The following is a 131,456-nucleotide window of genomic DNA, read 5'->3' on the forward strand; positions in this document are numbered from 1 at the left end:
CCATCTACGAATTTAGCTCACTTCTTTTACTGTATTTGACTAATTCCCAGCTCTTACTTCGATAATATGCGACAACCTCAATACAGCATGTCAAGCGTAATTTTGCTCCATGTGGATGCTATGAGAGAAGAGCCATCCCCTGCTTGCTCCGTCGTCAAAGCTTTTCTGCTATCACTTGTGTGTGCAATGACACAGGCTTTAAGTGGGGAACAAAATAGACTGCTGACAAAGCCCCGTCACCTATTGTGATATCTACTGTAGCAATGCTGTGATCTAATTGATTGCAACATCCTTTTTAGCTTCAATGCTCTAGCATTTTTTTTGCTGTTTCCATGGCAACGGCCAAGGCAGAAGTGGATGCAGTGAAGTTTCAGTGTCAAGTTTGATGAGCCAAGTATCAAAACAGTTAGACCGTTAAATTTGTGTAACAGTTTGGTACGGCACTAAATATTGATATGTCTGGATTTGAACTTGAATGGGTGGCTAAATTTGTCTAGTAATTGAATCTAGTTCCTATAATGCACCGTCAGTGATCAAAGTCTGTATGACTAATATAAGGTTACATTGTAGCAGAAAATTGTCCCAAAAAAACTCTTCAGCTTAGCCGTAAAATGTGATCAGACAGGCTGTTTAGCACTTGATAATCTCTGCAAATTGAATCCATAACACTAGCTAATGTTTCATTAAAACCACCATAAACACTGCCAAGAGTTTCATGGGGTGAGAAGTAAGCTTTCCTACTGAAAGACCACAGGCAGATGATAATTTAAATTTGGAATGGAGTGATATTGTTTTTATGTCAAACTGTAACGCCCTAGTGGGTCTGATGATAAATCAATCATTATGGCAGTGTCTATCAGAATTTATCTTTCAAAGTCAAAATAATGATTAGTTCGTGAGACATCAAGCCATCAGTTCTGTCTGCTGCACAGAAGCTGTCCATTCTGATTTGTTTAAACCTCCGTGGCATGGAGGTTTCTCGCAAACTCTGTTGTCACTCAGACCTTGGATGATGAATAGTGTCAGAGTGGTGAGCTGTTATCAGACTCAATATGGGGAATGTTGGCTCACTTTTCTATCCATATTGCGTACTAATTGCAACAAATTTGGACACGTGCTGCAGTCAAGATTAATTCTTACGCCGGCCATTGCCAGACGTGGATTCACACTTTGAAATCGGCGCGTGGTTCGAGAACAGGGCATGCTCACTCAGAATGCTAGCAATGGTGTGCGTAGTATATCACTGTATCAGAGTCACTTTGCCATTAAAAGCATGTTATAACGGTGAATTATCGCAACCCTTTTGGCCCGGCCGTTTTTCGTATCAGAGTGGTATTCAGGTGAAAAGTGCTGATACACCGACACTATTGTCTGCTAAACTATTTAATGAAAAGCCAGAACCCTGATATGATCAGGGGTATTTCTTGACTTGAGTGGAAATGTCAGGTCTGAGAAACCACCTCACTTTACATCAATGTAGTGGCTTTACCACCCGCTCCCCTCACATTCAAAGTTTTTTGTTCCTACAACTCATGTAGCAATCATTGTTTTACTCCAGTTTTAATAGTAATTAACACATTGCCCAAATGCTCTAGTTATCACTACTTTAATTATGGTAATTGCAAGATTGCTAGTTTTTAATAATTTTGATCTTTACAATCTGGAATATTGAAGATTCAAAAAATATATTTTACAGTTCTATGATCAAAGATGCAACCCTTTTGCCAAACTTTAAACCCTTGTAATCTTGTTTTTTAGTTCAGAATCAAATTGAATTCAATCTTATACTTTTTTGTCTTGTGATTGTCAAAAGTGCATTTTTTTCTTTTCGACTTATTTTCAAAAGCAAGGATGAAACCGTGCCTTGATTTAACTATGATCAGAAATGCCACAAATAAAGCATTTTGTTTGAATAGAAATGCGTGCAAAAAATTTGAATTACCACTATTGTGTGTCGGCGTGCGGTAAAAGTTGGCCGGTGAATTAGGCTCTGAGTGTGAGCATCAAGAAAACATCTTTAAATTGATGATGTCAATGAAATTTGTGACAGCACGTCAGTTTAGGATTTTAATTACTCAGCCTGCGCTGCAATTTGACAACACGTCAGAAACCAGACTTTTATTTATTGGAAGTCGAACTCTTTGCATTGAATGCCAGATAGAAATACACATGCCTTGAAAGGAAATGAAAGAAAACAAAGAAATGTTTGGAAATTTTTTTGGGTAATGGTTCTCACTCAACCTTTGGTAAAAATCGGTCAGAAACCATAGAAACTGAATAAATGAAAGCATTGATATTATGCATTTCTTCAGGGGATTGTGGGCCACAGCGGCTTTGCCTGTATCTCCAAACAAAGGACAAACAATTAGGAAAGTGGCATAGCTGTGAGTAGAGACAGAAAATGATGACGGTAAAGGTGAAAAGATTAAAGATGTATTCTTTGTGAAGTCAGCCATGCATGCCGGCCTCTCTTTGACGCTGATTTCTTGGAAAAAAAAACTTTGCAAAAACTGATGCATGATTTTTCCTTTAGTGTAGAGTCACTTTAAGGAAAATGAAACAAAATAGAACTGCTTTGATGGTGAACCACTGTTTAAGAGATTATTGTCAATGAGTGTATTGCATTGAACTTGCAGAGCACAGGGTTCAAGTTCAGATCACTTGAGCATATTGATAACGGTGACTGATGCATTCATGCAGCAAAACCATGCTTCTATTATCAGGCAGGGTAACTTTAGAGTGCACAGGCCTGCCCATGGTGGAATGCAAAATCTGGACCAATCGAGTGTCCTCAGTGACATAAAAAACACCATCAGTCAGATAAATGTGTTGTTTTCAGTCTATTTTTATTTTTCAGTCTGTTTTCGCAGAAGATGTTAAAACTGGCAACAAAGTGATTGATGTGTGTCGTATGAGCTGACAAACGGCAAGAGAATGGTGATGCACACACAGAGTTGTATTAACCAGTGGTCAGTAGGACAGCGGCAACTTATCACAGACTGCAATCAATATAAAAAAAATTGCAATTTATCAAAAAGACAGCGGAGACATCAGTCCTTTGTCTGCCGTGAGCCAATCAAACAGCTCTGTGCAGCAATAATGTGAGATAAATAACCATATTTCCAGGCCGTGGTAATATTAACTCCACATAGGAAGTGATGCCGTTCAATGCACATCAAGATTTCTATCAATTTCTACTTTAGTGATCCATTGGGTCTTCTAACGTTTCCTCTGCTCGTGCCTGCCTCTCTGTTTTTACAGTCTGTGATTTACATAATTGATTGCATTTTTGATGGCAAATTTGGTGTTGTCAGATGAGACTGTCGGATCCTGTCAATGCTGCCTGAATAATTGAGTCAAACGCAATGGTTTTGCCGAGGGATACATTTCAAAAGTAGTAGAAATGCGGTATCAACTGTTTTTCACCGAAAATACAGCACTTACTGGTTTTATCAAATCTTCCTTGCACAAAACTTTCTAATGATAAATTATTTTACAAAAGTTGAATATCAGATTACTTTAGTCTCAATAATATTATGAGTTATATTTTTTCGTAAAAAATTTTCTGTATGTTTTACCAGTTTAAACAAATGTTGGGGCACTGAAAAGAAACAATTTTATGCAAATCTATTGAACAAGTAGCTCAACATGAATGTTAGCGAATCATGTGTCGATGACATTTTGGCATTGGAGCTTAGAACACTGTAATCTAGCTGAGATTAACATAGGTCGCAACACAATGCTACTAAAAGCACCACGGTAATCCACACAACCTCCCTTTTATCTCCAGTTTTACTAATCTGCCATGCGTTCCACCAATCAGACATACCACATCTCTCCTTTCAGTCTGATACATTCCCTCTTTCTGCCCACATTGTTTTCAAATCTGTATATTATCTAATAGTTTTCTGTAACTACTGCCAGGCAAATGAGGACATATGGTTAGCCCAACAGCAACAAGCAGTTTTCCGGCTCCAGTTCCAAAGAATTGTCACCTCCATATTTTCAGATTTTGGTATAGGGATAGACCCGAACCAGTTCAGGTGGAAATTACAGTCTGGACATAAAGCTGGGCAGATCCTTACTAATATAATTTAGGGGAATACTTCGGCTCTTCAGAAGATGCACTCAGAAATAACTACTGATTATATGTTTTTGAAATTATCGTCTGCAGGCGAGGTTTTGTAAAATTCAAACTTTTTTGATGAACATCTTTTGGTAATAAATGTCTTCAAGTAAAATCTATAGTCAGCCACGGAAAATTCAATCCAAGTAAATCCTTCGGTAAAAGATCATCAAATAATAAAACTTCTGTAAAATAAATTTAATACCTCTACAGACAGTGATCTCTAAATAAAGAACGCTGACATTTAACCAAAATGCAGACCAATGAGAAAACCCCACATAAAATCCTGGATAATAATATTTCTCATTTAATGTTACCGAAACAAAGAATGAAATTCACACCTTTTTTTCCAACTTTGTCAGTCAGAATCATCTGAAGACAAACACCAAGCAAGACTCATAACGTTTTGACAAAACCCATCCGATGAAAAAAACACCGAAAGTGAATCCCAGTAGAGAATATTTTCATCAGGTGAAGTGCTCTTTAAAGTAGCAAAATGAGGCCCTGATCATCTTCTCTGTCCGTAATCATTTTCAAAATGAACTGTTTTGGTAATAGCATGCATCGTTAGATAAACAACCCCTGCAAAAAGAATATCCTTAAATAAATCACCCCGTGAGTTGACTTTCTCAAGTAAACCCCAGAGGGAATCATCACCGTCCGATAACCTCCACAAGAAATTATTAGCTTCTAACAAACCCCCTGGAATAGAAAGGTGGCAGGGAAGAGAATATGGAAAATTCCCATGGGAATACATACACTATCATCTCACACATTTTGCTGTGAATGAACATCCCTTTGGAAATGTCCTGGCCGTATTTTATATACCATATATTCCTCTTCGTTTGATTTTCCAGAAAATTTATTGTATGAATGGCATACAATATTTAGGCTTGTTGCACTCTTTGTGTAGTCGCTGTTCAATACTGTCCAAGACGTGATTCATTTTCAGGAGAGGTACAAACTTAAAAAGATAGTGTGTGGTATGCGCTAGAGTATTTCAGTCATAAATTATATGCTGCTTTTATGTCAGTACAAGCTAGTGAAAAGTCATCGATCATATATGGTATTATTTCAAAAAATATATTTTGGTAATGTTTTAAAGTTGTAAAACTGAAAGTTTCCATGATGTGTGTACGATCTGCAGAGTTTAGTATAAATGCTAAATTTTCTCATCAGTTAATGGGGATATATCTTATGCTAATATAAAAAACAATGAGATTATAACTCTGGCTATTATGCAAGAAATGGCTATTTTTCACTCAAGCTAATGTGCAATAAAGGGGATTAGAATTGCAGGAATTATGAATGAATTGGTTCACAAGCTAAGCTGATGTTTAATAAAGCTAGTGTGCATTGAAATGGGTGATGATTTAGCTTTATGTGCAAGCAATGGGTTTATTGCCAAAGCTAATATGCAATTAGGAGGTTTATACTGAAGCTAATATGGCTTTGTAGCTAATGCTATTATGTTTTCTGTGCATTTCAATGAAACATTTCCACCCTGGGAATGAGTGTATTTGAAAAACAGACTTAATGTAGTGAAAATAAGTTTCAGAGTTATGTACAAAATGTAAGCCCTGGATACAGCTTCACAATTTTCGATGTATTTTTTCGAAGAAATTACGGTATGACAATCATGCTATGTGTATTTTTTAATCAACTATGGTAGATGAATGCTTGTCTACTCCATAGGAGGTCGTTACAGGTCCTTGGTTTTGTCGTAGTTTCAGTTTGACAGAAATATTCAAGCCGTACCATATACAGCATAGAATGTAAGAATTTCACCGGCATGTCACTACTGGACACTACTTTCAATATTTCTAGCTGTGCATAATTACTATGATAAACGCAATTGGAATTTTTAGATATTATTCAAATGTCCCATGATATTTTACATCTGTATATTCCAATTTGGAAAATGTCTATTTTTCGTCATGTATTCTGTACAGATTAATCTCGTGTGTTTCACAATTTTGTATTTAAATTCTGCTTGATATAAATTCTGTAGCCAAAGCTTGAGGCTCTGTTATATTTTTCAGAAAGTCAGTTAAAACTTCTCTGTATCTTCCATTTCAACTGGAAACTGGTTTATAATGATGTGAACTGACCAGGTCAATAGCTCTTTACAAATTTAATAGACCCATATAACTTTTCATAAAACTGAACCCTCTCAAGCAGAGAATCATTCTGAAGTAAACGTAGCGCAAAGTGCTGTGTGTTGTACAAGTATCTTTTTTGAAAGTGAGCATAGTGCAGACTGCAGCGTGTTGCACGAGTTATTGTGGTTGAATTGTCGTGATAATGCGACCCAGTTTGTGGTGCGGCCAATCCTAAAGACAGTCTGTGAGAATCTATAGCAGCAATGGACCCCTAGTGTGACAAGAGAACCTCAGAAACTCACCATAGTAACACTAACATAACAGTTATCTCAACACACGGCCATTAAAAATGGAAATTAGTTCTGCATTGTGTAACCACTGATCCCTCGCTAGCAGAACTGCGTATCAATACTGTCCCTCGTATGTGAATTGACAGTCACAACTTTGGAAGAACTCTGGAATTTAATCATGTTACCATTTTGCCGTGAAAGGAACTGCCTACAGATATTTGATGTTGAAATTGAATCGAAGTTTTTTTATTGGAAACTGTCTGCAAATGCCATCCTGAGTGATTTCTGAGGGAGAAAAATTGTGGTGTTGAGGAGTTGTGAATCGAAGAAGTGGAGTTGTGATCAGATACCAAATGAGAAAGGCATGGCATAATGTCTGAAAGAGAAATTGCCGAGTTGTAGATGAGAAAAGTAAATCTGTTTTGGTCTTTGAGTTCAATTCTCACTTTGATCAATCACTATATGCTTTTACACCTGCTTACTCACTTTAGAATTTTTTGGAGCTCGTTTTTACGATGAAAAAGTATGAAAAAATGGATAGTTTATTGTTCGTATTGATGGTTGCTCATCAGCCTGTAGGCAAGCCATCAAGACTTATAACACTGACACAAATAAATTACAATTTATTGAATCTGAAGACAATATCAGAGAAAGCCGGGGCTTTGAGTCCATCCCAGCATAGCTAATAAATCACTATAGATATTATATTAAATATTCATAAAATAGACATGATAATTTTATGGCATTTTTTGCCATTACTGAATGAAAGATTGAATATTAGTCTGTTTGCCGAGATAAAAACAAACATTTTGACACCTTGTTTCAAAAGTGAAGTTGAAAAAGTACTGTGATCATGAAAAATGATGAAATAGACATTTCAATGGCAGGACTTATATCTTGTTCTATTTGTTTCAGAGCAGGTGTTGGCAGATTCTAAGCTTTTCCTGAATTCACATTCATTTATTTTACTAAAACGTTTCCATTTCTCAACAAATCATTCAAAGTTGACATGGCTCCCACTCTCTTTTATGTCTGTTTTTTTGTTTGAAATGTAAAGTAATGTGTGCAGTGCAAAGTTATGTGAGTTTTTCTTTATAGCAAAACAAACGGCAAATATGTGCTCAGATTCATCTAAGCCATCAAGTCAGTGTTGCCCATCTTAAGCAAAGACATTACTGCTCAAATATTTGGATAAAATTTCAAAGTCCAAAGCAAATTTGCGGAGAATCTCCAGTGCGACGTAAGATGAAAGTCAAGTTGAGCTCATATTACAGTGTCATGCCAAATGAAATCATTGTGCATGGCAGCATAGGGCTTTTTGATTTGTAGAAAATCAGTTTAAATGGAAAAGCGTAATAACACATAATTGTTGAAAGTTCTACCGGCAACTCTGCACACAAAGAGGACAGAACCTGATCTGTCACTTAGGATGGTTCGCCTTTGTGATCAAATGTTTGAGTAATAAATTCATTCAGGAAAAGTTAGTCAGGAGATATTATGCGTGGAACACTTTACCGACTTGGTTGGCTGAATCAAAAAAAGCGCAGGAAATTCTGGGTAGAGTCGCCGTGTGAAAAGGAGACTGAATAATTCAACTTGAAGCAGTGTAACAAAGAAACGGCAAAAGACAATGAGAGTACAATTGGTGATGTCGTCCCTGAAGAATGGTGAAGTAGGGAGATAGTACGGAGAAATGGACGGGCTTACAGATGCAAATAGCAGATAAATGAAAATGCATTGTAGTGTCTAGACGCAGAGCGCTATGATTATTAATAGTAGTGAAAGGTAGAATCTGTGAGAGGAATAGTGAAGAGAGCCTCGGTGAGAGTAGGTGACTTAGTCACAGGATATGGCAAACAATACCTATTCTGTGTGGCAACTGATATGATGGAGGTTAATTACAAGACTTACCTTGGAAAGAGATATGAACTCTTTACTCATAAAACTCAGACATGCACAAAAATGTGTCGACTAAAGTAGTGTTAAGTGACAGTTTGCCTGCGAGGAAAGTAAGTCTAAATTTATTAAAAGTATTAATCAATAAAGAAGGTAGAGGCTGGTGTGAGAGTGTGTCTGTGTGTGTGTATGTGTGTGTGTGTATTATATATAGCCAGCAATTCATGCACAAAATGTACTGGTAGATGTATAGTGTCGACTTTAAACTGCAGATTGCCTCGTTCCTAGTTGGAGACTCACATGAGATGAAGATGTGACATATCACGAAACCAGGTAATTGTCCTCTGGCTATGAGAAGATGATAAACCCAGAGAACCGACTTGGCACACACACGCACACACACTCTCTCTCTTTCTCCATCTACCACGCAGATAAAAAATAGTCCCGAAAATGGAAGACAATAGCAAGTTTATGTGGAAATTTGAGTGATGGCTTAGCCACTGCTGGGAGGCAAATCTCGCCCATGATGAACAGCTCTTGTCTGCCTATATCTAATACCCCCTTAAAACATTCATAAAACAAATTGCATTTTTCCCATTTTGAAATTCAGCAAATGGATGAGGCTAGTCTTTATAACGCTAATTGTAAGAAACCTTATGTCCTACATGAATCATGGCAATGCTAAGTATCATGGAAAAAAAGGGCACATCTTACAAATTGCTACGTCGCAATGAAAGCCATCCTGAGCTTCCAATGGGTTAAATCATCTCTATGTGGTAGATGGGTAATGCGAAAACCTCGAGGATACACACTGAGTATCTGAATAAAAGAGAAAGGTTTGTGCCATACCGTGCACTAGGTATATACTTAACACCATGATATTAGGCTGCAGTCATGAAAGTCTGATTGTACGCATGCTTTTTCCTTTGGAAAAAATAAATTTGATGCTTCTGCTGTTTAGAATGGCATCTCTCGGTGTCATTAATTTTACTTTCTCTCTTTCTGAGTCACTCTGAAAGTTCGACGTTTGGAATTAATGGGTTTGTTTTCAGATAGTCATTGTTCCGTGCCACTGTCATTAAATGAAACGTGGAGCTGTTTGCCTAAATTGGAAATGACCAAATATTCATGGCAATGCTTTTATGCTTAAATGAATAATACAATGTATTCGGTTGACTTTCCTATCATGAAAATGCAGTTTCTAAAGTAACACATCACATGAGGCTCAGTCTCACGACCCTGCACTATACATGTATTTTGAAGTCAAAATACTCAAGTTTTTTTACAGTAAAATGGCCAAATTCATAACATGAAGGTGATGTACAAATTGTGTCATTTTATGTTTCCCCTGACGATAAAAAGGTTAATGAGAATTCATAAACAGTGGCAGATTCTCAGAAATTAGGATAATTAGCCTTTTTAACCCAAAGTCCAATTTTATTTCACCTTCGTTTCACCTTGTGTCTTAATTCAATTGAATTTTAATACTGTCTGGTTGTTGATTAGAATTTGCCTCTTCACAAGTAGAGATCTGGGGATTGAATGCAAAATCAGCCAGCCTAGGGAGCTGTGTGATTTTCCACAAGACTGCCAACTTAGGGAGTGCAGTGATTTTCCAGTAGACTGGTTGGTAGCATACAGCAGAGTTGTCTTTGTATCAATATGTGCATTCTCTTGTCAGTTTAGAATACATTATTTGTAATTTCACCGGGACAGCGTACCAACTAACACCAACTACAATTACCCCACAAGATAAAAGTCACGGGAAAAAAGGCTGTAGTTTACAAGAACAAGTTTGACAAAGGCTGATTGTTGAAGTTTGTAGACAAAGAAATTGGGATGTGTATCACTGGGCGAAAATGATCGGCAATTCATCTTGTCAAAAATCGTAGCTGAGATTGGTGTCTATTGTAGCATAACTTATATCTTTGACTTGGCTGTGAGCTTTCAGTGACAGTATCGATTTCGTCAACGCCAAGGAGGAAAAACAGTCGCATTTCACAAAAGTGAACAATTGCAAAGCAGCATACGGTGAAAGCTGAAAGTACCAATATTAATGTTGCGAAAAAATAAGAGGTAAAAAAATGTCAAAATGAGAGAAAAAGTTTAAGTATCATTATCAAGATATGGAAAAGTTGTATTTAATGGATTTTAGCACTGTGTACATTTATCAGACAAACAACAACCTTGAGTTCAGATTTGAAAGAATTCCAAATATTGAATACTGCGATTGTAGGATTATTCGGTGAAATCATTTCTGATACAGAGTAAATGTAAACTTTCTTATCTAGCTTCTCAATCTCACTCACTAATGTTACCTTTGGTAGCAGATATGGTGCACCGTGCAGAACAAACATTTTGCCAGTGATGTCTTCGATTTGTAAATAAATTGAGCCATCAATATCTTTGCTGCATAGCTAGATGTGACAAGCTCAGCCTCTCATATCTGATATGCACTGCAAACTATTCTGCTCGTGGCACAACTGAAAAAGTTCATGCAGAGAAGCTGTACACATGACCAAAATATTAGAAATTCATTTGGTAGCATCCTAAATTCCACATATCACTGGTATGTGGTTTATGAAAAATCTAAAACATAGTTTTTTTGAAAAATGATTTTCCTCTTATGTACCTTTCTCAAACTCACAGAACAGATATACAAGTACTACAGGTTATTGAAAACTTTGAGGCACATTTTTTGGAGGATGGCATCAGAAGAGATGCTACCTTATACACTTTTTACACACACATTTATACGAAAATTTTCAATTGTCAGATGGTATAAGCCATTTTGGTCAAAATGGTATTCTCAGCTTCTGCCGGCCAAATTAATAATTAGTATGTAAAAAAAAAACTTATGTAGAGTTGTTTAGACATAACTGTCTTTACCGCTTTCAGATTTTAAAAATTTTTTGTTGACAACTATTGTTGTGTTCATTTTTGTAAATTTTTAGGTAGATGCAGATATGTCAAGAGAAAAGTGTCTGTTCAGCTTGTATGTTTCTTTAAAGTGTTGCTATGGTTTTGTCTCAAAGATGCATCATTTTACAGCCATTATCAAATCAATTTTAGAAAGATTTCCATTCTGAAAAACTAGTGTTCTGAAAATTTTCAAAAATAAATTATGAGGAATAATATCATGGCGACAATAATAATCAACATCATTTGCTCTTTTGTACTTTTCAGGACACAAGAATAAAATCGAAGACAGTAGGATACACACAGCGACATCGGCAGATCATACTTTACAACTGTCGGAAAGATTGAATGAATTGGAACATTTGAGATGTGCCAGCCAGAGTATAGAAAGTTCCAGCTGTGGCAGGGCGTCCGATTCATCGCACAGCAGTTACCTATCTCATACAACATACTTGGCTGGTAAGTCACCCTTCTGTTTACAATTCAAATATCGTAAAGCCTCTGCGCTCAACTTTGGGATGGAAGGGTCTTCCTGTTTCCAAGGGAACTGGGTTTTGAAGTGTCATGGCAACATCCCATCCGTAAAATATTTTCTCTGATCACCCCATGAAATCAAACATTATTTTCTCAAATTGTCTAATAAACTGTTATCATACCAGTTTTAGAGCTTATTGGTCATATTTAGAGGTTATTGGCCATGCTATATGTTTTACTAATGTACAAATTCATATGTGCGTTATATACCGTATACCAGCATAGATAGATAGATATGTACATACACACATTGGGTATATACTTTGACAGACCCATAGGTATATACACCCACGCTGAAAATTGGTAATGTTAATTATCCTTCTGATGTAAATTATGGTTAAGATATGGAAAATTCCCCGCTGTGTGATTGGAATGAAATAAAAAAAATGTCTAGGTAGACCCAAAACAGCTTTTCTAGCTTACAGGCAAACTCTAAGACTCATGAAAAAATCATAGAATCATGTCATGTTACCGCGTATAAAGGAAATCGGCCACAATTTCAGTTTGTATGAAATCAGTGTACCAGCATCTATATATGCCGAGATTGTACATGGTCCACTACACTCTGCAATGAGAAAAAAGCAGTTTTACTCAGTATTTTGTGACAAGAACTCACTTGCGGAAGTTCATTTGATTGAAAACTGTGAAGAATTATCATCTCAAACAAGCAGAAATTAATTCAAATGCCATGAAATCTTCATTGCAGATGTTATTATCTATTTAATGAAATTATAAGCTGTCCATGACAGAAATTTCAAAAAGACTATAAATTTGCCAAAAGTAGCTCATGATTCCAACAGAATGTGCATTTACAGTGTAGCTGCATTCTGTCGGCATTTTTCACTACACTATTCTTTGTAGGCAGCTTGCATTTGGGATAATCACACAATCTTCCTCTGTAGACTATTTCACAGTGAATCTCATGAGATTTACATGTACCGGTAGTTCGACATACATTGAAGGGCAACTTTTGAACAGTTTTTGAGAACCTTCTTGAGTAAAAATATCTATCTATCACTTAGAAAGCGGTGCAATGAATAGAATTTAAATGAAAATACAGATAATTGTACATTTTTAGTCACTCAGTTCCTATTTTATTGAAGTTTATCTATATTTTTAGTCATTCAATCCTTTATAGTGTAAGCTACCATTGAAGTATGTCTACATTTTTAGTCGTTCAGTCTCTTTACACATGTGCTACCATTGAAGTTTTATCTCCATTTTTAGTCATTCAGTTCTTGATAGTATTAACTACTATACAGGCACATATGAACACTGTATAGAGTAGGCAAGGTGAAGTACGTCCCGTGGGTCGAAACTGACCAGTTTAAACATTGATGAACGCTGACAAGATATTTTACAAAGGTGATCTTTTACTGGTTGTGAAATGACAGTAATCAGTTTGAATAATCCAATAACAAGCTGCAAAATTTAATCTAGAAATGAACAATCTGAGAATACAAGTCATGTATCAGAGTGATAGTAGTCGCTTTTGATATGCTGGGAGTCGAAAGTTTCCAAATCTCAAAAAAAACTGCTCATGTGAGGTATTCATAGATACGAAAGACGCAACCTTTTGTTAGGTCCGTTTATTCTCCACACGTTGCTGCGTGTTAATGCAGAACTTTTAAGAAGATTTGGATCCAGGTCTCCAAGGTTTCAGCTTCAAATTAATCATATGAGTAAAAAATTTCCAGATTATTGGAACTTACAGCAATTATCGCGGTGGTTATAGCCGTTTAATATTCAGCTCATGTCTACACGCTGATATTGCCTTCTCTTGGAGTATTTTTAGCAGATTTGTGTTGTCTGATTGACTTTTTACAATGTGCATCCTCCATGCTGTTTGATCAGGGTATCACTTCAAACCAACTATTCCAGTTTTATAATTACTGGACAATAGCCATCCACAGGTAAAAAAGTTCTATTAAAGCTCCATTAGCAGAAGCGTTGATGTATTTCCAATAATTTTTTTTCTGTTTTGTGAAATGCAGTTTCTTGTTCTACCGCCGAAATCATGTCCACTGATCGGAGTTAACTTTTCAACACAGCACAGCCTGTATGTGTCCAGTGTCCAATGTTATCGATAGGAGTTGAGGTTTTAGTCCCGACTAGACTTCATTTGTCTACATTAAAATATTGCATTTTTTACACAATGTGTTATCATTCAGTAAGGCTGATATTTTACATTTCAGCCTGCTTAAGGGAGAAGAGCGAGAAAATATATTTCTCTGAGAATAAATTTATTGAGAATATTATCAAAAGTTAACACTATTATCCTTTTCAGATGTTCACATTTAAAGTTTTCAATTTCTGTTTTTTATTCTTTTATATCACTTTCAATACATCATTGCATATTTCAAACAATGCAAAGAACTTTGACCAGATTGCACACTTTGTTCCACATTTTTGGACATTTTGTCAGTTTTATTGTGCGATAACCAATGTTTCAAACAATTCCTTTGTTTTCTCTGGCTATTCTCTTAGGATTACGGAGTGACTCAAATCATAACTTTTGTTTGGAGAAAAGGCAACATACAGTTGCATCAGTTGTTTGTTGTAGTTTGAGTGTCTGTAACATCTGGTCAATTCACTGAATTGTTGCGATTTCCAACCCAGCGTGCGAGTCATTAGTTCCCCTTTGTTTTTGTCGCTAAGTTCTAAAATAGAGACTTTTTTATGGCAATATGGTAGAACTTCAAGATATGCACAAAAGTGATATAAAGTCGAATGTGAATATGATAAGTAAACCAGACTGAATCCAGCTTCTATTATTACCACACATCTTTTTCACTGGCCGCACTATTTTCCGAAGTGATCAGACTTTTAAAAACATCAAAGTTCCAGAAATAAAACAGTTGAGGAAAAAGCCTAAATATTCGTCAACAATAAAATTTCATTAGAATTGAAATTCAAACTAAAGGGAAACTTTCTGTTGGTCTCGTAAAGTTGAATTATAGCAGGTGTGAGTTATTTTTGTGTGAATCTAAGGGTAGACTGGAATATTGATTGTAAGTTATGATCAAAATATTATCAGTCATAAATGTAATGAAAAGATTCATGAAGTGGACATTCTTCCTGGCAGAGAATAGATCATTATTGTGGGAGTGATTCTGTTTGAATTTAAAGAAGTTGGAGTGTTGATTTGAACTTTGTTCTTTTGGCTTCATTCAAAGCAGTGCTTGATATTTTTTTTATAGTAAGATGAAAGTTATCACCAAAACGCACTTGATCATGCAGAGTAATTAAAATGCCATATTGTCTCTTTGCTCAACATTAAATTTGACATTTTGTCCTTAACCGTGGATGAGAATGTGTCCTTGATGTTTCAGAAGTCTTCACCCAGACCATCGTATGCATGGTACGTTTCATCCTCACCAACTTCACTTAAACAAAATCTGTCAGGATGTAACAGCACTGTATCACTAAATTTCGTTCAATAAAAGCATGAGGAGTGTATTTTGCAAGACTAATAATTCTAACGTTTTGTTCGGATGGACAGATTCTCAGCTATATAATAGAAATCAGTGTTCACATTACCATGATATTAGACCATACTGTACGCTCAACAGTGATCCTGTCAATCAAAACCTAACTACCTATTTTTAATGACATTGTTAGATTTGTCTAGAACTACTCTATTAGGTTTTGTAATATTTCCACCTCTCCTCGCTTGCTGGCGGTAACTTTTCTGTGTTCAAATGACAAGAGGTATTGTTCTCTGACACGTCTTGTCCACTGGTGTCAAGTTCTGTCGACTGCCATTTCATCCAACCGACCTCCATGCTTTTGCTTCCTTTTAAGTTATATCTCATTGTCATTAATTTGTCATTTTGTTGATGTGGGCTTTGTTTCTGCAGCCATGTGGTCTAACCATTTGCATTCATTGGCCAAATAACTCTGTGTGGTCGATTCCACATACTGTCACCTCGTCGCCTCTTTCTCAAACCAAATTATTTTTTTTGATGTGCTGTAGGTCTTTTCACTTCATGTTGTGCAGCCCCAACGTTTTCTTCATCCTTTGTTTCTAATAAAACAATTTATCAGCTCATGCAGATTTACGGTTGGCACGATGCCAAACATTTGTTAAGTTCATGTGTTTGTGTTATCTTTTCTCATGTGATTTCACCCTTAAGTAGCTTAAAGGATAATCGCAGTACCAGACAGTAATTTGCATATTTCACCTCAGAGCAAACTTTCTTTTTTTTCCCAAAAAAATCTCCTCTCACAGATGAACAGGCTGCCACATTTTCTGCATTGTTTATTGTTTTTGAGCGGTGTCACAGTGTTCTAAAGGTGGTAAAACCTGGCAGAACTTGACGTGCATACAAATTAAGTCGGTTGAAGCCCAATTACATTTCAGAATTTTAAAATTAGCTTCATTTTCTTGTTCATATGGTGCGCTCTTCATACCTGATCCAATTGTACGTTTCCTCTCTCACATCAGATCTCAACTTCATTTTTTTTTATCTCCTTCACTTGCCCGGCACGGGAAAAAATAATGAATTTCTTGCTCAGAGTGGAATTGTCATTAAAGATATATTGAAAATCATATATATTCCACTCTTGGTCGGTAATTGTCGACACCTGTCAGTGCCTGTTTGCAAGTAACAGTCGGTCGACACTAACTCTTCTGTCTTTGGAGGTCATCGTGCTTTTTTTACGTGTATTCAGTGCGTGATAATAAAACTGTAGCCATGATAAATCACAAGTTTTGTGATATCACGTAAATTAATAGTGTTAACAGATATTTTTTCATTGTGTACTAAGATGACCTCATCAGATATCTTTGGATTTAGTGTGAAAATTTTGATAGTGTTCTCTAGGTGTCGTGAAATTGGTAGAAAAGTCTTGTCCTGTGAAGTTTATGTGATAAAGTACTAATAGAGTATTCTTTGGGCTTTTTGGCAAAATTAATTGAACATTTTCCTGATGTAAAATGCCACATTTACTCATTTTAGATGATATAAAGATGTACGGCCTTAAAATAAATAAAAGTGAATATCAGAAAAAGGCCAGTAAGCTTCAAAAACAATTTGTTACTCTTGAAATACATTACAAAAAGATTTACTAAACAAATGTGAATACTTCCAGTTAGAATACTACAAGTCTTCATTAAAAGTCTTCCATGTTCAGCTTGAGAAGTAGTAATTTTCATAAATTTTTTGTTCTACAAGTTTTTACTTAGTGAGCCAGTGTACAGAAAACTACGTAGTGTCGTGTGGATGTCAAAAATGCTTTGACTGTGTTTTGATTTGATGAAAGGAAAAGTTGAGGTGGTTGCGTTGTATTGAATTCAGAGAATAGCAGATGTTAGGGGTACACTGTGCAACGGCTGATGTTGCAGTGCAGATCGTTTAAGTGTTATGGTTTCATCTCATAGCTCATAAAAATTGAGAATTACACAACCATGGTTGTTATATCATACATCTGCCGAGATTGAAAAACTAATAGCGAGGCAGTCTGGAATTGTTGTGGTCAAAACAGGCAGATTTACAGGTGTAAGTAGAAGTCCCTTGCACATTTTGGTGCAGTACCCGACACCAAAGGGATACTGGCGTACACATGCACTTTCCATCTCAACACAGAGAAAAGATTAAATCTGTCAGGCAGACAGATCAACTCATTCATCAATGATGAGGTTTCCATGGTAATGGTGGTTGCCATGGAAATTGCATCCCTTGTGGACGTGTGATGTGCATCATGAGATGGGAGTAAATTTGAGAGGAGACTTTGGAGTGCTTTTCGGGGATGAAGAACGGTTTTGTCGATGCGAATTTGCAAAATTCCCTGATCAAAGAGAGGGAAGACGGAGTACTTTAGATGGAAAACAGTGATTCAATGAAACTTGAGAAGAACAATATTAAAAGTTTGCTCAGAGTGTTTAACAGTGACCAACAAAGGCTATGTGAGGATGCATATTGAGCAGCTATGATCAAGGCAATAATAAATGCACATAAGTGTGTAGAATTTAGCCTGAATAATCTAGCAAACATATTAGACAGCAACCTGTACAAGTGTTAGACTAGCTGAAAGACAGTCGACAAAGGCATGGTTTGTGAACCTGTCCTAACGCAGTATTCATTGTACTCAAGCACTGCAGAATTTAGCGAACAGCCAAATCAAACATTGGCTACAACAATTTTTTTGTAAGAATTGTGTACAGGAACAAAAGTGACAGAAAATGTCATATTCTTTGATCTAAAACATTTACAAAAAAATTTTGAAAGAAGCCAATTTGTTTCCCAACACTCTGTCACCCATTGTCCTGACCATAATGATTTTTCTTGGTCGCCATAGAGATTTTTGTGTAACAGTGGGGTGAATAGCAAGAAGAAAGCCCAACACCTGTCTTACTCCACCTATTATGGAGATTTCTGACCGTCTTTAGAGTGGGAGTGTGGTCGCTCCCATCTGCACCAGATGCACTCTTCCAAACACAATAACCATTGTTATGCTAATCGATCTTGGCACGCTTTTCTAAGCTCGGCCTGGGGGCTTTTTCATAGAAACTAATTAGCTGGTGTTTATTAATAACCACTATTGCCACAGAACCGAGCCACAAGTTGACTTGTCAATGAGTGTGTTTAGACTGTGTGGGTTCCAAGCACCAAATATCAGGGTTAATATGTTAAATTTAGACCGCTGAGGATGATACTGGTGATGTTGAACGCCGGCCACAGATGTTTGGTCTGATTACCAAAAAAAACATTGATGAGGATTGGCCTATGCGTTGTTATCAGTGCCACTAGAAAGTGAAATGGAATACAAAAAAAAACTTTGGGAAAAAGGAACTAATGCAGGCAAAATACACTGTGATAAATAACTCAAAGCCGCTTTATTTTTTATAGTGTGGACACTGAGAATACCATTATTACGAGGAATCTTTTGTGTACAGTGCACAAAGCCGTGCCTTTGACCCGTGACTTATGCATACACCGCTTTAAAGTTTCCTTTCTTTTGTTCATGTACTGCATTAAAGTCTAGCAAATCAACTTTCACAGGCAAGATGAAATAGAAGATTTAAAGTCGAGTAATTTTACATACTGGCTGTTCAAGTTTTGGATGCTATTTTGCAAAATTTTGTCTGCAATGTATGTACCAATGCATTATGACAATGATATCACTCTGTATTCTGTTTGAATATACATCTGAACAGAGGAACAACTGTAGGTGATATTCACCTTTGTGTCTGTGTTCTTTTTAAGATGCCAGTACTGTCTTTACCACAAACTCATTCATCACAGAGAGCGTAGGAAATAAAGGAGAGAGCAATCTCTGATGTATTTTACAGCCCTTGGATAATTTATAACCTGCATTCCCGCTCACTCTCTCTCTCCGGATAGATGTCCCTATAATCTTCCTTTGTCTTTTTTTTTGTTGACAGAAGGACCAGCAGGAAGTAGGTCTCTATCAGGATGGCCGTATGAGTACCCACGATTCTTTGCTCCTGCAATGCAACACAGCGTACAGCAGCCCAGTACAGCGCCGCCGCCACCACCGCCTCCGCCACCACCACCGCCGCCACCACCGCCACCAGTACCAGTGCCAGCTCAGCCCAGTGTGACAGAAACAGTGGTGTCACTGTCAATGGACAGACCTGCCATGGTTGCACACACCCCAAGTAGCAATGAAGTCACCATGCTGACACCGTTGTATCCGAGATCGGATCCACGGTTTCCCGAACCGCATTTGACGCTTGACGCGAGGTTAACAAGTCCCCACTTATCAGACCCGCGAATCAGTGAAACTCGTTTTGTGTACCCACCAACTTCTCATCGGTTTTCGTTCCCCGCCACAGCCACTATACCTATCTTGTCACCTGGAGTTGATAGCAGTCGGTATATCCCGTTACCGTCTCCCCATGATGTGTACCCAACATCCCCTTCTACCCCGGTCACATTACCCACAACACCCTATATATCGGGCTCACCACCATATCAGTTATATGCGCACCTTTACAGTACTTCGACTACCCCATCTACACATCCACCATTCTACGAAGGCACGCCACATTTACCCATGTTGCCCTCGACTACCAGCAGCAGAGCTGCTCTAACTGCCTCTAGTACAATGGTCAGGTCGGCAAACGGCAGTAACAATAACCATAGAAACGGCAGTCATGGAACAGCAGATAGATCCAACGGGAGTCATGTGGCGGTGGCCAGACAAAACCCCGCTGCATTATATCATGGTGAAGATGACGAAAGAAAAGGTGATGTATGGAGGCCATATTGAAAGAAAAAAGAACAAAACTGCACAGATGTTCAGCGTTTACGCCTGCATGTATTGTCCAAAAATAACACAACTGCAGTGGATAAATTTGTCAGTATATGAAGTCAGTATAGCACTATGGTTACACCGTTTCAGCGTAAATGACAATTTGTAGACATAGTACACAATACACTCTCAGACAAAATATCAAAACAAGATTCATACCAACAGGAGTGTTCACAAATATTTATCTGGTCTGATTTTCATTCGTCAATGAAACTTTATCGAAAGTTTTTCCACCCAGAAGGAATTTTTAATATTTTCATCTTCAGAGGAATTTTTATGCTGTTTTTGAACGTATTCATTTTTGACTTAGTGCAATTATCAATATTTTATATATGGTGTTAAAATCAGTCTGAATAATTTAAGTATGAGTGTGATAGGGAAGCCAGTGTGTACACACAGACACACACACACATGCTCACATACATATACACGGACAATTATGTTGTGAAGAATTCTTTTTCCTCTGGAATATTTATCCAAATCAGGGTTTTCATAAAAAAGCAAATTTTTGAGAAAGCATTTTGTGAAAGCAGTCAATTAAATTGTAATGGAGTCACTAAATTGTGTTCATTTAAAAAAACCTCTGTTAGTTTGGAAGTTGAAAAGTTTAAGTGAACGTAACTGAAACAGGGGTCAGAGGTCAAGGCAAGATCATGTGATCAAGACAGAGTACTCATAATTAAAACTCACAGATTATTTTTTTACTGTTCAGCCACTCCATTGCATGAAGAATTTATGAACCTTGTACTAGCAAGCTAATGCTGCTTCGTCACATTCTGTGATAAGTACTTCAGTAGCTGTCTTGTTTTTGGGTGCATTATCCCATAGAAAAACTTTAGACGAAAGTTATAGTTCGTTAAAGTTTGATAATCAGCTTCATTTCAGCTATAGAAGCACCAAATATTTTTATATTCTTAGACAATAGTCTGTAAATTGTCATAGGAAGCTGAATATTATGTGATGTGTTGTTTGACTTTCTCCACAGTGAAATATGTTATGATAGTCCAGATTAAAATAGCTCACCAAAACGTTTGTCAGGATATTTTGCATATTTTGAAAAATGTTCTTTCACTGCACAGCTAGTGATGGCATTGTCATAAAGTCTTTAAAAAGATACCGTTTTTAATTTATGACTCACTGAACATCTGTTAATTTTCCTTCTCATTTTTGACATTCCACCACTTTGACTCTTTTAAGTGACATTTGTAGTGGTGATAAATTCGGAAGCCTTCAAATTTTCCAGTTTCTGTGATAACGACGTGTTTTTCATTCTGCTGTGAAACTTTGCTTCAAATAAGAGCTTCACAAACAGTAACAAGCCAATTTTAATCTATTTATAGTAAGAATCTGTGAAATGTTACTTTTGAAACACCTGGTGAACACGTTAATTTAAAAACTCGAATTCTTTCTTTTCATGGAAAGGTTCATAGACATTATCAGAGGTTCAACCTGTGACTTCATCTTAGGGACAATTTGAGTACTTATTCGAGCCATCCGTAAATTTTGACTTTTAAACATTTTCTGGTTTTCTTGTGAAGAGAGCTGAGATACACAGTGAAGAGTTTTTGCACACTTTGTTGTGTTGGAGTAGACTTATACAGCGAGTAATTAGAACACTGTCAAGTAGACGTCATGTAAACTTGTCTTATTGCCACAGTAATTGTAGTTGCCATGACAAAGTACTTAGTCGTCAAGTATTGCAAAATGTCATCACACTGTTTTTTCATCAACGAATTTCAATGTTAGTTGTATTTTTTTCAAAGCAGGGACAAATATTGTTCCAGCCTGGGTACTTGGCTTTGTAAATAAGGCGCCACACTTTCTTCCCCATCATCAAGTCAATTCTAAGAATGACGGTTTTTTTCCCCCCGATTTTCTTTCATATAAGTGTAGTTATAGAGTCTGTCTGTCTCCAAAAAATTTTAGCGAATGCTTATTAAACAGAGTACTGGATTTCTGAACTGATTTTCAAAGTGAGTGGCACATTTGATGTTATTGAAGTGAAACAAAGAAAGAATGTACGTAACGTTCATTTATTCATTCACTTGTTGGGACATCAAAATTTATAGTCTAGTGGCATTTGATCAACTGATGCCGAGCATTGTCCAAGTTTTATGATTAAAGTAGGGTGTAGACATTCTGACTGATGTCATTAGTTAAATAAATGAGATAAAACTACGGACAATTTTAAAACCAAACATCTGGGTCTAGATTGTGGGTCCTTTTTAAGCATGACAAATATATTCTTCAACAAAACTTTTGAAACCTGTGAACTTTATTTTTTTGCCAAAAGGACAGAAGTGTTGCCAAAAAAAACCAAAAAAAATATCTTTTGATAATCTGAAGACACAAAGCCATGGGATGTGTATTGTTGGATAGTTTGATACCTGATCGCTTCAGAACAAATGGCTATTTTCTCAACATATTTTTATAAGTTTGGTGAAACAATTGTGTAAGTGTGGTCATTTGGTGTTCCAGTGAGTGTGTTTATGTATTTATAAAGAAAACAGTGGAGTGACAATTTTTATCAGAAAAAAAAAGTACACCAGATATTAGAATGTTGCAAGCTGTGTGTTACTGGCTCAAAGCAATACAATGGATTGTGATCATTGTAGCATTGTTGTTGTCATGGTTACCTGTGCTTGAAAAGCACACATTTCTCGTTTTATTCAAGTAGACGTAGTCTTTGAAATCTTTTGACGGTTCAATTCGACGGACACTGTTTTTAGAAAAAAATTTCGATGGTTGTGCTATCAGTACAAAGCAAGTACTTACCCATCATGCATCTTTGTAGTCAACAATTTTATTTTCTGTAATTTTTTTCCTTCTTTCTCGCTATATTTTGACATTTCAGTATTTCCCAACTTTTTTTGAGGCAATATTTTTCCCAGCACGGACCAATGCAAGAGTTGGTAGAAGTAGCTATATCGTAATTTTTTTTAGCATTTTGATTCAGTTTTCTATTTATACTTTTATTGTTTTTAAGAAGTCAATTATACTACCCATTTCAACAAATGGCTAAAAAATCCACTTTTTATCCTCAAAGGTTGTAATATATATCATATACTGTGGGTAGTGTGATTTACTTGTTAAAAGAAAGTCCGTAATGATTTTCATCAGAGCTTTGTCAAGTCTTGTCTTTTTTGCAATAAAATATATTTGTAAATGTGACACCCTGTGTGTAGTGTCTGTATTTCGGATGGATTCGACGGTCAATTGTAAAATTGACAATGTCTGACATCAGGTTGTGTAAATTTCGACACTAGAGGGCGCTGTGAGATTTCTAGTCACCAAATCTGGCAAAGTAAAATTGATGCTGTGATTGATATCAATGAAGTCAGGAAAGGGAAAAGCTTTGAAGAAAGCGTTATTTTTTTTCCAGATGCAGCAAAGCATCTCTGTAAACTGTAAATCGATCTTGTAGAAATCATCTCGGCATGCAAACAAGGATGGCAGAACACCAAACGTGAGGAATCAATTCAGTTGAAGCTGGGAGGCACTTGTTGAGTTAATGATTTAATTGTGTTGCCAGATAATTTACATCTCTTAGAAGTTACAAACACCATAAATACACCAAAATGGTTTCAGAATACTAAAACAACGCAGATCTTGAAGTGTTTCCATGGCAATAAATCCACCAAAGTACGGTGACTTTTTTCCAGAGAATGTATGAAATGCATCAATAGTTTTGCATGGCCATACAAACTGAAACACATTCGTTAGCTTAGAACTTTTATCCTCCATGAGCACAGATATGGATGTTACAGTAAACTGATATACAGCAAGTGTACTCCCTGCAGCTTGTAAGTTACACTACCGATGATGAAGATCATACCAGCATTCTGAGTATTGCCAAAAAATTCAGTATGGCAAACCACATACTTTTGTCATGCAAACAGTACTAACATTATCAGAAATTTTCCAACAGACCAAGAGATCTCACGACATGCTAGAGTACTGGCAATCTCAATGTAGGAAAATTATCTTCTGATTTAACACTGTTTACAACATGCTAAGTTTGTTCGAGTCAGAACTTTGAATGTTAATGGTACTTGTTTCTCACCAAAACATGAAAACTTAGATGTTAGAGTGAGGATTGGATTAAGTTTTTTTCTTTGGTGATGGGCCACATGACACAGAAGTTGGTGACTTGTTTTCTGCTTGAACTATACAACAGAATATACACTCATTTCCAAATGATCTGAAACACCCACTTTAAGGTTGTCATGCCTCAAAATTCAAAGACTTAAACTTTTGCCAAACTTTTCCTCAAGGAAACTTAAATCATTCCCTTTTGAAATCAAAAATTGAAACCAGGGTTTACCATGCAAACTTGGGTACTATACAAACAAATTACCAAATATTTATCAACACTTGAAATTAGAAATGGCTACCATCCCGGTCTTTAACTCTCTAGTGAAAAATTAAATTTTCGATTTTCAAAAGCCGGTTAAAACTTTATTTACTCCTCAAGCTACAAAATGAGCCCCCACAAGAGATAGACCAAAACTGCATTGTGTAAGTTACAGAGTTTTAATATCTGTGCCCCAGGCGCAATCTATCTTAAACACAGTTGTTGATATTGCTTATATCATGGTACAACTCATTATGTCAGATGCAAAGTTCAATAAAATTAAGTCTAAACTTAGAAATTAGAAAGTAAAAAGACTTAACCGGAGATTTTCTGCAAGTGTACAAATCCAATCCTAAGCTCAAGCTAACGGCTCTCCATTTGACAATACATTGTACTTTGACTAGCATATTAAAATACATTTGCATCAAAACAGCAAAGAAAGGTACATCACATGACGTATAGATCGAACATTCATAGTCAAAAATATTACAACAAACAATATGAACTGCAGAATTGCCACAAATGTAACACAATGCCTCAGATTGCATAGACAAGGACAAAATATTTGATACTTGTTTTCCTTTTTGAAAAAGAAACAATTTTTATGTGAAGACGAATTTTTAATTTTCCATGAACTAATCACTGAAGTATACTACTTCATCACAGAATTCCCTCCGGTAGATATATGACCAATGCTTGTAGTACGATCCCAGGGGACAAAGCGCCCTCACAGTCTAGCCTTGGACAACTTTGTTGTCTAAGGTCCAGCATAGAGGCAGTAGTAGTATCACACAAACAGGAACAAAAGTGCTGCAAATGGTTGGCTACATAACACAACAGCGGTGAATTCATGTTTTAGAGAATGGATACAAATCAAACATGCATTTCAGTAATTATCATAGGTAACACAGGTACAACCCATCATCTTTGTCGAAAATATACAAGTACATGAAACGAAAATTTTACAGCAATAATTTGAAAGTTATTTAAAAATTTCACTGTATCACTACATCGTCTCACTTAACATCTACACATTGATATTTACTTAAACGTAAACTTCATATTTTCCTTTGCTCTTGTAATTATTGAAAAAATGTGTGAAAGATATAATACCAAAGGCAAATTAGAATTGCATTGATACTGTCCATGTTAACCTTCTGAACCCTGATCCTTGGTGACCCCAGATACCATGAAAATTACATTTGGACAGGGTGCAAAGTGGAGCCAGACCCAAACAGAAACATCTGGAAGTCCAAACTACCTGCTCTATGTAATGGAGGGAGTGTGGGCATTGCAAACAACCAGTTTTGAAGTAATTTTCACACAAATCAAATGGTTTGATGGCCTAGTCCTCTTGATTCCACAAAGTATGTGGGTTTGCGATAGTAGCTTCTTGATCCAGTGCCGGCAGTCCCTATGTGGTATTCCGTGGGGGACTGTGAGCAAGGCTTCACCAGCCACAAGCAACTCTTGCAGTAATGATCGCTACTAGTACCAATATTCTTAACTATGTGAAATATTTGAAAAGTACATACATTAAAAGAGACATCCATCCAATATCACCTGAAGGTATTCAGAGAAGAAACAAGACTTTACAATTCATGTTGCATCTCTATGTGTACATCTAGTCATGTGATCTAGTCATGTGATCTAGTCATGTGATCTTCTGTTAATGCCTCATTACATCATTGCTACTCTATTCACCGGATTGTTCGGTTTGCAAAGTTACCAGTCCCGACAAAAGAATTGGTGGTCAACTCCCGATTAATGGTCTCAATCAACATATTTAAAAAACTTACACAATCTGTATATGTTATGTTCAGAAATGATATGTATGAACAAACAGTACATAATATAGTGTTCCACACATAAAAAAACATTGTTACAAGGTTATGCCTTTAAGGTATCTTTTCGCTGATTCTAACATTGAAAAATGCTTGGTACAACTTGATTGAATGAATGAAAAATTTCTTTTTTCTGGAGGACTTTGTTCTGCCAGCAAGAAGACTACTTCTCAAGTTTGCACATCATCCTGAATATTTGTTCAGTTACCGTGTCTAGTCTGTTACAAATATCACTCCTATGGGTTCATGGCATGTAAAAAAGAACTACATGATAACAAAAGACTGTGGAACAACCTGGCTGGTTGATTTTGGTAGAATGCACCTCAGAGACGGAGATTTGGACTCTCGATTTTTTTTAATAATCTGTTGCTGTTCTGCAACTTGTGTTTACTCACAGTTTGAAGTTCACAGAAAAAATGAAAATTTCATCACCTTGTTTATGTGAATATTGAAAATTAGAATAGAATGGAATGAATACAGAACTTTGCCCTATAGAATTAACAGTGGCAATGTCACTTATTATTCTATTTTAAATATTTCTAAATTTTTCGGTAATTTGTTTCTATTCTTCCAAAATTTGCTAAGAGCCCTTTGATTTTTATCCTTAATAGTCTGGGCTCGAAATTAGCGGTAACCCCACATCCACTACCAACTTTTCTCTGGGGCTACCAAAGTCCATGAAATGGTAGCCCACATGGACTACCAAAGCCTGGGACATGAAATTCAGTCAGTACTTGGCGTGCCATGTCTGGTCTTTCACTTTTGGACGAGCTAAATGCAGTCAAACCCAGCTGGACACAGTAAGGCCAGACTATGACTTTGTTTTGCAAATTACAAAGACGACCTTGTGGTGGAACTTTGCAACAAAGTTTCAATATCTCAACTGATGTACTTGGATGACAGGCTCAGAAAATGATGGCCAATGAAAATGTATTCTCATTGGGATTTGATCAAAACGTATCAATCACAAACTCCTTCCTAATACAGAAAGCCCATGGTCTGTTTTTAGCCCTGCTGAGAAAATTGTGGTCATTGCCATGACGACTATCAAAATTGGAATGCAACTCTGAGAAAGAAACTGGTTGTCAATACAATGATAGGTCACCAAACTTTTTAGTGTCACTTTCGTCAATTTCGAGCCCTGATAGTTAAAGGGAATGGTTTAAATTTCCCAAATGTGAGTAAGTTGTCGTTCTGAGGTGCATACTCCCTTACGATTACAGTGCTGTAATTTATGCAGAAAAGTGCACTCCAAGAAACTCTTCAGTAAAATACTAGTGGAAGGATGAGTTTAAAATTCTGTACAGAAATATTTTACAGTCAATAAGACCTATGCTCTGTACAATAGTAAACTTCTTCCGCACTTCTTGCCGACAAACTGTGCGTATTCTTTCACTTCTTCTGTATCACTGCGGCTTTTTGACAACACCTTGTATATCATGTACGGCATAGCTTGGCGCTGATGTAACACCATGATTTCGTTGATGTCAAAAGGTTCATCCGCTGCGAAGGGGACAGAAGAACCATATTGAGACATTGCTGACATGCATACAATTTAACTAGGACCTGACCAGGACTGGCTTTTGGGAACACACTTGGTCCCTGTTCACACTCAATCATTTTAAGTCAGTGCTTCAACTGGCATGATTTGCATTGTGTGACAAAAGTGAGGATTCCTCCCAAAGTCAACTGTGAGGGCATCAACTCAGACCAAAGCAGGCACAAACATGTCTGCATACTGGATCCTCACTTGACAAAAATATGCTAGACATTTCCCCCTCCCCAAACCCCCTCCCCCACCCCTGTGCCCTGACTAAAGTTACTCAACTCTGGTCTGACACAGCAAGTCTGCATTGATTCTTTTGAGTCCTACAACTAACTCAAGCCCTACATTCAAACTGTTCGATGATCTGAACCACACAGTAGTCTTTGTCTGTCTTTGCTATATTCATCTTCAATAGGATTGTGTTCAATGATACACTGTGACAATCTATATCTTGCTACATTGTATCAACTTTTATTGTAAACTGTGATAACAGCAATGACAATTGTTTTCCTGCTACATTGTATCATTTTTTATTGTAAACTGCGATAACTCTATTTCTGGAATTATTGTGAAAGTGTCTGCTTTGGGAAGCTGTCACAATATTTGTCTTGGGGAAAATATGGCTGGTAGGTACATACAAGGTGAGATACCAGTAATTACAAACTGATGGTATTGGATATCTTCACAAGGGAAAGGTGATAATTTTGAGATTATAAAAGATACAGTCTGCACGACGACCGGGCTTTTCCGGTACCATTGCATGACGGGTAATATAGGCAAGAATGGCGTCTTTCAGTGGCGTCATTGAAAGTAAACAAAAGCCAGCAATATCGCCAAAATAAAGACGCGGTTTTCTCATAAACTAAGGTATATTTTCACTGTTTTTGAGATGGTAAGTGTCGGCTATAGGTCTGAAGAATATTGTCGACAAATTTTTGGCAATATACATATTTTAAAATATAATTTTATCAATTTTCAATTGGGTAGCTAAAATTACTTGATTTTGAACGAACTCAACTTTCAAAACTTGTAATTTTTGGTCTAAAGAGACAATCGCCAAACTATGCCGATTAAACGTACCCCATTGTCAATGTAAACGTAAAATAAAGTCATCTGGGTCACTAGACACGCGATCGTTGGCAGAAAGGGAGCGAATTCACGTGTGTGAATATAGGGCAAAATACGAAAATTTTGTCAATTTTGTGGCATAATCCTGCTGTTGAGCACGACGCTGCTTGAAAAAGGCTGCAAGTGTCACTTTTTGCATAGCTTCCTCAGTACGGTAAACGGGTGCTAAAGTCCCGCCCGCTCGGCTGGTGACCTCACTGCACGAAGAAAAGGAGGGTACATTTTCTATGGGGTTGACAGGACCTCTCTTTGAAACTTTGTAATTTTTGGTCTAAAAATCATGTAGACAATTTAGTATGAAAAATAAGGCGTTTAGGTATTACTAATTGTTTAAAAATGATTAATCGTTTCTCTGGTTCATTAAAATGTGTCCTCAGCACAGTTAACTTTTGAGCGAAACAATGAAAAACCCTAAAATTTTCAAGCCGATTATGTTCCACCTTAAGTACCGTCAGACTAATGCAAACCTCTCCAATCGGCAATGGTTTGCTCCTGGCAACATACAACTTCATGTTACTCATCGGGGCTTGCCCCTCGTCGGTAATTGCTCTGATTGACACGATTTCGAGGAACTTGCAGTGAAAACCATTGATTGACACATGTCAAATCCCAGTCGTAAGGGCGCGAAGCGCGGTACTAGCCAATCCCTTTCCACTTTCTTGAATGCAGCTTAGCTGATTATTATTGCCCTCAAAGTATGACTCATCAGCTATGCCTTAATAAGGTAAAATAGGCGTAGATAATCAAGAAAACACAGGCTAATGACGTGGCGGGAAAATCGCATATGTTGTAAACAAATGCTCATGAATAGTATCACATGACATCTCAAAGCTGCGCCTATTGGTTTAGAGGCTAGACATAATGAGGTCATGCATAATGAGCTGTCGTGTATTACTCACTCGTGCGTGCTCATTCATAGCTTCACCGGCGAGCCACTCGAAATGCACAAAACTTGCACAATACGGAATAACTCGTCGGCGTATGAGCACATTTTCTGTATTAATGTAATGTAATAGAGGTTGCTAATTACAACTGCATTCAGAGGTAAACTTGTGGTAGCCCGTATTTGTTGAAAAAATCCCAACAACTAAAATTTCTGTCGATCTCACAGCTGGTCTGCGATCGCAGGCAGTGTTGCAAGTGTACGTTCGATCAAAGGGTCATACTGCTGCCCGTCACTGCCCTACAGGCAATTTACCTTCCAATATCTGTAATCAGTCGATATCTCTGTACCTGTGCCCATTACACTCTGTAAAACCAAACAAAATAATAGTCCCAGCCGTCGTTTTTCCAGCGAGTGTCAACGATCATCTGTGGTATGTCCATGCAACGATGATCGTATCCGTATCCACACACTCAGTGACACTGCCCGTCAGGAAATTATATGGATGACAGTTTTGAGACAGGATTCAGTAATTGTGAGTAAAAACAGACGCATATTTTGTAGCTTTCTATAAATGTGGTAGTACTCTTTCGGGGCTGCTACACATCAGCAGGGGCTAAACAGCAGCTCTTTGGTGTTTTAAACATCGAATCTTGACAGTACGGCAGTCGACGGGTAGTTGGACCGGTCGGGATGTTCATGTGATCGCTACATTTAGACCTTTCAATGTAGGTTCGTTCAAACAAAGCCATTTTTGTACGGTTTGTACCTATCTTTATTTCTACTCTAGAAACATCATTAGCTTTAAATTTGATCAGTAACTTTAAGAACCATGTGAGTTTCTTGTTCTATTATATAAATGTTTTGATGTTGTAGCATCGACAGCGGTCAACTCTCGTCGAAGTGTCAACCATTTATGCGGAGGGTGGGAAATTTAACTGTCATAGAACTCGTGCATACTGAGGTTGTCAACGTCTTCAAATCATCAAGAAAATAATTATTTTAATTGAATAAATTACGAACAATATCAAATTATTGTAAAATATCTTCATATGATGAAAAAAATTAATTTTTATTTTTACCCTAGCGATTGAACCCACCCATTAAAGAAAATGGTTTCTAACATAATGTCACACATGCCAATCACCCTACAAACACCCAATCAAATCGCTGGTACCGGCCACACTTCAAAAGCCGGGTTATCGTGCAGACTGGTATCTCATCTACTCTTTACAGAATAAAGTCCATGATTTTGGTGTTTTTGCCTTGGAAGACCTTCTCAGGACTGAACAATGAACTTGAATAATAAGTGGGAATAAAATATTACTGTACTATACACTTATGTCTACTGTTTGTGAGAGCAAGCATTTGCTAATTCATACATATTTCTGACTGATGCCAAATATTGTGTCGCAACTTTTACCTGCTCTGTCTCTAAAGGGACAATGGACGCAATATTTCATAATATTTTCATTCAGTATATTAACAGAACCAAATTAAGGCAAAACGTGCCTCGGGAACAGATATTTAGACGGTCAAGTTCTATCAATTCTGTTCTGATTTACCACTTGTGGGGGCTTATTTTAAAGCCCTTGGTGTAAGGAAACTTTTCACTGTCTTAGTTTTTTGAAAACCGAAAATTTTATTTTTCACCATACAGTTCATTTTGAATTTCAAATATCAGGAAATCTTGGGTAATTTCTCGTAACAAATTTACACGGTGATCCCTGATTTTTATTTTTGATTTGGTAAGAGAATGGTTGAATGCTTCATTTAGGAAAGTTTGATCAAAAGTTTAAGCTTTTCACTTTCGAGGCGCATACTACCTTAATGTAATTATACATCACAAGTTCCAGCTAATGGAGTGTGCATGAGATTAAAGTTACCGCTAAATGATGTCTGCTTTCTTCAATTTTGACACTCCAGCACTACAGAATATTAAAATCGCTCTTTCTACAATGTGCACAAATTAAATTACTGTGTTTACCTTTGTCAGTCTCTTCAAGTCTTGCATAGTTGCTGGCATCAAGTTTTGGTCGACATTTGTCGATTGGTACCCAAGTGTAAGCCTCTGGACAGAGTAAATACGACGGATAGTAGTTACCCTGTAAAAGACAAACAAATTAATATTACAAAGTGGGGAAAAATTAGCTAAAAACACTGTATCTTTATTAATGTATAATCATGGCAACTGCAAAAGTTATATGTCGACAAAACTCATTAAAATCTCAATTTATCTTTGGAAACGGAGATTATTCTTTGAATAATGGTAGGATAAAAATGAACAGATCTTGTTCTGTTTTTTCACAGGCAAGAACAATGAGTTCCCATCAACAAGAACAGCAATACCAGCATTACTGAAAATGCTAAAGATGTCTGGAGGGAAACACGTCAATGATGGCAAACTATGTGCTTTGTAGGCTTGGTGTATGAGGAAAGTTGTGTTGTGTAACTCCCTGTGTTTGTGATAACTTCAGTATAGTGTGTGTAGGTAAAATAGATTGTTTCATGCCAGGCTAGCCACAAACATGTGACCTGCTTATCTGAGAATAGAATATGACCATGTTGTTTGGTCATGTGTGACTAGTTATTTGACTTGATATCTTGGTTGGTTGGCTTTATGGACTTGTGGTTCATTTGGTTATGGTTCCCTCTGTGATTGCCAATGTGCAGCATCTCGCAAGTTTGCAGCCAATTGGTTGACTAACACTCATTTTTTTCATTGAATAATTTTCAAACAGTCAATCAGCTGCTACACAAGTTTTCTAGTTTCAGACTCCTTAAGTTGTTGTAAATTGTAAGTAATTACCATCAACCAATCAGATCAGCAGTTTCAGGATAAAGAAGCTGTGCTAGGGGGAGTATGGATGATTGCAAGTAAACATGTATGAAGGACTTGTAACTTTGTTGGTATCAAAGTAAAATGGGAAGTCAAATATGAATAATATAAATGGTCGAATAGGGTGGCATGTAAATACACAGGTAATAGGTAGAAAGTAAGCGATTGCAAGGTAGGTATGTCAAATAAGGTGGTAGGTATCTGGCAAGTCTATAGGTTTGGTATTCAAATGGGCAGGAAAGTAAATTCAAAGTGTACAGAAATAGAAATACTGCTGTACTTCACTGACCTTGTACTTCATTTTAGGACAGCTGTGTATGTAGAAACCCATGTAGTAATATTGCAAAGCTGGTGCTGATTGGTGAAGTTCTCTTGTGAATCCAATCTCTCTGTAAGATTAAAGGTGGCTGGATGTTACATGACATCGTTGAGACTTAAAATATTACAGTTGATAATTTTGACAGTTACCATATCTTGTACATTCATCAGTGTGCCTTTCACAGTAGAATGATATTCTACTAATGTATGTGCTACTGCATTGACAGAAGCACAATTTTCACATAAAATGTGATACGATGAGGCACAAATCTAAAATTTCAAAATTTGGCATTTTCCTTCGACCCCTGAATGACCTTACATCCTGGTACTTATGGCGCTATGTCTGTAAACACTGTCAAGCCCAAGCATATTAACTGAATCCTGTACTTCTTGCTATGTCACTCACTGTAAATCAATAATTCAATATTAATCAATAATTGTGTTTTTTTCACTATATGTGTTGAATTTTAGGCACAGCATACCACCAAATCACCAAAATGATAGCAATATACGGGTCATGATAATTATCTAGTCATTTGAAAAGTTCTAAGATTTTGTGTGTCAGAGGGCAAACCTTTGGAATGTCATTCCCACATGGCAAATCTTTGTTTGGCTGAAAATTTGACAAATCTAAGCCAACACAATGACTACTTACTGCAAAGCAGAATATGTCCCTGGTGATAGAAAATTGTAATCTGGATCATAGAATAAGTACACTGATGACAGACAGTTGGGAAGGATGTCAACGACCCCTACAGCTATGAGTTTACCATCTAACCAGTACTGTTGGTGGAATGATCCGTATCCACAATCCGGGCCATCATCCGAATTTTCCTCTTCCAGGGGAGAATCCACCAAAAACCGTGTGTACTGAAAAAACATGTACACGATTACTATGTGCCATGATACATATAGGAGTCATTGAAATACAACAACAACTTCTAGGGAGATAGCAGTCCTCAACTTCCAAAGGCATAAACCCTGTATGGGTTGATCCTCAATTTGAATAGACACTGCCAAACAATAGGAAAGATCATGGTTCTGTCAAAGTAGCTGAATTAGAGATATTTTTCATACGGATTTTACATATGACTCTTTTACCATGAGCCAACTCAGCGTGGCTGTGCAGTTTGTTCTGTGATATCAACAACTTTGTGGACACTACGAGATATTTCAAAGGATATTTTATATATTTCTCTTGCTGTATGAAAAACTAACCTGATCTACTGTACATTCTTCTGGGGGATCCTTGTGAATTGCCATTTGATACTTGGCGAACAGTTTTGCCGACTCTTTAAAACTCTCTTTAAATTCTTGGCTTTTTGGAGTGGATCTTACTAGCTTTATCTTGAAAAGTTCACATATAAGGGGAAGAGAGAAAGAACAGAGATCATTATCATGCACACTGCAAACATTCAAGACACTGTGCAGTTACTGAGCAAAATATATGGCCATGCTTGCTTGCTTATGGATGAGTTTATGCAAATTAATAAAAATGCTAATTTTATGCAGATGAATGCATAATTTATGCAAATTATAAGCTGATATGATCTCTGTTGCTTTCTGTCTGCTCTGTCACAGCATTTTGATGATGTGATCTACCTGTTTTTGAGTACACTTTGTGGGTGGGTCTTTATGTATTGTTGTTTGGTATTTAGCATAGACTTCATAGGCTTGTTGAAATGTTCTTTGGAATTCTGCGCTTCGAGGAGAAGATCGTACAAGCTTAACCTAAGATGACACACAGAATCTTTTAAGTGTTTGTGAGAAAGCATTAAATCAGTAGTAACAGCATGATAAGTCAGTTCATTACTGTTGTATACATATGTCAGTAGGAATTGACCAAAAATATTTATTTTTTATCAAGTGTATATCAGTATGGCAAAGCATACCATTTGAAGGAAATGTTTTCGAGTCTGTAGGAGTTTAAGTCAATCACAGATGTGCAAATCCAGTACCAGTGGTCTGACTGCAGCACTAATTAGGTAACTAGACTGCAGGACTTGCACTCTAGACTGCAGGACAAGCAAACTAGACTGTAGGACAAGCAAACTAGACTGCAGGACAAGCAAACTAGACTGCAGGACAAGCAAACTAGACTGCAGGACAAGCAAACTAGACTGTAGGACAAGCAAACTAGACTGTAGGACAAGCAAACTAGACTGTAGGACAAGCAAACTAGACTGCAGGACACGCACCCTAGACTGCAGGACTTGCACTCTAGACTACAGGACAAGAAAACTAGACTGTAGGAGTAGCATTCTAGACTGTAGGACAAGCAAACTAGACTGCAGGACATGCACCCTAGACTGCATGACTTGCACTCTAGACTACAGGAAAAGCAAACTGGACTGCAGGACTTGCACTCTAGACTGCAGGACAAGCAAACTAGACTGTAGGACAAGCAAACTAGACTGCAGGACAAGCAAACTAGACTGTAGGACAAGCAAACTAGACTGTAGGACAAGCAAACTAGACTGCAGGACTTGCACTCTAGACTACAGGACTTGCACTCTAGACTGCAGGACAAGCAAACTGGACTGTAGGACAAGCAAACTAGACTGCAGGACATGCACCCTAGACTGCAGGACAAGCAAACTAGACTGTAGGACAAGCAAACTAGACTGCAGGACTTGCACTATAGACTACAGGACAAGCAAACTAGACTGTAGGAGTAGCATTCTAGACTGTAGGACAGGCAAACTAGACTGCAGGAGTAGCAAACTAGACTGCAGGACTTGCACTCTAGACTACAGGACAAGCAAACTAGACTGTGGGACAGGCAAACTAGACTGTAGGAGTAGCATTCTAGACTGTAGGACAGGCAAACTAGACTGTAGGAGTAGCATTCTAGACAGTAGGACAAGCAAACTAGACTGCAGGACATGCACCCTAGACTGCAGGACTTGCACTCTAGACTACAGGACAAGCAAACTAGACTGTAGGAGTAGCATTCTAGACTACAGGACAAGCAAACTAGACTGTAGGAGTAGCATTCTAGACTACAGGACAAGCAAACTAGACTGTGGAGTAGCATTCTAGACTACAGGACAAGCAAACTAGACTGTAGGAGTAGCATTCTAGACGACAGGACAAGCAAACTAGACTGTAGGAGTAGCATTCTAGACTGCAGGACAAGCAAATCAGACTTTAGAACCAGATAACTAGACTCAGGACTACCAGACTAAAATGCAGGACTGGCTAACTTGACTTCAGAACTAGCTAACTAGACTGCAGAACTCAGTACATGTAACTACACTGCAGGACTAGCATACTAGATTGCAAAACTTAAGTGATGAACAGGTTACATCCAATGATCTAACTACCTCTAAATTATGTACATGGTTGCTGCCAGGCTCAACATGTTGCAGTAGATCTTCAAGTGATTTTTCAGCATTCTGTTGTTTTGATTTGGAACCATCAACTGCTTGTGCCTCAGCCTGTGTTTCTAATTTTTTCATTTTCTTTTCCATTCTCACCAGCTTTGCTTTCTTACACTTGGGTTTGCTAGTATCAGCACCAGCTCCTGCAAAATAAATATAAAATCAAATGAAATGCGATAGAACCATACTTATTTCTCCGTTACAATTTCATTGCTTTAATCTGATTACATAACACTTGTGAGATACATACCATTTGTGAGATACACCCTTCACAATAACAGAATATAACTGTCTTGACCAGAAGAAATTCATTTTTTAAAAGATTCTTGTATTTGTGCATGCTATAAACATCAGATAAATGCATGCAAAGAGCCAAGTCAAAGAAAGTGCATTTACATGAGAGCTTTACTTTAAAGAGAAAGACGTCACTGTCTTTGGGACATTTTGTTTGGCTATATTCTAGTGATGGAATATATGATTGATTGTCAAACATTTCAATAATTACTAATCTGTTGGTGTAAACAAGAAAATAAAATGTATTTACGAATTTGTTGATATACACCAGAAATTAAAATGAATTTACAAATCTGTTGGTATACACCAGAAAATAAAATGAATTTAATAATCTATTGGTATACACCAGATATTAAAATGTATTTACAAATCTGTTGGTATACACCAGATATTAAAATGTATTTACAAATCTGTTGGTATACACCAGATATTAAAATGTATTTACAAATCTGTTGGTATACACCAGAAATTTTTCACTAAAATAATCATCATTACCATTTACCGTCATTACAATGTATACATGTCTGAAACTGACAAGTTGGTGATAACAAAGATGTAACAACTTATATGTATACGGTTCAGTCACCAGAATTACAAGTAATTGACTCAAACAGGAAACAGGAATATCAAAATGAAAGTCAAGCGATTGTAACTTTGTTCAGGAGGAACACTACTACTTCTTTAAACAATGTGACATTCAATTCTTGTAACCCTATGAGTTAAAGAAAGTGTTACCTGGAGTTGTTGTTTTTTCAGATGTTGCATTTTTTTCCTTCTTCTGTTTCTCACCCTCCTGTCTCCCGTGACTTGCTCCAGCTTCATCTCTTGCAGGGCGTGTGTGACCTTCGACCTCATCATCAGCCTGAGTTTTCTCAATTTCAGAGTCTTTAACTGTCAAGTACTTGGTGACCTTTTTAAGCAGTTTCTTCTGTGATTTGGAAAGCTTGAAGTTCAAAGCTTCACATTTTATTGTATACGATGGACAACACATTTTGTCCATTGTTGGTTTGTATACATACTTGCCACTTCTGTAAAAGAACGAATTCGTTTATACAGTATTTTAAAACTTTGCAGATAAATCTAGCCATCTGACGACAAAATTTTTAGAGTTCACCCAAAGAATTATTTTCATCCTATTACCAGTTGAGTAAAAGAGATAAACCAGTGAAAGACTTTGCTTCTCATGAGTATGAACGAACACTGAATTGTTACTGTCTGTTACTGGTACTAATTGATCTCTCTGGCTCAAGAACAATTTTATGTTGTTATTAGACTGAACCAAAGAATTTCCAAAAATTTCTCCAGTGTTTAGATATCTTGCAAGTTTAACAGCCTACTCAAGGAAAACAAAACAAAGTTATTTGGCAATCATTAACTGCCAGTAAAAGGCTAGTAGTTGTAATTTTTGATGATTTTTTTTCAGTATTTTTGTTTTTAATGTCACTGCAATTTCTTGTTCTAATCAAAGCATGTTGAGATACACAGTATTCAGCTTGTCAACTCAAACCTGTGCATTTTTTGGCTGCAGTTTTATTGCTGACGTGTGAATTCTGGCCTGGACTAGAATTCAATTGCAATAATAATGGTGCACTTTCATATACACAGTGCGATGGTTATTTAATAGTGGGTATTTCAACATGCTTTGAGAAATACAACTTTAGAAATTTTGTATTTTGCAATTTTCAAGCAACAGGATTCTCTCACTCAAGTGACTTTTTTCTGACTTTTTTCAAGAAAAAATGTTTTCAGTGAAATTTGCTGTTACAATCCTGTCTGAAAATATTTATCATCTAGGTATGTGGCAATATGAGGTACCCTATTTTGTAATGTCAGAAAGTCATGTTGCCATGGTTGAAATGACAGGACAATTGTACCTGCACCTTGCATAGGGTAAACATTAACACCGGCCAACAAACTCTATGCAAATACCTGTCAAATCAGCTGCTGAATGTCAAGTCCATTAAATCTGTTACAATTTCTCCATGCATTGTCAGCCCTAAGCTGTTTGAGCACTATTAAAAGTTTGGCAATGAATCTTTGAATGTTACACTACTTAGGAACTATTGAAATTTCAGCCAACATTTTAGATTATACAATATGATACACTGCAAGGATTAACTTTGTAATTTTGAATTACAACAAAACAATCTGAGTTTGTATTTGGTGGGCATTTTCATCGCTAAGCTTTTTAAGTCTTAATTTTTCTATCCGTGACTTCAATAAATGCTGACATTTTGTTTAAAAGTACCTCATGCACAGAAATTGAAAATGCTTTGCACCAGTAGATTTTTTCATTTTGTTAGAATATTATAACAAACTGAAAAAAACTATTATCCTTAAATATAATAATAATATGGTACCCTGAAAATAAACTTGTCAAAATAAATATGTGTATTTGAAGGGTAAATTTATCACAACTACTATTGATAGGTAATCAAGATAACATAAACTGGGTTACCTTCTCCAGCCTCTATCGATCAAATCTTGATAATCTTGACACGTCAGCTGATGGGCCCACATTCCTATACAAGGAAATCAGTAACAAAATTTTCAAAAAAGCCTTCCGTGACCAAAAACCTGTATCAACATAATGCGATAAAGTAAACAAGAATAAAATAAACATTCATGTAATATGAGATTTAATTGGCATTCAATTAATGCTGTTCAAAACAGCAATACTTCCTTGATATACTTCCTGATATTGCTTTCATTAGAATATCTCTTTGAATACATAACGATAGATGCATGAAACTCACTAAGTACCGTAACCTGCACCATGAAGTTAGCAAGATCTTTTGCTCCTTTACAGTTCTACCCAATACCTTGCATGCCTTTGCTGCGGTTCCGTAGCCCTGGCACTCCCTGGCCCAAACAAACAGCAAGGGAGTGGCAGGAGTACTGAACCGTAGCAAAGAATGCCTGTACTTACCTGCTAGAGCATTAGTGAATGTGTGCGAACTATGCAAACACTTATGAACATGCACTTATTTTAGTTTTGATCAAATTAAATTTATTTATTTTGAAGGGTAACATCTTAAAGCTGTACTGTACACACTCACCGTGGGAATAGTTTGAATCCTTGGAGCCACAATATCCACATCTGTAGCCTTCGTGTTCAGCAAAATACTCGACAACTGAGTACGACGACATTGCTGGAATCCCGGAAGAGTAGTCGGTACTTTAGCAACACAGCCGAATCGCGATCTGATTTTTCCGATGTAGATTCAAACACGCACTATTTTGGATTCCGCCCCTTGTCCATGGAAGGTGTTATTATACTGCTGCCAAATATGAATCTGAAACAAGTAGAAAGTGACAGGCCCCTGCTGGTGTTTTGATCGACTTGCTAGTGTACACACTTGCTGTGCGATTGGATTACAAGGTTGTTTGACAGTTGCCAACTTAAATTTTGTACTGATGCTTTTCTTGTGTACCAGAAACCTTAGTACACGTCCAAATACCGTATGTCACGGACGCGTTGCACTTCGTTTGCGTTCAACCTGGTACCTGCGCTGCGTTCACCATCACTCCAGTGACGTTCAATACGATTGGTGACCTTTGAACCAAGTATGGTATTCGTTCGATAGCGCTCTCTACAGTTTTACGAAGGCAAACGAATTCATCAATTCATCTCACCATATTTCTATTCTACCTTATCATTCCAGTGACATCCTAAGGAAACTACAAAAGATGGAACACTTTGTAAGTCTAGTTATTTTTCCAAACATTTAGTGAGACAGTTTGCCACCTGAATGCAACACACAGCATACCAGGTAAATCATCCCTACGTAACATCCGGTTTGGCTACATGGTGACATCAGAGGTGACATTACCTGTGTGCAATTTGAGTGTAACCAATAATAATTTCCCAGTCCACGTATGCAGTGTGGTTGTGCGACAGCTAATTGCTGCACGAGACTTCGACAGTATCTCCTCAACAGATATGATGTACAGGTGAAGAAGATATATTTTTAGGTGTAAAATATGGAAGATGTTTTCACCCAGCTGGCGAAGGACGCCACTGGCAGCCGATATAAAGCCCTGCGGGAAGCATGTACCAGAGGATGTGGTAAGCCGTAATATAATAGAATATATACCGGTACGGTAGTAGCGGTACACATTTTCTGTCGAACTAGCGAAATTGTATAACCAAGTCTGACTATGCATTTAATATTTGATGGGTTTCTGGAGAAGCGACGTCGTGTGATATTATTATCTGCAACATTCACGCATTCACAGGTATACTGGGTAGATTTACATACTGAAAATCTATTGTCTGCTGGAATAAGCCTATTGTGTTGATAATTACCGACGCCTCGGACATACATAGGTTATAAGTCTTTATTCTGGTCGACAAGTGAGATACCAATTCTGATCGAAGAGGTCCAACCAACATGAATTATGATAGCTTTTGTATGGAAAACTGATAGTGTAAGTTTCTTCAAATTTAACTCAGTCGTGCCATTTTATCAGCCAAGTGCTAAGAATTAGTAAGATATCTTATTGTAATTATAATACTTCAATTCTGTCTCATTTCAGTCTTGAACAGTATGCTAGTATTCATTTTAAAGTACTGTGGTAAGGGTTAGTCGCCTATGTAGAAGGAGAAACAAGAAAAATATTATTTGCCCCTTTGTGGTGCAATTAAGGGCTGCAAAAATAACTTTTATTCTGTGGCAATGTGAAGAACGATTATAAAGAATCTTACCTGCCCCACTGTGAGGTGGATATTGAAAAAGAAAATATCATTCAGTCGCAATATACATTTCTTCTGTCAGTACATGACAAAGTAATAGTTTGAGAACTGAGATCTGCTTTCTTGACAATGAATCAACAATAATGAAAATCAATGGAGACTGTGGGAACCCTAAGGGATGGTTTGAAAAGTATGTGGAATTAAAGCATGAGAATAGAAGAAAAAATCATTAGGCAAAAGAAACTCCTACAACCATCAGCATTTTAATTATTTGAATTCTCCACTGACTGTTCATTTGTTCATTATATTCCATCACCTTGGCACAAAAACTACCATTGATAATGCCTACACTTCACTATTTCCCAGCTTGAAGGGAAATTTTTCAAATCATTTTTGTAAATTTTGCATCCACACTGTAACTTAATAAGCCCCCAAGAAAACTTTCTGGATATTATGCTGCAACACTTTATTTAAAGCCCTGACATATTGATTGCTTGTAGGCTCTTTCCTAACATGTGCCAGCTTGGATTGATAGGGGTTTGGTTGATTAACAGAGTGACTTAATACCACAGTGGTAGGAATAGTCTCATCGTTGTGCTAGATTTTCCACATCCTTTCCGTGATAATTCTTTTAGAAAGAAAACCTCATTCAGAAAGTAGAAATGTTTCATTATGGTCAGGAATTCGTCCATTGAATGAACCAAATTTGCATCAGTAAATCCATGTACAGCATTATTAAAGACAAGATTTCCAATGATCAGCATCCAAATGGAATCAAACTGTAAGCCACTCAAAATTACATGTACATATGTAGCAGCAGGCTGATTAGCGAAATCTTGTGCCTATAGTATATATTGTCAGAGTACTTGGAAAACCTTTCTTTCAAAATTGATATAGTGGTCTGCCTGAGAAATGCAACTAGTAGCTGCAGTATATTAATATAACGTAAAATAATTTCAATAATTTTAAGCATTGACAATTTCTTTCAAAGGTTAAAGAGCAGTCGGAGAAAAAAATTGCAATCACTAGCTGCAGTTTACCCAACATCAATGCCATAAATTGCAGATTTGTTATAAAGTAGTAAAACATTGAGGTTCAAAGAAGAGATTTTTACATTATTTACGAAAACAGAAACTCAGATACCGTAATACAGTATCTATCACTACTGGAACATTTTCCAATGATTTTAAAGCATAAAGAATGTTTTCATGAATAGTATGTATATATATCATGTACTTCCAAGTGATAAGAATCAGTATATGACAGAGCAATAGATGTGTAAATGAGCAAATAAATGAATGAATGAATAATTAATCTAAACATTATTATGGTCATTATATCATCATTACATGTTTTATGAAGCAGATAACAATGTTGTCAACAATCCAAATAAATATGACAAGTCCAAATTATTTTTGTTGCTAGACATTTTCAAAACCAAATTAAAATGGCACTAATTATTTGTTCAGATTTCTAGCCATAGACACAATACTGGCATCAGAGAAGATTCATACAGAGGAACACACATACATACATACATTTAGACACACATCGACTGTATGAGAGAAAGTCTAACAAGCAACTCATGTTGAATAATAACTAGTGCAGGAGCAGTTATCAATTTTAATCAAACTTTCATCAAATAATTCCTCCAGAGAGTTTTTGAAATATACTGTCATTATCAGTCATCAGTATATGCTGTCATGGCGATAATGATAAATTTTCTTTCAAATGATTTAATCATCATAGAAGAGACACTGATTTGCATATTAAGATTGAGCCAAAGGATATTACATATTTTTTTTTTCAAAAATCCATAATGGCCAGTTCACAAGGATAAATTACAATGGAAACCAGACTTTTGATAATGTTCAGCAGCTGGGCCTTGAATGATCAACTGAAATTGTAGTGCTAACTGACCACCATGTTTCAAATTCCATAACAGACAGAAAGCTCAGCTGGTTTTCTCTCCAGAAACAAAAAAAAAACTGAAGACTTTTGTTCCAAATTTTTGGCAGAATAATACATAAATGTTTAAACCTTTCAATGCCCTATTTTACTTGTTTGGTTTGTAGGGAGAACAATTTGTGTACAAACAGCAAGCACTGACAAACTAGCACAGGATATTCTACCAGTACATTTTCTTAAGTCTATACAGATAGTATTCACCTGTATCAGGGTCTATCTTCAGTATTTTATCTTGTTACATTGTTCAACTTTAATTTAAGGACCCCCTCTCAAAATGGTTTTGAAGTTCTTTATTGAACAGAAGGATAATTTGGTTCAGGAATATTGAATGGTGTTATCATTGAATGACACCCAAAGATACTCAATTTTTTGAAAGGTTTCATTACACTTTTTGTGTTGAATTCAAAGATGTACTCACACCTACACCATAGAACACTTGATATAACAATGAGGTCACGCTATCATTCACCTCTTGCAGATCTCAATTCTACTTTTGAATCATGCAGTGGCCTTATGTATTGTGTTGACCTCTACCAGGCCTTTGTAATTCTTATAAATCAGTAATATGGAAACCTTTTATACCGGTAATGGCTTTCTCCTTTGCAGATAAATGTTCTGAGATTCCAATAATTAATTTGTTATTTTTATTCAAATAGTGATGACACTCATCTGATAAATTTGATCACTAATAGTTCAGTGAAAGCATTAAATGATCATAAATGGTTCTTCAGATCATTTCAATGCTAGTAGTGGCTTTTTACAGAATTATACATTACTGTGATATATCAAATAAATCCAAAAGCTCTTCCGTGATAATCAAAATTACCTAGTTAACTTCAGTCAGGGACATTCAATAACAATAACAGTTCCATCTGGTTAGACCATCTGTTGAGGCATAATATAGCAACTATTCAGAGATATATTGACAATAATGTGTGGAGTGATTTAATAAAGCCCACACTCAGACAATATGGATGTTCAGATCAAATTACCTCACAAACTAGATTAATAAAAAGATAAGAAAATATTATTAATTATTATTTTTTTATATCAATGATTAATGTAATTCCATGGGCCAAGATTATGTTTAAAACGAAGCGGGTAATTAATTGGTACATAGGTGGGTCTATTGGAAACCCTGCCCTATTACTAAACTTTGAAAATAATGTTCATTGCCTTGAAACAAGTGTGTTCATTACAGTTTCCGGTCGTAGCGTACTGTAATAAATCAATATTAAATCTCTGAATGAATGTGGAAAGTGGGCATGTCCTTGGAATTAAAAGAGTCAACACCTTTTGCCTTGTCAAAGTAACAGCAGCTGGGTGCAGGAAGTCATTAACACCTTCAGACCTACTTGGTGTGTGTACCCCACACAGTTTGCTCTGGGGAAGACAACACTGTGACGTTAATATGTGATGTGATGTCACACTAGGCAGACGTCACAGTAGACAGACGTCACTGGTGTTTACAAAGGTGACATGCAAATTTCATAGCTTGCTGTGCAATTGCCGAGCAACAAAATCCTGCTCAACCAGGCAGAACATGAAAATCACTATTTTTTGATGATTGAACATATTTCTGTATGCCAACACAAATACAAGCAGAAATATGATGCCCCTAGACTTTGACTAGTCTACTTATTCCAACCAGTATGTGTTTTAATGTATTCCAATAAAGATCAGGAACTGAATCAGTTGTACTACATGTTCAAACCTCTTGTGATCCACTTTACTTCGCAATGTAAGCTCTCAAGTTTATTTTATTCGGGTGAAACCAAAAGTTGATTGCTTGCCACAGTTGCAAGGTTGCAGGTTTTGTGATCACACCATTTTTACGCAATCACACCAACATCAACTTGACAAAGTTTTATTGAAGGTTGTTCCATTACTTTATTCAGTTAAGACAGTGATAAGCTAAAGACGCGGCGCTAGTCAATAATGTTCTGGGTTGTGGAAAGCATATCATACAGTACACTCTTAATAAGGGGTCAGGATCAATATAGATAGACATTACAATTCTACAGTAATGTCACACTTTGCTACAAGACTCTGTCAATTGCAAATATGATACACAATAGTATCAACTGAAAGAGCTAAGTGATATGAAAGAAAACATGAAGTAAACTTGCCAGACCAAGTGTAAATTCAGTGTTTCATAGGCTGTAAATAAGGCAATTTGTAAAAGACTAGAAAAAGAATTCACTAAACCCAACTGTTAAGATGTGCTCTTTTAACGATGCGACTCAGGTTCAAAGGTCAATTTTAGCAATTTTTTTTTTATTTCAAATTTCGAACCACTGACACGTGGTCTTTCTTTTGGGGAAAGGTGTTGGGTCACATCGTACCGGGAAATTCCTGAAATATTACTAAAATGGCAACTATCAGCTACACCGCGTGCCATTATTTCCCTTTTGCCTTAACGGTCGCGGATTACCGACCACGATATCTTTGATAAACACGCAGAGATTATGTATAGGCTTTGCGGTATAGTGCGCATGCGCTAGCTTCAACGTTAGGCTTAGTCTGGCAGAGACCCTGCGATTCGCGTTCTCAGTCTGTCTTCCCTGTTGGAACACGCGTGCGCCCTTCAGAGACGCGACGCGAATCCCAGGGTCTGGACGTTCTTGCAAGCGACCGGTCGGATTTCTGCCTGATCCGGGTACTTTACAGAACTCCACACATCCGTTAATCAAACAAAAAATGACAAGTACCATAGCCAAATAAAAATCAAAAATGAAAAATAATAAACATACCGTATATATAGGTCTACTAGCTAATAATTTAATATTCTTTCCGCCCAGTTAGATAGGTGTTTCTTTTGAGGTCACTACCCTTATGAATATTCATACCCTTGCAAAAACGGACAGTCGCTGTGTCTGGCAGCGCGTGCTCACAGCTGCACAGCGTAGCCTTCGAATGCAGGCCCATCGTGGGCGCGCATAAAACAAGGCACAGCGACTGTGGAGAGTCCACGTTAGGCTCAGCGTTTTGAACTCCGCATGTATCGGTACGGCAAACACGTCGAGCAGACCAAAGCCGGCGCTTGCGCTCCTTACCGTCGAAAAAGCAAGCGAGGTCCACAAAAGCGGACCTGAAAAAGACGGCAACGTGCGCAAAGGTCGATTTAAATGTAAGACAGTCCGACTTTGGCTCATACTCCCTGCAATAACGATCAAGAATGCAGTGAAGAGTCAGATTTGGCCGAGGACGCAGACGATAACGGAGACGTGCTCAGTTCAACAACTATGAAAGTATTTGACACGCTGCTTTTCGAACATATTAGGCCATGCTGATAACATACCCGAGTCCAAAATTTAGCCTGAGCGAGATGAAACTTCTGTTAGTTGCGATAATTTTATCACTCTTGCTGTACATGCTTGGTGTTAGTATCGTTTTCTTTTATATTTTTAAACTCTAGTTTTCTATCGTGCAGTCTTTTCGTGTCTGCTAAGAAACCTTGAACAACACCGTACCCGACATCACGCGACATTTATGTCAAGGAGTTTCCCAAGCCAGTACAGGAGTTCATACACTAATAATGTAGATTCACAAGAGCAAGTTCACCGATCTGCTAATTTTTCGAAACGAAATGCAAATATTTTTTTTATTTCATGCCTTTTCTTTCTTGAAATATAACCCAAAACTTAAATTACGTCAAACGTGAATTGCGAGGGTCTCAAATGATTCTTGTGTGCGTGTTGTCTAAACTTATCAATTACCCGCAGACTCCACAGCTGCTAGCTGGACCTCAACACTGAACGTAAAACAAACCCGGCTCAACTTCTAGAAGTGCTGAAACTAGCAATTTTTGCTATATGAGGTCAGTCATCGAAAGTTTGACTAAAAGTAAAAATCTCCGAAATAATTATGTGTGCGTGGTATTGCGCAAGTCGAGCGACTCCACTGTAGACTAGTCGATACTCTGTCTCTCGGAACACGCTGTCGATGACAGCCTGCACTGTTCTACGCTACGGCGTGATTATTATTAGTTTGATAAAATCGGTACAAGAACACATATAAAATAAAGTTTGAAAAAATAACACGAGTCAATCTCTCCCGTCGTACGAAGGGCGACAAGTTTGCAGTGCGGTGCAAAAGCTAAGAAAATACGACAGACATTTTATGTTGTCAAGAGTTACATGTGTTCGTCTCATCTTGAGGTAGGAAAACTAGCAAGTGACGTCCCGTTCGTACAGTGTCGGCGCTAACATGAATTTGACAATCACTTTTCACAAAGAACATGCATAAATTGCCGATCGCGAGACAGGAAGTAGACAACTTGAGTCAAGAACAAGTGAATGCCCGACGCGATCGCGCGACGACAGCACATAAGTCTCGATCGGATAGACTTTTTTACGCAAGTTTCGACGTCTTCGTCTTGACTGTGAACTCTGGTAACCAGATTGTAACCGTTGAGACAACAGTATACAGTTAATCTACTAGTTAAACGTTCCAAAAATGGATTAAATCGCTAAGTACCCCTCTGTGTTTGTTGTGTAAATACCACCCACTGCTGGCACTAAGCATTTGCCAGTTCAGTGTATAATTTCTCTCTATTTTCACACGATCTGCAATCCTAAACATATTCAAAATTCCCAAAACTGACTCTTAATATTTCAACTTAGTCCTGATGTAAGAAAATTCGCAGAAAATAGTGCGCGAGTTGGACTTCTTGGTCACAATGTGTGACGCATAGGTCGTTTACACAAATCGTCGATTTTCTCAGTTCCGTTTTTGGCAGTGCGTGCATTATTCAAATAAGTATAAGTCGGCGGCGCCTGGACAGACCAGCCTGATTTTTCACCTGTGGACAGTGAATGAATATATCTGAAAGACCGTGTCTCAGATTTCCGATAAAGGGCCTGGAAGTGAAGATATCCTGACAAACGTGAACAAAGGCCGATAATTTATGCAAAAAACGTCAAGTTGACACTTTGAAGGTGCATTGTGCGAAAACAAAAGCGAATTTCAAAAATCCGGGACACGGTTTTTTGCCCAGTATACCCAGCCGTCGATAGCCGTAAACAGATCACCAAGGCCGATTGGAGATTTGTACTTACACTTTTTTGAGTAAAAAAACTAAAAAACACGTGTTTTTGAGTAAAACAGCCGTATGCGCACTGTTTTTAAAAAACTAACAAATTTTCTGAACTCTTCGGTGACCGAGCAGATAAAAAAAGTACCACATGTCGGGTGTGTGACCACGTCTTCTTTGTGAAAATGAGGATTGAAAATAAGTGACAAGGAACCCGAGTCGCTACCTTAAAGGAAATGAATTTCAAAGGGAATTTGACATACTGCTGATTAAAAACTGGAAATGAGCTCAGTAGGAGGGCAGTTTGCATGCGCCTGGCAAGATATTTATAATCTGATAGTATTGAAACTATTTGTGACGCAAATGGCTGCCATTTTAGAGAATAATGCCATTTATTGGTCAAATATGTAAAAACTACCCTCGCAATTTGTGAGGGAAATTTGATTCAATAGCCAAAATGACTGACAGTATGCACTATGGCTGAGAAATACCGGTATCATTCAATATGCTCAAGTTTGAATTCATGTGGGCAACATCAGTACAATAGATAAGAAAGTAATTGAGAAAATGATTATACCTGGCATAAAGTGTTCAGTACATTGAAATGGTCAATGATATCTAAGGAACTAGATACAGAATAAAAAAGGAAAAATGTTAGATTTTCAAAATAAAGCTGAAAAGTTTGCTCACTATTGATAACAGAAAACTGATTCACAATGAATGGTTGTCGAGAGTAAAATTTAAAATACAGTTGTTGATGCGTTGAATGCTTCTCTACCAAGTAAAATTTTAGAGATACCGTAACCTCATTTGATCCCACAACTTTGAAAAATTATGATCAACCATCAAAGTTCAAAACAGTTGCAAATGACTTGAACAGATGATTTATCCAATTATATGGAACTCATGGAAGATAATTTGTTTTGCAAGTTCATGAAAATTTTGCCTAGCGTACATGCATAGTGACTTTATCCAATTTGTTAAGGTGGTATGCGCCTCAAAAGTAGAGGACTTAAAATTTTGCTCAAACTTTCATGAATGAAACTTTCAACCATACTCTTACCAAATCAAGAAAGAAAATCAGGGGTCATCATGAAGTTTGATGCTAGAGAAACAAAATTACTTGACATTTTATACTGATATATGAAAGTCAAAATGACTGCCATCCATATTATAGCTCTATGGGGAAAAACAAAATTTTCAGTTTTTGAAAAATTAAGGTGGTGATAATTTTTCTTTCCCCAAGAGCTTTCAAATGAGCTCCTACAAGTAGTTGATCAGAAAAGAATTGTAAAAATTTGAGAGTCTGAATATCTGTCCCCAAGGCACATTCTACCATTATATGTTCACTGTAATCCTGTGGGAAAATATTAACCCTTTGAATGCTGTAATTCTTCCCACCAAAATTATAGTGCAACATTTCAGCAAATTTTATGAATTTTTCTGTAATTCTTTTGATAATTTTGGATCAAAGGGACATCACATTTCATTGTCTACAGTTTGTAACCAAACTTTTGGCAAAACTCTGACAAAAATTGACAGGGGTATATTTTATAAAGGCAACAAAAATTGACTGTGGTGCTCAAAGGGTTAAAGACTCAAGAATATGCCACAATCTGCTGAATATTGCAAAGAAATTATTTCAAGCAGCAGATCAGCTATACTTGAAAGGGAACTATGTACTTTATTCTCATATTTTCATTGTTTTACTTCGCAGACATCCTTGATGCGCAGGGCCTTGCTAAGACGGCTCCAACATTTCAGTTGCGTGAGGTATGCCTGGAGCCTCTGAAACTTGCCTTGGAGTCAAAACACAACAAATTAGCAACTTTTGCCCTCGGTGGATTACAGGTATATTTCTCTTTATGGTTTTTCTGTAAAAGACGCACATCGTACCAGGCACTATGGTGATGAAATGATCCATAATTGAGGCTTTCAGATTATGTTTTATGATCAGCCACAATTTTCCATCTTTTCTTTTCCCTACAGTCATCCATCTCATCTGTTAAATGTGCCATCTAATAATTTCTCAGGCAGTTATTTGGAATTTGCAGTAATTATCTTCTCAACAGTACATGACAATGATTCCCCTTGGACCGTCATCTCTCGTAAACATATCAAATAACTTGATTTGATATCCACAGGCTTTAGCTACGAATGTTTTGTATACTCATGTGGCCTGATCCCAAATTCAAAATTTTGCATCTTTCATGAGTTTGAACTTCACGATGTTATTTTTTCTGGCTATAATTTCATGTCAATTATTAATTCTCAAGTTTAGATTGCTATGGTCACAAATGTGTGTACTGGAGCATCTCCCGTTTCTGTCTAATTTTTTTTTTTCTGTCTAATTTTACATATCTGGAATTAATTGCCATTGTGTCGCAATAGGTAAAATAAGTTGTTATTCATGAGATGTGTCTGCCTTGCAGAAACTGATTGTTGATGAGAGATTCAAATCCGATGCAAATGAGGAAAAAGAAGAGAACCAGATGCTGATGCAGATTTTGAAACTTCTGTCCATGACTCCAACATTACCTGATGAACAACAAGTAGAAATTATGAAGGTAATATTATTTGAAAAATTTGAAAATGAGAGTATTAGAGGGATTGATAAAGACAATTATCATGGAATGATGCTATCACCAGTAGGTCATATATATAGAACTATGTATATATATGTAAATGAATTGCCCAAATTCTACATATATATTATTTTACAATAAAAAATATCATATTGTGTCTTGTACAGGCATTCATAGAAAGTTAAATACAACCAATTAATTGTCTTGATATTAAAGTGCAAGTTTGATAAAATTTTTCAATGTACAAAGAAACTTTTGTTTACATAGAGAAAGACATCTAGCTTCAAGTGTGAAACGAGTTTGCAATAAAATTTTGCAATAAAATTTCCTTTTCTTTTTTCACTCTATTTGTTGTTTATATTTGGTTCAGAATGATTTTCAACAAATGATGAGAGAACAATACAAACACATATCTGTCCATTTTATAAGTAAATTCAATGGAATATGTCTGTTTGAAAGCAATGACTTCAGAATCCCAATCAGATTCCCCATGTGAACCAAGCCACTATCACCAGATATTGACAAAGTGATGACAGAACTCTGAATTTATTCCAAAAGGCATTTATAATCAGATGTCCTACCTAAATAAATTTTTACAAATGTTTTGCCTTTTTACTTATTGGTAAAATCATAGTCATATTTGTATTTTACATACAGGAGACCTCTCATATCTCCATTCCTTCATTTAATTAACAACATAAAGTGGAGTCTTTGATCATATTTGGTTTTGGTCAACTATAACTATTCTACAAACAGGTAGAAATGCCAATGTAACTAAGAATATCTGTGATCTGAGTATTTTTCGCTAATAGCAATTAGGAAACACAGAATATATACCACAAGTGTTTACATAGGATGTACAAGGACATATCTGTGTACATAAGTAATTACTGATGTAATTTTACTAGCATTTACAATGTCAGGCCAACCAACAGGGTATTATTTTCAAAAATATACATATTTATTCAGCTGTTACCAATACAATGCCTGACTAATTGCAAACTTTTGTTTGAAGAATTCTTTTTATTTCTGTCACAATCCAATATGATAGTTTGATAGTAATTTTTATGTCCATCATGTGGAAGGAAATCAGTTGTTACAATTAAAGCGTGATGATGATGATGATGCAACTGGTTCAAAATCATCCTCAAGGTTGTTCCACCAACAAAAGGATGTTTAATAGGCAATGTCACATCTTTTACAGAAATTCTGTGTTAAATGACATTTTTTTTTTCATTTTTCCCACCAGTTTTTACTGACCCTGACTTGTTCAGAAACATACATGGTCAATGCAAACGCTGTCCTCCGAGTTTCTGAGGTAAGATACACAAAAGAACAAACAGACACTGCAAATCGTATACAGTACATAAAAAAATTTTAATCATGAGGATTTTAATGTATTTTATTAAAAACTAACAATCGTGAAAAATGACTTGTAAGTGGAAATTATGAAGAAAAATGCGAACATACATGTGTTCAAAAATTAACGGTGATTTTAATACTTTCTCGTTGAGAAGTTTATTCCGCATTTAAACTCTCCAACTAATGATCAATTTATTTAGTGGCTTGAGATGAAGTCATCACATTTGTGTGTTGTTCACAAGGTCAAATGGACAACTTTGAAAGAAGTTATGTGTTATATGTATATGATGACAAGGAAATTATTTTAGCGTGCAGAATTCTAAAACTTTCAGATATTCGACAAACAAGATGTCATGTATTAAGTCATTTAAAGCTTTGTTTTGGTAAAGTTTACATGTTAGCTTTGTTAATTTTATTGATTGCAAAAATATCAAATGCAACTTTCATGGTGCAAATTGTGGACTTCTGTGTTGTGGTCAAGTTTGCAAGAGTCATTCAATTTATTGACGGCAAAAAAATCAAATGTAACTTTCATGATGCAATGTGTGGACTTCTGTGTTGCGTTCAAGTTTGCAAGAGTCGTTCAGTTTATTGACGGCAAAAATATCAAATGCAAGTTTCATGATGTGATTTGTGGACAAATTTAGGCAGAAAACTTAGAAATCATTCTCTACAATGAATGGTAAGTATCAGTTTTTATTCCAGATATTGTCAAAGGCATGACAATATTTTGGTGTAGGGGATACGTTCGTCATTCTTTTCTCAGGTGTAGACTTTTGAAGCTTAGAAACTTACCTGGTAATGATTATATAAATTCCACTGTTATCAGAAATGATTTTGTATATAATTATTTACAGTTTTGTGTGGATGTATTTAGCAACTGTAAGGTACATGTGAAGAATAAGGTCAAGACCACACTGATTGGAACACTTACAACATTCTGTAAAGCACATACCTCGGACCTAACTGAGCTCAATTCCCATCATGCCTCAGTTGAGTCCAGCAAGGTAATAGGGCTGCTGGGGAAGGGGTAACTGAACAGCCACTTTCCACATTCAAATTGGTTTAAGCCACTGTGAGAAAACTAAATTAGAACTAGCTAGAAAGGGAAATTTAATACAGAACAAGCCAGGATATGTACTTTTGTGGAGTTTTTTTAGGTTTGGCTTTGAAGATTTGAATGTGGAAATGGTGGTGTTATATATAATATAAATATGATAATAGCTCAGCAGTGTCAGTTATGAGAAGGAAAAATCATTTTGTAATATGGTACGATGGAGTCCCATCACAAAAGAAAAGATTTGTCAAATTTTCAACTCGGAGACATCCATCTTCTCCAATGTTGAGAGAATAATATGATAAAATGGTTTCTCCTGCTTGGTAGACTAGGTGCTGGGATGAGCATGTTATCTACTAATGCATGTACTTAGTTTCTGATATGCAAAGTTTAATTTCCACAGATCTGCATAAGTACATTCAAAGCCAGTCATCAAGTTAGCACACACACCGCCGTAAAAGCCACTCTAACTCAAATGCTGAGTTCCGTCAGTCTTCACCTTAGAGACAGACAAAAATACAGGGTAAGGTCATCAGATGATCATCATGTGGTGTCAAGTTGCAGTGTCATGTGGTTGTCATGTGATCAGTAGTGTCTAGTGGTGGTACAATGTGTTTAATGTTTGCCCCACAATGTCAGTTTGATCATAGCTATGGGATGCATGCCTTTTAGATGTTTTAATGTCTGCAAGTAGTGATATGCTAATTGTGAACTTACGTATGAAATATAATATTGTATCTTGTTGATTTAAATGACATGCCATGGACTGTTTTTAAGTTTGAAATGATGTCAGTTTCTTGACACAGTTACATTGATCCAGTTTGTCATCATAAAAACAAGTTTCACCCGTCCTATGTTTGCTAAGGTTTCAACGCATGTGTACATGATTCGGGAGCTGCAATGCCACTGACACTATTCTGTAGTAGAACTTTCTTGCTACATACATGTACCTCATGCCTCTTAGCGGCATTAGCTACTTGTGCTTCTGCTTGACTTTTTTGCTGAAGTCCGTAGAGCGAAATAAAGGTCTGACTCACAAAAATTGTATGCCAGTAATAATCTCTGTAATATGACACTGAAGAGCTTACTGCATAGACAAAGATGATATCTGTACTTTGTATCCATGTGGGACATATTTCCTGATGTGTGTAAGGTAATGGCATATTATGCCGTTCTGTTATTGAGCCAATGACACGAGACATTGCACCTTTAAAATGTTTCACAGCTGCTTTGTGTTGAAACTTGTGAAATCTGGATATAAATTACCATACCTGTACATGATGGCGTGACTGTGATTTAGTCATTTAGAAGCTAAATTATGTGGATGATAATTTGAGTTGTCCAGAAAATTCACTCAAAAGACAGATTCATTGAGTTGTGACGTGATATAGGTCATCTATTTGATATGCTTTTGGAGTTGTAACTGGTGTGTCATTCAAGCATAAATATTGAGATGTTCTTTATCAGCAATTATGGTATATTTACAATAAATTAAAATTTAAAAAGGCAACAGATGCATCCATTAGAGATATATGTAGAGTAAAGCTCAGGAATCAAAGTGGAGCATAGATTTGAAGACTCTCAAACTGCGTAAATGTGAACAGGAAAACAGTTCCAGATAAAAGGTGTACGCTATAGAAAAAAGGATCCAGCACTATTGATTTTCATACATAAGTCTCAAATTTTCAGCCAGATTGAAAAAAATGTATTGAGTGCAATATACTGCTCCAAATATATTGGTAGAACAGCTGTGTTATTATTTGTGAATAATAATTAGGATATCAAATTGAATTATGAAGACTAAACAGTGGATGGAATTAATTCAGGATTGGCTTGTACAGGTATACTGTGTTTGGTATTATGTTATCCTTGTTGATGTTTGTGACTACAATATTTGCATCACTCAACCTCTAAATGTTTGACTTTTCTTTCAATGTTTCCCAAAAGGTAATGCAGTATCATATCCATTTTATATTTCTACTTCCTACGTTTGTAATATATCAGGAGATTTTTACTCCTCTGCATTGTTCAAAGATTATGATTCCCAAAGGTTTTTTTGTGAAACCATCACAATTGTAGTGTTCACTACACTTTGTTCATATGGCCAGGTTTGAATTGTCTATTTTTGTCGTGTATTTATTCTGGTGACTGGCAAATATCACCAGATGGTACTTCAAACTGTAACTCTCGTCACATCATGAATATAAATACTGTTCACCATGCCATGCCTACAAATTGAAACTTATCACTCATAGCTGTGAATAAAAATATGTGTAAAATGAGAGAGAAATTTCTCTGAATTTTTTTATCAGAACAAAATTGACTCATTTTAATTTTATACTTGCGTGGATAAATTGTAGCTGTTCACTTGATTTGACAAAAGTGTTTTGGTTTTAATGACTATATTACTTGTTCAGTTTGCTTTTAATCTCTACACAAAATTACTCAACATGAAATAATTTTGAATAGGTGACAACAATTGTCATTGAATTTACAGAATGAAGCTGCTGATGATATGGTTGCCGAGTTCAGTACCAATGGTGAGCGGTTCTGATTATCTTAAATCACAGTCTATAACATATAGATACGGCAGTAATTATTAAAAATTCAGACTTTTCAACTTGTACATTGTTCTATGCTGTATTTTACACAAGTTTAAGACCAATCCTATTGAATTCTATACTCACAAGATTTTGGTGAATGTATGTACCGTAGAACAGTAATTATTGAAAATTCAGATTTTTAGAATGGTACATTGTCCTACAGTGCATTTTACACCAGTTTATGACCTTTTGAGTTTCTATGTTCTCATAACTTTGGTGAATGTAGCACTTTTTTATGTAGGAAAATTAATTCAATCACTGAATCGTAAAAGTAAAAGATTACAAAATTCATTAGCACTTGGCTCACTGAGAACAATGTTTAGAATCAACATTAACCTTGTAGGTACAGGTTCTTTATAAAGCTATCAAATGGCGCTTTAGAAACATGATGGTTTTCATCATGAAAATTTGACCCCAGTGTCTTTCAAGTGTGCCTTTGATTTTGCATTATATCAGTCACGCAACATTTTCACATGCATGTTTTCAGACACTTGTTTGGAGAGGCAATATCATAGTCATAAGAACCAACATTATTTATAAGGCTTGAAAATTTCGTCACTTTCTAGGACAAAGTTCAAGCCCCACTGACACACTCTGTGAAGATATGGTCAAAGTATTGGAATATTTCTGCAAGAAATTGGAAAACTCACACAGGTAATGTAGCCTTTTATCAACAACATTGTAATTATCATTTCATTTTGCTAATATGTATGCTATTATGTTAATTATCATATTTCACAGATGTTGTTGCATGTGAATGATAATGATTTTTACGCACCATTTATTCCGATAATTTGTTTCCACTGCATGCAACCTGTTAGTTTTTCATTCTTACTTTTACTGGTATGTAATTAATGAGACAAGTAAGTTTCAATGACACCCTAGGGAAAATCAAAGCAAAATTTGCAGTAAAGATATTCACAAAAAAATTTTCACCACATCTTGTGTGTGTGAATGTGATAGGGATACAAACTCTCAAACCCTGTGCAGTGAATCCAATATTTACTACCGTACTAATCTACTAAAGTGACACAATCGCCATATGTCATGATCGCTTACCATATGCCTTGTGATCTTTTAATAAGGTTTCTATCTTTCAAACATGATCAGAGAAATTTTTAAAATGTCAGAGCTTAGTATCAAACATACCACTACCATATTTCTGAGACAAAGCATATGTCTAACCATACCTATTTTATCCCTTCAATGCTAAATATGCCAGCATTTTATGAATACCTGTGATTGAAGGATTGAATCAGTTAATATTTTTGGCAATGTTTATTGTTAACCCTTCAACCAGCAATGGTTGCACCCAAACGTATTGTTTTCAATGGTGAGTGTGGATCTGTTTACTGGGAAAGGGGTGAACAGCTAAACTTAGGGAATTGCTAACTTAAAACACGGTCCTTGTGATAGACAGACCATGCTTAACATCTATGACAAGTGGATCATTTTGGAAAAAATCCTGAATTTGATTTAATATCTTCAAGTTAAATGTCAGCTTTACTGAGTAAAAATATCAATCATTCAATCATGTGTAAATATGAATAACAACATTATGTAAACACAACAAATTTATATTCTTTGGTGACTATTTTTATCGATACTGGATTTGCCATTTTTTCTTTGGGTATTTCTACTAACATATAATCTCTTCACATTTCTTTCAATTCATGTCTAACACTCACTAACTGATTCTCTCTATAGCAATCTATTCTGGTGCCATTGTTGGTTTGAAGTACAGCATGTTTGAGGTTGAACACCAAAATTTGATCTGAGATTGCATGCGGCAACATGTTCTGGTATAAATCACATGGTTTTGGAGTTAGTGTTTGACAACACCTATTCATAAACACATTGTTTTAAAATGATAGATTATGCATTTCAGAGAAAAATCCCAAAGTAACAGAAAAAATAACATTTTACTAGAAGATTTGTGACTTGACAAGATGTCCTCTTTGTACAAATGTTATTTCTGTTTCACAGTGACAATGACAAGTTAGAAGAGATATTCTGTCGGTTACCATCCGATTCTTTCATTAGAACTGTATCAGAAAGGTATCTATGCAGTTATCATCTAGTATGACATCATCATCACTATGGTGACGGCCATTCGACATTTCAGAATTCCAGAATAAGTTAATCTGGCACTTTTGCCTCGACTCTATGAATATTTTGAAAACTACAGTGAAATTTGACTTTATAAAGTGAAGTTCAGTCCATATGCATACATAAGTACAGTAGATCCTCCAACACTTTTTTTTGATAAAATGTTGAGTAAACGATATGTTTAAAATGAATTGAGACACGTTTGCTTCCAGTAATAAGCTGTACATTACTTTGCTACAGAATTATAAACATGTCATATCCTTGACAGCTCTTTTCTCTTCCTGAACCTGTCATTCCTCCTCAAATGCACAATCTCTTTTAAATAAATATTTCTCCCTCAATTAAAGGGAAACCTAAGTCCAGCGACATTGACCGTTAATCCCTTCCAAAATCACCCTTGAATAAAATGCAGCTCAAATTTGCAACATAATTGCACGCGCTGACGACTACGGCGCGACGAAAAGAGAAGTTGAAGTAGACGACATTTATGGAAATGAGCTCTGAATCCCATGGGCGCGAAAGGGCTCATGGGAGAAGCGTGCGTGACGTCATCGGCGATACAGACGATTGTAGCTTGCAGCTGGAGGAGTACAGTGAACAGTTTAGCGCGTTCGTAAGACGACTCTGGAGAGTTCGGACAGCAATATTTCTGACATTAGAGTATTACTTTTCCCACACTGAAATCAAACCATACTAATTTGAACCAAGATATGTAATAATGGGAAAGTATCTCCACACATCGTTCGCGGATGGAGTCACTGTGCTTGTACAGACCCCGAACTGGATTGGAGACCTGACACTGAGTGACTCTGCTTCAGCGTTACGTTTCTAAAACAGAGTTTTCTTTATCAGTCGCTTAAAATTAATTTTTGGTTCGTGAATGATACGTAAGTCGAGCTTAGCCAGATCTTTGAGGTTGCAAAATCTTCAATATATATCGGAAAATATTTATTCGCAATTTGACAAATGTATAGCGTCGTCTTTTTTTCGAAGTTGGTGTCGAACTTAGGAAGTCGGGCTTACTCAGATTTACAAAGTGATGAAATCTCCGATATAATGGATATTTGCCCGCTATTTAAAACAAAAGTATCGTCTATATTGTTGTAAAGAATGCATTTCATACAAGACCAGCCAAAACTCTCGACGATGTCCGATATGTCCTCTGTTCAGGTCTCGATCGCCAAGTAAAAATGTATTACATGTAAAGAATGTTATTCGTGCAAGGCAATCCCCAACTCACGGTGATATCTGATCGGCCCTCTCGACGAAGTTCCGATTGTAGTGTATGAAAGTTAGTGTGGAAATTTAATGAAAAAATCCTTACATGTAAAAAATGTATTTCGTGCGTGAATAATTCTAATAATGTAAAACATACATTATTCTTGACTATCGGCCACGGATGCTATGAACTAAGAGTCGGACAGAGGTGGTCAGAACTGTTAGGCACGTGGTGAAATCTCCGATATACATCGGATATTTACTCACATTTTGACAAAGTAGCGTCTAGTATCAGAGTTAATGTCCAAAGTCGCCGATATTTATCGGATAAATATCCGTGATTTCGCAGACCCGGCGTGCCGACACCACACAGTGCACGTAAATCTAGTATCGTCTGGTATCGATATCGATATTAGCCTAGGAGTCCGGTGCAATTGATATTTATTGGGTAAATATAATATCGGCGATTTCTCAGACCCGGCGTGCCGATCGAGACACATCATTCTCGACCGCGGGCCATCCGGGTACTTGTGGATTCTTACGTCATTTTTGCGTCAGCGCCGTTGGAAGTTTGAATTTTTCAACCACCAAAGAAATATTCAAAGTTTCAATATACATAAATGACATAACTTTTAGTTCTGCTTTTTTCCACACAATTTCTGTATCATTCTCTCTTCTGTATCGTCTGATCTCTCATTCACCTCGCTCGTATGCGTTTCACCTACTGACGTCACTCCGCGGTCGAGAATAGGCAAGAAGTCATTCCAGTATCTTGTAATATCAATATTACCAGATATAGTCACGAAATTGCCTATATTTATCGTGTATATAAGAGCGATTTCGCAGATCCGGGCTGTCGAGATGAGAGACGCTTTGTGTAGTTTCGTCTTCGGATTTTAGAGTCCCGAAATCGCCAATATTAACATTTATCTGGTTAAAACCGGCGATAGTAGGCTGACTCAGCATGTCAAGATACGAACCGCATTGTGTAGTACCGTCTTGTATCGGTATCAGAGTCCCGAAATCCCTTATAAAATCATCCTGAAAGAAGTAGAACATAACTTTGTATCTTTTGAGATTTTAGAACTGGCCCGACTTTCTTTAGCCACTGTCTTCGAAAAAGCTGTTCTGTGGGACGACGATAAAAGCTGACTCCGTTTGTTCTTCCTTGAGTGATTTTTGCACTCAACTGAACAACAGTTAATAATTTTTTATGCTACTGATGAGAATTAAAGAGTCGTAACGTGCAGAACTGCACTCCTGCAGTCATAGACTCCAATGCTTTGGTAAGCGGTCACACACGTTCGTGTATCACCGATGACGTCACGCACGCTTCTCCCATGAGCCCTTTCGCGCCCATGGGATTCCGAGCTCATTTCCATAAATGTCGTCTACTTCAACTTCTCTTTTCGTCGCTCCGTAGTCGTCGGCGCGTGCAATTATGTTGCAAATTGAGCTGCATTTTATTCAAGGGTGATTTTGGAAGGGATAAACGGTCAATGTCGCTGGACTTAGGTTTCCCTTTAAGGAATAAACCATGTCTGTTCGGCAGAAATTTTGCAAAAATTCTAGCATTCAAGCATTTTAGATTTACAGTCAACATTAACAGTACATCTAAACATTTTGTCATGGTAAAAGAAGATTTTACAGGAAATATTTTTTGAATATTTAGTTATTCGATTGATATCTGATTTATGATTAAAAGTATGGCCTATTAGATTTGTAGTGTGTACTTTGTTTAGGAAAAAGAGTTGTTGATGCGGTATACTCTCTTGAAAAGAACACGTTTTGTATGTACATTAGAGCATGCCCTGAAAGTGAAAGACTAAACTTTTGCTCAAACTTTCCTCAACAAAACCTCCAGCCATTTCCTTGAAAAATCAAGAATAAAAATCATGGGTCACCTTGCAAATTTTTTTGGTACCAGAGAAACAATTACCTAATATTTACTCACATTTGAAATTCAAAATGGCCGCCATATCCCTGGTGTTAACTCTATAGGGAAAAAAAAAAAAACTAAAATAGTAAAAAGTTCTCTTCCTCAAAGAGCTTTAAAATGAGCCCCCACAAGTGGTAGAGAGAACAGTATTGAAAAAAATTGAGAGTCCAACTATCTGTCCCTGAGGTGTATTACATAACACTATAACTCTCATTTAAGACTATTTCTACGAAACTCTCATTCAAGTCTATTTCTGCATCTGTCTCTGATTTCTCATTTATTAAATTGGCTATTCATGACATACACAGGACTAAACACCCAAATCAACAGCTTGTGTTATACACCTCGACCTGACAGCAAAAGACGTGTACTGATCACAGCTGCTGTTATGCATATGAACTGAGTATCATTTCATACATTTCAAGATGTCTCTCTTGTAACAGCTGTTGGTTGCAAAGAGATATTATTCAGTAATTTACAAAAAAGGGCATATTTATGTTAACCCAAATACAATATGATTATACAACAATACAAATACACATTACAGTGTATTGTCTGTCACACACATGTGACACATTATCTGTACTTCTGTAGGTCTGCTATTGGTGAAAGTTCATGCAAAGTTTTTCTTTCTCCCAATTTTTTCAAATATTTTACAAACAACAACATTACCTATGAAGTGAATTTGCCAAATGTTGCACATTTATATTTTGATTTCCATTCACAGTCTGTAGTATTACATTGTATATATACATTTGATGTAGAATGCCCCATATTTATGTTTTTGTAGATCAGTGCTTTCTCTCATTTGTCTCTAGTGATCTAACTGACCCTATTGTAAGGCTCTGATGAGTAAAGATTGAACAATTAAGCACTGCGCCCTCAATGGTGAGATAGAGTACAAGTCTGTTCTTCCAAACTACCGGAAGCATTTTCAACATGGCGATGATGCCAGTACTGCGTGTAAGAAATTGTAGAATATCAACTTTAGCAAAACAAGCCTATAAAGTCAAGTTCAAATATAAAATATTTTAATTTCTGTCTAGTAAAAACAGAAAACCATGTGTGTTAATTTAAGACAACAATCTGTTGAAGATTTTTTCTAGTTTTGAATTTTCTCCAATCAACCGACCCTTAGCTCTCCTTGTAGTCCTTGTCATTTACAAAAACTACAAAATGAGGAGTCTTCATGATTACTATATGATCGTATATGGATATTGATGATGTAACTGGTTACTGCTCTGCGATCTGTGATATGATAGAAAAGATGTGCATCTGTCTTATACATTGTGTGTGATTGTGTGTACATCAGTCACCTCTTGGAGTCAATTGTAAGCCAAATCTGTCTAAATAAGCCAATTTTAAATTGTGTTAAAAAAAAACCCACTAAAATAATTCAGGATAAATTTCAAGAAAAATGCTGTTTTGTTTCTGACAGTCTAACATATTTAATCTGTTTATTAACTTGTACAATTTTACAAAATTACACCTGGGACACGCAAGAAACTGGGATTAATGAATATGTCAGAAGATGTACACCTCCCTCCTTCCCCCTCTCTCTCTCTCTCTCTCTCTCTCTCTCTCTCTCTCTCTCTCTCTCTCTCTCTCTCTCTCTCTCTCTCTCTCTCTCCTCTAATTTCACTTATATGACAGACCCATTCAAATATCCTATTGTATTTGTTACATCATCTTCTTTACCTACATCTCTTGTGCAGATCAGGAAATTTTACTCATTTTCTGTTGACATAAATGGGATTTTTTATCAATTAATTCTCATACAATAACGGTACATTCATCTAGCATGAGTTAAAATGAATTCTCTTTTCCACAATGAGTACTATACTGTAAGTTTCTGCTGTAGACTTTGCCTGCAGGATCTCTTACAATTCTTTAGTGTATCTATGGCAACAGTTTCCATGGTAACACTCATTTTTTTGCTCTCATCCATTCAGGGCAAAACACATCATGCAGGTTATCATTCCTTCCTTCTGGTTGTATATTTTTTCAGCTTTCACTAATTGATATGTCTCTTGCAGATAGTATTATGGGATACATTCTGTTATAGGCTATACTATGTTGTACCTATCTTTAACATTGCATGATGGGATAAATTCCGTTACGTTGAATAGAAATATATACTTACACCAGTCTCATCAATGTAATCACTCCCATCAGCTAAACCTAAAAAAGTAGTGTTAATTTTGAATGGAATACTGCATTAGGATCAGGATGCCTGTTTGAATCATCAACAGCTAGAGGTATAGAATCTTCCCAGGGAAATTTACTTTCTGTAGAGAATAAAATGATATACACTCACTACTGCAGGCAAAACAGAAAAGCATGGTTTGTGTGATGAAAGCAAAATGTGCATTGTGAATACATGCATTTCTGTATGCACATCCATTTGAATTCCAAGTTTACCAAATTTGGTCACATGGAAAAACCATGGTATAGCCAATTTCGCAAGTTGATTTCTGAGTATATTCATAAAACACAAACCATCAGCTAGAATTAAAAAAAATAGTATGACAACAGATAAATCAACAACAGTTGTAATTCAAATGAAGTCAGTTTTTGCAATGACACATCTGTACAGTGATTTGAATTGATGGCTGTGATTATATTGACCTTGATTTCTTCTTCTTTTAATCTGTACACTTACTCTCAGAGCTATCCTCTTATCGACAAGCATATGTCACTATGGTGGTTTGATTATGGTTATTTGACTGTTTTACGTTTCTGTCTGTACAGATGGACAGGTCCGCAGAGCCAACAGTTGATGGTGCTGTACTTAGAATGCATTCTATCGATCCTGAGCAGTTCATCAACAGACCTGCGCAACAATGACAATTTTATCAAAGTAATTTGGTGAGTATTGTCAGAATTGGTAACATTAGCATCTTTGACAGTGTTCAAAAGTCAACAACAATGATATGCATGGCTGGTTTGAAAACTGCAACCAGATTTTACTAACATACGCACAACATTCAACATGCATGAGTAGTAAAATAAACTTTAAATATGTATTTGACTTAGATATTCCTTTATCTGAAATTTCTGAATTGCGATTATTTGCTTTTCATAGGCAACAGCTGTGCCCTACCCTGATTTCTACTTTGGGAAACCCCAAGGGTGAAAAGTCCATCTCCTCTTCACACAATGTCGGTAACCTTGACAACGAGTCATACAGAAGTGTATCAGACCATGGACGTGGATCTGGTTGCTCGGCAACAGCACCTACTGTTGTCCATTCAGCAGCTAAGAGCATTTATGCAATTGGTGTGCAGTTGTTACGATTAGTTGGTAGTGTGGGATCCCTACGGCCGGTGTTAGCTTCCTTGTTTCATCGATTCTTGCTCTATCCTCCCCCTCAACACCGATATGAAGCCCTCAAGGCTGTCAAAGAGGTAATCTATCAAAATATATCAAATATTCAGGATAGCATCTCTGAAGTAAACAAATCAAAGCAAACATATTGAAGATTACATTTCATTTTATAAGTTCATGTATTTCCCAGCTATGAAAATTCTATTTTAGTAAATTTTATTTTCAATGTGTTGGTCACTGTCATATGGTTGTGTTCAGATTTACATTTACCAATAGTAATCTTATTCGGTGGTAACCCTCTATTGCATTAAAAAACTATAGTCAATTTAGCAAAACAAAAATGCTAATACACTAATGCTCCTGTAAATAATTATACAAATAACAAAAGAGTGTAATGGCCTGTCATTTGAAAATGAGAACATGCTATTTTATTGAAGAAGGGAAATAGCCACAACCAACTTGGAATGTATTTGTAATTTTTATTTGTGATGAAGTACTGTCGTACCTTTTTGGTTTTTAAGGTTGATCTAGTAGCATTTATAAAGTCTGTATGTAAACTCATCAAATCTTCTCTTTGTTAAAACTTAGAACATGTTTGGTTTTTGCCAGTGGCAAACATATTATTTGCCTTTGTTTTGCATGACAATCCAATATGGCTGCCAGGCAGTCATTTCTTATGAATCAGTGTATAGCAAGATCTATATACAGATTCAAGAAACCTTAGGGTAACAGAATTTATTTGAATTTCATTCAAGTTGTGCCTTTATACATACCAGACTGCTAGCCAAAAAGGCAGTAAATCTATGTAAATACGTTTCCTAGGTCTGTCAATATCATGAATTTGGCACAAATTGATGTTTATATTTGAATAGGTATTTGCTTTACCAAAATATCATCAATAACAATGATGTTTCTTGTTTTAGGTTCTTTGTAATCCACAAAGAGTGTTAGACATGGCAGGCCCACCTCTGTACGATACAAAATCTGTGAAAAGTAAGAAGGGAAGCAGAAATTCCCACCTGGATCTTCTCAAATTGTAAGTACAGCACATAATGGTTGCTATGCTGTGGTGATATTGATTGGTTCTGTAAATGGGTAACATCGTTTGGGACAATGCTGTATGTCACTTATGAAAATTTGTTCCAAGAATAACAAAATTTTACACAGTGATATCACAGTACTAGGTGAATTTGTACATTTGAAATTGAAGTGATGCTTTCAAACTATTTTCTGCCCAGAATCAATACCTTGGCAGCATTTATTTCATTTTCTCTGGAAAACATCTAGAGATGAACCACTTATTGCTCTCACGGTTGGTACACTTATCATTTGATACACAGTCACCAATTGCTACATTTATTGATCACTGTCACAGATTATCGGATGGTTCTAGACTTGATGTGATCATAATTGATACTACTGTTTATCTGTTTGCATTTGGCATAACACATTATGGTTGCCATAGCAATCAAGATGTAATGAACATGATATGATCACCAACATGCATGCAGCCAATTTGAACATACAGCAATCTTCAACTTCATTTTGTTCCACATGTCTCGAATAGGGATCTTATCGGGATCATTTGTGCATTTGCTTTCATGTGATATGAGCAACTCTGAATGCTCAAGACTGATTCTATCAAATTTGATGTACATTTGGTTTATCAATTGTTTCTTCAGACTATTGGATGGCATTGTGGAATCTTCACACAGCAATGAAAGCACAGTGTGTCATACGAGTGTTGCCTGTATTGCTGCATTGTTAGATTCATTGGAAGACATCAGTCAAGGCAAAGCGCTTAGTGATTTACATATCATGGAAATAAACAAGCATCTTGAATCTATTAATTTACAAGATGAACAACCAGTTCTAGGTAATTCCGCTTTTTTGTTTTCAAGAATCAGTTTACCATGTAGCACACTTTGGCCAGACAACACTATATTCATTTTGGACAGATATTTTCCGCTGCATATTATGGCAAAGGTTGTGTTTTGCTGTTTAATTTACAAATTTAGTATTTTGTACTCAGAGTGTCTCACATACAGGCTGTCAAGAAGATTTCTTTTGAAGTGTCAATTAACATTTGATATATTATCTTGATTATGACAGAGAACAATTAGATATAGCAAAACTGCATGTATTTCTCATCAATGAAGTGGCTATACCCCCTGTGAACTCCCTTAAATCCTCCCATCTCAGACCAGTACATGTATTGTTAACAATTTACTGCCTGTTTGAAAGAATTTTGAATACTCTACACCTACTAATTTTAGTTTAAAGTCACATATATTAAAAGCCTCTAAATGCAAATTGCATACATGTATGCTAGAATCTTACTTCTCAACTTTTCTGAATGAAAGAAATTGTGATGTGATTAAAACAGGTGTCCAGTTACAGCTTTTGTAGATTTCAGCTGTTTCATTTTCAGTTCAGTTTTGCAAGCATTTTTGTGTCATTTACTTCTGTCGTCGTTTTCAAAACTCTCGTGCATGTCAAATGTGTGAATCTGAATACTAAGCAAGCGGTATCGCCAAAATGTTGTCTTATGAACTTCTGGAAATGCCAAAATCATATTGTTCAATTGTTTGTTGATGTTTGTATTTACAGCTGTAAATCAGCCAGAGCCTACAGAAAAACTTGAACACTCAACAAAAGTTGTAAATAATGGAATAATTGTTGAAACAGCAGAACAGGAAGAGGACAATGTTACAATGGATGATGGGAAAGTAGTGACATTGAAAGACAATAAGAGTGAGGAAGATGGTGCTGGTAATGAAGTTGACAATGCGGATGATAGGGATGTTGTTCATTCCTCTGATGATGAGAATATGGAAAAATCAGTCACAGATGCTGCCGGAAAAATTTCCTCAGGAGATAATGAGGTCACAGCGGAATCAGTGAAAGCTGTTGAAATAGCCAGTGTCAATGGAGAGGGAAGTGGGAAAACAAACGTAGATGCTGGAAGTAGTGAAAATATTGCAACTTATCAGGTGGACGTGACTGGCAAGAGTTGTGTGATATCAAACCCCTAGAGGACAAAGTTATTGAGAGTTTAGATGAGACTCAAGCAAGTGAAGATTCTAGAACACAAGAAATTCATTTGAGTGACAGACACGCTATTGAAAGTCATCAATTGAACCAAGGAGATCAAACATCTGAGACAGATAAAACATCTTCTGAGGACAAACAACAAAATGGTGAAGTTGAGGACGAGCAGAAAGAAAGTGTCGATGAAGAAATGAGGAAAAAACAGATAACGGCTGAACTAGAGATGGAAAAGCAGAGAGCACAGAGACGGGAAGAATTGGAAAAGATTGCTAAAATGAACGCAGAAGCTGAGAGGGAAGGAGCCAGGGACTTTGTCAATCAACTGATAGCTTTATTACCGTCTTTAATTCCACTGATAGACACCATGGAAGTGGATCAATCAATTCTTAAATTTGCTGCAAGGTTTTGCGCAGGTAAGAATTACGTCATCTTTACAGCTGGCGTCATATGTCTTGATGTTTGAATGTGCTGGATATTTGCAGTCCTGTTGTTTTCAAATTATAATCTCAGTTGTAAGAATCAAGTTCAAAAAATTAACATTCTATAAGAATTCCAGACTGCCTGCAGTTGGTTTATCCGGCAACTTACATGTAGCTTTTTCACTCTGAAACTTTGTTCCTGTAGTTATAATGCCACTTTATCAGCAAATGAGTTGTGGTTGGTGCAATGTCATCACTTGTCATAATATAGAGAATTTTACATCAACTTCCAAATGACTTGTCACTGGAAGAAACTGTCAGAAAAGTAAATCCTTTGTTGGCTGTTCAGAATAATTTTACAGCTGTAGGTCAGAATAACAATTGAAGATGGACGTTTAAATCGTCTGCTTTCTCTCTCTTTCATGTATTTATGAAAATGCAACATTAACGGACACTACAAACCTATCATCCCATAATAAGTCATTGTGTCTTTCTTGTATCCTTCATTTGTCAATTGCTTGACATCATTATTGCTGAGGACAGCATATATTGATACATCAGTGCTTGTTGGTATTCAAAACTCAACTTTTTGTTGAGAGAAAAATGCAAATGTTTGCTTGAAAATGTGACAGTAGCATTTCAGTGCAGAATTCAGTGAATATTGTTCACTGTTGGCTGTTGGAGAGCTTTCAACCAAACTTATGAATACATACCAACAACAATCATGCCTGTATGTCAATTCACATAATTTTAGGTCATGAACATGAGACTTGGATGTAGACAGTGGCATATAAAGTGCCGTATAATTTTACAAGTATGTGTCGAGCCAGACCATCGTTTCAAAAATCCTGAATTTCTCTAACACCAATACATTTTATTTTTTTTATTTTCCTTCTTCATTACACCGAGTGAGTACATAATTTTGATCAGCACTGACTTTCATATAGGATGTTTAGGGAATAGGTATCTGCATGGTCATCAGGGTGTTATTTGGTATAATGTATCAAGTGATAGGGTGTTATTTGGTATAATGAACATGTATCATAGGGTGTTATTTAGTATAGTATGGTAGGTGACTATATCACATGGTTTGGTGATCATTAGATGTCAGGTGACCACATTGAATAGGACAATATTTATGTAAAGTCTGGTGAAGTTTATAACATTACAATATTTGACATAATGTTCCACAGTATTAGCATTTATCTGTAATGGCTCATTTCAGCCTTCCATTAACTCATATGGTTAAGTCATCTGGCTTCAGTGTAAATACCATAATTGGTGGGATATATTTGTGAGATATTATTTAGATTATCAGGGTGTTATTTGTCACACCAATGGCTTCCATTTCTCTTGGAAAATAGAGAATCGAGTAGAATGGATCAAACATTTCTTGCATAAACTTAATCTGTTACGTATATTACATTCTATTTAACTTCTGGTACCATTTAGACTGTCATTTTTGGAAATCTCTTAGACTTTTAATATTTTGTTCAAGAATGTTTAAATGATAGAAATCAGTCACACTAACTCAGAGATCCGTGACATACTGATTTTTTTGCTGTGTTCTAATATGTATGCTATGATTTGGACTCACAGCAGTGGAAGCTAGGAGGAGAAAGACTGCCATGGAGAATGATGGAAGTTCAAACTCTCCCGTAAAACAACCGAGTATGCCAATATTGAACGCAGATGGCATTTACGTTGCTACTTACGCCGCTCTGCTACTCAATTTAAAACTTGTAAAAACAGGGCATTACAATCAAGCTACTACAATACCAATATCAGAGGTGAGATCATGTTTCATTCAAGACTTTGAAATGGGAAGTAATCTTTTGAACACTGAGAAACACCTCAGGATCACAATATGTCTTGTTATAAAATCATATGGCATGAAACCTTCAGAGATTTGAACAAAATACAAACAGAAATATCCAATGAAGAGAACTGTAATATTCATTTATCAAGGTTTTGGTCGGAAAAAAGGCATACTGAAATTTAGCTGCGCTATCGCAGCAGTGCTGTGGCAACTACCTATTGATCACATTCAGGTCAAGGGTCATCACCATAGTACCACTGCGAGCCACCCCAGACTTTTTTGGTAGTTTATTAAGACATTGATCAGTGTCACTGATTTAGCTTGCTAAATAATGAAATGTATTAGTCTTTGATGGAAAAAGTTATCTGTTGCAATGAATTGAATATTCATGAAGGATAACACGATATCTGTGAAGAGAGTACATCATATCATAAAAATGCCTTTTCTGTCCACAGAATGAATTTATACGTAGAGTACATGATGGTGTATTTCTTGTGTACTTATCGTCAACTTGGCTGACTGAATTATACAATCAAGTTGTTGACAGAGATCTGCTTGGTGAAGCTGGATACTGCCATAAATCAGTAGATTGTAACAATGCATTGATTACCTTACTTACAGGTAAGATTCAGCAGTTATAACATATCAGGCAAAATATTAATGAGATATCTGGTGTAGAGGCTATCAGGTATTGGATACAATGTAGCTACAATGAATATGTAACTACTATGAAGTAAAATGTATCAATATCATAGACAAAGTGGCTGCATTTTAAATACAACTCCATCATATGTAGAGACATAAAACTGCTTCAGACATTTGAGAAAATTGAAAAGGTGGTACAAATGAATATATGTAAAAATATTGTCAAGGAATGATAGCCAAGAACTGTAACATTCAGTTACCTGTATCTATTTACATGTTGTATATCAAAAGTTGTACACAACTAATATTTTGACATTGCATATACCTCATAATTTCAGTCTGTTCTGTAATAAAGTAAGAAGTGAGTAAAAGTTGTTTAAAGTTGTTGATGCAAAACAACTTAAATCATCTCATATGACCTGTTACAGATATTGATGGTCTTGGCAACAGAAATATTGGGGGTCAGATGCTGCAAGGCACCACCTCCCACAATGCACTTGGAGTGACAAGAAATAGTGAAAGTCAGGAAGAAGCAGTAGAGGCTGGTAAGACAAATTTTTTTTGAACTTTTTAATTTTCTAGAAATGGGTATTCTGAACTTTAATTTTTCCTGTGGTCACTGAACAAGTTCAATTTGCCCAAGTTGTATATTGATTGTGTATGTGATCATTGATGTAATTGTCAAGAATAAAACTTCACTTGAGTTTGAATTTGATGTACTCAGTTGTCTGTTAGTAGTTAATTGTATATAGGTAGAATGCGCCTCAGGGACAGATATTCGGACTCTCAAACTTTTACAATTCTTTTCTCATCTACCACTTGTGGGGGTTCATTTTAAAGCTCTTGGTGAAAGAAAAATTTTCACCAGCTTAGTTTTTCAAAAATCAAAAATTTTATTTTTTCACCATAGAGTTAACACAGAGATAGCGCCAATTTGAATTTAAAATATCAGTAAATCTTGGGTTATGTGTTTCTCTAGTACCAAAATTTGCATGGCGACCCCTGATTTTTATTCTTGATTTTGAAAGAGAATGGTTGAAAGTTTCATTAAGGAGAGTTTCAGCAAAGTTTAAGTCTTTCACTCTCAAGGTGTATACTACCTTAATTGGAATACTGCGTTTGATTGCTTGCCTTGTCTTGTACTCCATTTATTATCACAATTTGAAACAAATATGGTTGCCCTGACTGGTCATTTGAATATTTCAAGAACAAGAAGAAATTTATAATATAATTTATCAAATCTGCAGTGTTCCAAGAGTGTATGTTTGTGTACATTTGACAGGTATCAAGTTTGCTAAGATGACTTTGGTCACAATATGGGATCAAGTTCTAGAGGTTCTATCAGTTCCCTTGGCAACCAAAAACATCACAGTAGTTGGCAGCATTGCATTTCTTCTTGGAACTGAGGGTGCCAAAGAGCAAAACAGCAGAGATAGGGATGCTATAATGATGAGTTTGGATGGACTACGAAAAGCTGCCAGGTTAAGTTGTACCCTAGGTGAGTATACCATTGCTATATATCACTTTATATAAATTGTGAACATCACAACATTTATTTTGTTTACTTACATTACCTTCATATCATTGAAGGTCATGATAAAACTTATTTGTTTATGGCTCTCAATCAATATTTTAGTTTCTGCATCACAGTATTTAACGATTGCCTGAATTAAGATTTTCAGTATGAAAGTCTGATCTGTGTAAATTCATGACCATCACCCTAATGTAGCTTGAAACACATTGATGAATAAATTTAACAAAATTTTGTCATATTTTCCATGCATGCATTGACTGAACAGGTGTTCAAGATCGTTGTGCTACAGTGTTGGCCCAGCTTGCCAATGCATCATGTGTGTATGCCGACCCAACCGTACAGCCCACTGATCCCAAGAAGCAATCACTGAGAAGCCGTATAGCCACAGCTAACAAGACTGGTGTTAGGTTACATACTTCACATGTGCTCAGCATGGACGCCTTGTTAAACATGGGACTGGAGATTGGCAGTCATCCCCTGAAAGCTGGAGGCATGTCTTCAGGTATGGTGGACAATTACAAGCTACATATCTGAGATGGCAAATATAAGCTGTATGATGTCAAGTACACATAGCATATAAGTTGATTCAATATAAAGACATGTAATATGAAGACGTATGATGTCATTGACATGTAACACACAAGTGATATGATGTCAACATCATGAAATATGTGAAGGTTCCTCTTTTGGAAAATGAAAAAAATACAGCTCTATGAAGTACGTCATTTGAATATGTTGGTTTCATTTTATATTCTTCTTTTCTTTTCAGATGTGTCTTTGTTCATATAAAGCTGGTATTTATATTTGAGTAACCGCTTTAGTCAAAGGTTCATCGTTAAAGAAACAAAAAGACTGTATAACACAAACATATAATAACTATGTGATACAATAGTGAGAAATGTTCATTATGTGAGCCTAGGTTATTTTGAAAAAATACCTCAGAAGATGCACGGCATTAATGTCTGAGTGCATCCTTGCTATATTTTCACAACAACCTCCACATTATACATCTCACATTCATAATTGTGGCCTCAAATGGGCTGGGTATTGACCATTTTCATGCAAGTGCAACAGTTTTTCTTCAAATGTATGGCACAACTATGGAACGCTATCTTGTAGGAGTTTCTGGATAGCCTGTTAACAACTCTATACAGAGTGCGAGACGTAGTCTGGCAATCGTCCAATAGGTTCGTTGAAATATTCAACAGTGTACCCGCAGATGCAGCTGCAGAATGCACTGCATGTGGGGTCTGGTGTTGGAGACCTGGATATGATCAATATTACAGAACAGGCATTCCGTACAGCTTTTTTACTATGCTCAAAGTTATATTGTTCTTGATGGCAGATGTATAATAAAAGATCTCATGTCATATTGTGTTTCAGATGTTGTGCATATGTGTCACAGCTGGAGCATTCTCACTTCAGTAGTGGCAACACACAGACCAGTGTCAGCATCACCAGGGTTCAAGAACACCAACAGTCAGACAGCCATGGTGTGTACGATGGCCTTAACAATGACCTTGACATGATGAGTCCTTACACACAGCCAGTGTCCACACCCATACAGCAGGCAGTGGATATCCATGAGATAATTAAACAGAACAGTGAAGAGATGGGTTTTGATGTGACTCTGACCAGGGGTGGAGTGCTTAGTGTGGCCAACGCTGCTAAGACTGTCTATGGATTGTCCTCTGATGTAGACAGGTACGTTACTGTTTGTTCTGGCATGTGTCAGGGTATATCTCAATACATCCATTGATTGAACTATGGGGGGAATTTTCTCTGGCATTAAGAGGTGCCATGTATGTTCCTGTAAGTTCTGGACTATGCAAAAGCTATCAGTTGATTATATGTTTAAAATTACAAGGTTTATTTGAACCATTTTACCAGTTATCCTATGTAAAAGGTCTATCTGTACCCTCAATTTCATGCAAAAAATAGTTAGACTGAAGGGTTCATGATTGTGTGTCTTGAAGTCTGTTGGAGAATAAATACCATTTTCTCAACACACATGTATTTAAATAAAAATATTCACAATATGATTTACACAGTTAAAGTAATAAATCCATATTTAAATTGCCAATTTCTCTTTTCGGTGTGCCATAGATGTTGTTTTTGAATGGTTTAGTTCACCTGTAATAATGGCATTGAAACTAGTGCCTAAATATAGGTAAAAACCAAATTACCAGTCACACATGATCACCTTGTGTTCCGATAAAGGCATTGTGTAATACCTATTACACATTTCTCTCTACCAGGTTGTTTGAGGAAGCAGCAAACAATCTCAACCTGCAAGCACTGGTCAGTTTTCTACAGCAGTTATGCAGAGCATCACAAGCACAGTTGTTTGAAAATAGCCAGTCTTCTCCCAGCATTACCATGACCAATCCCACAATGCCTAGCAAATCTATCTCCACGGCGGGCAAACTTAGCAATGTGACATCGCTTCATCTGTACAGAGTTGCTGATGTCATGTTAAAATGTGTTCGTGATGATGGTAGACCTCTCCTGCATGTTATGCAAGTCTGGGGAGTTGTTGCACCGCATCTAGTAGAGGTACAGATACATACAACAATTTAATAATCAGCCTTGGCCAAAATTATATCTATAGACAACTTTGAGTTTGTTTTCTCTATTTCTAACATATGAACATTAAATGACTCAAATCAACACGTGGAGGTATTGTCATATTCATTTAATGTAGTACTGCAATTTGTATTGTTCCGTATATCTGGTGTTTTCAATTTTTCCACAACTACTAGTGTTCTACTTCAACTATTGGATGAAAAAGATTTGAACATGCAGAGATTTAATCCTTGCTGATCTTGGTCTATCATATAGGATTACTTAAATTTCAGAGAGTTTCCTCCACATTCTATGTTCTAAAATGTTGTACCAGTAATTATACACAAAAGTGGTTGTGTGTATATGCCAGTGCATTGTGTCATGGAATTCTATACAAGCACTCTGCATGAAAGCAAGTATGTATTAAAGTGCAGTAACTGTGTAGAGCCCATCTCTTATCCCATTTCTTACCATAGCTGTTTTGTCCTTCTCAGATCTCTGTGACAAATATGACATTATCCAAATTTCTGTATGGTATTCTCATGGAATATATGTAACTGATACTAGTATACAACAACAATAAACACCATATCTCTATGATCTACCTGACAGGCTGCGTGTCACAAGGAACGACAGGTGTCCAAGAAAGCCGTAGCTGCAATTCATGATGTTCTGACAGAATTGCTTTCTAGAAAGACTGAACTGCCTCATTTCAACTTCCATGAGTCGTTATTCAAGCCATTTGAAAGTATGCTGTGTTTGGAACTGTGTGATGATGACGTACAAGACCAGGTACAATAAGATTTATAGTGTGGGCATTGTAGAGAGTGAGAGGTTTAATAATCATATAATAATAAATGAACATTTATTGAACGTGATGTCACAGGTATGTATCTTTACTGATAAACTGATACAGGAGTAAAAAGTTACAATTTCCAAATAATTACTTTTTCTAACATTTTTAAAGTGACAACTACATCCTGTGACGTATAAATTCCTGAAATAAAAGTTTCAATGTTCTGACAAATCCAAATTATTTTGACTCACTTGAAAAGAAAATCTTGTGAAATATAATATTGGAGAAGATGAAACCATTTCAACTAAGACAAATTTGATCCTCAAGGAAAGAGTAATGCTTTGTCAGTGTAAAAGTGTTTATTTCAAAAGCCATTGTTTCAGAAGTGTGAAAAAAAAGAAATCTTATTGTGACTTTCAGAATGTGTTGTCCATTTGTGAGTTTTTGGAAGCCATCCTTTCATATTATTAAAGTGTGTATGGTGTCTCATTGTGATTTTCAGATTGTATCATCCATTTGTGAGTTGGTGGAAGCCTCGGCTAGCAACATCAAGTCTGGCTGGAGGCCACTATTTGGAGCACTGAGAGCAGTCAGAGTTCACAAACAGCGAATTACAGATGACGACAGAATTCAACACCACACTGCACCGGTCTTTGATGTCTTTGAAGCCTTCTTGAACACAGACAATGTTTTTGTCTTTGCTAATGCAGCCATTGACTGTATTCTGTGTCTTCTGAAGTTTGTCAGGGGTCCAGGTCAGTAAACTTTATTTTCTTTGATTGAAACACTGATACAAAAAGGGTAATTTGTGTTTGTAAATATCACATTCCAAGGGTGTTTGGAAAGTTGAAATGGGATATCAGCTCCATTGATGTTGTCTTTATGCTTTTGATACTGGGTTGAGCAAATCTAGTGGTCTGAGATCCAGGATTAAAATCAGACTTTATATTTGCCATTTATCTGGTCTAGTTGTCAATTGAGTCAATATGCATGTATGATTGATTAGCAAAATACTCTGAGTGGCTACATAACTTACATTGATTGTAATCTGAGCATTACCAAATCCTGCATGGCTTTGCTCACTTGTGTTGGATCAAATCAAGACATAGGCTTGCCTTTTCTCACTGACTGATAAATTGCCCAGTATTCATCTGATGAACAAGGCCCGGTTCATACATGCATGGTAGTGATAGCTGATAACATGTCTGCTCCTCGATTTGTTTTGATAATTCACTGATTCCTGCTGTGTATGTCTTTATTAATAGTGTGAAAGCTCTAGCTCTTGGCCATTTATACAAATTAGAATTGCACTTCCTGACAGTAGATATTCAAAACATAAAATGTTATGTCTGCTATCCCGGTAACATTGACTTACGTACTTTACAGGAGAGTGTGAATTAGTCACTGAAGATGATGATGATGGACACAGTGATGGTAGCTCAACTGCCACATCAGAGAGATCTCTTCCATTACAAGCCCTGGATCTGTGTCTTCCAGCTTTGGACTACCTCCACCGCTGTCATAAAATCCTAGCTTCTATCTACACCATGCCAGCATGTCCAATGTTCCATGGTTCACAGTCTATCCAATTAAACACAGCCATGCTGTCAGCTGACCTTGATTCACCAATCAAAGAGTTCTCAAGTAGTGTGACATCAAGAGTGCAAAGTACGAAATTACTGAAAGCGCAAGATTCAATAGATGACCTGTTGGCACCGGTTTCCATCGATGACATGGACGATGAAACCGGCATCATCAAGGTTTGGTTTCTACTTCTTGAAGGTTTGACCGGCGCAGTGTCTACATGCCCCAGGAATTATCAACCACAAACTCTGGAAGTCTTGTTTGAACTGCTGCGATCCATTGCATCAATTCCAGGTGAGAATGCATCAATGCAAAGCAATTTCCTGCATGAATCAATTCACGTCACATGACTTTATACTTATGTTTGCCCTTCTAGTGAAATTATGTACAATGTTTTTCAGCATCTGATTAATTTCTACAACTGTTAAAGTGGTCACAATACAGAAAAGACAAGCTAAGTTGTCATGTTCATACATTTGATTGTTCTGAGTTCCAGTTAGAAGCAAAACCTAAGCATACTCAACCAGTGGTCAGCGTAGACATCATACATCTGATCATGCCATCGTATGTGGTTCTAACAAGTAACTTGAGTTATATAATGGTTGATAGTTTTGAAGATTATTGAAAAACATCAACAGTCTAATGACTGAGCCTGAGATAGTACGCTGAAGTAAAATGAAAAAAAAAACATAATCAAAAAGATAGTAACTTTTTCTGAGTATCTCATGTGAAAGTATAATTACAGAGCTTTGCTATTAAAAAGTGTGAAGGTTGTGAAAGTCAATGTTGTAACAAAAACAATGCTTACATGAAAACACAATGACAGAATTCATTCTATACGTGTACCCAATACTTTGTTCTTTCAGCTATATTGTTAATAAAATATCATGCGTTATCTCTCCATATTGCAGGTCCACAATTTGCAGTATTTGCAGTCACCAATCTTCTATTACCAATGTTATTGTCATGGGTTCGTAGAAGTACGCGCACAAGTTACTGGGATACTTCGTTGTCCAATTTCAAACATGCTTGTGGCCTATCAGCTGAGCTGGTCGTTGATCATGTGATCTACTTTGTTACCAATGACATCATCATTACTGGAGTTCATCGCATGATTAAACAGATGTTTGATCTTTTGATCGAGTGCATTGGTCAGCCAATGGAGTCTATTTCTAGACTTGGATGTTCGTGTATTAGGTGAGTTGAATGGATAAATTGACCAACCAATGGAAGGAATGCTTAGAGATGTGTTTTGTTGCATTGAACGTTCATGTATTCATTGAGTTGATTGGATAAACTGACCAGTCAATGGAAGCAGTGCTAAAAGTGCTGTTCTGTTGCCTGAATGTTCATGCATTCATAATTGGATAAATTGACCAGCCAATGAAAAGATTGCAAAGGGATAGATCTTTCTGAACTTGATCGTCATGTATCACATAAGTTGATTGGCTACATTAGCCAACAAATAAAGGCAGTCTTTAGAAAAGGATGTTCTGGCTTCTGTATAAAGTGAGGTGATTGGCCGACTTATTGCCGACTTATCTAGCCAATGAAATCAGTCCTCAGAGAAATGAAACATGGCTGGTGAATCAAATGCAGAGTTGGATGAGTGCTGTACAGCATGTACAGTTACATGTGCAATAGTTAGAAAAGAATTTGTTTTAAGATTGTCTTTCAAACATCATATTTTTAACAATTTTCTTTTCTTCTGTAGGCATGTTTTACTGAAAACTGGACCAATATTCTCCGATGACATGTGGACCATTGCTTGTAAGAGTATGCAGCAGGCTGTATCGGTCAGTCTCTTTTCTATCCAGCAGTTGATGACAAGTTTTCACCCTGGTTCTGATGATTTCACCGGTGACGTGGGACAAGTCAAAGTGGCTGCCAGACGGGATTGTTCAGAAATGGAATCTGAAAGACTCAGGCAAATAGCACAGCAGGTGTGTTTGACTTGTATATGTGATGTATTTACCAAACATTAGATTGAACGATGTATGATGTGACCATATGGACATGTATATTATGGTTTATGTCTTATTCAAGTATTGATGAAAGTTTCAGAAATCATGACTGACTTTTCAGTAGAATAATTTATTGTGTTGATGAGATTTTGAACCAAAGATGATAAATTTAGTTATTTCATATCAAAAGTAATTGATTTTATCACAGTTTGATGTTAGTGCATGTAAACTTATCAAATTGTGAAACTCAGATTAAAAGTCTAGTAGAATTTCATTTTACCACTGTTGTTTTGCTTTTGGTTTCAAAATACATTCAAAAATTGTTCAAAGATACAGAGTATTTCAAACCACTATAATATTCTTATCTTCAATCAGATTTTCTAAGCTGTGAACACAGTCTACCAAGTACAGCTCTCCTCTCTCTTCTTACACATCAAAGTTACAATTTTGTTTTCATTTTGTTTCCATATTCTAGGTGTTTCTGTTGGATTCTCAATTCTCAACCATTGAAACAGACGACAGTGATGACAACAGGTCATTCATATTTATTATCTACCCTCCTGATGCTGATACAACAGTCAATATTGACCTCATTAAAACCAGGTAAGAAAGTCATAGAGATAGTTCATTTGCTGTTCAGACAATACATCCTTCTACAAGCTCAACCCAGTTTTGCCACAGACTCTTAGGGTCTGTGGTTATGACAGAGACACAAGGAGATTTCATTCCCGGTTTTTTCCAAGATTTGCTTCAGCCACAGAATTCACTAACTACAAAGAGGAGAACTGATATCAAGAGTAATGATCATAACATACAGACAACACTTAATATAGCCAGGACTGAACAGTTGCACTAAATATTCATATTTGAAGACTTCACACACAGTTTTGCTGATCTGCTTGATGTTCACTTTGGAGTCCTGTAATAGTGTATATTGACCTTATTAAACATAAGATTCAATAAATCCTCCAAGGAGGTCTGTAACAAATCCATATTGACTCAGTCATCCAGAAGATAATGTAAAAGCAAACTAAACATTGCTCATAGAAATTTTCGATTAAATATCTGTTTGTTTATCTAAGCAAGCAGCATAATTTACCTTCTTTTCCCAGGATTCCATTCCGCAGTGTTGTAGTTGGTTTGATGGCCAATCAAATTCTGATGCAGACTTTGGGTACAGTGTTACTCTATGGTGCTGAACACAAGACAACCAGTGAACGAGACATCATATCAAACACAGCTGTGCAATCCAACTTACAACGTCAAGAATCCGTCAGTTCCATCGACGCCTCCCAGTCCCTGTTGCCAGGGTTACTGTCTTATCTGTCAGCCAAGAACCTTTCACTATTGTTAGATTGTTTTATTGAGTCTTACAAGACAGCGTGTGATTTTGACACTAGGCCAGGTTTGAAATTTCTGCTTCAGAAAGTAGCTAAGTTAGACGTAGCTGTAAACCTGTACAGACAGACAGCACTGAGCTTTACGTTTTATCTTCACACTTTGTTGGAGATGTGTCACCACGCAAGGGATGAAAGCCTTGCCTTAGAAAAAGTGAAAGAGGCTTTAGTGACAACTTTGAAAGCCGAACAAAGTAAAAACAGAGTCGTACTGAAAGAAAGAGATGAGGGACAGGAAGACAGTCAGGGAGATAAAGATGAGTCAGGTGATTTTGGAAAGGAAGAATGTGAAAGCCTTGAAAAGGAAAAAATCAGAAGTATTTCAATCAGCAGTGTTACGAGTACAGATAGTCATGGTAGAGGAAAGAAAGAAAGTTATGATCATTTGTCACTCTTATCAACGGAGTTGAGTTTCCATCCTAGCGACAGTGATGATCAGTTTATGTGGATTGTGAAACGGTTGATGGGGATCTGTTTTGATGTTTGCTGTTGCTATGTTCAGCTGCATTTGGAACAGACTGATGATATTATTGATACTGAGCGCATCGCCGAGCAACCTCTCTTCTTGTTGGTTGCTCCGTTGAGTCCTGACGACTCGGTGCATAAAGGTCAAAGGTTGTTTAGTTTTCCCCCACTAGAGAAGCAGTCTAGCAAGGACACTGAGGAAATGAGTGGTGTCAAAGGTCAAGGTTCAGCGGCTCAGTGGTCACCCAAAATCAAAATGGAGGACACGAGTCGGTTAGAGGCAGCTTTCAACATAAAGAAAAATGAAAGAAAAATTGAAAAAAAGAACAGTCGAGAAGAGGGCAAATTGTACTCTGTTGCCACAAATAAAACTATCAAAAGTTTGATGCAGGAATATAAGAAACGTAAAGTACATCACTCCAGGTCTACATTTGTTAAGAAACCAACTTTCAAAGAGCAAAAAGTAGCCCTCCAGCAAATGAAAAAACAAAAATCCACAAACCCAGAGGATCAGAAACGGCAACAGGAAATTCACAAACAACAGCAAACGGCAACAATGAAGGACTCTGAGGCCCACATGAAGGCATGGACAGATATGATATTGTCAATGCTACAGTTGTTTCAATTACTGCCGGACAATCAATTCCAGTGTTTGCTGCCGGCAACATTCCCAGCTGTCAATCAATTAGTGTGTCACATTCAAGATACAATGGTCAGACAGTCTGTCATGGAATATATGGATAGAGTTGCTAAAATCCATGGAATTATTTCATAATGGAAATTTTTCTTGGTATCCTTGGAGTTCCAAGGTCCTTGCATAGGGAAACAAAAGTCTAAGGGATATAAAATAAAGATTTACCTATTTTTCATACAATCATGGTATTTCATACAGTCTGTGTGTGGTGTCATTCTCACAGTGTTCAGTGCTTTATTTCCATGTAACTTTTCCAACGGCAGTGCAATCATTTTGATCTGAAGGGAAGCTAACTGTCTTCCATCAATTTTTACCCTCTTGTATATTATGTTTGCTGAGTCCATAGTTTCCCCATTCAGAGGTTGAAGGTCAAAGGTCATCCAGGGGTCAAAAGAGGAGAACTAAACGGATGTAAGTTTCTCCACTACTGCGTAGGCTAATGACCTACAATATTGACATATTTTATTTCTAATAAATGGAATATATAATGTTGCATCGGATTGTGTCAAGCATGTAGTATGAACTTGCTGCAGAAAGTACGAATGACAAGCCTGTGTTACCTTGAGCTAAAAAGATGTTACATATTAATATTATGACTGTTCTTGAAAATTACTTTGTATATTTTGCTCCCCATTAACAAACTATTTGATTTAATTCATGTGTAAAGTGTGTGTATATTATGAAATGAAGTAGATTTTAATTGCTTAAAAAAAATCAACTGCTGAAATGGCATGGTACTTAGAAACATCACAGATTTTGTTCAGTTTTGTGAATGGGTTGGGTAATTCACAATGAAGAGGAGAAAAATAGTCTGTCAAAATAATTCATGAAAGAAATTTAATTTTAAATGAACCTTGTACTGTGAAAGGCTTTAATTAGCCTAAATTCAACTGCCAAAGGAGATGATCTTAGTTTAAAAAGCTAGATAGTTTTCATTTGTGTGCATTATGTATGATATATGTATGTATTTTGTGAAGTTTCTGTAAGGTCAAAGGTCATATGAAAGACTGGAAAACCAGAGAGAAAAGCGCTTATTATGTCATGCAAGAGGAACTTTTTTGATTATTTTCTTTAGATATACTGCAGTCACAAAGAAATTGTAAGTTTCCTGTTCAACACATATTATTTTTTTAGACCAATATACTATTTCATGTTTAGATAAATTCACTCTCTCACTTTTACCTTCTGTAAAATTGCAGTAAAGGCACTTTTTGCAGAGTATCGTCTGCCACTTATTCTAAACTATTTGCTGAAAATATACAGGGAGAATTCTACAGGGTTTCAAACTTGCATTCTTCAAGTACATGTATGACCTTCTTTAAGATGTAGCTTGAGCATTTCAGAGAGCATCATCAGCAAAAGTTTGATTCTGCATTTTGAAAATTCCATCATCTGTGATCCAGAATCTAAGAATCATTGCTTCTAAAATTATCATGGAGTGTGATTATTATTCTGTTTGTCAATCATTTTATTAATTTATCTTGAAGATAGGATACAAAATTATGGCCATCAACTTTTAAAGGTAGTGTTATTTTGAGAATGAAAGTCATAATTTTTAGGTCGCTCTTGTTTAAGGAATTTTGAAAAATTCCCATGAAAAGTTGAAAGAGAAAAAGTACACAGTCATTCCACAACTGTTTTGCACATATAACCAAATAACCACACCGTACACAAGTTTCCTACCAAAAAAGAGGTGGCATTAAAATAACAAATATGATTTTAATTCCTTAAAATACAACAAGTGATATTGTTGATCCAATTCAAAACAATTCAAATTCAAATCCATTCGAAATATTCAAATTCAAATCCATATCAATTCAAATATTTCATGCCAGTAATGCTTTTCTATGATGTGCTGTCAGTTATGGAAAATAACAAATCTCACTGTTCCGTGATCAGAATCTGTGATATTTGTCCACGTTGATGTACGTCAGTTCTGGTACATTGTTTGTTCGAATATAACCCAGTCTTTTACCAGTCTATGGGACAAAGTTTGTTTCATGATTGGCATGGAGTTCAGAGTTTAACGCCAGTCTGGAACCATTGACTTCTATTGAACAATTTTGAATACATTTATGGCTAAGACATGGCTAATTATCAACAGTGACACAAAACATTCATTTATAAGCTTTCTGTGTGTACAACATTTCCACTCAGGTTACAAATCTATATCAATCAATGGAATGAAAAAAGATCAGAGTGTATAAAGCTGATGACTTATAACATGTACAGAGAGAATTGGTTTGGTCAATTAGTATAGTACATGCTCTGTAGAGAAATTACTCTGAACTTTTATAGATTGTCAAACTTACTGTAGGTTGTTATTCCATTTAAAAGTTTCTATATTAATGAAATTTAGAAACATTCTATCCTTTATAACTGTAGATCTGTGATTGTCAATCAATGTATTTAGTGTGTAGAAATGGTGCGATGTAATTATGATTAATGCAAGGGTAAGCTATACAGTGTAGTGTTGCAACATTGTCAAATACAATTATGACAACATCTGAAGGAAATGCATTGACAGAATTTTGAAATTTGAATTTTAAAAACTGTATGTTCTGTTCAAAATCCAAGACTATATATCAGCCACCATTGCAGTGTGGATAGATTTCTCATTCTTTCATTCATTTGTTCACTTATCCGTTCATTCATTTCAAATCTAAAAGATTTATGATAAATATTGAACATGATTAACAGATATGAGATTTAGATGGTTTAACCTTGGCAACTAAACCCAAGCATGCTACAGAAACAAAAAGTTGTCAAAATAGTTCGAGATCCGACTTTGGCATCTAAACAGATATTGAACAGGAAAGATATTACTCATGATAGATATTCATTAGAGACATATTGTTCATAGCTATGTTGGCCATGATGAATATTGGACGAAAGATATTTGTTTTGACAGGTTTTAAGTATGGTAAAAGGGCAAAGAATGTGGTCTCAATAGACATTGTTGAGGTAGATATTGGTTATGATAGAGATTGGACAAACATATTTGTCTTGATAATTCTTCCATTGAAAGATATCAGTTTGATAGAATTGGACAGATATTGGTTTTGATAGATATTTAACAGATATTGGTCATGATAGATATTGGACAGATATTGGTCAAGATATATATTTGACAGATATTGGTCAAGATAGATATTGGACAGATATTGGTCAAGATAGATATTGGACAGATATTAGTCAAGATATATATTTGACAGATATTTTTCAAGATAGATATTTGACAGAATATTGGTCAAGATATATATTGGACAGATATTGGTCAAGATAGATATTGGACAGATGTGTGATAAAAATCTAAAATAAAAATTTCTTCAGTCTCTGCGTGCAAAAGTCATCCTTTTGAAAAACCTAGAGTCATTATGTAGAACTTTATTTTACAAATATGTATAAACTTTTTGGCTCTTAAGATATTTTATTGTATTTATTGCATTTAGATATTCTCTCTATAGAAAAAAGTGAGAATGGTTTGAGATTTATGTGCAATAGATATTTTATTTTATTGACTCAAATGATGTAGAAGTGTGTATAAGCTTACATTCTTTAGGTTCAGCTTCCGTTGAACCAAGTTACTGCTGAATATTTATGTCTGAACTTGAGTGTGTGTATATTTTGGTGGTTTCCTTTGAGAATTAACACAAACACATTGACTGTTTTGTCGTCAGGGTTTTATTCAAAGTTGTGATTATGTAAGACTTGTCAGTATTAGAGATTTTTCGTTTTTGAATTTCAATGTTCATGCTGCAGAAACGTTTGCCCACACAATTAAGTATATTATACTCATGGCTGTCCTATGAAAGTTACAGCACATTTGAAATAACTTCAATCATAGACGCTTGAGAAAAACGAGGGTCTATGATTCAATATGGAGCACGTGTCCACCTTACTTCTCCAGGTATACTTCTTTCCAAATGTATGAAAAGTTGTTTCAAAGCAAGAAGCATGTGAAACACAACATCAAATAATAACTTACCTTTTTTGTGTACTTTCATTCTTGTCTTATCAGCTGTCACTCATCTTCCTTTTCAAATCATGAAGACAAGCAGATACAATGTACATTGTTTTTATCTGTTTGTTTGAGAATATGCCTCTTGACTGGCAATATTTAAAGTTACCAAAAGAGCCAGTAACTGTAACTATTGATGATTTTTTTCACTATTTTTGTTTTGTATGTCAGTTGTAAGCTCCTGTGCTACTCTCCAAAGAATGTTAAAACATCAACTTTTTAGCTTGTCAATATATCATTTATATAATGTACATGTAAAACGCATTGTTATTGTCTACATTTGTATTTACGTCCGGAGACAGAATTCACTTGTCAACAATAACAGTCCAGTCTACACATGTACAGGCTGAGTTGACAAGCTGACTACTGTGTGTATCTCAACATGCTTTGGGGAGTAGATCCAAGTGTGTTTGACATTGAAAACAAAAAACAATGAAAAAATAAAGATTACAGCGACTATCCCTTTACATGTAATATATGAAGTTAGAAACCAGTATGCAACATATTAGATTACTGATTCCTTGATGAAGCATGTATCGCATCTTCAAATTTCTGCTGAAATTAACTACGTTTAAAATACTCCAAGAAAATGCTCTTTCACCGTTGTTTATATTATCTTATTTATGAAATTGCTTTTCCTGACAAGACTGAACAGAAAGATAAGAGTACAAATACCTTGTATGTGTTTAGATAATGATATCTGTAAAGTAAAGATGGCTTCCTGTCTTCTATAAAAGTGTGAAAAACCTGACAAGAGGCTTGGCCATATAGTTACAACCATTTATTTATTCAGAAAACAATACTTTCTTTAGCATTTTCAGAGAATTATTTGCTGCTTTCCTATATCAAGAACACAGGCAACTTCATAGTCAAGGTCATCAATGACATAGTGAAATTCTGTGTGGACACTTTCTTTTCAGATGTACTAAGACAGTACATCAATATTACAGGCTTTACCTTCTCAGTTAGCAGCTACATGTGGTTAATTCGTCACTTCGATGTTGTATTTATCTCTCTGTCTTTAACTTAAGCATTTCAATAAAAAGAAAAAACTTTAGAATGTTAACCTTGTCTGGTATTAATTATAGAGAGCAAACAGTAACACCAGTTTCCTAAATCATAAAACGGAGAATTTTTATTTTGGTATTTTATCTATGACTGACAGCAAGTATCATCAGGTCCAATGTATCATGACCTTTCTTGGTGTTGACAATATTGGGAGAGCACTCATAAAGTTCTCTAAGACTTTATATTTGATACAGAATTGCAACTACTCAGATACAAAATCAACCATATTATGTCCCTGACAGATTAACATGTGGGATATAATATTAGCACTACACATTCCCATCAAAAACCTGCTGTCACTTCCTAGTAATGTGTTTGAAGGTCCAAATATCACCAAGCTGCCAGATTATGTGCTGCATTGGCTGTGTCTCTTTCTTGTCTAAATACAGTTCAGTATTACTTGTTTCTGTGGAATATAAAGCACAATCTAATTTTGATTATTCTGTAAGTTGCTAAAATGTGAAATTTCCTAGTCAGCTAAAATGAGAGTTTCATCTTAAAGGGCCATTATTTGTAACTTTTGACCATTTTTTACCTCGGAAAATTCCATGTTGGAGGCTCATATTTGTTGCAAAATTTTGTTTTACGAAGAAACAAACATGATTAGTGATGTTATAGCCACATAAAACTGCTATTTTTTGTTCAAACGTGTTGCCCTTCCGAGCTCGTTTGTTGACGTCTGGCATGCTCAGCGTGCTGAGGAGAACGCAGATATGGTGACGCCGCGATCACGCGAGATGTACAAGTTCACGTTTATTGCGGGATCAAAACAACATTGCGTCGTGGATTGCCAGACATCTGGCTACGCAACGTGCTCGGACAATGGACAACGGGCATAAGTAATGAATATTTATTTTGAAATTGCTGTAAATGGCTCGCGCAGGTGCAGAAGAATGCCTACGTTGCAATCCGCGTGTCAACAGAGTTTGTATTTCTGTCCGGACAAAAATTGAAATTTTCGTTGTAAAATCACATGTATTTAGTTGTAGGGCACGTAATGTTCCGAATAATATGCGATTCTCTGTTATTTGACAGGCTATCCAACATGAGCCAGTGATCATTTCAATCAAAATTAATGGAAAAATCGCCAGAAGATACAGCTAATGGAACTTTAATATTGGTTTGTAAAATTCACCAACTGAGAGAAAATATGTGTTCAACTGCTGTGATTTTCATAATTTTGAGTTTAAATAGGATCTTAACAGGACACATTACCTACTGGATGATGATACACAAGTTATTTTATGATGAGTAAGATTGAATTCCTAAGTAAATAAATGTCCATTCAGAGCTGGATTTGATTGGCAGTTCAGTGTTGGCATGGTTACAACTCTCAATCATCATCAACATACACAACACAGATAAAATTCCATATTCCATCATGGAACTAGAAAAATTAGAAGTAGTAATGTGAAGGTAGTGAGTCTGCAGGCAAGAAATCTTAAACCACCATAATCAGTCAGTGTAGTTCTTTTGGTAATAGGAGATCTCTAAGCACACAGTGCAGTAACTGTATTGGGTGTATGGTGTGATGCATATTCTGTTTGAACACCATGGGGAAGTCACAGAGATCAAATGTACATATCTCCACATTATCAGTTATGCAGGATGTTTATTGATGTCACTTATGTACTAGCACTACTCTCAAAACATGCTCTTCCTTTTCTGGTGGACAACAGACCATCCTTGCATAGCTTTTTATCTCAGTAATCCTGTTCTGCCAATTGTTTGTATATTACTGATAAAATTTATGAGCCATATATATTTAACCCTTTGCACCCTGACCCCCTGGTACCCTATGACATCATGCGGACATTTTTGTCAGATCCGGGTTCAAAGGGTTAGGCCACGTTCAAAAAAATGATGGGGGGAGGGGGGGCTGGAGGAATCGCGATTGAAATCTTTTTTTTTTTCAGATCCCCCCTCAATACCTCAAAAATGTTCAAGTTCCCCCCCCCTCTCAATACCCTCAAAAATTTTCAAGTCACCCCCATATTACCATATAGCCGCATATTTATTAGCAATGCACGCAGAGTAAAAAGAAACATGTATGTGTCATTCTGCACACAGATGTTCAACACTAGAGCCATATACCTAGGGCAAGTTCTTAAATTGATTCATTTTTAAATGCATCAGTGCACTTTTTGGATTTCTCAGTCTAAGCCGATTTGAGTTTATCCAACTCTGGCCAGTTCAATGGCGCCAGCTGAAAAGCACACAAAATGACAATCATGAGAGAGTATGAAAATTGTGTATTCCTAGCTACGTTTAACCAAATGAGCACAGTGACCTACCACATTTTTTTTTCAAAAGTACAAGACATATACAACTTAGATGCCACTTATGTTTTACAAAATTGACAATACTGGAAGGTTAAAATATCCATGAAATTAATGTTTTAATCTCAGAAATTTTGGGTGTAATGATGGCAAACTTGATAAAAAATAAATGATTCCATTTAGTCAGACATTTTTCCATTTAAATTAGAGTCTTTACTGTTCAAAGTTTTACTTGTGTGTCATTGTACAATGAGATGTTAAAATTTCATTCACTGCTTGAACTTGAAATGAATGGTTTTATATATTGATTTTAAGTGATTTTAGAAAAACTGACTTTTCATCGTACATTTGTATAAGATCAAGTATGGTGACCCCATCTTTTTTCTCTAATATTTGATTGTTCTCATATGCCAGAATTCAAAAATCCATGGTAACTGTTAGTCCCCTAGTCTTCTATGTGTTGCTCTCTGGCTGGATCTTGTGTACAAGTAGATGTATGTTTCACTGTCAATTGAGTGTCCTATGACCGAAACTTTTCTTAAACTACATCAGAGTCAGAGCTACGTGTATCACTGTCACTGCAAGTATGTAGTAGCAGGGCAGTAGTTGTATTAACTTTTATTTTGACAATATTTTTGTTCAGTTTATACAATTGCGTTCTTGTTCTACTCCCTACAGCATGTTGAGCTGTCCAGTATTCAGCTTGCCAACACAGCCTACGTGTACCGTGCATTTGTATCATTCAATTATCACCAATATTTAGACAAATGGGCTTTGTTGACAAACTGAATATTGTGTTTTTCAGCATGCTGTAGAGAGACACCAAGAAACTGTATTTGATACATTGCATAGAAATATTGAAAAATTGTCAACAGTTGCAGCTCCTGCCCCATTACAAAGCCAACTTGTTTTACGAAAATTTAATGGCATTCATACTTTTTAGATTTTTTCGAGATTAAGACATAAAATGTGACAAAACAGTTCTAGATTTTGTTTAATTATTAGTAACATTAGAACCATTGGACGACATCAAAATGTTGGGAGTCAAAAATATTTTCAGGTTCCCCCCCCCCTACAGGCAGAGCAAAATTTTCAAGTCCCCCCCTCGACAACCCCAAAAATTTTCAAGTCCCCCCCCCTGAATTCCTCCAGCCCCCCCCCCCCTTCACCATTTTTTTTGAACGCGGCCTCAAGTTTAGACTTTGACTTACCTTTACTTCAACTTGCACCAATTAGGGAGGCAGATTTTTATATAAGTTCTATCTTCACACAAATTGACTAACTGCCCACTTCTTTCAAAGGAGAACACAAAAGGCTGGACAGCAAACATCATGGAAATAGTCAATGTCAACCAGACTATACAAATGTGATGACCGTGGATTAAGGACTGTTGCTTTAGAATGTAACATCTTATGGTGATACCTTATGATCACAGGATGGAGTGACCATGCATCACTATGGTTTTTGATGAAACAAACTTTTATTGTTGATATACAGCATAATGCACAGGGCCCACATTTAAATACATTTGAGATATCTGGAATATTAGACACACCTGTTGTTCAACTCTACATTTACTGCTCTCCAACACACATTTGTTAGACTGAACTTGTATGTGTTGGTTAACCCTTTGAGAGCTTTAATTTTTCCAACCAAATTTCAGTGCAACATTTTACCACTTTTTTTGAATTTTTCTGTATTTTTTTGATAATTTTGGACCAAATGGGACATCACATTTCATTGGCTACAATTTTTATCAAAATTTTGCCAAAAATATGAAGAAAACATTGACTGGGGTGTATTTTTAAAAGAGACAAAAATTGACTTTGGCGCTCAAAGAGTTAATTAATTCACCATCCAGACTTGTTCAAGTGTTGTACAGTATGAACAATATGATAAACAGACATCAAGGAAGCTAGTCGGTTTCAATTTTCTCAAAAAATTTATTACCTAGTTTTGAAAAGGAAAATCTTCTCATTGCTACAGAATGGTTTGTTCTTCATCTTTGTTAGATTTCCTTGCATTATTTAACACATATTTGTTTCTGAATGAGAGGGGAAATATCCAGCTACCCCAAGTACTGCATGGACCCCCTCCCCCTCAAGTCCCTCTCTGTGCAGAGGTTGGAATTCTTAGCTGTGGTGACAAAACACTATAATTGGCGGTATTGGTATGTCTGAGCGAAATATGAAGATAATTATATCAATTATGAATAAAAAATGTCATTATTTGCAAGGCCAGTCAGTTTGGAATGTGATCTACATGCAATGGAGATATTAGCATTTGATTTTCTTACACTTGTCTGGATGAAAAATCAAGTCAATATGTCAGAAACTCACAAATATTCACTATGATTTTATAAAATTCACATTTTACTTGTACTGGTATATGAAGGTTAACTGCGAGAAATTTCAGCAAGTTTCAATTTTGACTGAAAGTTGAAGGGCTTGCTTTATATATAACTATAGTATGCATAATTTATTGGTACAAAAATATGTCCACAATGTGGAATATAACTGTCTGGTCTGGTATTACCGGACAATTTTATTCCACATTCTGGGCATTCTGTGCATTAGCCGCAGTACACGTCTCCTCTCAAATTCCAACATTTCTCAATTCTTTGAGTCAATAAAAAAATTTCTTGAAATTTATTTGCAGCTACTTTATACCAGGTACATGAAATATGTAGAATGTTCTTGAATCAAAGACGACGTTCTTTGGTCAGTGATGTATCGATCCTTCAGTGTAGAGGACACGATGATATGCTGGGATTTCAGTCAACTGTGAAACAGTGTACTTATCAAACTACCGGTACCATAATTTGTTCACTTTACGAAATCATATCAATGTTCTGGTACACAGGATTGAAAGATTTTATGCATAATTGATAAATTTATTTTTTTTATCTTAATAATAAATACCAATCCTATGATCAGGACATCTAATTATTCATTCATGACGATATGGAAGTACTTAGACTATGATGGTAAAACCTTGTCTACACCGCCTGTCAAAACAATATATTTCTTCCCTGGCTATGTCTTGCATCATTAAATCTTCCAAGGAGAAAGCAGAGTACATAAGGTATTAAACCACATTCATAATTCATGGAGCGTTCTCATGATACTACAGTATGACAAAGGAGTGCCAATAACACTGTGACTCTCACTGTACTCTCAACAATGAAAGACCAGGAGTGTGTTTTCTCCACGGACATAATCAGCACTGACATGACGGCTGTATGGACCAAAGACACTACTGGGAGACCACACCGGAAAGGAGAATGATCGAGCTTGCTGACATGATGAAAATGGGGTACCTTTGCATATCATATTGCTATATTCAGCCGGAAAAATCAGAAAAGTTGAAATGAAGGAGGAGCCTGCATATTTAACTGTGAATATTTCTGTGAAAAGATGAGAAATGTAGATCACATCTTCCAATTTAAAATTTTAATTAAACTCAGCAAAAATCTTTGATATAAAAATATTTCTTGCATCAGAACGTTACGTTAAAACAATCTGAGATTACAAAAGTGGGGGAAAGAGAAAGTTATGAGGTTGAACTTCAAGAGATTTGAACTTCAAACCAAAGAGTAATTATCTGCACAAAGATACATAAAAAATATGGTTTATTTCTTGGACAAACAATCTAACTTATCATGGATGATGTTTTACTTCAGAGTATAATCACTTCCCAGTATGACTTCAACATAGATACATGGTTGGGGCTACCAGTAAAACAGGATGTGCTCACTCATTTCAGAACATATTGGCTGATTCACCGAATTCATCTAACTTGTTCTAATTGATGTCTTTTCAATAGTTTTAATAAAGCTGTGGAATGAATGATCTACAATTGGACCAATCATGTGGTACGTTGGTTATTTCACAGATGGAGGGAACTGGAAGAACTGACTGTGGGAATACTTCAGTACATTAGACCTCAGACAAAACATGGCACAATACTCCACCATGAAAAACATTTCCCATCAACATGAAAGGTGAATTTCGAAGAACATTGACCCTTTGAACCCTGACCTCTTATGTGACCCTCTGAACCCTGACCTGTGACCCTCTGAACCCTGACCTCTTGGTGACCTCTGATATCCCCCCAGCCAATGTAATTAATGGAGAATTTTGTCACCACAGCTGACAATTCTGACAATTCATAGAATGTACAACAATGGATACAATGCAGAGTGAATGATGTTCCTATATATGTTGTTACACATTATAAATCAGATCTTATGTGATATTAAAAAGATAATTTACGCAACACTTTACAATAATATCACCGCGTTAGGGAAAACCACTTCGTAAAATGTCACAATTTCTTGACAAAATTTTTATTCATTATTTAATAATGACACCTCTGTGAATAGTTGTCTGTCGTCTGCTCGATAAATAAGTTTTGCAGAAGTAAATATATGAGCTGGGGAAGAAAAACCCTTCCAATTTCGAAAAATTGAGTACAAAAAAGTCACATGATTACGAACTGTATCAAAATACAGATTATTTGAATTTTTATTGAGGGTGTCCATGACAAAATGACATTGTGTAGAATGGTTAAATATGAGGGCTTGGTAGGATTGTACTGTCAAATGTAAGCGAGTGGTGGACATGTATGTAGCTATAGGGTCATAGTTGAGAAATCTGAAGGCATAAGGTACAATGCTCTTCAGGGACAGCTATTCAGATCCGCAAACGTTTGCAAAATTCTTTTGGTCTACCACTTGTAAGGGCTCATTTTGAAGCTTATGGAATATATAAAGTTTTCCTCAGCTTATTTTGTGAAAATCTAAAATTTACTTTTACCCCCAAAGAGTTAACACGGGGCCGATGGCCATTTTTGAATCGCAAGTGTCAGGAAATTTTGAGTAATTTTGAGAGACCCCTGATTTTTATTCTTCATTTTTAAAAGGAAAGGATGAAAGTTTCCTTGAGGAAACTGGGTACTGGGTATTTTAACATGCTTGGGGAAGTAGAATAAGAAACTGATGCAAAAGTTTCGATTACGAGGCACGTATTAACATAAGATAGCCAAGTTTCATAATGCAGTTGAGTAGACAAAGATGGACAGTGCTGAGAAACTCAGAATTTGAAGATACAAGATTATGAAACCGTAAATCATAAAAGTGACAACCAGACATACGAATAGGCTATCAAAGACATTTGCGGAGAAAAGACATCAAGTGTACACAAAAATCATAAGACGAAGTACAAGATACATGCCATTTGGACAAGTGAACATGACATGACACAGCAAAAATCAGAAATTATACAGTACAGGGGTGAAATCACAAACTTACACAAAAATTGAATTCATAAGAGCTTGAAGATTTGATGATGGCCAGCATTTACACAAGTGACAGTACAACTCTAACAGAATAAAAAAGTGTCAAAATTCTTCTCCCATCAAATTCCCTTTTTCTTTTATTAAAAAAAAATTGACTAGGACTGCAGAGATACCAGCTGCATGAAATATTTCAGTGAGTAAATACAATGTTTTCTTGTTTGGGTTTTCTTTTGCTATCTCTCTTCTGTATCTACATGTATGGGCTATTTGACTGGAGAGATAGTCGTAGATAATACACGAGGTGGCTGTTCTGTTTGCTTAGAGCTACAGTAACTGCAACTTTTGACAATTTTTGAAATATTTATAGTTTATGCATAAACTTGAGATGCTCGGTCTACTTCCCATAGCATTTTGAAACACCCAGTATCTTGGATTGACAGTGCGTGTCAATATGAGATGTGCATTGTTGTTGTTGACAATTTAATTCAAGTCTGGACCTGAATTTGATCATCAACATTACCCAGGACACACAGACAGTCAATGTTGACAAGCTGAGTACTGGGTATTTTAACATGCTAGGAGAAGTAGACTGAGGAATTGAAGCAAAAAACCCTTCAAAAATTGTCAAAAGTGAGTTACTGAGCTTTTAAGGCCTTACTTTTTACAAAGCTATTTGCAGATTAATTCAAAAATATTTGGCAGGTGAATTAGAGATAGCACTAGCAAAGAAGTCTGTAGGAACTCCTCGGGGTGTCAATGGAACTTGTTATAGTGCTTCGTTATTACTTCATCTTGCAAAATTATGTCTTGTCAAACTTTTGGAATTTGATTAAAAATAAGATATAAAACCATCTGACTCACTGTTGAACTACCTTGCACACTGAGTTGGACTGTTGTTAACGTACATTTTACAAAAAAAAATTTTACATGGAAACTCCAAGACAACAATAATTGATCGAGTTTTACTACAATGACTCAATATTTTAAATGATCTGGAAGATGAGGCACTGTGTGGACCATGGGTATATGATTATGTATGTACACAACTTTTGGCCGTGGGTCTATATAATGACTGTTTGTACACTAACTTTTCCAAAAAGTTAATTTCTTCCCTTGGAGAGTCCATCTGATGGGTTGCTCAAAGCAAAAAGCAGCACTATTACAGTAGCAGCTAAAACAATCCTACGATAAATCATCTATAACATAGCCCTCTATGGAAGCTCAGCAGAAATACCTTATCACTTTGTTTATTTCAAGATGCAGGTTCCTTTAGTTAAAGAGTTTTGGCATTATTCAGTGGCAAATAAACAATGCCATTTTTTTCTAAAATTCATTTCCTTACAAGACAGTCGCCTTCTTGCACATAAAAAATATACATGTTTTGCATGCCCAAGGGAAATAGGACAGCCCTGCAAGCATTGAACCAATCAGAAAAGCGCTTTCAGAAAAGAACTGGTTTATTTACAATTCAGAAGCAAGTGATGGAAATATTCCATGTAAGTATCAAAGACTGCTATTGGTCCACGGACCACGTCACAATTAGCACCTAGATCATCCTTGCATTTCGCAGCATTCGCATTGTCTAATGCTGGATGGTTGAGAAACGTACAGTGTGCACAACTCCACTGCTGTCCTTCATCAGAATCCAGTATGCCAGCTTGCTCTGTGGCTATGGCACTGATAACTTTGTGTGCAGAACTTCGTGGCGGTGGTGGCGGTGGTGGTGGTGGTGGTGGTTTTGGTGCCGATATTGGTGCTGAAAATCAAATAAAAAAAAACATATTTCTTGTAACACTTTTGTTAAATACTAACGACAAGTAAAATACTTTAACTAATAAATAAGTATTTGCTATTAAATATTAGCTTAATTAAAGTTATACTGTCACTTGTTCCAATTTTGTCACAGTTACCATGGAAAGAGAAAATCTAACCAATCACAGATTTTAAGCGGGTGGCCGCTTTTTAAAAACAGCGCCCTCACATTGGCATTTTGAATACCAAGGAACGCTCCTTTGACCGTATATGGGCATATTTAGATTACAGGTGACTGTATACCTTTAAAATATTGAATTTAAAATTCAATATTTTTATGTTTACTATTTTAATTAAAATAGTATTGTAAATGTTCTATGAGAACTTCTTAGTTTTTGTTTTCCTGTTGACACTTGTGACAAAAACGGGAATTGATTTGAATAACCACAAATCCTAGGAACTTCTTCATTTCAGTCTTGGAAAGTGGGCCAACTTTTCACAAAAACTCAAACAGCACTATGGAAATCATTTGTGATGGCTTTTGATTTTACAACGTCTGAGTTTTCTGCAGTCCATACAGGAGAGCTGGCAGATAATGTTCTCCAAACAGGAGACTGATGAATGAAGTAATATCCTAGCTTGGTTTGTGTTTGTCCAGCTACTTACAATAATCTGGTGGTTTTGGAGGCACTGGCCCTGGGGCACCTGTTGAGCCGATGTTTCCATAGAAACTACTGCTTTGATCAACTGTTGGCACTGTAAGAAAGCAAACAATTCACATTTTGATCAATCTTTAGGATTTTTTTTCTCTAATAACTTGAGTATCTACATGTTGTTTAAGCTGCAGAGACCAAGATTTGAGCATTTGTTTGACATTCTCTATTAGGGTGTTGAAATTTTGTCACTTGAAAACTTTCCCCGCTGTAGAAGTGAAAAATAATTTTGTTAGTGTCTCTAGCATATCTCACTACCGTTGATACATTTTGGGACTGAAACTTTGAAAGGATAAAGGCAAGCAGCTCAAAGAAAAATATGTTGTTCAAATAAGTCTGAGAAATGCCTCAACAGCAAATTTTTCGACTTTGAAAATATTACAATGCTTTCCTGGTTTATGAACTCATTATTACACCAGTACAAAATTATGATTTTCACTATCTTGTCTCGGTAAATATCAAAAATCCAAGTTTTTCCAATTGTGTTCAAACACAAAGTGGTCGCAATTTTGATTTTCAAAAAATTTATTTGAGATGAATTGCACAAGTGAGTGACATCTGATTTTAATTCTTGATCACAAAAGAAAATAGTTAAAACCTCGCTATGCAAGGTATGAGCAGCAAGACTGCTGAAAACTGGGCCTACACTGATCAATTTCACAAATCAATATAATCCCAGGGGGTCCACTTGCTTCACACTGACAAGCAAGGCCCCCTAAGAAAGCCTTATTGTTATCATACTGAAGACTGACCCCAGTGTTCTTAACCTGCTCACCCCTATTCCCTGTAAACAGGTCCACATTCATAATTGTTAACAATAGATTTGGGACAATCCATGGTGGTGAAAGGGTTTTGCAGCACTGATCAGCAAACTGTTTCTCCTTTCAGAGTCAAAAAGTGCATGGCAACTTACCCTGGCCACTGTTCAAGAACTCCATCTCTCTTGACATGATCTGTATATCAGTTTGCAGGCCACGGTTGTTACTTCGAAGTCTACCTATATGTTCTGCCTGTAACCAATAGAAATTTATCGTTCAATGACTTGGTAAAGTGTTGTTTCAAATGTGTCACAAAGAAAACAACAACTGCATTTATGTGAAACTTATGAAAGAACAACAGGTCCACCAATTGAATAACAGATTGGAATTTTATATGATTGTAAAAAATCATGAAAGAGAAAGCTGGTACTAGATAAATTATTTTCTGTCAATGGTTTGAGTGTCTAGTTACTTTGCCAATATAAAGAACACTGATACTGACAATAGAACTTCCATGAGTATTTTACATTTGGTGAAGCACTGCACTGTTATGGTGAAAGTTGTGCAATTATTGTTCATAAAATTTCAATTTATTTTGTACGTTTACTTGAATTTGTAAGGTTAGTCACTCTTGTTTGTCAAAGTTTTGCAATATTCTACATATTGGACTGAGGCATTGCATTGACCCTGCACTGAAAAATTAGTATGAACAAGATTCATAATATATGACACTGCCACTGTCAATTTGAAAACATCTAATTTATTCAAATTTGTATTAATTATTCATGCCACACCCACAAAAAAACAAATAACTTCTATGTACCAGATTTCATTAAAATCCAATAAGTCGTACTTGAGATATTGCATCGACAGACGGACAGACAGACAGACAGAGAGAAAGACAGAGACAGACACATAGACAGACATACAGACAGGCACTGGTACGACAATAGCTCACATGTGTGAACAATGAGCCAATAAAATACTTACATTTGGCAATTGTGAGCTTCTATTTCTTCTGTCTATTAACTCTCTTTCCATTTGTTCAACTTGGTGCCTTGATTTGTCTAGTTTAGCTTTTTCTTCATCTAAGTCCCTCAGAAGCCTTTCAAATCTTGCCTGCTGATGAAGAAGGAGTGCTGTCACAGAAATTGAAATCACCAAGCATTAGTAACAGCAAAAAGATACTATTTAGATCGATATCCATTTTATGACCCACTTTTAGTTTTAATCTGTTCTTTATCATCATTTATCTGCACCATTAACCTTTACGCCGATCAAGCTCACACTCAACTTTGGCCATCAAATACGGGTACAAGAATATAAAGCTTTCATTTCGGTACAATGTTAGTTGAATAACTAACGTACAGTTACGTGGAAAACGGCTACTTCCTTTCACTCTAAGAATTTTCTGAAAAAGACTGCAACATAAACACAAATGACATGCATCTTTTAGATATATGTGAAATTGCATCTAATCACATTTTCTGATTTTTGTCAATCTCACAAACCAATTCATTCATTCATTGATTCATTCATTAGGCAAGAAAAAGATTATTATCTCTTGAATTTTCCTGGCAAAACAACAACAGCACACAGAGTTTTCTGGCAATGTGCAGCAGTTCAGAAGATTATGTCTTATTGGATAGATTGTCATTATTTACAGCAACTTAAGGTGTCTGAAACTAGAGTTATTGTGTACCTGATTGGCTGTTTGGAAGTAATTCAATGAGAAGAAAGAGTTTCAGCTACCAATCGGAATATGAAAGTTTCCAAAGTGCTGCACATTGGCCAAAAGTTTTAACATTCTTAGGAACAAGTAAACTTGCCCAATTATTTTATGAATGAAGAGTCCCTCCAAATGCATATCTTTAGATTGTTCAAATAGAATACAAATATTGTTTTCTACAAATTTGAATAAGTTGAAATACACAATACAAACACTGATTAATGATCAAGCACTAGAATAATTGCTGTGAAGGAGAATGTCTGATAATCTTTGTGGCATTTTCCAAATAATGTTCCAAATTCAGTAAAAGGAGAACAAGGTAATCCAAGGAATGGCTCATTCTACTTTTGCTAATTCATAGTACTGTTTGTCACCTTCCTCTGGCTGAAATTTGTACTATATTCACCCAACTATACACCGATAATTTGGCAACACATAACAGCTGTTATACAAGGGCACAAGCTTACACTTGGATGAGTGCGGTAAAGGTAATAATGAATAGTTTTGTCAGTTGAGCTTGGTCAATATTTCTTAAGGTAGAATGCGCCTCAGGGACTGAAATTTTAACTTTTACAATACTTGTTTGGTCTATCACTTGTGGGGGCTCATTTTGTAGTTTATCGAGTAAATATAGTTTGATCTTTGTGAAAATCAAAAATTTTATTTTTCCTCAGAGACAACATACGTGGATTTAAGCCATTGTATATCCAAAATGTCAGTAAATATCAGGTACTTTGTTTCCCTTGCACCAGATTTTGCATGGTGACTACTGATTTTTATTCTTGATTTCAACAAGGAATGGTTCAAAGATTCCCTATGGAAAGTTTGGGGAAAAGTTTGAGTCTTTCAATTTTGAGGCATGCACTACCTTAATTTTTCTACAACTACTGATGGCAATATTTGTGACTTATCTGAAATTGAATATTTCAGAAAGGAAAAGGACACTGTGATACCTTGTGTATATGCATAGTCCTCCTGTTCTTTGGTAAGCCCTGCTGTCTGTGCTGAAGGTGGTGGTTGACCTGGATACTGAGAAATTGCTTCATCCAAGGGACTCTCAAGTAAGCTACTATGGCTAGACGCTGGCGACAAAGGTTGTATTGGTGGTGGTGGAGTTGCCGTGCCATCTATGCTACGATTCAAAATATCCTCCTCTCCCCTGGTAGGAGTGGCACTTAGAATCTGGTTTAAGTTCGATATTGGCTGCTTTGGCGTAAATCTGTACGTGCTTGTGACTCTATTGTTACTGTCTGAGGTGCCACCTGGAGTTGGTTGAGTAGGAGAGGGAGATGCAATTTGAAAAGTCACGTTGTGGGCATTGGATGAGCTGCTCGGATGAGTGGGTCCACTCTGAGGCGGGAGTTTGTAATAATGCAATGAGGTGGCGCTGTACGAAGGCTTGTGTTGAGAAGGGCTTCCTCCGCCAGCGCTGCCAGAATACTGAGATTGATTGCTTGGAGCGTAGTTGATATATTGACGAGCTCCGGGACTTGTAAACTGCTGCTGGTGATGGGGGTGCCCGGCGCTGCTTGGACTTGTGTACTGTTGAGGTCCAGCTATGCCAGGGCTGGTGTGATGTTGGTGTGTATGACCACCGTACTGTTGATGTCCCGTGACGCCAGGACTGGTGTACTGCTGGTGTGCGCTGCTGACATACTGTTGCTGCTGGTGCGTTGCAGCGCTAGCACCACCATACTGTTGCTGTTCGTACTGTTGTCCTCCCACATAGTGTTGTGCATGACTGCCATACTGTGGCTGACTTGGAGTTCTATTGCTACTACTTGTGTAATGTTGAGGGGGGTGTAGGCCAGGGGTGACATTCCCTGAACTAACGTAATGTTTCTGAGGAGTTCCATGGCCTGGATAGTGAATATTTCTCGTGGGCGTGGTGCTCACGTAATGTTGTGGGGGTTGGTAGTACGACATAGATGCAGTTGAACTGCTCGGAGATGTAAAACTCCCAGACGGACTGCGGTTGTACGGCGTGTGTACTGGAGACTTTGTATACTGCGACGTATGCTGTTGTTGCGAGACGTTTGTCGAGTACGTTGAAGTGTACTGTGGTGGACTGTTCTGATACCCTTGGTCAAAGGGCCGGTAGTTCTGCACTACTGGAGCAGACTGGGGTTCTACCAATTGTTCAGTACTCCCTCTAAACTCCTGCGCACTCATGCTATGCATTAACACACCTGGCGCACTCTTGACACTAGAGTTTGACAAACGTCTTTCATCTTGCTGACTTGATGTACTTGAAGCAGAAGATGGCCGAGTGTCCTGTAAATGTAAATTTTGCATCTGGTTTGACATTGGTATCGTCACTGCACTCTGATACTCTCCATACATGTATTTTGGACTTTCCTTTTCCAGTTCAGCGATGCATCTATCGATATCATAGGGGTTCTGAAAATGGCACAGAAACCATGAAAGAATTAGTTGAAGTGCTGATACAAAACAATCGTACAAATCACAAGTTTTACTTTATTAAAAATCCAGTACTCTTTGCAATACACCTGCAAGTAATACCCTTTACAAAATTTGAGAAACCATTTCTGAAGACTTAAGTGATTAGTTTAACTTATCATTATATGTTACAATACTAAAACATTTATTTTCGATGAAAATAGATTTTTTAAAATTTATGACTGTGATTCAACTGTTTTTCCATGTGTTTAATTTAATGAACAAACTTTCAATGTCCAAATAAATGTATATAAATACTATAAAATTACTATAAATGTACATATTCTACGTATTATGTATATATTATTATACTATTATATATATGTATATAAAGGCTAGGATCATTGAAACTTCTCTGTAACATTTCTCAGGAACATGGTACATTGTATTCTTATCACAAATCTCAGACGACACCAGAAACCATAATGTATGCCATAAAAGACAAAACATGAGAGCCTAAAATGGCAAAGTAAACATTCCCAAGATCTTAGAAGAATTGATTTTACATGTGTTTTGAGGCTTTATTCTCTCCAGTTCAGAAATTCACTAAAGCACAGTCATGGGTGGAGGGACTGTGACTGAAAGCAGTCATGTCAGTTTTATGTCTTTTTTAATCCTGACAATAAACCTTTGACATTTAATTTGCATTTAATTTGCATAATATTTGCATAATATTTGCATAATAACATGGTTTGTATAAATCTGAATCACAATGTTGCAATGATCCAGTATACCAAGGTATAAAAGCAAGTAAAAAGTCTGACAACTATACACTTGGATAATCCCTAGATTGTATGGTCTGAGATTTAAGATATCTCTGTTTAACAATCTAGCAAACATATCCCTACATGTCAAATTGATAGATCCCAGAATGCAGCTTCCTGCCCATGGTAAAAAAATCTCATCTATTGTTCCACGGCTGTATTTATCTGTTGTTTATCTCTGTCCACTACAGTAACAGACATACGCCATTCATCAAAATTAAGAAAAAAAAGAATCTAACAATTGTGCTTGAGCACAATGCTGTTTTGAGTTAAGATTTGTAGTCCTGTGCATTCTTATATCAGTGGTGCTATCAGTTTCAAAATGTCAAAGGTTTATTATCAGGACCAAACAACCATTAATTCCGCCCACACATTTACCACTGGTACCGTAGAGTCAACCAATGAAAAAAAACCATAAAATCTAAAAATACATATAAACCGCTCAAACCCCTACATATGAAAATACCTATAAAGAAAGTCAAAATTGAGGGATACAAATTCCTTGGAAATGAATACAAGGGTATTTGAATTCCGATGATAAATGAAATGAAATAAGAAATGAGATCTCCAGTGAAGCACACAGTGAATGCTTTAGGCTACAAAGTGGGAGCTCCCACTGGGGCATGTGTTGTATTTACTTAGCTGCAAACTTCCTTCTGTGTCTGACAACTTCGCTGGCAAAACTGTCAAAAATCAGGCCCATTCATGAAACAAGTTTTTCACTTTCTGCCCGTTCAATCTAGCCTTTGGGCAGAGAGTCAAATGCCGTTGCCCTGCCAAGTTTCCTCTGCCCTGTGTTAGGACAGGGCATTGAACCCACTAGGAAAGCAAGTGTAATTATTTGCATTGCATTAAAAGGTAAGGTCAAGGTTATATGTTAACAAGAGTTTGGCCCTGTGCTGATTAATATCAATGAAATCCTACTCAGAAAGATTTTACTACCGGAGAGTATATATTATGTAGGACAGCCTGATATAAAAACTACGCGAATGTTTGGCCTGTTCAATGGCTTTGCTGATAATTCTTATCATACATATGGACAGGTTCATTAATAACCCCATGAATATTTTATTTTTTCTGATGAACGACTTTGTTGGATATTCAAACACTGATTTTGCCATTTTATCGTTTAGACTTGTCAAAGTCCCATTACCTTTACCTATTTTCCGTTGGCCAACACCTCAATTTACCCACTACCATAAAACATTTTGCAAAGGACTTTAATTACATCAGCAAAGTTGTCTGTAACACTTCATCTAGCTAATATTTGCTCTCTAGCTGCAACAGGACTTGAATGCATGAAAATTTTGCATCAAATTGCACAGAAAATTGACTCAGGCTGTCTGGCTATTTAACAGCTACAGCTAGTAAAATCAGTATATTATATCAATAATTTTTTTTAATAAACTGTAATTTTTATACTACCTTATCACTTGACATCTGCAACACCTCTGTACAAAATCATGTGAGTCAAAAGATATCTATTGATGTGGAATATGAGAGGGACATTTGGTCTAAAAAGGATGAAGACTCTTAGGACATTGAGCTTTACACAGTTTTGACCTAAATTAATTTAGACTGGCTGTTACCATACAGAGGGCACATTTTTCCAACATAAAGAAATCATGTGATATGTCACAAATGTTATAGAAATTTGTAAAAATTCAAAGGCAATCTGAATCCCTGAAAAACACACGCATTATAAGATAAATAATGTATGACTTTTATAGGAGTAGCACATGACCTCAAGATGTGTAACCTATGATCTGCAAGACAGTAACCCATGACCTCTAGATAACCTTTGACCTCTGAAGTGAGTAACCTATGAGTGTGAGTGCAAAATATGATATGGTTGCACAGGTTTGAGAGTTCACTCCCTTGACCAGAGTACAACAGAACCTAGATGATAAGACACATGGTATTGATCAGGTGACACAATAACAGATTAAAATGAACCACAACTTTGCACAGAATAACCTGAGTTAAGCCAAAATGAAATAATTTTATATGTGATACATTATTATCCTGTTTTAAAATATACGCTGACAAATGGGTACTTGATTAATTGTAGCATTTTATCCATCTAATTAAAGTCAATAGGAGTCTGCCTTTTCTGTTTGCCAGGTTTATCAGTCAATCCTTGAAGAATGCAAATATAATCAGCTGTCCTTGTTCATGCTTATGAAATGACAATAAATCACTGTGATTACATGTGTACAGCTGAACTTTATAGCCGAATAAAACAGGAAACCGTGCAGCCAGACATTCTGTGTCAAATCATCAGAAAAAATTGAAGTGCAATACGTAGAAAGGTAAAAATATATGTTTTCCAGAAAATGCATATTCTTATCAGTATATTATTACAAAAGGAAGCAGGATAATTGAAAAAATAGTCATGTTAGGAGGAAAGAATTTAAAATATTTTGATTTGGTTGAAGGTATTTGTTTGGTACACAGGGTAGAATTTGAGTATTGCCACACACACACACATGCCATGATTGATGTCAGGTATGTGGCTGACACCCACCTAACCTCCTAAACTCCTACTGCCACTTAAAGCCCTAGTTTATACAAATATCAAGTTAATCTTGTTCATCCTCAATTCTTGCTATGTAGGTCAACCCTCCTATTGTTAACAATGGGGCAATACCACATGTACATACTGATGGTGAAATTGTTAAAGCATATAAAGAGAAAATATATTTTCAGAGAATATAATGCCATAATGTACCCAGGGGTAGGTGGGCCAATAAAATATATCTAGCGTTCTAAAATTATTTTACCACAGGTCAGCAAGGTATATATTAATTCAAGTCACAATACAGGAATATATCAATTTAACCCTTTCACCACCATGGTTTGTTCCAAATCCATTGTTTTCTATGGTAAAGATGGACCTGTATACAGGGAACTGGGGGTGAAAGGGTTAAAAGTAGCTATCATTGTCAAAACACGCTCCCAAAAGACCTATTTCCAAGAAACATTAGTAAAAGTGCTGCATGGTGTTTACTACTCTACTATAGATGAGCCATAACACGGCTTTTAATTTATGGTCATGCTGGTACCACAGAATTCATGATTTCATCTGAAATTAAAAATTTAAGACTAGACTACTTTTGGTTTACTGAGGAGCTCTGCTAATAAATAATTAATAACAATAAACTATGCGTTCACATACAGAAATTATGAGAGAAAATATTTTTGAAAAAAATTCTCTTAAAAATTTTCAGCATCAGTGGCTGAAGCATAGGCTGGAAGCTTGAACTGTAGGCTGATACAGGATGGAGGGATTAAGTAAAGACTAGCATGCTATCATGTCAACATGGCAGGATATGGAATCAAATGAGCTGAATTCATATAAAATCATATGTCATGTCTTTATATAATATATCAACTTACTTGATGAATGGTTTGTGTTACAATGCCCTCTGGGATTTCTGGAAACCTATGTTTCAATGTCTGTAACATTCTCGTTTCCGAGTCACTTGTTGCCATCTTAATCTGCATATGTTGCTACAGTCACCAGTGTCTGTAATGTGAAAATATGACAATGGTCACTCACAATGACTGAAAATGTTGGGAGTTGATAAATCTGTTTTCCATATTCCCTGTAAACGAATCATTAACCTATTCACCCCTGATTCCCTGTAAACAAGTCCACACTCACTGTTGATAACAATGGGTTTGGGACAAACCATGGTGGTGAACAGGTTAGAATATCTTCAAGTCAGGGTCACAAAGACTGCACACTCTACACAAACTGACACCAGCTACATATAAATGTGCATGCCTACAAAATATTTAGCAAGAGACCAAGAAAGACAACATGCTGTAGTTGTAAAGCGTAATGGTACGTGTATGAAGAGATGTTTTTTAGTTTGAAACAAATGTATAGAAGCTGAGCAAGCTTGAAGTAGTATGACCATGCAATGGTCACTTTCATAAACACAACACTATGGAAAGATTACACAGTACATTGGATATTTCTGATCATATGCCTCGGAAGTTACATATACTTAACCTTTTGAGGGCTGTAATTTTTTCCGACCAAAATTTTAGTGTAAAATTTTACCAATTTTTATGAATTTTTCTGTAATTTTTTAATAATTTTGGACCAAATGGACATCAAATTTCATTGACTAGTTTTTTATCAAAATTTTGGCAAAAATATGAAAAAATTTGTCTGGGGTATATTTTGTAAAGGTGATATAAATTGACTTTGGTGCTCAACCATGAATTCTGCAGTTACATAGTGTGAATTCTTTCACAAAATAGCATCAACTCTGACATAGAAATGGTATTGACTACATGGTGTTGATAGTAACAAGGAAATAGTATACAATTGCAGTGTAGTTTACAAGTACCATGTTAATGATTACAACTCTGAGAAGTAAGAGTACAAAATGGCAATGCTTGTGTGCCTGCGATGCGGCAAATATTTCAAGTGGCTTTGAAAAAACATGTAATCTTTATCAACCTAAACTGGTGACAACAAGGAAATATGATTACCAAAATGTTAATAAACAAACCGCTTGATGTGTGCCTACCTAACAAACCATTTGACTGGAACAAAACATTACCGTAAATTTTGTAACAAAACTTTTGAGTGTCTGTACAAGCTATCAACAACTTCTATGCAATGTTAGAATAAAGTTGATACCAAATCTTAATTTGCCAGAAATTTGTAAATCTACAATTTATGTGTAACTCTTTTAATATAATACAATCAGATAATGATGTTGGTATTAGAAAGAAAAATAATCCGTATGTGCTCTACAGTCATTAACCCTTTAAATACCACAGTCAATTTTTGTTGCCTTTACAATGTAAAAATATAACACAGACAATTTTTTCAGATAAAGACAAATTTTTTCAGATTTTTCCCAACGTCTCGATCATAAACCATAGCCAATGATAAGTTATGTCCATCTGGTCCAAAATTATCATAATAATTACATAAAATTCACAAATCTGTAAAATACTGCAGTAAAATCGTGCAGGGAAAATTTGCACAACTTAAAGGGTTAAACATATGTGTTCACAGCTAATCGTTGTCATTCTAATGACAATTTTTACAAGTTTAAGAGTTTTACAAAATGTAACATGTAAACTTTGTGCACAAAACTTACTATTGAAATCAGACTTTTCATTAGGACAACCATTAAAACAGTAAATATTATAAAATGTACTGAAAACTAAACTGACAAGATTCTTACAAGAATTGTAAAGGAACACTCATTATATCTAATGACCTTAGAACTATTGAGGTCACGCTGACAGCTTCAACCTAGATTAAGCATATCTCCATAAAACCACTTGAGGAAGTCAACATGTGTACAATAGTTTGATGAACAATGAAAAAGCTACACTCCTAATGCAATGGTGACCCCTAAGAGGTTACACACCGTCCAGAGAGTCAGACACTGTAGACCAGTGACATCCACATGAAATGAAATGCTTCCACACCATAGCCATAGCCACCATAGCAAACTAATGAATCCTGACCACTGGGCCTTTTAACCCTTTGAGTGCTGTAATTTTTCTCACCAAAATTTTAGTGCAACATTTACCAGTTTTCATGAATTTTCTGTAAAGTTTTAAATAATTTGGACCAAATTGGCTATCACATTTCATTAGCTACAATTTTTAATCCAAATTTTGGCAAAAATCTGAAAAAATTGACTGGGGTACATTTTATAAAGGCAATAAAAATTGACTTTGGCGCTCAAAGGGTGAACTAGCAGATATCTGAACTCTTGATTAAAATTCAAATTTCTTTTGGTCACCCGTATTAACTCAACGAATATACCAAATACCAGTTATGTATGTGAATGTGTAAAGTGCAAATATGTCAACACAGCCTGTACAGTACATGTATGTGCGCAATCCAAACCTTACTTGTGAATCTGGACTAGTTTTCATTTATATTATTGTAAACAATGACACTGTATTCGCAAACGATGCACTGTGTTGGTAAGGCTATCACTTTGTATTCAACATGCTTAGATGAGAGAGTAAGAAAATAGAACAAAGATCATAAGACTATCAAAAGTTACAGACAGATCCATACACACGTGTAGTACATACAGCAGCTTGACTGCTAACATATCTACATGGGAACAGGTCCTGGATCAGCCCACTTGCTGCTAGATTCAATGGTCACTATCAGGTCAAGTTAGCCAGAAACTGGTGAAGCAAAGCATGTTCCATAAACCGTAACACTTAATCATTTCAATAACCCAGTAAATATACATGAACTTGAGTTTGTACACTGATTTACACTGAATTTGAATGACTTCAACCAAAACCATATGTCAGACTATTAAAATACAAGTGCCAAATTGAATTTACTAGTATTATGAATTTGATTTTATAAGCCTGTACGGTACATACTCATATTGGCATGGAAAAGGAAGTATGGATATCTGAAAAATAACTATACACACCTTACGTGTGCCAATTCATAACATGAAAGCAGTTCAAATTTTGAGATCTTTGTGAAAAAAAAAGGGTTGTGCGGTAATTATTGAATGAACACATGGTAAGTTGCAGAACCAAATATTATAATCCAAAACAAAGAACAATATCAAACTTCAGGTCATGTCTATCAGTAGAACAATGTGTCATCGTTTGATGAGTATTGAAATTCCAAGAATTACACACCTGGATGAAATGATTTGTTTTGTGCTTGAGAGTTATCCAAGACAGCAAAGTGTGTACCTTACTTGACCTCAGTGATTTTGGAGAGCTCTTCCTCTTTCGAGAACACACCTAACGATTAGTATACTGGTATATTGCTACAATATACTGCATACAGATCATTAAAAGTTAATGATTAACATCCAAATATGACCTTGTGTTATGAAAATACAGCTGAAAAAGGGTGAAGTGTATTGAAGAAATTCTCAATGACGAAAAAATTGAATAATTAATAAATCAATGGATTACTCTCTGTGTTCCTGTTCAATAACAATTGCAGTAAATCAACACAAGACAATTTGTGCAAACGTTTTAGGGCATCCTTTTCACAAAGTGGGCCAGGAATGGATGCAGCCAATTGCACAGTATATGCTCAATAAATTGTACAGGGACAAATCAATGTGTACCAATGTACTGCGCATCAGTCCTATCTTCACTCTTCACAGTTTCAACGGAGGCTGTTTCAAAATGTACAATTGGAAATGCAAACGATGCAGTATAGCAAGAAGATGCTTCTGAAAGGATTACGAAGAATAAAACAACCATAAATTGTTCCCTTTTGACAAAGTTAACACCTCTGGAATAATACAACTTCTTTTTAAATATTGGTTGGTAAACACTTTTAGATTAATTAGTGAACAATCTTTCACATCACTGCAATCAGTGAACACATTTTCTGAGATCACTTCGACTCAAGTCAGTACTTATGCAGTGGACAGGGAAATTAGGTATTTCTACATGTAAATAAATCTCTCTGAAGAATAAACAGGCTTTTAGAAGACCCAAATAAATCATAAAATGTGACAAGCATTCTAGCTTGTTATTTAATCATCTCATATATTATGGTTCTATCACCACTTAAATGTGAATTTTATTTATTTCCTAGAAAAACACCACAGATATGACTATTTGCAAAGCTGTAGACAAAATACATTCAATGTTGAGTGACAATTGTTTATATAACCAGAGTTGGTGCCGATGAGAATAATAAGGTCATCTGTCCCGAATACAAAACATGTTAGGACATTTGAGTTCCATGAATTCATCACAAGAAAATGTGCTAGAACATTCAAGTTCCATGCATCATGAAATAATGAATGGATGTGGCACACCTGAAAAACACTGGGTAAGTCTCTATTACGAAAACAGTAGCGATTTCTTAGGGAGCTTCCCATAGATTTGTGAAGTACCCCCTAGCATTAAGCTGATTTGCAAAACTGTTCAGTATGGACCCAGTGTTCTTCAGCTTTGCCAATACAACACATCGACATTGTGACACAATTGAATTTTCTTAGGGGAGCCTCTTATAGCTTTGTGAAGCAATGGACCCCCTAGCATTAAGCTGATTTGCAAAACTGTTCAGTATGGACCCTGTGTTCTTCAGCTTTGCCAATACAACACATTGACATTGTGACACAATTGAATTTTCTTAGGGGGCCTCCTATAGCTTTGTGAAGCAATGGACCCCCTAGCATTACACAGATTTGGAAAACTGTTCAGTATGGACCAAGTGATGTTCAGCTTTGCCAATACAACACACAGACATTGTGACACAATTAAATTTTCTCAGGAGCCAAGTAGTCTTCAGTCTTGCGTTGGAGGCCAATTATTGTTTTATCAAAATTGTCAGGGGTTGTACATACTGATAGAACATTTAGTATAATCTTAAGCAATTTCCTGAAATCAAATCACAACCTGAACCACTGATACCAGAACCACAACTGAGCTATGTCAATTCAATCCAACTAAATGGGGCAATCATTTGTATTTGAAGTAGGGATATCGTATGATATTTCATTATCAGTCAAACTTTCCATTATTATCTATATTCTCCATACACCGTTTTCACACAATTTACCATGCACTGACTATGACTGAATTTCTGAACGGTTGTTGCTGGCTATCCTTAGAAACAAGTTGAAAATGAATCGTGCATGTAAACTACTTTACATCCTGTTTGATTCAGTGTGTTGATTATTGCTTATCAGGTTGCATTATTCAAAATTGACATAAAAATCAAGGTACCTGGAATATCAGTCTGACAAACACGGCTGTGACATACACTACTTTCATGGACAAATCATTCAAATTCAAGATACTTACGTATTTTTTAGCTAGTCTAGCAAGCAAGAACTATGTTGATGTGCGCTTTCTGCAGGCTTTATCTAATTGTTCCATCTGATAAAGATGAAATATAGGATACGTTATGCTTTACTGGTTTCAACCAACCTGACCTGACAACAATCAGGATGAAGTGTAAATAAGGCATTTAATTCTGTTATCCTTGTCATCTTGATCAAACAAGCAAAACAAATTTATCTTCAAAAATTAACTTTCCAAAGAATTATACAGAGATGTTTCTATTATTTGCCAAGCTAACTCAAAAGTCTTGTTGACAAATTCACCTAATCTAAGATGTGGCTAAATCAAGATAGTTTGTGATGGGCAAATAATCAGTGTTGAGATTCATTAGGTGGTCCTCTGGCCTTTTACCGTACAGTGATACACCTTCAAAAGCATATTACTGGTCTTCAGGACAACCAAAATGGCAAATTTCAGCAAAATTCTTGGTGTTGGACGTTTTGCCCGCGTATATGCTCACCCCTGCTATCCAGTAGTAGCATTATGTATGAATACACTTTTGTATAGCTTTTTAGTGATTAAAGATTGTCATAATATGAGAATAAATGAATCCTACCTGTGCAGAATTGAAAATCATTGTGATAAAATGAGAAGTTAAATGAAGGACATCAAACCATGAACTACACTGGTCAGGATAGTCATAGTCATCTGCCACCTTGTACATGAACACTTTGTCAATTGCTGCCTTCCAACACAACGTTTTCCTTATAAACTCTGTACCCTGACTCTACATGCTCTACACAAGGATGTATCTACAAGTCATTAATCCTATTGGCTGTAAATCTCCACATGTCACGCATTATCAGAGGTCAGGGTTCACGCAGTACATCACAGCTCAAATCATGGAGTTCCCATTTTGTTTCAAACATGGAAAACAGCACCCCCTTCCGTTTAACCTCTGAAATGTTGAACAAGTAGTCAAACATGGTGGTCATCTGTTAACATATAACACACCTTTTGCTGATAACCTGGTATGAAACATCACTGGCATATATTTTCTCTTGATGTGACACAATTGTTCTCGACATAGGCAACAGTATAGAGCTAATGTACAGAATTTCAACACATTTATAGATGTCTCAGAGGAGACATGTGTAAGAATATTATATGGAAGAGAGCACATTGTGCCAGAGACAGTGCCTACAAAAGTACGTATGCTACAAAAAGCTTAGATATCCGTTCACCTTCTGTTTCTAGAATGTATTAATTAACCAATCTGTTGGGTTTTATGAAAACCATTGTTCAGTTGTACCTGTTCTTGAAATAGGCATGTCCTTATTTGTTGTGAGTGAAAGACAAACTCACAGACTGTATTGGGGGCCCGGGTCACTGACACTGCCAACACATCCCGATCTCCAGGACTTTCAGCATACTATTAATGGTTTCCTGTGTCCTCAAACTCTTGCTTTACATTCTTCACATTAAAATCAGGGAAATTCAGAGTGTCTCCCTGTGATTTTGCAATTATGCAATCAAAATCTACACAAAAATTGCATGTCCGGAATCAGAAGATTGAAATGAAACCAAGCAGAGGAAAATGTAACTTGTTTCCATTTCACTTTAGTGGTAGAAACCAATCATAAAATGCACACCCTTCCCTATTGTAAGTAAACTGCTACACCACAACAGTAAATCAATGGCTGGCCATATTCTGCAAAGATAAAACCCAATAATGAGGGCAAAAAATGACCTCTGAAATATCATGACCTAAATTATTTCTGAAATGCTTGTTGGTGATTGATTCACATTTTAATCCTTTCACCCCTGTTTGGCCCATCAGATGATCCTAACTGTATTTTCAATAGGATGTTTGGATGCATAAACAAAGTTATGGGGATGAAGGACCAAAGGATGTCACTGGCTCAAATTGATCATTTTTTTACACCCAGTCAACCTTTTGAAAATGGCTACCCTTTGTATTACACAAGAGGTCCTTGAAAAGGTATCTAGACTTCCTCCTATTTTCTCATCAAGAGATATACACATAAAATTGTTGATCTGAAGGATATGGCACATTTTGACATGTACAGCCTAAGGGGCGACGAACTCACAATGTGTTACATCACAGCAATCATACCAAATATGGAACTCGAACATACAAAAAATATCACTCTGAATTTTCCGAGTGACTCTGACAGCTGTTATCTCAAAAGTGACACTCACCCTTTAGAGTTCTAAACATGATCATACGGCACATTAGATCTAGGACTTACAATTGAATCCACTGATCATGTACTAGAGTCTAGACTTCGCTTCGACGATCACACGTAGTGTTCACTGAATAACACCAAGTCATGAGGTAACTTTTTTGAAAACGTGCATGCTACGAACAGTGCCTTCCGGGATGGGTACAGCGGTGTTTTTCATATATAGATACAAAAAAGTGTAAGAATTTTTTTAAATTCTCAAGAGTCTCTTGAGAAACGGTACAATTAAATTGTTGCTTCTCGTGACATACTATCCCTGGGCCACATGTAAATAGTGGCCCAACCCACTATTTAGCCAATCACTTGACGGTATGTATGTTGTACGTTTGGAAATTAACAAATAATCCAACAAAGAATAGCGCTGTGTAAAACATCTCTTCAGTTACGAATCGACGTCTTCTTTCTAGTCATTAAGCTTTTGTGATCATATAACTACGTAAGTATTGGGAACAATACCGCAGTTGGACGAACACTTTAAACTTTTCAACTCCGCCTGACCAAGGACGGTACGCGGTGTAAAGATTTCGTCATGATTCCAGGGACAAGACTCCATTGCAACAATGTGATGACAACTGAAGTGATTAAAACATATAATTACCTTCTTAGCTACAAAGCGGGCATCGCGAAAGTCTTGTAATATTATTATCTCGTTGGAAAACCTGGAGTATTTTGCATATAACCGTCTGTAATTTTATTAGAACTGGACCGCAGGAAGTCGAGACATGGCCGACAACTTGTGAGCATGCGCACTTAAAAATCATGTGACAGTTCCCGTTTTGTGTCTCTCCCTGCTTCAGAATCCTTTAAATTAACGACTAAAACTCTCAGGCAACTGATCAAATAATTTTAAAAACAGTGACATTATCCTTTTTTGCGGAAACAAAAATTTATGAAAGATTTTGTGTAAACCGACACCGGTGACGTCATCGATTTCTGTGCTCACAAACCTCACAGGGTAAAAATAAATATTGGGGTCATACACCCATCATTGCTGGCCTGATTCATCATCACCTGTTTATCACCTCCCAGTTACTTCAAGTATTGTTGTTGTCGGGTTCTGTACGTACCTCCAGTTTCTGTCGCGAAAATGTCTACGGCTACGATGGAAAGTATCCTTTTGCTTGTTACATACAGCTGTTTTTTCACAGTGTTGTCTTGACAGACTTACGCAGTACTGTACAGGAAGTGCAGGTTCCTATATTCAGTTTGTATATGAGTGATCCCACCTCTAGAGACTCAATAAGATGTGCTTGAATTGTTCTTTTAGAAAATCTAGTGATTTTGACTCGCTCAGGAAATATTAACACTCAACGTCTCTTCCATATAGTACCTTTTCTAACAGTTCAGCCGTTAACTTGTGTCCAAGTTCTAGGCGAACAATACACATTCACTTTCACTGTGGTTGTATTGCCTATACATGCAGTTCTGCTGTAACTTTCCTATCAGAAAGTTTATCATAAATTCAAGTATTGTCCCGTCTACTAGATAATCTAGATCAGAAAACTTTTCAAAGTAGTAGTTTTAACGATAGTTTCACTGTTACTGTAAGAACATACTACATGTTGTCTCCAGTGACAATTTGTCTGCCCAAATTTTTAATGTGGTTTTACTGCAGCAGGGAGTAGAGTAATGGATTTCAGCATCTATCAACCTTGTTAATCAGCAGTGTTTTGTCTTAGTTGGTGTACAGATTGTTTTTGTTAATCATGTCTTTCAGAATCAGAAAATATTGGAAAAAATTTCAATTCACTGCAGAATAAAACAATATGATATAGATTAGTGAATAGGTGAGGTAACTGCATACCAAATCATCGAACAGTCAAATGTACAATAAAAAAAGTGTATATTCTGATGAGAGATTACCTTAACACATCTCTTAGAACACCTCTTTAATTTAAAATTTGCTGCCAAGGATTTAGCGAGGCAAAGTAAGAAATGTGAAAAAGAAGAAAAGGCTGAAAAATTGAAGCTCAAAAAGGTAAGCACAGAATTATTTTTTTCATAGTTCAATCAACCATGGATGTTGATGCTCTTTCCATATGTTTCAGTTAAACTTATTAACAGGTGTATCATCTTGGCTTCACCATCATATGATGTTCACAGCCTATTTTCTTACAAAAATTCCATTACATTTCATGATTATTAAACAAAGTCATAATGTCATAGTATCACTACCTTTTAGTCCTTAATATATTACAATTCTTAAAATGTACAATGAGACAGGGTGGGTCTGTAGACTGCTTGAATTTTAAAGCCTCCAGGAAGGTCATTTAAAAGTCTTGGGAAATGATATTTAATCCTTGAAAGTCCTTGAAAATTTATAGCCACTCATGATTTTTGAAAATCACACAATAAGCAGTTATGATATCATAAAGATGAAGTGTAAAATGATATATGAAATGATGTCTTGCAAAAATGACACCTGAAACATGCTTGGCATTATTTGATCGCAAAAACCTCTTGAAAGTCCTTGAATTTAAGTGGCTTTTAGTATATTGACGCTGATGAGAATCGCTACCACTTGCAACTTGAAATTTACTTATATGACTGTTTTCCAGTGCATTGAAGCATCAAAAATGACACATGACTCACACCCTCCACAGTGCTATCATAGAATTTCCCATGCCAGCGTCCTTTATACCTACCTTCAACCAAGAATTCCTGCTATCCCCTTCATGTCATCTTCAACTACACAGTCCAAACCTCTGCCAAGGCAATATCCAATGGGTATATAAACTGTGATGTTCATGTGATCGTCAGTTCTATTTTCTCTTTATATAATCAGGATCTACAGCCTTTTTGATTTCTTTATTGCTTGGCAGCTACATAAAATATGAAATGAATACATATGAAACTGGCGTTACATTGATAAACAAAATGATGGAAATCTTGGTCTTCAAATACGGTGCCATATGGGATTTTAGTTTCACAAGGCTCTGCATATATCAGCTTACAACACATATGATTTGAAAATTTCCATGTAAACTTTGCCTTGTTTCCAGGCTATTCAAAAGGGCAATATGGAAGGTGCCAAGATTCATGCAGAGAACTCCATAAGACAGAAAAATCAAGCGTTGAACTTTCTGAGAATGAGTGCCAGAGTGGATGCAACGGCCTCCAGAGTCCAATCAGCAGTCACTATGAAGAAAGTCACCTCATCCATGGCTGGTGTTGTTAAATCAATGGATTCAGCTATGAGGTCGATGAACTTAGAAAAGGTAAAGCTGTTTTGTCATGTGATAAAACGCCTGTGTTCTTTGCAGCAGGGTCAGTTTACTCCCTGTTTCTGTGTGGTTGTTGGATCGTTGAATAAGTGAATGAGTGAGAGACTGAGTTCCAGATAGAGTCACTGACATGTCCACGCTACTGATTCGCCAATGAGGGTTTGATCACATGACACTTGAAATCCTGCATCTGAAACTTTCTGTCTCTCAAAAGTTAACCAGGTAGAGAAAATATTCTTCAAAATGATAAGAATATACCAAGTTTTTACATTAACATAGTATACATGGAATACAAAAAAAATTTGTATCGCCAATTCCGAATCTCCACTGTGCAGTGATGTTTTGTCTGATATTGTTGTGGAGTGGTCACAAGGGCCCATTAGATGGGGCCTCATATGATATACTGTGCAAGGATGATGCATGAGCGACTCATGGTACCATGTACCAGCAGGGCCGGGTGGGCAGAGGTGCTGCACTTGATCTGCCGTGTGATGGGACACCTGGGTCATTGAGTTTACCCCTTTTTAGCTCCGCTGTCAGCGACGCGGAGCTTATCAAATAGGTTGATTTTCCGTCGTCGTCGTCATCGTCCATCGTCGTCCGTCAACAATTGCCTTCTCCTCTGAAACTGCAAGTCCAATTGCTTTGAAATTTTACATGCACTTCACTTGGGGTAACCTCACTTCAGTTTCTTCAAATCGTGGTGAAATTTGCATATTTGTATTTTTGGGGCATTTTTTGGTGTTTTTGGTAAAAAAATCTTCTTCTCTGAAACCGCTTGTCCGATTGCTTTGAAACTTGATATGCAGTTTACTTAGGGTGACTTCAGTCAGATTTGTTCAAATCCTGGTGAAATTTGCATATTTGTATTTTTAAGGAATTTTTGTTGTTTTTGGTATAAAATCTTTAAAAATCTTCTTCTTCAAAACTACCAGTTAGATAGCTTTGATATTTGTTACATATGTCCCTAGGGATGATCTGTGTCAGATTATGCAGAAATATGCAAATTTGCATTTTTAAGGCAATTTTGGTCATTTTTGGTCAAAAAATGTATTTCTCAAAAAGTACTGGTCTGATAGTTTTGAAATTCGGTATACAGGTTTCTATAGATGAACTCAGTAATATATATTGAATTTCTGATGAAATCTGTAATTTTGTATTTTTGGGGCAATTTTTGCCATTTTTGGTCAAAAAATGTGTATTTCCAAAACTACTCATCTGATAGCTTTGCAATTTTGTATACACGTTCCTACAGATCACCTTAATGATATTTATTGAAATTATGATGAAATCTGCAATTTTGTAATTTTGGGCAATTTTTGCCATTTTTGGTCAAAAAATGTGTTTCTCAAAAAGTACTGGTCTGAAAGCTTTGAAATTTGGTATACAAGTTCCTACAGATGAGCTAAGTAATATATATTGAATTTCTGATGAAATCTGTAATTTTGTATTTTTGGGGCAACTTTAGCCATTTTTGGTCAAAAAAAGTATTTCTCAAAAAGTACTCATCTGATAGCTTTGAAATTTGGTATACAGGTTTCTATAGATGAACTAAATGATATTTAAGATGAAATCTGCAGTTTTGAATTTTTTGGGCAATTTTAGCTATTTTTGGTCAAAACATATGTTTCTCAAAAAGTACTGGTCTAACAGCTTTGAAATTTGGTATACAGGTTTCTATAATTTAACTAAATTTGATCTTTTGAAATTATGATGAAATCTGCATTTTTTGGGGGGGGGGGGGCAATTGTTGCCATTTTTGGTCAGAAAAATTTATTCTCAAAAAACTACTCATCAGATAGCTTTGGTTGACATGTTCTTAGGGATGATCCGATGTGATATATTCAAAGTATGATGAAATCTTCAATTGTGTATTCTTGCAGCTATTTTAGCCACTTTTTTCTGGCCACTGCATTGAGCTATCAAAGATTTCCACCTTCTTCATCAACATGTGTCAAAAATAGTTATTCTCTACACAAACACAGCGGAGCTATATCGGCCGCTAGGTCGCTTGTATACATATCTCATGAATATTAATATTTGCTCAACCAATCATAGCTCAGTGGAGACAGTCTGTAAAACATTTCACAGAAGGCAAAAAATTTAATAGAGAGAAATATTTCTATTGTGACATTTTATGAATAATAAGCAGTGTCATGCATATAACACAAACCACAAAAGGACATTTTTTCAGTACATAAATTTGAGGACAATGGGCTTTTTCTGTTACCTAATCCACTTTCATTGCTTTGTCAATTCAGGTGTCAGCATTGATGGACAAGTTTGAACGCCAGTTTGAAGATTTAGATGTACAATCAGCATACATGGAAAACACAATGAGTGCAACCACAACACTGACAGTACCACAGCAAAGTGTGGATGGTCTAATGCAAGAAGTCGCAGATGAAGCTGGGTGAGTGATGCCACATCACGTGACAGATGAAAACAAAGTGCAATAGGTTTAATAGTCACACAATCCCAACATGACCTTACATGCAGCTTAGGGTTAGCATCAGTACAAGTGCAATTTTTTCTTGACAGGGGAAGTACATACCAACCAAATACCAGGATGTAAGGTCATGCAAGGGGTCACGAGAAAACCTGATGTACAAGTGGTTGTTTTACCATTTCTATCGCATACCATCCGTAATGAGAGTTCATGATATAAAATTTATGAATATCATTATTTGAATGTACCATTATAGACCTATATCCATGACCAATGGAGTTTCATCGTGCAGTTAGTTTCAGTATCAATATCAGTGGACACAGAGTCCAATAACAGTGAATGTTATTGGATGCCATATGACCTTTGACCTCAACTTTTAAGTGAGCAGGAGAAAATCTGATACAGTCAGATTATTCTTTTATGAGATATGATTAAAGGTATACAGTCACCTGTATCTAAATATGCCCATATATGGTCAAAGGGGCGTTCCTTGGGATTCAAAATGCCCGAGTGAGGGCGCTGTTTTTAAAAAGCGGCCACCCGCTTAAAATCTGTGATTGGTTAGATTTTCTCTTTCAATGGTAACTGTGGCAAAATTGGAACAGGTGACAGTATACCTTAAAATTACAATATACGAAGACCAGTCCAAAATACATAAGCATGATGGTTCTGTTTTACATGCTGCCCATTATGAGGCTGTGTAAAGTTGTGAAAAGAAACTTGACTAGCAAATAGCACCAATGTTATGTGATGATTTTTCTGTGTTCCTTGCAGATTGGAGTTGAACATGGAACTACCTCAAGGAGGAACAGCAACTATCGGTCAAGCAAGTTCTGTATCAAGTGAACAAGATGAACTTTCACAGCGTCTTGCCAAACTTAGACAGATGTAACCCCATTTATTTATTGATCATTTTCATCCATATTCTACTGAATATGTAAGATTTCTAAGTTACTTGGGCGGGGGAGGTTTAAACAGAAAAGCGATAGGACAAGAAGTAGTTTAAGGGGATTCCATTGTCAGGTATACATGCATAGATTTTCTGTTCACAAAAATCAGTTCGCTTTCTTGGCAGATATAGCATTTGACAACTTATAGTTTTCGTATTTACGTATCCCAGCAATCGCTTTGTGATTTTCCAAGACATATTTTCTTTTGGTCCCTCATGCAATATAATTTATCCTGTCTCTGTGTCACAGAGGATGCTTCAACAATACAATGCCATTGCACTGCTCACTGCTTGAGCCTGTATGCAAATGTGTCAGTCATGTGACTTGGCAGTCACATATCATGCATGTACACCTGACAATAGGGCACCCTGAAAATGGGTGAAGATTTTTCATACAAAGTTAATAATAACTCCCATTCGATTGTTCTAAATACTGGATGGATCTCAGTGAGTGGACAGAATCTAAGCCATGTCTCAGTGATCCATAGGAAAGGTTATGCCTCAATACTGTTTACCAGGTCAGTAGTTCTCTGAATTCATTCCCATGGTGCAATAGTTTCGATGTGGATAAAATTCTCGAAGGCCATGTTAAACATTGAAAGGTGTGGGAATGGACATGATATTTACAGTGTTGTCACACATGCTGCTCTCTGGATGTGTACGTTGATGTAGTAAATGGAATGTTAACAATTGTTTGCAGCGGCTTTGATAAAAACCTTATACAGTACCATAACCAGCACCTGTTTAAAATTGCAGACTAGTTTTATCAAAGTTGCAAGAAACTGGCCTCCTTTTCTGATTGTCTTCATCACAAAGTAATTCTGAAATGTATCAGTTTTGTATTTATGCACATCCATAATTAATCTTTTACAGAATATGTGTATATGAATCATACCATTTGTTTTTTTATTCTTTTTTTTAACCTTTTACCTGCCAGACAGTATCACTTCTCCATCTGCCAAGTTTTCAAGTCTTTGTTAAAATGCACCATATTGGACATATTGTGCTTCACTGGTTTTAACCAACTTGACATGATGGTGAAATATGAACTTGGCAGGTCAAGGGTTAAAGCTCCATAAGCTGTATCTTTTGGCTATTTTTTCAGAACTTTTGTTTTGTAGTTCCCCTACACTTTCTGCATTGAATCCTTAAACTGTAGTAATTTAATGCCAAGTAATTGTTGAAAATTGTATTCAAGTCCGGACTAGAATTCGTTTGTTAACAATAAACAATGATCACTACACACATAAAAGCTGAGTTGACAAAAAACCCTCGAAATTTCAGCATGACAAATGGATTAGGGTCAGACACTGTAGTTGATATACAGAAGCAGAATACTGAAAAACTTGCCACAAGTTACAGCTTATGTCCCTTTACTTTAATGCTGTTTCCTGATAGGCTGAATTAATGTTTGTTTTGACTCCCAATTTTTATATGCTGGATGAAATGCATGTGAATGCATGTAAAATACAACTGTGCTTACATGCATGTACGTACTCATTTTCTAAGTAACACAATTACTAAAAGTAAAAGGGACTGTGGAGATCCTTTTGATAAATTCTTGCAACATATTCAGTTTTGTCAGCAATCTGTTCAGTAATAATGTACATGAAAACCTTACTTGCATTTTTGCAAAGTCAAATCATATGCGTATGTTTGAATTTTTTAGATTAATGTACTGAAGTCACCTAGATTTAGTAGCGTTTTATTTCTGTATAAATAAAAAATATTTTCTCTTCTTTCATATTTTTTTTTGATTTTCAACAGTAACAGTGTGTGCAGTTTTCATATGAACTATGAAAAATGCAGGGTAGGTCAAAATATATGCAGGATTTTCCATCAATTTTCATCCTTTTGGTAAGCAATGAAAGTGTGGCTTTTCATGGACTATGTGTGCACAACCAGTACTGTACAAAGATGCAACAAGATGCTATATGACATATAATTTTCTTTTATGACTCGATTATGTGAGGAGCAAGACAACTTGATACTGTATGTTCCTTAGCTCTTAAGTAAAGCTAAAAGTGCTTCATGGAACATGACAAGCAAGATTGTTATGTACAGATGTAGCAAATGTCAGGAGTTACAAGCCACGTCACTGCTTGCAGTCCACACATATACCTAAAGTAGCCAAGCTATTTAAGATATGTATTTAACAGGTTTGAGAAACATAATTTCTTGCAGGAATTTTCTCTGAATAAATCACACTGTATATTTTCTCATTTTGACGAACATACCATTTTGAGAAACAGAAACATGCATGTGTGTTTGGAGACTGATATCAAGAAAACTGAGATGGAATATTGGGCCATTGCCAGATACCTGTAGGGATATTGATTTGTAATATTATTTCTACATTTCATCACTTTTGTAAATACAGTGTAGCCAATGAATTTGCTGAATTCCAGTGTTTTGATGCAGACAAATCACAGATATAGTGGACCATGTAAATGTTTAGATGTTGTAATATTAATCTCTTTTTTGAGAAGTTCTGTCATTTTATGAAGAATTGTAATGTCATTAAAAAAATGTACAACTCCAGTTTTATAATCCATGTTTGTTGATTAATTTTAGCGGTTTACGAAACATGTCAACAAAATAAATCAATAAAGTTACTATGAAATCATTCATAAATAACTAAATAAAATTTTTTTACTGGATGTAAAATTTCAGTCAGTAATAGCAAAGTTCTTCCACTCTTTCGTAAAAGTCTTGCCCAACTTCTTTCTCAATCCTTTTATCCTTCAACTTTGGAATATCCCATTGCTTTCTGTAGAGAGGATGGTTCTATATGTAGGCAAATGGGTGACAGGGGTTATTGCAGAGTGTGTTCCAGGTTACAGCACTGCAGTTGTGACAATGTAATAATTCTAGGAGTGTTTTTATCACCTGTTGACCATATTCCACGGTATTGGGCAATGATTATTATCAAAATTTATACAAACAATAACCTTTCTTGCAAAAAATATAAAGCAACAAGCCTTTAGCTGCAATATTTGCATACTTTTTGTCCATTATTGGCTGGTTGTTTGTGGTTCTTGTCAACCAGCCCAACTAGTATATGGTCATTACCAAGTTAGCACAATGATATCCAGACTCCAAAAGCAAACAGCTAATTTCTGAAAAATAATTTCCGTTATTCAGCAACTCATGGTTTTCCATCAACGTGTGCTTTTAATACAGTAATTTGAAACGACCAAACACAAGCAATTCCAAACTATTTCTTACATGAATGAGCTGCTCTTTGATATATATAAGTAATGTAATGTAATAATGTAATGTGTCACTTTGTTGTTGGAAGCTAAACTGCTTCCACAAATAGCTCCCTCTAGAGCCTGGACTTGGATAGCAAATAATGTTGAGTTTTTCCTACGCCATGATGTCACGGATGCTATACGACTGAAACTCTTACGAACACTAGTGATCAGCTTTGCAAGATGTAAACTAGCAATTATGAGGCTGGCCTAGTCATCCGCTGTCATTGTCTCTGATCTAGCTCTTGTTTGTAAAGATCATTATTTCATTTGGTCCCCATCTCTTGCGTACATTTAGCGCTTCTCTTTCCTCGGCCATGAATCTTTTATTTGTACTGGCTTTGGCGGTCGCTCACTTTGTCTATAAGTTACTTATTACCACCTTAATTGTTATAGTGTTTATTAAGGTAGAACACACCTCAGGGACAGATATTTGAAACTTTTTCAATTTTTTCTGATCGATCACTTGCGCAGGCTCATTTTAAAGCTCTTGGTGTAAGAAAACTTTTTACCTTAGTAGTTTTTCGAAAATCAAAAATTTTATTTTCTCCATAGAGTTAACAAAGGGATGGCGGCCATTTTGAATTTCAAATATCGGTAAATCTTGGGTAATTTGTTTCTCTAGTACTACCACTGGCACGGTGACATGCAATATTTATTCTTGAATTTGAAAGACAATGGTTGAAAGATTCCCTGAGGAAAGTTTGAGCGAAAGTTCAAGTCTTTCACTTTCGAGGCACATACTACCTTAAAACACAATTATTAGCCAGTTGGCTAAAGAAAAGTCCTTACAGCAGCAAATTAAGCAACGCTCTTACTGTTCCTGTTGGCATGTTTTGTTTACAAGAAATAGCTTTCCCTGAATGAAGTTGCAATTACAATTTGAATGCAACTTCCTGACCGCAGAATGTGGAATGTGATATGCAAATTCACCCTTTTCAACAATGCAACAATCCAACTGGCTTCAGTATCAAGGGATGCATACCATGCATCTGTAATTGTTACAAAAACAAGTTTCCTGTCTGAATTCTTAAAACTTTTCAGAAAAGAAAATGTTGACTATTTAAACTGATATACCGTTACTAGAGAGATTTCCTTCTATTCGCATTACTGAGCACTTCTTCTGTAATTTAGCTTTTTAGAAACGACCACTGAACGAACAAAAGGGATTGAATGTATGGTGAAAAAGCAGTTTAAACCTTACGTTTAAACCACAGTACGTTACAGGCTCAGTGTTTTTTCAGTGGATAGGTGAAAACACAACTGGTGCCACAAGGTTCCAGATGCAACCTATCACTTCACCAAGTCTATGAACACCAAAAGAAAAAGACTATTACATTCAAATTGTACATGCTTATCCAATTTTTCAGCATATTTGTCCATTTTCAAGAAGTAACACTTCTTTGTATGAATGGTCTTTCATGGTAAAACTAAAATAATTATTTTTGGTTACTCACAATCTGAAATTCACATATTGAAAAAAAGATGATTTTGCATGTATTTTGAAGTAATATGTTTTGACAAGCCTGATGCAAAACATGAACTTCATCAGTAAAACCTGTGATTGCTGTTTAATCTAAATTAGCTGTGCATACCCCTTTAGAGTTGCACATGCCGATCCATCTCCTGTACAGTGTACATGAATCAACCTGCACCCTGGAAAACACAGAAAGGTTTTAATTAAAACATGGACGGTAGTTTCTAATTGAAAAACACGAGGACTAGAGCAGGAAATCCAGTTAGCTTTAATGGGTCAATTCATAGGTCAGAATTGCAGTACTACACTTCAAGGGGCTGGTTCCTATTTACACAGCGCTCCATATAATCCCGGTGGAGCATGTGTTGCCACTTCACAGCAGTTTCAGCATCAACATTCAATTTTGACTGCACCCTACTGCGGTCAGTCGTTGTGGTATGAATGGACGTGAGCACTTCACTGTAATCCCACCTTGGTCTCTACAATTACACAATCTAGGCCACATCACGCTGTGGTCTCCCTGCATGGCCAGCGACTTTATAGAAAGGCTGTACATTGGTCAACAGTTCACTTCGCAGGATTTCAGTCATTTCAAATTAAAGTGAAACCTGTGTACTATAGACACCCTTTGAAATGCCACGTGTCTATAGTAGAAAGGTATTGTCAATAGAAAGCTAAAATTTTATTCAACTTGTTCACTTTGGACTTGAAAAGTCTGTTCATGATGGGCGTCTGTATGGACAGTTTAACGCCAGCTATTACCTTTGATGTATTGTCCAACAGTTTTGCAGCGTGTTTGATAGGTTGTATCTGATTGGTTGATTTGCCACTATTCACAGCAACTTAGGGAGTCTATTTGTATTATTCAATTCTAACAGTAAGATTCTGTCAGCCAATTGGATAACAGCTTCCAAATCACTGGGACACTTATAAAACAAAATTTCTTGTCAACTTCCAAAATCATGTGACCATGCCACATGTTCAACCATAGACTGTCCATGATTAAGCTGGTCAACACAGCACTTTGTGCTATGTCTGATGTTATTATCGATGACAGTCATACTGAATTGTAGCCTAGACTTCAGTTTGTATATCATTACAAGCATTGCGTATTACATATTAGCCCAAACATGGGACTATGTGCCTGAGGGTAGGTGATGATTTGCCGGCCCGTTATAATGAAGGCAAATGGTCTCTTGCCTCAAGGGTATATTGTCCTTTCTTTGGGTGGTTTTTTATTACATGCCTTTCTTACTTTAGTTTTCACACCAAATTTTTCACTTTACATACAAATGACGATCATTTAATTTACTTCCATGTTAGACAAGAATCTGTTGAAAAACCAGAACCATTTTCATCATCAAACGGCGCATTGATATATTGAAATCACTGTTACGCAGTTTATCAAAATCTTTATGCATAATGTCGTAAAAACAGTATTTCCTAAAATTTGATCATTTTTTAAATCTCGAAGTTGTCAAATTGAAAATAGTTCCTGTTCACTTGCAGTCAAATGATGATTCTATGCGGCCCGTGATGTTATCAATTAGTTACCGTTGAATCCTAAGGAGAGCGTGACGTTCGATATACGAAACATGTAATAATATTCATAATGTACTGTGCTTGCAAGGATATTTGTGTTTCAACACACTTTGGGAAGTAAAATGAAAACATCAGCATGTTCTGTGGAACAAAATAATGAAACTGTTATAAAAAATAATAGCTAGTGTCCTATGGTAACTGTGTATCAGGAGAACTGATGTATTGTTAACTTAACCTTAATAAAGCCTGCACTTCAAAGATGATCTAAAACTAACATCTTTTATTGTCAGCGTCATCATGAGTACAAGCACTGGCAAAATACAACACTTTTCTTCTGAAACAATCTTCACAAAACGATCAGAATGCCAAAAAAATAGCGTCAATGACACTGTAGCTCCCATCCTGGACTATTTAGTGTTTGTTCTCTGGTCAGATATTTGAACATGTGTGAAAGGGATAAAGTGCATGAAGTGAAAATACTTAAATGAAATGTACTGGAGACAGTGAAATATGTTTAATGTAATTATTCAGAATATAAAATGGAAAAAATACAGAATTAGATATCGAATACTGTGATACAACCATTAACTCAACAAGTCATTTACAATGACATAGTCCCCACTTGTAATAGGAGTATTAGTCTTGATGGGGTAGGAAAATGTGGTCATTAAGAAGTATCACTGGAGTGTATATGTTGAGATCTATGGGCACATAGGTCTATGTCGTTGTTCCCAATTTGAAACACATGAGGCATGTCTAAGTTATGGTTCTAAATCGGGAAAAAAGATCTGACCTCTAGCAGTATTGGCCAGCCAAGAAATACATATGCGCATTATAAATGAGGTACAAGATGTGACATCTTAAGGTCTAATATCCTATCAAAATTGCAGGGTATAGAACTTGTGGTTACTGAAATATGCATATATATGTATAATCAAGGTCAAAGGTCATCGAGGTCACATGACATTTTGAAAAAAAAATTTATATTGCTAATTAATCCCTATATGCCAAAAAATCAGATCTCTAGCTCTATTCGCTTGCCCAGAATTAGATGTGTACATAATTAATGAGGTAAAGCGTGTGTTGTCATAAGGTCTCCCATCCTACTAAATACAAAGGACATAGCACTTGTGGTTACTTATTTATTGACATAAACATATATTTTAGGTAAAAGGTCATCGAGATCACATGACATTTGGTCAAAAAATTTCTCTCCTATAGTTATCCCTATATACCAAAAATCAGACATCCAGCTCTATCGGCTCGCTCAGAATGAGATATGCACATAATTATTGAGGTACAGTATGTGGCGTCATAAGGTGTCCAATCATACCAAACATGAAGGGTGTAGCACTTGTGGTTACCAAGTTATGGAAAAATATGTATATTTGAGGTCAAAGGTCACCGAGGTCACGTGACATTTTGTCAAAAAAATTGTTTTGCTAAGTTATCCCTATATACCAAAAATCAGACCTCTAGCTCTATTGGCTCGCTCAAAATTAGATATGTGCATAATTAATGAGGTACAATATGTGGCGTCATAAGCTGTCCCGTCATACCATACATGAAGGGTGTAGCACTTGTGGTTACTGAGTTATGGACAAATATGTATATTTGAGGTCAAAGGTCACCGAGGTCACGTGACATTTTGTCAAAAAAATTGTATTGCTAAGTTATCCCTATATACCAAAAATCAGACCTCTAGCTCTATTGGCTCGCTCAAATTAGATATGCGCATAATTAAATGAGGTACAATATGTGGCGTCATAAGGTGTCCCATCATACCATACATGAAGTGTAGCACTTCTGATACTATGTAGGCTGTAGCACTTGTGGTTACTGAGTTATGGACAAATATGTATATTTGAGATCAAAGGTCACCGAGGTCACATGACATTTTGTCAAAAAAATTGTTTTGCTAAGTTATCCCTTATACCAAAAATCAGACCTCTAGCTCTATTGGCTCACTCAAAATTAGATATGTGCATAATTAATGAGGTACAATTTGTGGCGTCATAAGCTGTCCCATCATACCATATATGAAGGGTGGTAGCACTTGTGGTTACTGAGTTATGGACAAATATGTATATTTGAGATCAAAGGTCATCAAGGTCACATGACATTTTGTCAAAATATCCGAGATATCTGCGTGAACGGATGGACTCACGGATGGACGAACAGACGGACATGACCCAATCTATAAGCTCACTGGACTTCATCCGGGGACTAAAAATTGTGTCACTGCATCCTTTTTGCAATATGAATACGATGAGAAACTAAATTTTATTTTTTGTGGCCTTATACATGGGAGTCTATGGAGATCTGCCTTATACATGGGAGTCTATGGACGTGTAAACTAAAAATATGCAATTTCACCACGATTTGCTCAAATTTGGGAAAGGTCACTCCTATGCACTTCCATACCAAGTTTCAAATCAATCGGACTTGTGGTTTCAGAGCAGGAGATTTTTTGACCAAAAATGGGAGAAAATTACAAAAAAATTCATGAAAAATAGCAAGTCCAAGATACTGACCCAAGATGCGCACAATCATTTCATGTCAGCCCAAAGTACTTACATGCTAATTTTTCATGTAATTTGCTCAGTGGTTATTGAGTTTTTTCAATTTTGACTGTTTTTACATTTTTTCACTTAATTTGCATATTTTGGCAATGACAACTTCATTTGAACAAAATCTCATCTACAGCCCATCATCCATGTACACACCAAATATCAAGATGAAATGTACAGCGGTTTTGGAGTTTTTGATGTTGACGGACAGACATACAGACATACAGACATACAGACATACAGACGTACAGACATACAGACATACAGACATACATACATACAGACATTTTCCTAGCCTATAAGAATAGCTTCCATTGCCATATATACATATGGCTATGGGAGCTAAAAAACATGTTTAAAATATAGACTTCTATGAGATAAAATATCTTTTACAAAACATGAAAACGAAACTTTTTGCATTTTTTGTTCAGTTTACAGGCAGGTAAACCTAAAGTTTTCAGATGCAAGTCGTAAAAAAAAACAATAATAAACACTACACAATAATTTAAAAGTCTCCTAGAATCAGTAAGTAGGCCTATAAGATATAAAACATGAAAATGAAAGTAAAAATAACTACCATCTACTTTTAACTTATGAATTGTCTAAGTAACAGTAAACCTCTATAACTACAAAACATGCATTCTTCAAAATACTGCTTTGTAAAATCATGTATCTGGCAGTTCTGAAATTGCTAAACGTTTGCTTTGCTTTACTATGTGAGGAACAAAGATAGTTAGGCTGACAAAACTGTGATACAAATGTTTCAGTCTTAACCTACTCACCCCTACTTCCCGGTGAACAGGTCCACACTCACCACTGATAACAATGGGTTTGGGCAAAACCATGGAGGAGAAAGGGTTAAAGGTCCATTTGCTGTAACTTTTGATCTACTTTCTAGTATTTGTGCTTTGTTTATAAAAATGCAGTTTCTTGTTCTGCCAGCAAATCATGTCCAAAATAGTGTGTTATGCCAATCTTATTGTTGAAAAAGTAAATTTAATTCTGGACTAGAATTCGTTTGTCAACAATGACACACTATATTGCATTACACATGTTGTGCCAGTATGGCTAATGCTTGGTATTGCAATTTACTAAAGGGAAAAGAATAAACACTATCTATTTGTTTTCAATAACAAATACACTGAAAATATCATGAAAAGTTATGGCTATTGCCCCTTTAAAGTAACTGAGAACTAAAAGAATGTATGGTATACTTGGATGACGGTTGTCCTTTCCATCACAAGTTCTGAAGACTTTGTTATCATGCTAAATCTTGGTTAGGCATGACAATTCTACGGTAGAAAAGCTGAAAACTTGTGTACATCAAGATTTGGCAATACAACACAGTACCAATCTATTTACTCGGTATTGTTGGTTTGGAAACTATTTTGAAAGTAACTGACCTTAACATTAACATGAAAGAAGTCGATGCTATTGTGTAATAATTTATAATGCCCTAATTCCTAGGATGTCATAATGCCCTATTCTTGTGATAACTTTGAAATATGTTAAAACATTTGTCACTTAAATGTTGCAAGACTAAGAATACTGTGTGCAGTACAATTTAACACTGAATTTATGCTGTCTGTAACTAATATAAAGGTAGAAAAAGATATGACAGCAAGACTGAAAACTACTACATTGAACAAATTTCCAATCAATATAATCCTAGGGGGTCAAGTAGCTTCACAGAGCTATGGGAGGACCCTCTAAGAATACTCAATTGTGTCACACCATCAATGTGTTCTTAGCAAAACTAAAGACTGGATCTATACTGAATAGTTTTACAAATCAATATAATCCTAGAGGGCCCAGTAGCTTCAAAGAGCTATTGGAAAACCCCCTAAGAAAACTCAATTGTGTCACACTATTAATGAGTTGTATTCACAAAACTGAAGAATAATGGGTTTATACTGAACAATTTTACAAATCCATATTATCCTAGAAGGTCCAGTTGCTTACAAAGCTGTGGGAGGACCCCCTAAGAAAACTCCATTGTGTTGTATTATCAATGAGTGGCATTAGCAAAACTGAAGAATACAGGGTGTACACTGAAAAATTTTACAAATCAATATAATCCTAGAGGGTCTAGTAGCCTCACAAAGCTATGGGGAGACCCCCTAAGAAAATCAAACTATTTCCATTATGAAGACTTGACCTAGTGTTTTCAGTTGCAATGACAGAGCACCAACCATACACTGTGTATGGCTATTCTCTGAAACAAATTGGTCCAAACATATATGAGTTAAGGTTCATTTGAGTAGCTGAAAAAACTGGCAGTGAGTTACAATTATTCTGTAATATGAGGTAAAAGCTGATAGCATTTTGAATCCAATAATGTCTTACTCATGCTCAGGTTTTAAAGGCAATTTGTCCCGATGATCCCAGACTACAGTTACGTACATTGGGAGAAAATCATGATAAATGGTTGCCTGTTTGTCAGTGAAATTTGGTCAGTCAAATCCCTTCAATCCTCTTGCTTTATGCAGATGAGGCAATCAGATCTTGGTATATCCAATTCATTTCAACTGAA

At 36.2% G+C, this 131,456-nt stretch overlaps 5 protein-coding genes across 8 annotated transcripts; 3 read left to right on the forward strand and 2 right to left on the reverse strand.

Annotated features, from left to right (window-relative positions):
• Window positions 1–9,194: 9,194 nt before the first annotated feature.
• On the forward strand, window positions 9,195–23,318 carry LOC139141666 (uncharacterized). Its single transcript, XM_070711252.1, has 3 exons — window positions 9,195–9,198; window positions 11,601–11,792; window positions 19,255–23,318. The coding sequence occupies exons 1-3, from the start codon at window positions 9,195–9,197 to the stop codon at window positions 20,103–20,105; spliced, it is 1,047 nt and encodes a 348-aa protein (XP_070567353.1). The 3' UTR covers window positions 20,106–23,318.
• Window positions 23,319–23,647: 329 nt separating this feature from the next.
• LOC139142880 (arginyl-tRNA--protein transferase 1-like) lies at window positions 23,648–40,686 on the reverse strand. 3 transcript variants are annotated; one of them, XM_070713063.1, is made up of 10 exons: window positions 40,570–40,686; window positions 39,796–40,032; window positions 39,195–39,258; window positions 37,472–37,764; window positions 36,386–36,585; window positions 34,662–34,790; window positions 33,715–33,929; window positions 33,031–33,130; window positions 31,890–32,007; window positions 23,648–27,848 (listed from the first exon to the last, which is right to left on the reverse strand). In XM_070713063.1, exons 2-10 carry the CDS (start codon window positions 39,884–39,886, stop codon window positions 27,676–27,678), a joined length of 1,383 nt encoding a protein of 460 aa, XP_070569164.1. In that variant the 5' UTR covers window positions 39,887–40,032; window positions 40,570–40,686; the 3' UTR covers window positions 23,648–27,675. The 3 variants fall into 3 exon arrangements, with proteins under 3 accessions (XP_070569164.1, XP_070569163.1, XP_070569165.1); XM_070713062.1 differs by lacking the exon at window positions 40,570–40,686 and having other exon boundaries at window positions 39,796–40,275; XM_070713064.1 differs by lacking the exons at window positions 34,662–34,790; window positions 40,570–40,686 and adding an exon at window positions 34,278–34,406 and having other exon boundaries at window positions 39,796–40,068.
• On the forward strand, window positions 40,667–83,239 carry LOC139141667 (brefeldin A-inhibited guanine nucleotide-exchange protein 3-like). The gene is given in 29 exon segments (XM_070711253.1): window positions 40,667–40,805; window positions 50,153–50,286; window positions 50,868–51,002; window positions 52,270–52,338; window positions 53,843–53,962; window positions 55,937–55,979; window positions 56,609–56,696; window positions 58,029–58,100; window positions 64,060–64,176; window positions 64,394–64,715; window positions 65,559–65,671; window positions 66,318–66,511; window positions 67,246–67,638; window positions 67,671–68,099; window positions 69,705–69,895; window positions 70,380–70,545; window positions 70,998–71,114; window positions 71,852–72,067; window positions 72,369–72,575; window positions 72,578–72,605; window positions 73,487–73,807; window positions 74,362–74,659; window positions 75,281–75,460; window positions 75,967–76,219; window positions 76,851–77,342; window positions 77,960–78,245; window positions 78,763–78,991; window positions 79,488–79,615; window positions 80,125–83,239. Coding segments are annotated over 29 exon segments (6,951 nt in total). The 5' UTR covers window positions 40,667–40,720; the 3' UTR covers window positions 81,650–83,239.
• A 9,311-nt stretch (window positions 83,240–92,550) lies between these two features.
• Window positions 92,551–114,210, reverse strand: LOC139142877 (mitogen-activated protein kinase kinase kinase 7-interacting protein 3 homolog). Of its 2 annotated transcripts, none has more exons than XM_070713056.1 (7): window positions 114,057–114,210; window positions 105,810–105,939; window positions 100,140–101,586; window positions 98,448–98,596; window positions 97,613–97,709; window positions 96,653–96,742; window positions 92,551–95,990 (listed from the first exon to the last, which is right to left on the reverse strand). In XM_070713056.1, exons 2-7 carry the CDS (start codon window positions 105,915–105,917, stop codon window positions 95,692–95,694), a joined length of 2,190 nt encoding a protein of 729 aa, XP_070569157.1. In that variant the 5' UTR covers window positions 105,918–105,939; window positions 114,057–114,210; the 3' UTR covers window positions 92,551–95,691. The 2 variants fall into 2 exon arrangements, with proteins under 2 accessions (XP_070569157.1, XP_070569158.1); XM_070713057.1 differs by lacking the exon at window positions 114,057–114,210 and adding an exon at window positions 111,213–111,279.
• A 180-nt stretch (window positions 114,211–114,390) lies between these two features.
• On the forward strand, window positions 114,391–122,621 carry LOC139142881 (charged multivesicular body protein 1b-like). The gene is made up of 5 exons (XM_070713065.1): window positions 114,391–114,567; window positions 115,339–115,436; window positions 116,461–116,676; window positions 118,944–119,095; window positions 119,906–122,621. Exons 1-5 carry the CDS (start codon window positions 114,546–114,548, stop codon window positions 120,021–120,023), a joined length of 606 nt encoding a protein of 201 aa, XP_070569166.1. The 5' UTR covers window positions 114,391–114,545; the 3' UTR covers window positions 120,024–122,621.
• The last annotated feature ends 8,835 nt before the right edge of the window (window positions 122,622–131,456 follow it).

The sequence above is a fragment of the Ptychodera flava genome, chromosome 10 (assembly GCF_041260155.1).
Source record: "Ptychodera flava strain L36383 chromosome 10, AS_Pfla_20210202, whole genome shotgun sequence".
Classification (NCBI taxonomy): Eukaryota; Metazoa; Hemichordata; class Enteropneusta; family Ptychoderidae; genus Ptychodera; species Ptychodera flava.

Coding starts and splice junctions, on each gene's coding strand:
- LOC139141666 (XM_070711252.1), top strand. Junction 11,793..19,254: donor TCATACAACATACTTGGCTG/GTAAGTCACCCT, acceptor TTTTGTTGACAG/AAGGACCAGCAGGAAGTAGG.
- LOC139142880 (XM_070713063.1), bottom strand. CDS start 39,886: ATGTCGTCGTACTCAGTTGTCGAGTATTTTGCTGAACACGAAGGCTAC. Junction 33,930..34,661: donor CAAAGTGTACTCAAAAACAG/GTAGATCACATC, acceptor ATGTTTTTTCAG/TACACACGGTTTTTGGTGGA. Junction 27,849..31,889: donor ACTTGAAGAGACTGACAAAG/GTAAACACAGTA, acceptor TCCCCTTCGCAG/CGGATGAACCTTTTGACATC.
- LOC139142877 (XM_070713056.1), bottom strand. CDS start 105,917: ATGCAGATTAAGATGGCAACAAGTGACTCGGAAACGAGAATGTTACAG. Junction 97,710..98,447: donor GAAGCTCACAATTGCCAAAT/GTAAGTATTTTA, acceptor TATTGGTTACAG/GCAGAACATATAGGTAGACT. Junction 95,991..96,652: donor TCCAAAACCACCAGATTATT/GTAAGTAGCTGG, acceptor TTTGATTTTCAG/CACCAATATCGGCACCAAAA.
- LOC139142881 (XM_070713065.1), top strand. CDS start 114,546: ATGTCTACGGCTACGATGGAAA. Junction 115,437..116,460: donor AAAAATTGAAGCTCAAAAAG/GTAAGCACAGAA, acceptor CCTTGTTTCCAG/GCTATTCAAAAGGGCAATAT. Junction 116,677..118,943: donor GGTCGATGAACTTAGAAAAG/GTAAAGCTGTTT, acceptor TTGTCAATTCAG/GTGTCAGCATTGATGGACAA.